This window comes from Nuphar pumila, chromosome 12 (assembly GCF_984573655.1).
Source record: "Nuphar pumila chromosome 12, dmNupPumi1.hap1.1, whole genome shotgun sequence".
NCBI lineage: Eukaryota > Viridiplantae > Streptophyta > Magnoliopsida > Nymphaeales > Nymphaeaceae > Nuphar > Nuphar pumila.
In genome coordinates this window covers 105,391,268-105,535,446 of record NC_143260.1, presented here as the reverse complement: position 1 = coordinate 105,535,446, position 144,179 = coordinate 105,391,268, and the positions used below count along the sequence as shown (strand labels likewise).

At 39.6% G+C, this 144,179-nt stretch overlaps 2 protein-coding genes across 2 annotated transcripts; one reads left to right on the top strand and one right to left on the bottom strand.

The window, feature by feature from the left end:
* The first annotated feature begins 7,303 nt into the window (after positions 1 to 7,303).
* On the top strand, positions 7,304 to 8,392 carry LOC149821466 (Acyl-CoA N-acyltransferases (NAT) superfamily protein). Its single transcript, XM_089983594.1, has one exon. The coding sequence runs from the start codon at positions 7,335 to 7,337 to the stop codon at positions 7,923 to 7,925; it is 591 nt and encodes a 196-aa protein (XP_089839720.1). The 5' UTR covers positions 7,304 to 7,334; the 3' UTR covers positions 7,926 to 8,392.
* Positions 8,393 to 30,664: 22,272 nt separating this feature from the next.
* Positions 30,665 to 125,376, bottom strand: LOC149821465 (acetyl-coenzyme A carboxylase carboxyl transferase subunit alpha, chloroplastic-like). The gene is made up of 11 exons (XM_089983593.1): positions 124,825 to 125,376; positions 118,989 to 119,063; positions 115,284 to 115,391; positions 114,995 to 115,155; positions 109,180 to 109,294; positions 108,914 to 109,068; positions 105,759 to 105,810; positions 105,611 to 105,679; positions 36,708 to 36,785; positions 35,433 to 36,621; positions 30,665 to 31,050 (listed from the first exon to the last, which is right to left on the bottom strand). Exons 1-10 carry the CDS (start codon positions 125,164 to 125,166, stop codon positions 35,434 to 35,436), a joined length of 2,343 nt encoding a protein of 780 aa, XP_089839719.1. The 5' UTR covers positions 125,167 to 125,376; the 3' UTR covers positions 30,665 to 31,050; position 35,433.
* Between the last annotated feature and the right edge of the window lie 18,803 nt (positions 125,377 to 144,179).

The window sequence follows — 144,179 nt, the reverse complement described above, 5'->3', positions numbered from 1 at the left end:
ACCCTTCAAAGTCGTCTTCTTCTTCATGTGTTTATAGAATTTGATCATATGTTTCATGTAATTTATTATGTTATTCTGAAGAAAAATTTATTAGCAAACAAATATATACAACTTACATCTAAAAAATATAATAAAACATGACATATAAACACGTACTTGCATGAAGTTCAATTTTGTGCTTTTGCCCAAGTACTTTATTTATAGTAGTATAAACATACCACAATCAATCATATAACAATTATACATCAAGTTAAAAACATGTACATGTACGAATTGAGTTAACAAACATATACAAAGTGATTACCTATTTTCTTGCTAACAAATATTGTATATGGGCCAGATCCAATGGATGTAACAGTCGAAGTCAAACCACCTTGTAAAAAAATAAATATACAACAATAACATTGTACCTACCAGGTATAACAAAGCAATAAGCACATTATTGAATAAGTAATGTTCTCATACTAGTGTTATGATGTCCTTATCTACATTAGTTGTAGACTTTGTCGAATTATGTAACCTGAACTTTTTCACATTCATATTCCATTTCTCAAAAAACTCAATGTTAAATGCCCCTAATTGACAGGAATTAAGAGTTGCAACATAAATCAAGTTTAAAGTCGTGCACGTAAAAATTTATGTTTTGTAAGTATGCAAAGTTGACTAATGGATACTTTGTCAGATTCAAAGGATATGACAATTGACCAATCTCTAAGCATCCATGAGCCGCATTTGCCATCTCTTTATTTCTATTCATTTATTGTGAATATTTATTGTTTATTAGTTAGTTTCTATTAGTCAATAGAAAAACAACAGAAACATCGCTTTTGAGACTCAAAGAAATACAGGGCAAGGTAAATAGTCTTGGAAAGTTTCACTCATATTGTCATGTCCTCGTTTTGGGACATTTGGAGTCTTTCTATGAATCTTGCTAGATATTATATAAGACATTAAATATGTGATTCATTCATACTAGATTCAAATGAGCCTATATATAAACATAACAAATAAACAAACAAACTAATGTGCAAACCTAACACTTATGGCGCTTGCCAACATAGTTTTTTCATAAAATTCATGTTCCTTCGGCTCTTGTGACTATTGCACTTCTTTTTCTTTCTCATTAACATGTTTTCATCACCAATTCAGATTTATTATAAACACACACATGTTAATACCATTGGTTGTCTACACACATGAATGGAGACATTTATTATATCTCAATCACCACAATTGGGTTCTCACTTGGGGGTGGGGGTAGGGGTTTAATTCTTTTTTTGCTGCTATGTTTCCTTTATGTATATAAGTACTCATTGTGAAATACCTAAGGAATAAATAAAAGATATAAGTTATTGGTGAAGTTTATTAAAAAAAAATAGATAAATATAAAGAAACAATTCATTAAATGACTCTTAATAAATATATTATATAAGATATTAAAGCAATTCATTAAAAAAATTGGATAGATGCCAATAAATCATTCATTAAATAACTCCTAACAAATACACATTTTACAAAATATAGGTACTCATACATATTGTTATTTGTGATTTTGTTTGTTGCTGTCAACCACACTACATACACTACACTTGTATGGCATAACATCCTTGTGTTTTGTTTTTCGTCTCTTCACCATGAGTCATTCTGCTTTACAAACTACTTTTGATAGATAGACATGAATAAGAGTCGATGGAGGGATGTATGAAACATTATCCATTATCAGAAGGAATAAATATACATTATGTGCAACTCGTTATGATTCAACTGTGAAGAACTTATCACAATAATCGTCTAGTAGCTTGCCCTCATACAAAATGCATGTGATCATATGTTTACATAGACTCCCTCTAGCATGTTACTCTTAACAAGAGCATAACTGCTTCTCAAGATCAACATGGTAACCATGAGATTGGTTGTGACATTGTACTAATGTTGGTGGCAATGCACCACCTACACACGTAGTTGTTGTGCATTTCTTTTAAGTGCCTTTACCTTTTCTTTGACCTCGAGCACTACAACACCTAACATTTTCTACTTGATATTCTTTATTTTCTTAAAAAGCTTCATCAACATGAGACAAAACCTTTTAATAATAAGAATTATGGGCTTGTCATGTATGACAAAAATCCATGAATTGAAGCTCTATATTATATTAGACTTGAAGCACCCATATCTTATTACTGAAAAGTGTTTGTTAGCCCAATGTTTTGTATCTACGTCAGTAGCAATATAATGGTATGTGGCTTTATCTTGCTCATGGATTTTTTTAAGAAAATAATTGAATTGTTGTCTCGTGGCTGCTCGAGTTGCACTCCAATAAGGTGCACTGAGTGGTGAACCAAATTTCTTAAAAAGTTATCTTTCAAATGCTTCATGCAATATCTAACATGACATGTAGGTCATGTGTGGGAGACAACATACTTTGAATTTTCATGATTATTTCAGATAACAGTAAGTTCTTTATTAATTATTCAGCATCAATTGTTCGTAAAAGTTCTTTATTATTTGCATGTCAAAAATCTATATCCCTAATCAGTTCGGGCAACTGCATGCTCTCTATGCACCTGACTTTAAAGTTTGGGACATCAATATCATTAACTATTTGAGACAGATGTTCACCAAATGACTAGGCTCAGTAGATGGTGCATGAGATTGATACACATCCTCTATAAAATTCTCATAATTTCATTCATCAATCGCTTCATGTACATCACTTTGAACTGCTTGTTTAACTTCATAACCAACTTCTTGTTTAGCTTTGTAAGTAACTAAGTAAATATCGTCACTAAATGATATCAATTCTACATCATTGTCCAATACATCTATCCATAGTTGTTGGATATCTACTTTTAGAGAATAACTATTCAGAAGCTCAATAACTCTTTTGCATAATTGGTTTGATGAGATATTAAAGCTACAAATTTGCTAAAGCTATTACTTTTGGAGACCAATATAAACCTCTAATTTGTTAGTGTTATGGTAATGTACTTTAACACTTTTAGAGACAATTATGAATTGCTTACACCAATTACACAACATATCATTCATCTAATGAAAAAATCACGTGACAAAATGTCATTCATATATGCTTCATACATTAAATGAATATAACTACTTACAACAACCACTATGAAAACCAATTATCCATAATACCCCTAACCTCCATTCAATGCTTGTGAATAGTAAACCTTTAACTCTATTACACCAATATAAAAACACCAAATATTAACTAAAGGACAAACAAACAAACATAAATTTACTACAACACAAACAAATATAAATATTAGTAATGATATCATGCTCTTGGAGCACCTCCCACTTTAAATATGCATGCAGCTTCTTAATATGGCACTCTCTCTCACACACAAAAGAATAAATACGTACGTGGATCTCTCTCTCCTCCTTTCTCGTGCAACTTGAATTATCTCTCACAAATATAAGCATATGTGGATCTTGGACATGGATGACACATAGCATCCATGTCCAACGGCTTCTATTTGTTTTCTATAAAAAACTCTTGGCTTCCAACAATCTCTCTGTGGTCTATCTTGATTTCGTTGCATGAAACCATGTGGCAGCTTGGCAGGCTGCACATATGAATAGTTTTATCATTGAGTCATATAAAGCCATATTATCTTGATGTAATTGAAAGAGAAGCTAAATTATAACCCATAGTACTTTAATCTAAGAGGGTCAAAATTCTACGAAAGCAAATAACAAAGCAAAGAAACAAATAAATAAACTTGATCAATCATTCCCCTTTTATAGCTATTCTAACACTTACGTATGGAATGAGAAATCCTAAAGACCCTTTAATTTAAGAATGATTCACAATTAGTGCCAAAATTCAAAATAAAGTAAAAAAAAAAACTTCAAACTGTAAATTGGATCCCAACGGATCATTGTGGACAAGGTATCTTGCTCTTGATTTGCAACATGTGCTTGACGGTAAAGACATACTTCACTTTCAACTAGGCCATCTTCTCTTGATAGTCCAGTTATCTATATGGTATGGCCTCAGTGTACTTTATTTCTGTCATAGGTGGTGGATCTCTGCCAATTTCTCACAGCAACTTTTGAAACATTCATCTAATCAGCAGACTCTACCTCAATTTGCTGCATCTTTTCTAGAATGTGTTCGGTAGATCTGTTGACAAACATTCAGTGTGAATCTCCAGCTGCTCATTTCACTATTTTCATTATAGACAGTGGATTGTTAGCTCTTAGTAAGTTCTGATGTGGTGCAAATACCGTACCAGAAGAGAGAGAGAGAGAGAGAGAGAGAGAGAGAGAGAGAGAGAGAGAGAGAGAGAGAGAGAGAATCCAGTACCAGCCAAGAGGGCAAGTGGAGCTATCGTCCAACAGGAGTGAGAGATGGAAACTACGAGCTTTTTTTTAAGAAAGTAATAGAAGGCGTTGACATGGATGCATGATATCACATACCATCATCCATGTTCAAGATCCATGCATGAGAGAGAGATCCAAGCATTTATCATTTTGTGTGAAAGAGAGCCATTTAAGGTAATGGCTGAGAATTTTTAAAGCATGCAAGCGTATATACCATTTAAGGTAGTTTCATGCATATTTAAAGTGATTCCCAATCATATTTTTGCATGCATCACAGGGATCTCAAAAGATTCAAAGGTTAATAAAAAAAGGATTAGGTGCTTTGGGAGCACCGTATCATTACTATATATATCCAAATGATAAATATGATGGTAAATATTAAATAAAACATAAAAAAATATACAAAAAACATCCGCAACAACAACCAAATACAAATATACATGAGGATATTAAATGCTCATATATACAAAAATAGAAAAAAAGTTCAAAATAAAATAATACAATATATATATATATATATTGTTTGTATGAAACTCATTTTTTGACCTAATCTGAGAAGTCAATGTGAAGGATACCATAACCTCATCGAAATGTAACAAAAAAAGTTCACAATAATCACAAGGGGAGAAGAAAAATATTGATGGTTTTAGAGGAAAAATTGTTGAGGTTATTTTAAAAAATAAATGAGAAAAATAAACAAAATGAATATATATATATATATATATATGATTCAGTAAACACCTGAATGTAAAAACAATCGCACACAAAAAAATTGCACAGGTCGATCCACATTTGATGATCTCATTGAGGATCAATTACAAATAAGATCCACATGGTTCTATGTAAACTTGGTACTGTATATGCAAATTTAATGAAATATTTGCGAAGATTTGGCATATTTATGTTACAAGAAGTTCACGAATTTGGTTATGTGAACTTTATTTTATATATGCAAATTTAGTAATATATTTGTGAAGTTATGACAAGTTTAAGTTACAGAAAGTTTACAGATTCAGTTATGCAAGCTTCATATTATATATGCGAATTTAGTAGAATATTTGCAAAATGTTCAATAGGTTTAAGTTACACGAAACTCATAGATATGATTATGCAGATTCCGTAAGGTACACAAAAAAATATATGAATTTACCTTTTAGTGAGAGTTTGTGATACCCAAAGTGGGTACCAATATATCGTGGAACTTCAAGAGGTTCACTTGTGCGAAGTGTAAAATGGTCCTAGAGAAGTAGACATTTGCAAATTTAAACATTAGGCAAATTTTGAAAATTGTAAGGCATTTTGAGGAACATGTCATTTTTGTCATATAAAACGATTATTCTTGATTTTAAATATTGTATTAAAAATAGAGTTGGAGCTGTCAGTTAATGTCTCTTGGTGGGATGTTGCAGGTTCAAAACCCCATTGGTACCTTGAATAATAACTTGTGGGGGTAGCTTGCCTTTCAAAAAGACAAAACAACCGACACTACTTTCAACACCATTCACAAGAGGACGTCTTGGATGACTTCATCGCTAACTTCACATTTTGGCATCACCATGTTTTAACATTGCACCAACAACGCCAGGCACTTAAACAGAGCCTAAATTAAATTATGTTAAAGAATATTTGGAAAGAGTATTTTGTTACAATTTTATTTGTTAAAGAATATTTGGAATTACAATTTTATCACGACATTTCAAGGGTAAGTTAATGCAAAGTATTTTTGAAATGTCAGTTTTTAAAATGTCATTAGTTTATCACAATTTGGTACTTTCTTATTTTTCATATTTTATTAACTTTTAGTCATATTTTAAAATTTGTATATATGTCGATAGTTCCTCTAGATTTTCCTTTGCTGAGAAAATCCAGATACTGACACTCGTTTGGACGAACCCAGTTATCTAGAAAACAAAGATGGAAAATTATGCAGAATACAATTTCAGATTTTCCTATCCTTGCTCCCTGGTCGGGTTTGCCTGGACAACTGGGTTTTATACAGTATCTAGGGCTGATAAACGAGCTGAACAAGCCGAACTTGGTGTGTTCAAGCTTGGCTCATTCTTGTTGGTGAGCCAAGCCGCGTTTGAGCTCATAATGAGCCTGAGCTAAACAAGCTGAGTTAGACCCAGCTTGTTGATAGAAGAAATACAATGTTTTAGAGCTGGAAAAAATAAGACGACAAAAATGTGTGTAAAATATATCTAAAGTATATTTCTTACTAGCTAACAATGAGCAGAGGCATGAAGGGTATGAAACGGGGATGGAGGCGGGGACGAAGGTTAAAATCCATCCCCGTCCAGGGGTGGAGGCGGGGATGGACTTGCACTTTTCCCCGCCCCGCCTCATCCCCGTTTGAACCGGGGATGGAGGACATGAAAGGGGGATGAAGGCGGGGGTGGAGGATAAAATCCATCCCCGCCGGGGATGGAGGCGGGGGTGGAGGATAAAATATTGAGGCGGGGCGGGGGTGGAGACCTTGTCCCCCGCCCCACTGCCATCCCTAAGCAGAGCAGAGATGAGTACCTATTGTTCAGATTCAGCTTGTGAGACTATTTTACAAGTTTGAACGAGCTAAACATGATCGTATCGACACCCATCTCATCAACGAGATTCTTAGTTTTTTTTTGAAAAAAAAACGGACTCACCTAGTGAACCGATTTTAACAACAATGCCTTCAACTACAATACACGCCCTTGATCCTAGAGCAGATCCAGTACTGGGGCTTGAGTATTTTGTTAAGTACTCGTCGTACCCGGTCCATACAGTAAAAGCACATAAAATCGCTGACTTCACTTTGTTAAGTACTCGGCCCGAGTACTGGATCTGCTTTTGACCCGAGACCTCGCGACCACAAGTTGGTGGACCCCACCATCGGGCGTTCCCACACCACCACACTTCGCAGTTTGGATAACGCCGACGGGGAATCGCAATAAAATCAAGAAAAAGATCACGATTTTCTCCAGCAAATCCGAACAAAACGAGCGACGATGCTCTCCCACGGCGCGGCGACGATCCCGACGGCCGCCACCCTCCCCAGCCGGAAACCCCCAACTCTCCCCCGCCTCACCGTAAGGAATCAAGCGGACGTCCCGGCCGCCGCTGGCGGACCGCCCTGCCAAAAGCTCACGATCTCCGACCGGGAGCTCTCGTCCCGGGGCTTCGTCGTCCACCGCTCCCCGGCGGGGCTCGACCTGGAGGAGCTAAACTCGGTGTTCGCCCGCGTCGGGTTCCCCCGCCGGCAGCCGGAGAAGATCACGAGGGCGCTCGAGCACACGCCGACGGTGCTCTGGTTCGAGGAGGCGAGGTCGGGGAAGCTGGTGGCGTTTGCGAGGGCGACCGGGGACGGCGTGTTCAACGCGATCATCTGGGACGTGGTCGTCGACCCGAGCTTCCAGGGGTTCGGGCTCGGCAGGGCAATCATGGAGAGGGTGATCGGAGACCTCCTCTCCAAGGGCATCCTCAACATCGCACTCTACGCGGAGCCGCAGGTGCTCGGGTTCTACCGCCCGCTGGGCTTCTGCGCCGATCCCGACGGCATCAGAGGGATGGTCTACTCCGCCAAGAACAACAAGAAGTAGCGATATCGCTCGAGATAAAGGAATCGCATTTTCAGGATATCTCGATACCGGCGTTCGATTTCGGGATTACGGTTCTCTAATCTCTACTTCGACTGCACTTTGGCGGAATGGAATGATCTACATTGGAGAGCTCCCATTGGTGTTGGGCCTGTTTGGCTGTTGAGATTTTGCAGGAAGTTATTTGTTTAAGATATGGTACGTTTGATCCTTTTCTCCAACCCATTAAATCTCTTAAAGACTGGGGGTTGATAATTTGGAGGATAAGCCTTATATGCATGTTCCATTCCGGATATGATTTAGAATAACTCTGACAAGGTTTAGAAGTCATTGTTACCTTAAATTGCTCAAATTTTCTATTAAGCTCTTCTAAGAACCTTTTCTCTGTGAGGAAGGATCCTCCATGATGATGCATGAGGAGGATTGATGTTTCTTTTTCCATCACTTTAAAGGCATTTATTTCAAGTCAAGCGGAGCTCAGTTTCTCTTATTACATTTTCCCAATCCGATTGAGATATCAAACTTCCCCTGTTAAGAAACAAGCACTGTTGCACCATGTAGTACAATAAGCTTGGTTACCTGCACATGCTCACTCACATAGCAACAGCAGAGCATACTCAGCTCTCGCTTCTGTTGGGCTTGTGAGAAACTGGGAAAACCTGAAATGCGTCAACACCAACTCATGAAGCCTTGCTTAAATTCATCATCAACCCCAGAAAAGAAAATAGTTATGTACAAAACATTACCGGTTCCATGGATGGAATCCGTTCATTGGTTGCCAGATTTCCTCTGCAGGAAGCATGAGAGCCTGGTTCATCCAGATCCGGCCACCGCTCGTCTTGTCGATCTTGATGAACCCTGTTCCAGTCTTTTTTATACAAGAACATGCAAAGTTACATGAATCATAATCATCAAATGTGCCTTATCCCAAGTACAAAAAGGCTTGTATTCTGTCCAATATTAATTGGGTAGGTTGAGTGGTCTGTTTCTAACTTACAAACCATGAAGTTCAATGGTCTTTCATTATAACATTATACCATCTTTGTCAATGGTGAACTGTTTTTAATAGGCAGTCTCTCTCTCATTATAACATTACACCATCTTTGTGAATGGTGAACTGTTTCTTAATCACAATCTATGAAAGACTTCAAGAACATGCTTAAGTCATATAATTTGCAGAAAGGAGATTCGGTTATTCTCCAACCAAAGTCTATATTCCACTCTATATTTTGCCTCCTCCCTTGGCTTTGTTAGAAAAAACATCAAAGGAGCTCTTATAGAGACTGGGAGCATGACAAGAGGCAACTGACAAGGGTTAGGCATTGGCATCGCACAGACAATTTCTTTTGAAAGGACTAATAGACCTGAAGGCTTCTTCATGGGATATACCTCTACTTCCAGATAGACGCTTCATAAGGACGGTGTATAACTAACAGCTTGTGAGGCTGTAGACAATTGTCTGAGAAACAAGCCAAAAGCAGATCATGGCTCGGCTCATGTTCAGATCATAAAGAGCTCGTTCAAACTCGTAAAACAGGCTCGGCAAGCTGAATATGAGCAATAGGTACTCGTCTCAGCTTGAGTCGTACAAGCTAGTTAGGTAGTAAGAAATATATTTTAGATATATTTTACATGTATTTGTTTGTAATCCTATTTCTTCCAGCTCTAATGTATTTTTTCTTTTAATAAAAAAAACAGCTTGAACTCAGTTTGTTTAACTCGGACTGATTATGAGCTCTAACTCAGATTGACTCACAACAAGAATAAGCCAAGTATGAACACTTCATGCTCGTCTATCAGCCCTATAGACAATCAGAGTTCATGGCAGAAGTGTGTAATCTGATTACTGAATATCTGATTCATCCTAAGTGCAAATATGCATTAATTTTAAACACACCACAAGGGTGCACTTTGATGCAACCAGATATTCACAATTTCCTACTTTTGGGTTTTCCTACTTGTGAGAAGGCCAAGATTTCCATGGAGTTATGAAATTGAACTATGAAAACCAACTTTAACAGTACAATGTCAAGCATAGATTGGAAATCAAAGGAAAAAGAAAAACATGAATAATTCGTAGCAATACCGTATGGTGGTGTTTATCGATGCAATTGAGATCTTTGTAGTATTCAATCTCTTACGTATTCCTCCGGAACTTCATTCCTGCTGTAACTCAGTTTCTTCAAGAAGAAGAGGAAGACGAAAGAAGATTGTTTTTAGAAGAATCCATACGAACCAAATTTGAAGGCAAACACAATATGCACAGATGGAGAAGGCATTCTGCCTTTTTTCAATTCTAGAGAAAGGAAGATATGAATTCTTGCTTATTTGAGAAACTCGGATTTGGTTCTGACCCATGTGGAACCAGACCCAGACCTGACTTGAGATTACCGCACCGGTCCAAACCCAAGTCTAATCAGACCCACCATAAGAGAAACCATACTATAAGGATTACTCGAACCATACCATATAAAATAAATTTTTTTAATCATTTTTTACATTAAAATTTTGTGAATAGAAACTCGGGTCAGGCCTGAGTCTAGAATGAAATTTCACAAACCATATCGGGCTCCATATATTCATCAGGAGCTTCAAATTCGATCCAGATTTTAATAGTGCCTTTTTTTTTATCATCAAACCCTAACCCTATAGGGTTTGGTAGGGGCCTGACACATTGACCAACTAGATGATCCTTGGCAACCTCCAAACAGACAAACCTTTTTTTTATTTTTTTTACATTCTGGTAGGCACAAAAACTAGAGTTTAGAACCTCAAACCTAAGGGTGTCAACGGGTCTGGTTTACCAGGACCAAACCCTAGAGAGTCGGTGACAAATAAAAAGGCCCGATTAAGACCTGGGTCCAGACCCGAAGGTCCCATTAATACATCGACCTGGGTATAGTTTATGAAATTTTATACCAGACCTGGACCTGACCTGAGTTTCGATTAAGACCTGGAAATTTTCAATGGAAAATGATAAAAATTATTATTTTATCGGGTATGGTCTGGGTCTGGTTCATGTAGTTCTTATCACATCTGGGTATGATTTCTATTATAGTAGACTCGATTAGACCCAAGTTCAAACCCGATACCATACTTAAAATTCTGGTCCAAGTCTGGTTTCATCTAGGTCCGAACCAAACCCGAGCCATTGACAACCCTACTCAAACTTGAGAAAGGATTTAGTACAGGACCAACCTTGACCAAGGAACCTCGTGCCTTAATTTATCCCTAAAACCCAGACGCCCCAAAGGGTTTGATGTAGTGGGATGGGACCTAGGCTGCTAGGGAGGTGCTCTAGGTTCAAATCTCATGTGTCACTTCTTTCTCAAGAGGAAGGGTGGGAACTCTCCACGGGCAAGCAAGAGGTAAGCCGATGGAGTTTTATGTTGTCAGGACAGCGATCATAAGTACGGCTGGGTACGGTTGGGTTTCTGATCTTATATGGCAGGCCAAGACAGTGGCCATAAATACCAAAAATTGCTAACATTTATAGCAATTTTTATGTAAAACATAGCAATTTTCCTGTGTCAAAATTGCCGGGCTTGCAGCTATTTTCTGTGTAAAACAAAAAACACACATAGAATTGGGAGAAAGCTTGACCAAACAACACCCCCATCTTTGTTCCACAAAAATCGGTAACTCCCCATGATTGTTAGCATTTGCCGATTCTTTGTTCCACAAAAATCGGCAAATGTAGCTGGCAGTCAAGGCTCCTCAAATATTGTCTTCTGAGGATCACGCATGAACGTTATTCACATATGTAGCTGACAGCCAAATGAACTCCTCATGAGGATCACACATGAATGAACTCCTCAAATCCCGTGATTGGTTAGCCAAACCTATGTGTTATCTTATCTTGTACCTTTAGGTAGACCGTATATTACTAAGTGATAAAATGTCACGAATATAGTTATCGTAAGATTTTCTTTTAATAAAAATCAAACTTACATCTCGCGTTAGAGTGTGAATGTGCATTTTTCAAACACTGTTGTTCTCCTTTCATGGTATCAGAGCCACCTTCTCCAACGAGCAAATCAATGACGTCCAATTCATCAAACTCGTTCATCTCAATGACACCCACTGCATCAACAACTCAGTGGAACGCGGTGACAAGTCTAGTCTCGATTAAACTGAATCGAAAAAACTATCTTCTCTGGCATTCGCAGCTGATGTCAGTCATGGTGAGTCAAGACCTCTTAGGTTTTGTCGATGGGTCATCTTCTCAACCCATCGAATTTGTTACCGACAAGGAAGGAAGGCAGGTAGTCAATCCTGACTATCATACTTGGTAAAAAGTTAATCAACTGGCTCTGAGCTGGATTAAAGCTACCGTCTCTAAAGTGATCATTGGACAAATCATGAGATCTAAGTCTGCTCGTAATGCTTGGGTATACGAAAGAAAGCCTATGGTTCACAGTCATCATTATGAATCATGATGTTGAAGAAATAACTACTTTTATCAAGAAAGAATTAATTGACATATTGGCATATCTTGACAAAATCATATTTTTATTTGATTCGTTGGCCGCCTTGCATCATCCAGTTGATGACACAGATCTCAATGGGTTGCCCATTGAGTATGAAAGCTTTGTGACATATGTTACAACTGGAGCTACTATTTGTGACTTTGTTGATCTGTATGATCTTCTTATAAACCAAGAAAAGCGAGTACTCATATTGCACTCAAAATTGTCTGAACCTCAAGAATCAACCCAAACTGCCTTTTATGCCACTCGCAGTAGAGGCCGAAGATGTGGTTCCTACAGAGGTCATTGGAATCAAGGAAGGGGACACGTGCGCAATTCCCCCTCGAACAACAACTTCAATAAAGGTAACTTAAATCAATGAGTACTTGTAACCTATCAATATTGCGGCAAGCGCGGTCACACTGCAAAAGACTATTGGGATATCCCAAAGGCTTTTTTGGCTATGTCCATATAACAGAGTGGGGGCTACTATTGGTACCCAGATACGGGTGCTACTAATCATCTGATGATGAATGAGCAAAACTTTACAAATAAATCCACATATCAAGGGAGTGAGTCTATCATGATAGAAAATGGTAAGACTCTCCTTATTTATCGTACAAGAGACATGGTTCTTTCATCTAGAGAATTTCAATTTACACTAAAGAATATTCTCCATGTTTCTGCCATCACAAATAACTTATTATCTATTAGTCAATTTACTATGAATAATGATTGTATTTTTTAATTCACACCATCTCACTTTATTGTTAAGGATCATCAAACAAGCAAGATTCAACTTCAGAGACCGAAAACCAATGTGGGCCTATATCCAATCAAGGCAAGCAATGATTCTTCATTGATGGCAGCATATGCGGGACAACATGTATATGGCATCGACGGCTTGGACATGCCAATAAGACAATTATGTCATTTCTTAAATCTAACAATGTTATTTCTTTTAATAAAAATAGGCAAATAAAAACCTGTGTTGATTATCTCATTGAAAAGGCTCACAAACAGCCTTTTGGTCACTCCCAATCTAGCAGTTCACGGGCTCTAAAACTCTTGCATGCAGATATTTGAGGCCCTGCGCCTGTGGATTTTCAGGAAGGTTTCAGATACTATTTGCTATTAGTTGATGATTACTCAAGGTTTTGCTGATTATTTTTCATGAAAAATAAATCTAAAGTGTTTGACTGTTTCAAAAATTTTAAGTCCATTATTGAAAATCAAGTTAGCTTTGCTATTAAATCTTTTTAGTCTGACAATGGTGGAGAATTTATAAGTTCTGAGTTCAAAAGCTATCTTCAAAATAATGGTATATTTTATCATTTCTCTTGCCCTTATACGCCTGAACAAAATGAACTTGTCGAACATATTGAAACCGGTCTTAGAATGCTGAGTGGAACAAATTTAGCCTATGCCTATTGGGTTGATGCATTTTGAACAACCACCTACATCATCAACCGACTGCCAACTATAGTTCTAAGACGCCGCACACTGTATGGGCTTTTCTTCTACCACAAACTTGATTATACTCACCTACGAGTATTTGGTTGTCTTTGTTATCCCTTACTCACACCCTATACAGGTCAAAATTTTAGCCTAAAATGCTACTTTGTCTCTTTCTTGGTTATGCATCATGTCATAAAGGTTATCTTTGTTTTCATCCTCCAACTGGTCGCACATATATATCTCGACATGTCTATTTTGATGAGTCATCTTTTTACAGTTCTCGGGACACATCAACCTCACCTCCCCTATCATCTTCAAGCTTAACTCAATGGGGCATTTTCATGTCAGTTGCACCTGGCATCTCCTCCTCATCTGTGTTGTCTCCTTCCTTGTCTTTACCATCCGTATGTCAATCACCCGAGTTTGGCCTAGACCTCTCTCTTGTGTCTCATGTACTTGTTGTGAACATTGGGCTTTATCCACCTTCTTCACTCAGTTCACCATCCCCTGATCCTCACCCATGCCCCCGCTCCCTTGGTATCTCCTGATTCACTCTACTCTAGTCCCGCTCCAACGGATCATTTTGTTCTTCCATCTAGTCCAAGCATTCATTATCTTCCTGATCATTCTCATCCCATGATCACACGGTTCATGACTGGCTCCTTAAAACCCAAATCGTTCATGACTTCTCTTTATCCCCTTATGCTTACCGGCCTTCATGCCTCCCTTCTTGACCTTGAACCTTCTACCTTTAAACAGGCGTCTCAACTTTCCCAATGACAAAAGGCTATGCACGCTGAATATGATGCTCTTATGTTCAACCGCATCTGGCACTTGGTCCCCCTGCAATCTCACTTTAATATTGTTAACTGCAAATGGGTTTATCACATCAAAAGGTACTCTGATGACACCATTGCTCATTATAAAGCTCATCTTGTGGCCAAGGGGTTTCATCAGGAAGAAGGCATCAATTTCTTTGAGACTTTTAGTCCCATTGTTAAGCCTACTACTATTCAGGTTATTCTCTCACTTGTTGTCTCCTCTAACAGGGTTATGCGTCAGCTCGACTTCAAAAATATTTTTTTCAATGAATATCTCGATGAAGATGTGTACATGAGCCAACCTCCTAGGTTCACAGATGTTAAGTTTCCCAATCATCTCTACAAACTCGACCATGCTATCTATGGACTCAAGCAAGCCCCCCGGGCATGGTACCAATGCTTAAGCACATACTTTCTTATGGATTTATCATATCCCAGTCTGATGCCTCACTTTTCATTTATAGAGATCATCATCTGCTTATCTTTTTACTGGTCTATGTAGATAATCTCATCATCACAGCTGATTCTCTAGAAGTCATCACATGCATCATCTCCAATCTCGACTCTACCTTCTCAATCAAAGACTTTGGGTGTTTAAGCTACTTTTTGGGTATCAAGGTTCACTATCTTAAACTCATGAGTCATACTATGAAACTTTGGGAGAGGGTGATTGAGTCTAGGTTGAGGAAGGTTGTCATGATATCGGAGAATCAATTTGGTTTTATGCCTGGAAGATCAACTATGGAAGCTATACATCTTCTTAGACAACTTATTGAAAGATATAGAGAGAGGAACAAAGATTTGCATATGGTTTTTATTGATTTAGAGAAGGCATACGATAGAGTACCTAGGGACGTTCTCTGGTGGACAATGATGAAGAAAGGTGTTTCTCTCAAGTACATTAGTATAATTAAAGATATGTATGAAGGAGTAGTAACCAATGTCCGCACTTGTGGAGGGGTGACAACCAATTTTCCGATAACGGTTGGGTTACATCAAGGATCTGCTTTAAGCCCTTTCCTATTTGCGATAGTGATGGATGAGCTTACGAGATCAATTCAAGAAAATGTACCGTGGTGTATGTTGTTTGCTGATGATATTGTTTTGATTGATGAGTCTAGAGCTGGGGTTAATGCTAAGTTAGAATTATGGAGACAGACATTGGAAGCTAGAGGTTTTAAGTTGAGTAAGAGTAAGACTGAATATATGGAATGTCGGTTTAGTAAGCAACGAAGTAGTGATGGGAGTGTAGTGAAGCTTGGTGAGCAAGATATACCGGTGAATGATTATTTCAAATATTTGGGATCCATCATTCAAAAGTATGGAGAAATTGATGGAGATGTAAATCATAGGATAAAGGTTGGGTGGATGAAATAGAAAAGTGCTACTGGAGTGCTGTGCGATCGTAGAATGCCATTGCGGTTGAAGGGAAAGTTTTATAGGACGACTATTAGACCCGCTTTACTATATGGTACGGAATGTTGGGCTGCCAAGAGACATCATATTCAAAAAATGAGTGTAGCTGAGATGCGGATGCTTAGATGGATGTGTGGAAATACAATAAAAGATAAGATTCGGAACGAAGAGATACGTAAGAAGGTAGGTGTTGCACCCATTGAAAATAAGATGCGAGAGAATCGTTTACGGTGGTTTGGACATATTCGGCGAAGGCCTAATGATGCTCCAGTTAGAAGGTTGGAGAAATGGGAAAATATATTAGTTAAAAGAGGTCGGGGTAGGCCTAGGAAGACTTGGATGGAGATGATAGGAAAGGATATGAATGCTTTGAACCTCACCGAGGACATGGCGTTGGATAGAAATGATTGGAGGAAAAGGATTCATGTGGAAGACCCAAAATGAATTTCTTTTTTGGTTCATATCGCTGACCCCAATTGTTTTGGGATGAAGGCGTAGTTGTTGTTGTTGTTGTTGTAAGGTTCACTATCTTAACCACGCAGAGCATCTATCTCAACGTCTTTACATTCTCACTCTTCTCAATAAAGTCGCTATGGTTGATGCCAAGAATGTGACCACTCTGATGAGTGTGTCTCTCAAGCTAGCCACAACAGGCACTACACTCTTTTCAGATGCAACATTGTATCACAGTATTGTGAGAGGCATGCAATACTTGTCTCTCACTCGTTCGGATATTGCGTTCGCAGTCAACAAAGTTTGTCAGTTCATACATCAACCCCATGAAGCGCATTGGATTGTCGTTAAACACATTCTTTGCTACCTAAAGGATACAGTTGAATATGGTTTACTTCTTCATCCATATTCCTCTCTTGTACTTAGTGCATACTCTGATGTAGATTGGGTCGGGTGCTTAGATGATCGCAAATCTACTGGGGGTTTTGTTGTCTTTCTAGGCAACAATGTTATTTCTTGGTCCTCTCGCAAACAACACATTGTTGCCCGGTCTAGAACCAAGGCCAAGTACAAGTCTCTTGTCTGTGTGGCTTTTGAGTTGTTGTGGTTGAAGTTTTTACTCATGGAACTTGGAGTTCATCTGCGCACCCAACCTGTTTTGTAGTGTGATAATATTGGGGCATTATTTTTAGCAGTCAATCCCATGTTTCATGCTCGCATGAAACACACCAAGATTGATTTTCATTTTATTCGAGATCACATTTGTACTCACAATCTCCAAATTCAGTTCATTTCCTCTAGCGATCAACTAGCTGATAGGCTCACAAAACTGTTATCTGCAATCAAGTTTCAAGACTTTCGGGACAAGCTCAACGTGTGTGCCCCCCCATTGAGCTTGAGGGACGTGTTAAGATATGTGATAACTCTGTAAAGTTACACTAAGAGGATCACGATGATTGTTAGCATTTGTCGATTCTCTGTTCCACAAAAATCAGCAAATATAGCTGGCAGTCAAGGCTCCTCAAATATCGTCTTCAGAGGATCATGTATGAACATTATTCATATATGTAGCTGGCAGCTAAATGAACTCCTCAAATCTCGTATTCAAATGATCATGCATGAACGTCATTCACATAGGTAGCTGGCAACCAAATGAACTCCTCAAATATCCTCTTCAGAGGATCACGCATGAATGAACTCAAATCTTGTGATTGGTTAGCCAAATCTGTGTGTTATCTATTAAGAAAATTAATTCGAATAGAGCAGCTGCTGATATTCAAGATCAGCATCCAGATTGTAATCTCAGGAAATCACGTGAATCAAGGAAACAAGATGGAAATAAAAAAGGTTATGGTAACAACCAGGAAAATGACTATGGCAACTTATCTTATCACATTCCAAAAGAGAAGGATACTCTAAAATTTTTGTAACTGCCTTTTAGTCGATCTTTATGGTCTGCAATGTGTATATATATTGAGTTTTGGTGATAAATAAAACACACTGAGTGAGGTGAGGTTTATTTCCGTGGATGTAGGTTCACTGTAGAACCGAACCACGTATATTGCTTGTTTTCTTCTTTTGAGTTTCTTCTTTATGGTATCAGAGCCTCTGAAGTGAAGGTTTTTTTTTTACTTCATCATCCTCATGACATCCTCATCTAATGCTATCGTAAGTTCAACTTACTCTCACCCCTCCTCTTGAATGTATCAAACTTTGTTATCATCAAATTGAATCAGTCAAATTTCCTTTAATGAAAAACACAAGTGATGGCACTCATAGAGAGCCAAGATATGCAGGGATTTCTTGGAGATGAAACTCCTATGTCGCCAGCTATGATAGCTGACGCTTCTGATGTGAGTAAACAGAATATAAACCCAAGTTTTGTTGCTTGGCGTCGATCTAATCGACTGCTAAAAGGGTGGATTACTGGTACACTTTTGAAAAATGTACTAGGACTCGTTGTTGGTTTAGAAACCTCAAAGGAGATATGGTTGACTCTTGTAGATGCTTTCGCACAAGAGTCACAAGAGCGAATATTCCACCTCACGCACATGATGACTATGTGCAAAAAGGGATCAGACTCCATTGACGAGTATGATAAAAAATTTAAAGTCATTTGTGATGATTTGGCTGCTATAGGTAAACCTGTTAAAGATAAAGAAAAAGGCTTTTGGTTTTTGCAAGGTCTTGGGCAAGGGTACGAGTCTTTTATAACATCCATGTTAAAACCCTCAGTTCCTCCCTACAAATAACTTGTTACTCTTTTGCAAAGTCTAGAAGTCTGAAATAAAATCTATGAAACTAGTGCCCAGCCGCAAGTTGCTTTTTATACTCAACGTGGTCAAAATAAAAGATGAGGAGGATACCACTAGTTTAACTCTAGAGGTCGTGGTTTTGCCACAAGTGGTCGAGGTAGTGGTCCTAACAACCTGGGAAGTAAACAACAAGATGGAAATCAAAAAGGAAAAGAAGATATTGTTGTCTGTCAGATTTGTAAAAAGAAAAATCATACCGCTTTGAAATGTTACAACTGCTTCAACCATGCCTTTTAATCTGAGGATGCTCCATATGCTCTTGCTGCCATGACTATCAAAGAAAGCCAAGATGCTGAATGGTTCGTGGACATGGGCGCCACCGCACATATGATTGGTGATGCAGGTAAGCTTAAGAATCACACTCATTATTATGGCCATGATTCAGTTGTCGTTGGAAATGGGAATAAAATTCCCATTACACATGTCGGAGAAGCTAAGATTTCATCAAACATTCCTTTGAAAAATGTGCTTTATGTTCCCAGTCTTACAAAAGATCTCGTCTCAGTGAGTCAACTCACTCATGATTTACCATATATTTTTTAATTTACCTCAGTTGGTTGTGTGTTAAAGGACAGAAGAACAAGCAGGATAATGGCAACAAGGAGTGAGCAAGGTGGTCTTTATGCTATGGACATAAGGGATCAACAACAGCCATTATTTTACTCCTCTCATTTCAAGCGTGTTTCTAAAAATAAGTGGCATGAACGTTTAGGACACCCCCAAATGAATATCATTAAGCATCTTAAAAGTAAACATCTTATTGAAGTTGTTTCCAGCAAAATTTGTGAGTCCATTTGTAGTAGTTGTCAAATGGAAAAAACATGTGTAACGACTCCAACTCATACCCCTTGAAAATGCAGATTTTTTTTAAAATTGTTGCGAAAATCTTCCCAGAAACTCGGAGCATTTATAGTTTCACTCCCAATTGGATAACCAAACACACAACAATAGAGCTTACACTTATCATCCATACCAAACCAAACCATTATTCATTTATTTGAAAGAAAGAATGTTTAAGCAATAATTGTAAGAGACATATCAGAGTTATTTAAATGACATAAAAGTAAATAACGTAAAACTGAGTCACGATGTTCTTCTGTGAACCGTCAAACAAGAATGTGACACTCGTAACTCTCTTAGAAGTCAGTCGCTTCACTGATCACTTGCGGTTATGAAAAACCATAGAAGTAGGGTGTCAGAACCGAAATCCTGAGCACAGGTACTTCTAATGAAACAAGTGAGCATAACGAATATAAATAAGATTTCATACAATCATTTAGAGAAAAGCAATTATGACAACTTCATAATTTCAATTAAGCATTCATGCAACATGGAATAGTTTCTAAGCATGAAAAATCATCAAACAATAGCATGGATCACAATTTAAGTAAGCAGGACATTTAACATGCATTAAAAATTAAACCTTATGCATTCACCATCATGTAACGATTAAGGGAACAGGTAAAATATGCATGTTATAATGCATAGCAAGATTATGCATGATTTATATGCAATACATGAATATTTTATTATCTTTCATTAAAGTTTTACCTTTTCATATGCATGCTCTATTAAATGCATACAATTTAAGTTTTTTTTTAATTAATTACTATTGCCCGCGGATACACCAAACGGGTACAAGCCCCGAGGTCAAGTTAGGTTCCCAAAGTAACTCAGCACATAAGTTGTATTTTCATTTACTGGGTTCCAAACTTAGCCCTCGACCGAATCACCTTCGGAACATTAGACCTCCACATCTAATATCAGGGACACCAAGAACACCTCACGCCCACAGGTGCCACTTTCTTGGTATACCAAAACAATAATTGTGTCTAACACACCACCCCCAAGTCAAGTGGCGGACTCTCCCTAAAACCGTGGTCAGGAGAAAGAACCTCAATATTGGGTTCAGAAAAAAAGTAAAGCACACATAGTGTTTGTATCCTCGTGGTCTCCCAAAACTGAATCTCTAGGATTTTTATTCTTTCGATAAGAGATCTGAGAATGTATATTACATTGTTCTTATTCATTATTCTTTTATTAAAAACCAATTATTGAGTTTTGCAATTCAGCATGCAAAAGCAATGGCAAAAGCTCGCATCTACCCTTGCGAGAACCATCACGGGACTCCCGTTCGTGGAAACACATAAAACAATGCAATATAGTGCAATCAAAATAAATGTAATTTTTGTGATGCATTTAAAATATATAAAGAAAGAGCAAACCAAATTTCGAGGCCCACCATGCTCATACTGATTCATTTCGAACATCAATGCATCGTATGCAAAAATTATAACAATATGCAAATTATGCAATGATACCAACATTATTCTAAATGCACATTCATTCATACCAATTCAACAATATGCATAAGCTATCACAGTCATATGCATGTGTTCACCATCCATGTGAAATTGCTTTCATGAAATCACTTAACACAAATGCATTCATGATTTATAAGTGCATGAGAACATTTATGCAGGATTGTACATGCCAAACACATATAAATTTCATGTATACATATGCACTTGAAACCAATTCATAAATGCACGATAATTAAATATGTTCCATAAATGTAGGCACATGAAACTATTCATTCATAACATATATTAACATCCACACACATGAACATAACCTGGATCTAGAATTTGAATTTCAGGGCAGCACACATTCATATCATGTATGCACCTGTACCAAAACAAACTTTGTCATAACATGTTAACATGCATGCATTCATATCCAACAAGTCATATAGGAAATAAACCACATGCTTTCTAAATGCACATCCATATATGCAAACCTTTATCATGCGTACGAAACAAAAATATTCATTAGCATGTATTTACTTAATTCATATGCAACTATATCAAGTGCATGTTTTCATTTAATGCATTCACTTATATTGAATGCATGTTTTTAATTCATATACTCACATCACATGAAAGCCTTCATTCATAAGTCCCTTTTTTTTTACACATGTGACTACTTGTGTAACTATATATATGCAGCATGACCCAACAATTAAGATTGATACATATTCACAAAATACCCATGTAGTAACATTGCCTTAAAATATCGATCACGCAAAATGTGTTAATCATAAGCAGGTAAAAATCTGGAATCTACAATGGGCAGCACACAATACAAATGATATATGTATTTTTTTTTCTAAAAAACTTTGCACCCAACACATTTTGAAAATTAGTATGCACAACCTATTATGAGCAAAAGTTTCCAATCTAAATAAGATTATAGTTAATTCATCAATTTCCTTTTTTTGATTTCTGATGTTTCTCTACTTCTCTATATAACTAGGGAAAATTAAACTTAGTCAAAACTATACATAATCAGTTATTGTGTTTAGTACTGCATCAGTGCATAGGATATCCTCGTTCTTACCAGATTTCCATCTAAATCAAGCATGGAAACCCACTCATACTCGTTTTTCTCACCTAGATGAAAAGAAGACCCATACCTTTAAACTGATGCTTTGGAGGATGCTGATGGCGAGGACTGGCTCAAGCGGGGGTCGTCGAGGTGTGTGACGAACATAGGAAGGAGAAAGTCATTGAAAAGAAGAGGTTAAAAGAGATGAAGAGAGGAGAGCAGAGAGGCGGCAGGGGCATGCCATAGTCCACTGAATCTCAGAGGTAGCAGGGGTGAGCCCCTCTACCTGATGGAAATGGGAGGCGATAGGGGTCATGCCCTTGTCAACTAGATTCCCAGAGGCAATAGGAGTGAGCCCCTGCCTGCCAGGATCGAGAGGCGACAAGGGTCCATGCCCCTGTCAGTCGGACTCCCAGAGGCTGCAGGGGGGAGCCCCTACCTGCCAGGATCGAGAGGGTGAGAGCGTGGCAGGGGGGTGTCGACCTTCTGTCGGCTCTTTGACCAACAAACGAGAGAGAGGAGGAGGGAACGACAAAGGCTACTGGCTCTCTGTCGATCCTTTGACAACCACAGAGAGGAAGGGTCGGTCCGGGTTTGGGTCTAACCCGGGTCCAAATTTATTTATTTATTTTTTTGAAAAAATGAGGGGTTTTACATCCTACCCCCTTAAAAGAATTTTGTTCACGAAATTTCATTTAAAGATTATCCGCAAAGATCATGTTCTTAGTTAATCAATATTAATGAGGATGCACCACGTGTGAGTGATCCCAAACACGTATGCTTTTAAAGTGATCAAGACAATTCATAATGAGTCCCTAAGAAATGTTTCAGTTGGACAAAATATATGTGTAATTTTCTTAATAAACTTTTGTTTCTTGAATGGGGTCTCTGTATTTTATCATAATCATGTTATCGTTTGTTGTTCTTGCTATTTCTAACACACTTTGTCCGAAATAACCTTAACTTATTCTCATATCTCAAGGCCTTGTGTGGCCAACCGTCATAACTTTGCTTAAGGTGTCATTCTCAGATGGCCCTATCTTTCCTTAAAAGACCCAAGCATAACCTCTTATCAAAATCTAAGATCAATAAAGATTTGATTCTCTAATCGTTCTATAACAGAAAGCGAAACGTATAAATTCATAACTAGCTATCTCAATCAACCTTATTAAACTCCAAATTAAGGCTTTATATTGGGTTTAAAGCCGATAAAACATTAGGCTTGAATTTAATGGTCGGAAATAAAACTCTTTATCTTGTTTTGATTGGCTCATTACGACCTTGTCGATGGGACCTGGTCCAAGCCCAGACTCAAAGACATTGGTCTAAAAAACGAGCCTCAAACGATTTTTCTCTGAGACTTAGCCAAAATTTTAAAAATCTCATGAAATGACTAAGTACGAAAATACGTGATATTACATCCCTACCCCCTTAGGATTGATCCCTGACAAATTACTTTCATTCAATCACACTATGACTTTTGAATTCAAACCAAATAAAAATTTAAACTATGAATGCAATCAATCATAAAGAGTTCATATGCTTTAAATAAAAGTATTAAATAGCCTTACCAGTAAAGAAGACTGCTATGGAGCACGAGGCACGACTTGCTGACACTTCAGAATAGGGCTCACTTACCAAAATTTAAAAACTTAATGCTAAAAAGATGATAAAAGTGTAAGATTTTGTGGTTGCTCTTATACCAAACTTGTAACTTGAAAATAAATTTTTTTTTTTAAATCATTGCGAAAATTTTCTCAGAAACTCGAGGCCTTTACAGTTTTACTCCCAATTGGATAACCAAACACACCACAATAGAGCTTACACTTATCATCCATACCAAACCAAACTATTATTCATTTATTTGAAAGAAAGAATATTTAAGCAATAATTGTAAGAGACATATTAGAGTTATTTAAATGACATAAAAGTAAATAACATAAAACTGAGTCACGATGTTCTTCTGTGAACCGTCAAGCAAGAATGTGACACTCGTAACTCTCTTAGAAGTCAGTCGCTTCACTAATCACTTGCGGTTGTGAAAAACCATAGAAGTAGGGTGTCAGAACCGAAATCCTGAGCACAGGTACTTTTAATGAAACAAGTGAGCATAACAAAGTGTTTTCTACGACAGTTTTTCTTATTAATCGTCTCCCTACATCTACCTTAGGAATGGACTCTCCATTTTTTTAACTTTACCAAAGATATCCAGATTACTCAAGTACGAGAATCTTAGGCAGTCGATGCTTTTCATATTTAAAAGGATATGCTTCTAACAAATTTGATCCAAAGTCTCTTCCCTACATTTTTGTTGGATATAGTCCTCAATATAAAGGATACAAGTGTTATCATCCTAGTAGCCGACGTATTTATATGTCAAGACATGTGGGTTTTGATGAAAACATCTTACCTTTTAAAGATCTGGGATCCCTTTACAAAAATCCAGAATCAGAAAATGATTTTTCTTCCTTCAATGACTTGGAGATTTTAGATAAAACTAGCACGGAGGAGTTTTTTTCAAACCCACGGATGCATGTTCATGAAAGCGAGGATTGTCATACTTCTTCAAATGAAAGACAAGAAGAAGGCCTTGAGAATCAAGATATGCAAAATGAAGATTGCCATACTCATGAAAGCCAAGAAGAAATTATTAAGAGTCACGATACTGATCTTGATGAGATCATAGAACCGACATGTGTAGAATCTAGTGATCATGGGGAGACCACCGTTGGGCATAGAACCATAGTTACACGAGGAATGACAGGTATATTTAAACCTAACCCTAAATATGTGAACATACACATGATCTATGATTGTATTCCCAAAGAACCAAAAGGTGTCCAAGAAGCTTTGGCTCACCCATGTTGGAAATCAGCCATGGATGAAGAGATTGTTGCTCTTCAATCTAACAAAACTTGGGATCTCGTATCTTGGCATCCTTCTATGAATGTAGTGAGCTCCAAATGGGTTTTCAAATCCAAGCTTAAGTCTAATGGAAGCCTTGATCGCCTTAAAGATCGCCTCGTTGCTCGTGGGTTCACCCAAATTGAAGGCATTGATTTTAAAGAAATGTTTTCTCCTGTTATAAGGGTTGCAAGCATTCGTCTCATTTTTACTATTGCCACTATAAAAAGATGGGAGATACGCCAATTGGATATTAAAATTGCTTTTCTTCATGGATCACTCCATGAAACGATTTATATGGAACAACCATTTGGATATGAAGATCCGCTTTTTCCTCACCATGTTTGTCGTCTTCGAAAGGCTCTGTACGGTCTAAAGCAGGCCTCTAGAGCGTGGTTTGAACGGTTAAGTGATTTTTTGCTTCAATATGGGTTTCAAAACAATTTTTCAGATGCCTCTATGTTTGCCTATCACTCTCATGGGGATTGCCTTATTTTACTTGTATATATGGATGATATGGTCCTCACAGGGAGTAGTTCACGACTCATTAATCAGTTTATGGATCAATTCATACATGAGTTTCCAGTAAAAGATATGGGAAGACTTCAATACTTTCTCGACATAGAAGTCATTCACACTCAAAGTTTTTTTTCTGTGTCAAACCAAGTATGCTCGGGATATACTTGAGAAAGCACAAATGCTTGATTGTAAGCCCTTAAGCCCTCCTATGGCCACTAAGGCAGAGCAAACTACTCTCAATGATAAGGTTCTTGATCACCCTACTTTGTATCGTAGTATAGTTGAAGCACTGCAATATTTGACTATCATAAGGCCCGAATTATCTTTCTTTGTAAATTTTGTAAGTCAGTTTATGCATACTCCGACAGAAGGGCATTTTCAGAATGTTAAACGGATCCTTCGATATGTTAAAGGCACCACGGATTTTGGAGTTCAAATATTATCTCACAGCTCGTTAGACCTTTATGCATTTTCAGATACAGACTGGGCTGGATGCCAATTCACCAGAAGATCAACAACAGGATATTGCACTTTCCTTGGAGCCAATTGTATATCTTGGAGTGCAAAGAAACAGAGCACTGTGGCCAGATCTAGTGATGAAGCAGAGTATTGATTTATCGCATCCACCACAACGGAAATCACATGGCTACTATGGGTTCTTCAAGACATTGGAGTTCGTATTCCTCAAACCCCCATTCTTCATTTTGACAATTTGAGTGCTCTTCATATGAGCATGAATCCAGTGTTTCACAATCGGTCCAAGCATATTCAAATAGATTTTCATTATGTTAGAGAGATGGTTGCTTATGGAAATCTTGTCACAAAATTTGTTCCCTCTCACAAGCAGATTGCAGACATTTTTACTAAGCCTTTGGGAAAGGCTCATTTCTTAAGCTTGAGAGACAAACTCGGCCTCTGCAGTCAGCATCGTTTGACAGGAAGTATTAAGGAAATTAATTTGAATAGAGCAGTTGCTGATATTCAAGATCAACATCCATATTGTAATCTCAGAAAATCACGTGAATCAAGGAAACAAGATGGAAATAAAAAATGCTATGGTAACAACCAGAAAAATGACTATGGCAACTTATCTTATCACATTCCAAAAGAGAAGGATATATCTTATCACATTCCAAAAGAGAAGGATACTCTAAAATTTTTGTAACTGCCTTCTAGTTGATCTTTATGGTCTGCAGTGTGTATATTGAGTGAGGTGAGGTTTATTTCCGTGGACATAGGTTCACTGTAGAACAGAACCACGTATATTGCTTGTTTTCTTCTTTTGAGTTTCTTCTTTATTATCTTATCATGTACCTTTAGGTAAACCGTGATAAAATGTTACGAATGTAGTTATCGTGAGATTTTCTTTTAATAAAAATCAAACTCACATCTCACGTTAGAGCGTGAGTGTGCATTTTTCAAACACTATTGTTCTTCTTTGGGTAGAAGGCCTACGGGTCATGAACTTCTTTTCCCAAATATCTCTTTAAGCACAACGATTTTCTGTATTTTATGTGATCCTAGTACTTTGTAAAGGACTCGGACCCTATCACTTGGTCTACTTAGATAGAGATGTTTACTTGGGCCTACGGCTTCCCAAAGATTGCGCTATAAGTACACAGCAATTTTCTGTATTTTATGGTCCTAATACTTTGTAAAGTACTCGGGCCCGATCACTTGGTCTACTCAGAGAGAGAGAGAGAGAGAGAGATGTTTACTTGGGTGTGGGTGTGCTGAAGGTCCTGAAACTTTTGGAATTCGGGGAGGATATCGTGGCCTTGGGCATAGTCGAAGGCGTCCTTGTACTGGGAGGAGTAGTCGCTCCTCTGGGGCTTTGTGTGTCGCCTGGGAGCCAGCCCCTCCATTTACTCATTCATCTCCTCCTCGATTTTCATCTCTTCCCCTCGGGAGAGGTGGACGTCGGTCCTGTTGGGCCTCTCCATTTACATTTCATTCACCACACACGAGAGAAATGGAAAGTTTTTGGGTTGTGGGGATTGCTTCAATATCACCAAATCCCTGTGTTTGCTTTTGTAGGACTCAAGCTACAAAGAGAGAACATTATCCAATGGCCAAATTACATAGATACTCACTCAAAGGAAACATCGAATAAAGACTACTTTTACTCATTTCATAAACCAATCCATATTTTCAACGTGAAGCATAGGCGCCTGGGTAAGGGTCCTAGCCTCAGAGTTTTATGCTGCCGGCACGACCTAGGTATAGCAGGCTCAGCGAGCGAGACCAGACCAGACCAGGTCTTTGTGTTGGGTGCGGTTTCTTCAAGATATAAATCCAAAACAATGCCTATGTTTTCAAGTATGACATTTTTTTATGACAAAGTACCCTCACTGAGAACCGGGTCACCAATGAACCCACCCTCCTGCGAAGTAAACACTGAGTGGGATCACCAATACGTAAGTCCTTACCCCGAGCCCACCAGTTAAGGGCACTGGCACACCTGATGAGAGTCCAATCAATAAATGTCCATATTTTAGAAGAACTACACACATAAGGACCTAAGTTTCCTCAACCCAGGTTTTATAGGTTCACCAGAAGTTACCTAAATTTATCAAATTACCTTTCTTATATACTAAGCTAAAGGTAAAATTAGGACTATCAACGCCTCAGGTTTGTGTTAATTACCGGACCTGAACCCGAAACCAAGTTCTCGGGTATGGGTATGAAAAAATTTAACATGAATATTCAAGTTGACCCGAACCCAACCCAAGTATTTTTTGGATATTCATTATGATCCAGCTGACTTGAGTATTTTATATGTATTTTTAGTAAGAATATGCATTTTAAACACCCTTTAAACTATATGGATTGGGTTTAATTGGGATTTATTTTCTTGAACGGACATAACCCACTTTGGGTACTCAAACTCAACTGGCTGTTAGTTGGACAGGTTCAAGTAAACAATCACCGACGCTTAAAGCAAGGTTAAAATGGACATTTTGTGTAAGTAATGATTCAAAATGAATAACCATGGATTGCATGTCATTAGGTCGGTTTCTGAAATACGAGGTAAATGATGGGTCTTTGATACAAATTTATTTAGTCGGATTCAATGGGCTTATTAGGGAATTAGTTTTGAAGTTGAATATAGTGAAGATTTGAATCTGAATAGATGATCTTATGTTCAATTATAGATCTTATGATTGGACTTCTGTTTGATTAAAAGGCATCAAATTCAAACACAACTAGTTCTCTAATAAGTTGAAAATATGACAAGATTGGTCGTTGATACAAATTTATTTAGTCGGATTCAATGGGCTTATTAGAGATTTAGTTGAATCTGACAAGAGATTTTTGAAGATGAATATAGTGAAGATTTGAATATAAATTGATGATCTTATGTCCATTTAAAGATCTTATGATTGGACTTCTGTTTGATTAAAAGGCGTCAAATTCAAACAAAAGCCAAATTCAGTTAATCTAAATTCAAAGAAGTCCACTGTTGCAATCTCACAAGCCCAAGGTTGCTTAACTGGTCAAATCTGAACCTTTAATGGGTAGATTTGGCAAAAAGTGTTTATTCGATCCAACCTATCTATGGCTCTATACTGCTCTGCACAAGGACATTGACCATGACTTTTAGGTAGACTTTTTTTGCAATTGAAAATGACATATCTTGATGGTTTGGTGCATAAAAAATATCTAGCAAATGCAAAAAAAAAAAAAAATGTTCCAGCTAAGGAGTGTAGCACCAAAATAGTGATCTTGTGGGGGCAGACAGAGCAGTCATGACCACGTGATCAATGAAGCCTTCGAAGCATTTGTGGTCTAAACCACAATTATGGAAGTTTGACACTAGCTTAACACTGGTTGGGGGGAGGAGACACCGCGTGGCCAGCAGGGTGGTTGTGAAGGCGTTGAGATAAAGGCATTGGCTCAAGCCCCACTGGTAAAAAAAAAAATGACACTAGCTTCAAGGCAAGATTGTCACTCATTTTTTCTTTTTTCTTTTCTTTTTGTTGTTGTTTTTAACTTATTTTTGTCACCCAAACACCTTATAAACCAGGTTTCAAAGAAACTTGGTTTGGACCGTCATCCAAACAGGGCCTTAGTGAATGAGCCAGTTTGATCTTCAATCGGTGGGTTTATAGTCCAAATCTATTATTTTTAATTTTGAGTATATATATATATATATATATTCGTGAATGAAACAGCTCGAGTTTGACTTTTTAACTTGAGCTACCAATGAGCTCAAGCACGCTCAGCTCGGGTAACAACAAAAAATGAGTCAAGCTTGAACACCCTCTCTTGTTTTGATCTAGGAAGCACAACACTAAATCAATAGATTATCTCCATGGTCAACCACGACAAAAATTCCAATAAAACTAAATCAATAGTAGTATACCCTAGGGAAAACATTGAGATAAGGTCTCACCATCAACTCATTGTTAGATGAAATGTAATCACTGTGGCATAGTTTGCCACCACCTGAATTAGATCATAAATTGAGTTCAATCATGTACCCTTCCTATAACATCACTCCTTGAGTTGCAAATAACAGACAAATAGATACACAATGCAAAGTCTTCAAGAGCAACAGCAATCTACGCTCAATGCAAATGATTTTTTGTTGTTACACAGAGAAACTGTGCCCCAGATCGGAGACCTGATTGTGCTGGTCTTAGCCTGTCGTACCTACAGTTGCCATACCAGTGGCGTAAAACTCCGTGAGCAACATCAGTCTACCCTCAATACAAAGGTGATTGGCAGGAGACAATTCCACAGTCAAAATACAGCTTATAGCACGCTACCTTATGCATATGCTGATTCAACCACACGATTGTATCTTGGATATCTTCCATGTTCAGCAAAACTATGAGCATACTAAATTATCCAAATTATCACGCTTCAAGCTAAAACCACCATGGAATTGCACTATGCACCAGTGATTTTGGTAGAATAACACTCTCTGAAGGAAGCCTTTAACCTAATGAGATACCAAGCAAAAAATACAGATACAAAAAAGTGTAAAACAGAAATCAATGAGAATAGCCAGGCCCTAACAATCCAAACCATGAATAAAGTGTGTGCGACTTTGCTTATTTGAGCTCCAAACCAAATAAGAAAAGAGCAAAAGGAAACCTTATTCTTCTTTTCTGATGTTTCTGGAGCTCAGAGTTCACAAACGCTTAAGAAAACTATACAATTATAACTACCAACCAATTGATCTCCAGAGAAAAGGATAAAACAAAATTCCCTCTAAATAGATTGAAGGAAAAAAGGTGGGAAGAAAAACAATATCTCAGGTAATAACTTAGCAGTGATACCCTGTAACCTTGCATTCATCCAGCACAAGCGGTTGAGATTGTAGTGCAGAACCACAGCACAGAATTGAGACACAGTTGTCTCAGATCATCTTTGTCCGCTGTCAGCAGTAAACAAACAAAAATTAGAAAATGCATGTCATCGAGTTTAAGACCATGGACATAAGACAGGTGGTACTCGATTTAGCGGGTCCACTTCAGGCTCTTCAATGACATAAGACACCAACAGTCGAGTCGATCAAGTCCATGAATAACTTAAACTGGAATGTAGAAGCCAGAAAATGTAAAAGTCTCTTGGAGTCCTGAGCTAGGCCACTGAAGCCTTTACAGACTGACGCATAAAGATGCATGAATATGACATATAGTGTACAGGTCACCCATGAAAGTAAGTCAACGTTTCTTCTCAATAAGAACATAAGGAGTTCTTTAAAAGCTCAAGACAAGCACATACCTGACATGAGTTAGCAGATGGTCAACATGCACAATGAACAGCTCAGAACATAATAAAAACTTAGATTGGAAAACTCAGGCGACAAAAAGACATTGGCGGTCAACTGCCAGTTTGGGTATCTTGCAAGACAATGACACTTCTAGAAATTGATTCCCAATATTCTGAGATCCTGTAGCAAATTTCACAGGACAACTGGAGATCCTAGAACTAGATCAGCAGATCATGCGAAATCATGACACACTAGGATCTCAAGGAAGCCCGACTTCAAGGGACGCCCTAAATAAAAGGATCTGGGTTTTCCCCTAGGATAATTCAGTGGGTTCAGATCTAAGGAAGCAAATGCTGTAACGCCCCAAAATTTCAAACTTTCGAACCTTTCAGAAAACAGGCAAGAGACTAAAAGAATCTCTTTATTACAGAGTTGGTTTATGAAATCAGCGGAAGACCATCCTTTTGTTAATTTTAGAAAGGCAAGCTGACCACTTTGGGCATGTTAGCTGAAGAACCAAAACATACAACCCATGCTACTTGAAAAAGACACTTTCATTAAAAGAAGGTTCCAAAAGTACAAAATTCGGATGTCCCAAGGAAAATCCGTTACAAGACCCAAAAACATCAGGACGCGAGCTAAGAGCAGGAAGAAGAAAGTCTTGAAGCCATCTTGTCATCGCCCGTGGAGTACTTATTCATCACCTGTACCCATAGAATGGGTTAGTTTCGCAAAAAACTAGTAGGTGCACAAGAGAGACTACAAGGAAACTGAATTATGTACATTTAATTCAGTAGGTTACGCAGTTTAAAGCAGATATGCAGTTAAACAGGTAAGCAATGCAAGCAGGTAAATAGTGCAAACGCGTAAGTAGTGCAAGCAAATCAGTAGTGCAAACGAATAGGTAGTGCAAGCGAGTCAATAGTGCAAGCGAGTCAGTAGTGCAAGCGAGTGCAAGCGAGTCAGTGGTGCAAGCGAGTGCAAGGGAGTCAGTAGTGCAAGCGAGTACAAGTGAGTCTCACTACTCAACAACCAGTGTGAACAGACTTTATGTTTCGATATTACTGGCCTGCGGGTACGCGCAGGCAAAACGTAGAAACAACTGAGACTAGTTCGGGCGTCTATTATTCTATGTATTTTGAATAATCTGAATAGCTAGTTGAGTCCGCTCCAAAGGGACGACTTTAGCCGAGAGAGGATTCCCCAAAGGAGGCAGTGCCACGGATGCATCCAACTTCTGCAGAAGTGTTGAGCTAACTATTGTAGCCCCTTTCCCCTAACTCCAATGACTGGGGAAGCCGGATCATTGCTCGTAGGGTGGTTGTTAACAACCTGTCCATTGGAGTTTGTACCGCTCTGTCCTCTCCCTTGACAGACCACTAGAAACGAATAGGTACGTTAGGGGTTGCTTAAGTAACGACCCATTCTATGTTGTGGTCTTTAAACCACTTGAGCATCTTGCCTGTGAAGGCGAATGTGAGGCCATTTATGTGATTCCAGCATTGTGCATTTTGCACTGTTCGAGGTCGCACGACCGTCTCATCCGATCATCGCAGTACTAGACGTGTCGTGCACGACTACAAGTACTCTAGGATGAAGGGGGTATAGCTCCTCAAAAGAAGCCTCAACAAGAGTGTTTCACAAAGATGTAAAGTTTATCAACTTTACTATATCCTTTGAAATAGCAGTACCTTGTGCCAACATTATGCCTGCGATTTTCTAGAACCTCATCCGCTATCGGGGTATGTACATGCCTCGCATGACTCGACACCGGCCTCGATAGACGGGATACAGGTTTCTCAACAGAACCTCCAACTCGTCTGCAGGACTGCATACTCAAGGAGTCAAAATCCTTGCAAGATATCCCCCTCCTTAGACGGGGATGTAACGTTAGCTCCTATCTCAACTCTCGTCGCAAGAGAGAGAGGTGAATGCCTGAGGATGCCTTTAAGGCATATGCAAAGAGCAAAAACCTGTGTGGCATCTGCAATAGCAAAGCAGTAATAATACATACAAAAACAAGAGCCTAGGCGCAAAGCGCGACGACAAGGTAAAGGCGGTAAGCAGAAGTGCAACGCTGAACCTCGCCACGATGCGTGACGGCACATACAAACCATAAGCAAGAATGCAACACGAGATCTCAACGTGATACACGATGGCAAGTATAGACTGACATAAGGTAAAGGGCAAGGATCGCGAAACCGCGTCCTTGAGTTAAGTGCATACTCGTATAAATATATATATATATATATATATTTGTATATATATATATATTCATTTAATGATCATTTTTAGTTTAATTGAACTTAATTCAATTATCCAAGTCTTTCGTACAATCTTCCCCTACCTTGGAGGGTTACGAGCTTGCTGACGTCTGCGGACGTACACAATTGACGGCTCGGGTCGCGGAGCGCGAGTGAGATCCGTCGTAGCTGCGAATATGCGATATTAACATGCAAACCCAGACAAAAGCAAAAGCAAGGCAAAGACTCAACTTCTCCAATACATAGAGCTGGGGCCAACAGTCCCAAATGACTCTCAAAAGAAAAGGATGGGGCAAGGCCAAATGAGCCTTGCCGCCCAAAGAGGGATGTAGTCAATGCGAGCAGATGACTCACGCTCACTAGGAATTCCTCGTTGGAGATCAACAATTGTAATGATCTGTCCCCATTACGATGTAGCTTCCAAAGATTCCCCGGGCCTGTCGACCAAGGGTATCGGCTCGCGCACAAAGGGGCAGGGGGCATCGGCCCCTGCTAGCAAACAAAAAGCCAGGGGCCGATGGCCCCTGTTAGCAAACAGAAAGGCAGGGGCCAATGGCCCCTGCTGGCACACAGAAAGGCAGGGGCCGATGGCCCCTGCTGGCGAAAAGAAAGGCAGGGGCCTGGCCCCTGCTGACAAAAAGAAAGGCAGGGGCCATAGGCCCCTGCTGACAAAAAGAAAGGCAAGGGCCATAGGCCCCTGCTGACAAAAAGAAAGGCAGGGGCCTATGCCCCTGCTGACAAACGAAAGGCAGGGGCCGATGGCCCCTACTGGCGCAACAAAAAGAGGCAGGGAGGAGGGGCTCGACCCCTCCCCTGCCGTAGCAGAGAGCAGGGAAGAGGGGCCAGGCCCCTCCCCTGCCGTACGGAAGTAGGGAGGAGGCTCCGCCCCTCGCCTGTCGTACGAAAGCAGGGAGGAGGCTCAGCCCTCCCCTGCCGTAGCAGAGAGCAGGGAAGAGGGGCCCGACCCCTCCCCTGCCGTACGGAAGTAGGGAGGAGGCTCCGCCCCTCGCCTGCCGTACGAAAGCAGGGAGGAGGCTCAACCCTCCCCTCCCTGTGTAACGAAGAAACGAGGGGGAAGGAATGAGAGAGAGAGAGACGGAAAGAGGGAGAAGAAGGGGAGGAAGAACGTACCTGGTGGTCGGCGGCGGCGGCGGAGAGAGTCGCCGACGGCGATCGGCTGACGCTGGTCTCCGGCGAATCGAGGGTGACGAGAGGCGGTGGGTGTCGGGGAGAGAGATGAGAGGGTCGAGGTGGAAGGGCGGTGAGGAGGGTTTCGTAACCCTTCTTCCGCCTGCCTCGCTGTCTTAAAAGACAGCGAGAGGCGGTGGTCCGGGTCGGGTCCAGGTCGGGTCCGGATCCGGCCCGAATCAAAACATTTTTTTTTTGCCGTTACAAATGCCCTTGCAGTGATTGCCAACAAAAACTTCCCTTGACTGGTGAGAATTGGAAATGGCTCGGGTATATGGAAGAAAGTTGTGGATTCTCGTGAACCAAGACATGATTTCAACTGCATTTTACCCAAGAGCAGCTGTAATTTGGCCATATCCTCCAAAAAAAAGGACAGAAAAGACCAACACAAAAATATCACGGTATTTTCATTATTCTAGAAAGCACTAATACTCTTCCTTATTCCAAAAGGATTAAAAACCAGTTCACTTTTTCCCTTACAAAAAAAGTTTGCATTTTCCCTTGTTCAAGAAAAGGCAGTTTTTTTAAAACAAAAGAGAACACCTGTGGCAAAAAGAGAGTGGAAGTTTGAGTAGGAGGAGAGACACTTACACTAAACTAAACTTCGGTTATGCTTTACGTCCATATTAATGTAATCCATTCCAGAAAAATCTGAATTTTCTTCTCCGTCCACTGAAGAAACCCCTGAAGTGTTATTAGCAGTCATTGCCTCTTGCATTAGTATTTCATGCTTTTTTGCCAATTGTGAGGTTGACATTGCCTCTTCAAGCCTTTGTTTGATTTCTTTCTTCAATTCTTCAACCTTACTCTTCAGCTCTGGATTTGATGATACTCCGGATATGGCAGCCTCCAACTTCAGGCTTTCAAATTTACTCTTCAAATTGGATGAGTTCATTACCTCCACAATCTCCTTGTTTATCTGTTCATTGAGTTCTGCTATTTGATCCTTTAAATCTGCATACCTTTTCTCTTCAACGTAGTCCTCAGCCTGGGAAACTTCTTCTTTTGGTACCACTTGTTCAACATTTAGCTGCATGGACTTCAAAGCCTCACTCAAACTTGAAGCAACTTCCTGTTTCACTTTAACAATTTTTTCTTTCAGCCCTTCATCCAGATCCTCCACCTTTGTCACACCAGTACGCAACATTTCCTCATTCAGCAACTCAAGTTTTCCCTTTAAATTAGACTGGTCTAAAGCACGTCTTAGTCCCTTGTTTATTTCCTGCTTCAATACCAAGAGCTTATTATTCTTCTCTGAGAGCTCTTTGGCATCTGTCAACTCTTTCAACATCTGGAGCTTGGAATTCAAGCTTTGCAAATTGGGGGCCTCTGCCAATCTCTGTCTAAACTCTTGTTTAATTTTACCGATTTTTTCCTCAAGAACTGGATCCAGAGGTTGCACAGGGGAAGTCCTTGCTTTTACAACCTCCTTACGCAGCATATCAAGCCTTTCTTGCAGGCCCATTGCGCTTACAGCCTGTGAATATTCCTGTTCAACCTCCTTTTTCAATTTCTCAATCATCTCATTGAAGGCCATACCTGGATACTGGACTGAGGACTGCTTCGATTTCAGAATTTGCTCTTTCAATTTTTGAATCTCATTCTCAATATCAGCATCTGCAATAAGCTCCTCACTAGTCTGGGAGATAGATTCATCTTTCTTCTTCATGTTAACTGTCTTCCTAGGATCTAAAGATGTTGCTTCCTCAAAACCACCAATGGCACGGAATTTGAGCATCCGATGGTTAAGCAATGCTTCTGTATCCATTTTCGAGAGCTCCTGCACAAATGTATACATCACAAAGATGGCATGATGAATCAATGTACTGTCTGAAGCAACAAAATAACAGTATTACCACTACTCACATTCATTGCATCAACTACTGCTATCTTTATCTGCTGTGAGGTCCAAGATGGATCAGCATGTGCACCGCCTAGAGGTTCCTGTCAATTAAAAGACTTTTTAGAAGGTTAAAATTTAAAAAACCAAAAATACAGACAGATCACAGAGAAAAGAACAAATGCATACGGTCGCCGGTCCAACATCCCTTCTAAGCAATAAAAACCTATAAACAGAAAAATCCTTTTGCAAGAAAACAAAACAGAACAAGGAAGTTCTGTCAATGCCATACACACCGACCCACCACCTATGCGTTATGGAATCATTTGAGAATTTGTAACGCTAGCATGACAAGAAGTTAAATTTGGATGGTAAAACACAAAATCCAAGAGGACAGAACCATAGATTGAACATACATTTTTTTCTAGTGTCCATAATCAGCTGTGAGATGATTTGAAGGCTCATATTGATGTAATGAAATGGTCGTCTTCCACGAATGAACTTGAATCTCTTAAAAGGAAGCATCTAAAAGATACTTTAGACAAGACCCATAAAAGGGTATAGATGGAAAAATACTAAATAAATAACACACTTTATTTATGAGAACAAATGCTTAAAAAGCATTAGAGAGCATTAAATTACATAAGGGGATGCACCCCTATTTATACAAAAAGGAGGAGAGCTCATAAGGAGCACTCCTCTCTAACCCTTGGAACTAGTCCAACGGCTAGAATTCTAGCCGTTGGACTAGTTTCAACGGCTAGAGCTTTGGTCAAGTTCCAACCGAAACTTGACCAAAACATTATTATCTAGTTCAATTTGAACTAGATAAAAATAGAAAAAAATATATATATACAAATTTATATAATAATAATATAATATTATTATTATTATATAAATGTGTATTTTACATTTTAACACTCTCCCTCAAACTTATGGTACAAGGAGCTAAAGTTTGTCTAAGAAGAAGTGAAATCTGGGAGCCGCGAGAGGTTTGGTGAAAAAGTCTGCTAATTGGTATTCTGACGTAACATATGGCAGATCAATGGTTTCATGTAAGTACTTCTCTCTGACATAGTGACAATCCATCTTAATGGGTTTGGTGCGTTCATGGAAAGTCCAATTTCTTGCAATGTAGATTTCACTCTTGTTGTCACAACACATTTGTGAGGCTTGTGTTGCTTCAGCTCCCATATCAGCAAGCAGTCGTCTGAGCCAAACTACTTCTATTGTGGTGGTTGTCATGGCTCTATATTCAGCTTCAGTGGAAGAAAGAGAAACCTTCTGCTGCTTCTTTCACCTCCACGATATTAGAGATTCACCTAAAAACACATAGAAACCAGTGGTTGAGTGACTATGATTAGGATCACCTCCCCAGTCAGCATCAGCATAAGCAATTAAATCTAATGATGATGATGTTAAAATATAATAAGCATTTGTAATATATTTAGTTAGTTATTCTAGCTGCATAGTCAAGTTAGTTTGTAATTAGGATTAGGTTGTTTTTTTTTACTTCTTTTTACTTTTTGGACTCCTTTTTAGCCTTTTGGACTTTAGTGCTTTTTGACCAAGTCAAAAAGCACATGTTTTGGACTTTAGTGTTTTTGACCAAGTCAAAAGGCACTTGTACCATTATAGTCGTTGGACCCCCAACGACTCTATTAAGAGTAGTTGGGAGTCCAACGACTCCCTCTTGGCTCCAATATTATGAGCATTATAAATATGGGGTAAAACCCCTTTATAAATACACTTTAGTGTGTGGGCTTTATCCCACTTTAATGAGAAATATTTTCACTCTTTTGTGTGTGCACTCTTTTGAGTATTTCGGTTGTTGTGAGTGTGTTGTATGAACCATTGTGTTCATTGTGAAAGATCGTTTGTGAACTTTTTGAAGTTTCATTTGTGAGTTTCCTCTTCTTTCATGGTATCAGAGCTACGGTTGTAATCAAGTCATTTATCTCGGTGCATTGGGAAGCATGCCACACAAGTTTTGAAGAAGAAGAGACGTTATTCATCAAGTATATTTAAAAGTGTGATCAAGCAACGCTTGGAGGTGTGTTCGTATCTATCATTCGTGGTAGAGTACAACTCATTTCTCTACTCTTATTATTTTTCTTTCTTCTCCTTATTAAAACCTTGTAAAATAGATGACAATGATAATGTCACTATTAAACCCATCAAGCTTAATGATTCAAACTACGTCATATGGGCTTCAATTATTAAGAACCTCATATGGGAAAAGGGGTTGTGGAGATTAGTAGATGGAACCGACTCGAAACCTAAACTAATCCTCACAAAGATCGAAAGTGAGAAAGAAATACCTCTTACAGAGGTAGAAAAGACTATAGTCATTACCACTTACTAGAAAAAGTGAAAAGAATGGAGAATAGCACACGCCAAGATTATGTCTTGGCTCATAAGTAGCGTGGATATAAAAAAATGTTCAAGTCTTGCAAAGTTTGAACATGCAAATGACGCTTGACACTATCTTAAGAGAATGTATTCTCTTAAAGACATTGCACATGTGTGCAATCTACAACATCAAGTTCGGAATATGGTTCAAGGAGACAAAAGCATTAGAGAATACTATAATAGCTTGTCCGAGTTATTGGAAGAGTTGGCTTTTCTCGAACCAAAGTGGCATTGTCCACAAGACATCGAAATTTGCCAAAATCAAATGAATGCAGAGCACTTTTTTCAATTTATCAATGGACTAAGTTCGGATTTTGAAGCTACCAAGTCAATGCTTCTTCATCGAGGAAAGGTTCCTTCAATTGAAGATACGATAGAAGAATTGAGCATGGAGGAAAATCGGCTCAAAAGTAGAATTGCCAAAAATGATGATGGCTCGGTTCTAGCCGTATCTAGACCGGGGAATCATGTTCGCACTTATAAACGTCCAAACTATGGAAGAACAAATGACGGAAATGATTTTGAGAAGAAAAAAGTAATTTGTTACTACTATCGTGAGTCGGGACATGTAAAAACTTATTGTCCAAGACTAAAGAAACCATATGAAAAGAAGGTTGCCTCTGTCAAACCTCCACAAGAATCCAATGAATCTTCTATTGGAAGCATGTCTCTAGCACAACTAGTGGAGGTACTTCAACCACTGCTCAAGGGGGTGTTTTCCTCTACTGGAGCTGTGGTTTCTTCTATTAGCACCTTAAATCCAGGTAAATCTCTTTGGTTTCTCGACTCAAGTGCTTCTTTTCATATGACCCCAAATATTAATGTTTTATCTAAATGTCATAACTCAAATGGGTCAAATGTGTTTACTGCTGATGGAACATCTCTTGAAATTAAAGGAATAGGGAATTTTGAAAACTCAAAAAGGTTTTGTATTCCACAAGTTAGATATATTCCTAAACTCAATTTAAACATTTTATTTGTCTCACAATTAACTGACTATGGATGTAATGTTTCCTTCTCCTCTCGTGAATGTCGAGTGCAGGATCACCAGTCAGGGAAGCTGATTGGGGAAAAATGTATTCTGGGCAAAATGAAAAAACTACCATTTCAAGAGATAACCTTTGTCTCTTCTCGACCACTAGAATTAATGCACTCATATGTATGGGGCCCCACACCTATTAGCTTAAAAGGCGGCTTCATTTATTATGTAATTTTCGTAGATGATTTCACAAGACATACTTGGATCTATTTTCTTAAACACAAATCTGAAGTCTTTTCACACTTTCAAATATTTCATCAGTTAGTTAAAAATCAGTTGTTGTTGTTGTTGTAGTTAAAAATCAATTCAAAGATGATATTTCAATTTTTTTCACTGATTCGGGGGGAGAATTTTTGTCCAAAGAATTTAAGGATTACTTATACTTACATGGCATTATACATCAAAAATCATGCTCGTATACCTCTCAACAAAACGGGTTAGCATAAAGAAAGCATAGGCACATCATAGAAACAACAAGAACCTTACTTATCACACATCAAGTACCAAAGGTTTTTTTGGCCGAAACCACGTTAACCGCAGTTTATCTTATCAACATGATGCCATCATCTTCCTTAAACAATATATCTCTATTTGAAAAACTTTTTAAACAAATCCCACATTACTCCAGGTTAAGAGTTTTTTTGGTGCAAATGCTTTGTTTTTTCAAACAAAAATGATAAATTATCTTCTCGTGCTATTTCATGTGTTTTTTTAGGATATCCAAGTCATCAAAAAGGCTATAGATGCTTTGATCTCAAAACAAGAAAATTATATGTTTCAAGGAATGTATCCTTCTTAAAAAAAGAAGGTTTTTTGGAAAACATGAACTCTAAGAAAATAGATAAATATTCTTTTATATTGGATCTAGTTCCAAAAATTGTTGAAGATGATATCACAATGAATTCAGAAGAACAACTCGATATGACAAATTCAGAAGCTCTTAATCCTTCTGATTGCATTCAATACTCTAGGCGAGGTAATTTAGAGACACCTTGTGCTCTCGAAAAATATATTAAAGAACAGGAACAAGTACCCACTAGAAAGTCATCAAGAGTCTCTAAAGTTCCTGAAAAAATTGTCATACAAGTCTTTTTCACCAAGTATCAAGCCTATATTGCATTGATACATTCCTATATAGAACCCTCTAACTATGATACAACAAAAGAACAATCTGAATGGGTCGAAGCAATGTCAGTAAAATTAAGAGGCTTAAAAAAAGCAAATACTTGGACTATCCAAGATCTTCCATCCGGAAAAAAGCCTATCAGATATAGGTGGGTGTATAAAGTAAAAACCAAGAGTGATGGCACTCTTAAAAGGTTTAAGGCTCGTTTAGTTGTCAAAGGCTATTCGAAAGAATATGGAATAAGATTATGAAGAAACATTTGCTCTAGTTGCTAGAATGACCACAGTTAGGATCCCGATAGCCCTAGTATCTTCAAAGAAATGACATATATACCAAATGGATGTTAAAAATGCATTCCTCAATGAAAACCTAGTTAAAGAAGTATATATGGAACCTCGTACTAATATTCTCAAAAGAAAGGTTCTTCGATTAAACAAAGCTTTATATGAACTTAAGCAAGCCTAATGCAGGGAGGACTCGACGGTTACGTCACTTGGGTGTTGGTTTGAAGATCACAGCTCCCACGTCAGGCGATGCTTAGAACCAGTCAATGAAAAACAAAACCACCAAAGACGATGACGTGTAATCTTTATTTCAAGAGTTTTCAAATGAACAATGGACTAAATCAAACGAATGAAGAAAACAACTAACTACAATGTACGAGTCTAATCCAATGTAACTGTTAACATAAGGAAAATCCAAAACAGAAGAAAAGTTGCTGCAATATTAATCTCCCCTCCACAAAACCCTAGGCACAGGTTTATAAAGATGTGAGTCGGACCCGGGTCTCGGGTCTAATCATGAATCCAATCATGGACCCGAGACGTGGTTCGACTCCTCCTCCTGCTGGACCTGTGGCATTCGATTTTACGTTCGTCTGGAGTAGGTACGCAGCACATCCTTGCATCGGGTCACCTTACCTGCGATCGGATCTCGCTCCTGGGTCCGATCGTCCATTATCTGAAGTGGATCGGGTTCCTGGGCCCAGACCGGGTCACGTGGTACAGACCCAGTCAGGTCCTGCCCTGCATCATTCTCCCCTGGTTGGGAAGAAGTAAGCTTTGACGACTTGTTGTCGCCACAATAAGCATATAGATCAGACACATTGAAGATGGGCGAGATATGCCAATCATCGAGCAACTCAAGGAGGTAGGCATTCGGGCCCAGTCGACGAAGAATCTTGAAAGGATCATACTTCTTAGGACTCAACTTGCCATAGGTATCCACTGGAAAACGCTCGGGACGCAGGTAAACCCATACTAACTGATCGACTTGAAATTAAACATCACGACGACCCTGGTCTACGAAAGCTTTGTAGGTTTCGTAGCTCTCAACTAGCTTTGCTCGGACCTGTCTGTGGATATCACGCATGTATTCAATGGCATCAAATGCATATGGGGCTGGGGCTGGGATATTAGACACAGGTGCTAAGTCAACTACATGAGTGGGTGACCGACCATAAACCACCTGGAAAGGAGACTTGCCTGTGGATTGGTTGATGGAACTATTATATGCAAACTCGGCTTGAGGCAATATAAGGTCCCAAGTTTTGACATTTTCCCCTACTAAACTCCGTAACAGGTTCCCTAAGGTGCGGTTTACAACTTCGATTTAGTCGTCGGTCTGTGGGTGGCATGCACTACTGAATTGAAGCTTGGTCTTCAACAAGGCCCATAATGATTTCCAAAAATGACTCATAAAATGCGTGTCACGATCAGAGGTGATCGTGTGGGGTAAACCATGAAAACGAGAGACGTCCTTGAAGTAATAGGAAGCTACTAATGAGGCATCGGTGGTCCGCTTACACGGGACAAAAATAGCCATTTTGGAGAACCAGTCAACAACGACTAGAATTGAATCAAAACGACGCAGGGTTTTGGGAAGACCCACGATAAAATCCATGGACACATGCTCCCATGGACGCTCAGGGATGGGTAACAGAGTATACAGACCGCTATTCTGACGATGACCCTTAGACACTTGACACACACGACAACTTTGAACGAACTTGACAACATCTTTGCGCATTTGGGGCCAAAAGTATCGTTCATCTAACAGAGCGAACGTCTTATCATGTCCAAAATGCCCAGCTAACCCCCCTTCATGCAACTCGAAAATTAACTGAAGCCTAAGAGAGAAATCAGGCACACATAATTTGTTAGCACGAAAAAGGTAACTATTATGAATACTAAAACGGTGGTCGGTGGTGCGATTAGAGGAGAGGCACCCTTCCCAGGCTTGCTGGAAGTCAGGGTCCGTCGTGTATAATTCCTTGCACTGCTCAAACCCAATGACCTGCACTGACATAGTCATCAGAAGGTTGTTCTTCCTACTAAGAGCGTCAGCTACCTTGCTCAGAGTATTAGATTGATGGCAAATTGTAAAGGTGTACTCTTGCAAGAAACTGATCCACTTGGCATTACGAGTACTTAACTTCTTTTGACTATTCAGATACTTCAATGTCTCATGATCCGTGTACAAGACAAACTCCTTATAAATGAGATAATGCCTCCAATAGCGAAGGGCTTGTACGACGGCATAAAACTCGACGTCATAAGTGGAATACTGGCACCTGGCCTGAGTCAGCTTCTCACTAAAGAAAGCAATGGGTCTGCGGTTCTGACTCAAGACGACGTCAATTCCCACTTTAAAGGCATCGCACTCCACCTCAAAGATTGCACTAAAATCAGGAAGGGCTAATATAGGGGCGTTAGTCATTTTTTCTTTGATGATCGTAAAGGCCTTTCCCGCGGCAGGTGTCCAATGGAAACTAGTACCCTTAAGGCACTCCGTGATAGGGGTCATGAGGGTGCTGAAATTTGGCACGAAATGACGGTAGAAAGTGGCTAACCCATGGAAACTACGGATCTCTCTTATAGTCTTTGGGGTAGGCCAATCTACGATCGCATGGACGTTTGCGGCATCTGCCTTAATTCCATCAGCTGACACAATAAAACCTAAGAACACGACACTGGATGTCATAAACTCACACTTTTTGGCATTGACGTACAACTTTTCGCTCTTTAAAATCTCTAGGACCTGACGTAGGTGAAACAAATGGTCAGACAAAGACGATCTATAAATCAAGATATCATCAAAATACACAACGACAAACTTTCCTATACAGAGACGCAACACCTGGGTCATCATATTCATGAAAGTACTTGGGGCATTAGATAACCCAAAGGGCATGACTAACCACTCATACAACCCATCATGTGTCTTGAATGTCGTCTTTCACTCATCCCCCTCCCGGATACGAATCTGGTGATACCCGCTTTTTAAATCTATTTTGGAGAAAATGGAAGCACCAGACAACATATCAAACATATCGTCCAAACGGAGAATGGAAAAACGGTATTTGACAGTGATGCGATTGATCGCTCAACTATCGACACACATGCGCATGGACCTATCTTTCTTAGGAGTGAGCAGGGCAGGCACAGCGCAAGGGCTCACACTCTCGTGAATAAAGCCCTTCCGTAGCAACTCTTGAACCTGCTTCAATAACTCGGCATGCTCGGATGGGTTCATGCGATACGCGGGGAGATTAGGGAGACTCGACCCTGGAACAAAATCAATAGCATGCTGCACAACTCGCGTGGAAGGAAGGCCATCTGGGAGGTCTTCTGGCATAATGTCGCGAAACTCATCAATAAGGGGTGCAACGTCCGCAGGAACGGGCAAGGGCGTACTAGTCGACGGCTTAGCCACAAGGGCATAACAATAACCATCCTCTCGACAATGGTCCAAGAACGACCGGTAGGATAGACCTGCAAGTCGGGGAACTCGCTCAGGCTTATCCATCGTGGGAAACCCAGACTCCTTGATGGGGAGAAGGACTATCTTATGGCCCTTGAATATGAACGAGTACGTGTTTTTACGGCCATCGTGAATGGTCTTGCGATCAAACTGCCAGGGACGTCCCAGAAGAATGTGACACGCGTGCACAGGGGCTACATCACACCACACCTCATCGTGGTAATGTTCCCCCATGAAAAATCGGACTAAACAACGCTGAGTAATAAGAACCTTGTTTCCTTTCTTGAACCAGGCCATCTTGTAGGGTTGAGACAATTTCTCTGTTTTCAGGCTCAAGGTAGTCACGACACTCTCAGACACCATATTCTCGCATGCTCTGATATCAATGATAATATCACACGTGTGACCCTCACAGTTGCACCGGGTTCTAAAAATATTATTCCTCAGCCATTTCGATGGGGCCGACTCTCGGGGCGCGGTCAACAGATGACGGATGAAGAACAAATTTTTGACATTACCGTCGAACTCTACAACTTCCCTCTCGTCATCCCCCTTAACAAACGACTCACCCTCACTCTCACTATCAGACGCTGACTCGACGAAATGTGTGTTTTTGCTCACGGTGGGGCACTTGGACGCAACATGACCTAACTCCTGACACCTAAAACAACGAATGGCAGGCTCACTGGGCTTGGCTCTGTATCTGGTGTGGTAAGCGGAGCCGGATTGGTCGGGTTTGCTTGAGTCCTCCATCCTAGGAGAGCTCACTCCCCTGGTTAGGAAACTCGACTTGGGTCGACTAGACTGGTCACTACGGGTGGTCCGCTATTCCTGCCTCCTCTTCAGCTTTTCCTCCACATTCATGACATAATTGCTTGCCTGGTCTATTGACTCGACTGTGATGCAACTAAAGTCATCAAAAATGGCAGAACGGAAACCAGAAATGTACAATGTGACCTGCTGGCGGGCGATCTCCTCGATCTTCCCTCGTAGAGAAAGACGATGGAACTCAGCAGTGTACTCCGCCACAGTTCGGGTGCCCTGACGCAAGGTGAGGTACTCTTTGTAGGCTCGCTCGACGTGATCTGACGACACGAATTTAGATTGCATCAACCTCTGCATCTCTTCCCACGATCGCACGCGCTCTAGGCCCTACCACTCCCGTGACCTCTGCAGCTCCACCCACCATGTCTGTGCAAGGCCTCTCAACCGAGTGGAGGCTAGGGAGACACGACGGTGCTCAGCTACATCGTGATAGTCAAAGAAGAACTGAACGACATAGGACCAGTCGAAGAACTGCTCCGCATCAAACCGACCTGCGAACTCTGGAAGCTCCAGCTTCACCCTGTACGTGGAGGGGCGCTCTGGTGCTCTCTATTGTCAGACCTCCATCATTCCTGCAGGATGCTCGTTCCAGAAAGTGTCATCGTCCCACGCTGCTTCATCATCAAGATTCTGCTCGCCTGGCTGCTGGTGTTGATGTACTCTGACGGTTGGTCGGCGCTCAGGTCGCGCTGGTCCCAGCTGAATCTGTCTCGGTCTAGCTTGCCCATGGAGGGGAGCCATCTGTGGCCGGTGTTGTGACACCGGGATGACAGGAGGTCCAAGGTAAGGTGGATAGGCTTGCCAGGCTTCGTGCTCTAGGTGGGTAGGAGCGGGGTAATATGGGTCTGAATTAGGGGTTGGATTGGGATAGGGGCAGTGGATTAGGTTTGGTATTGGGTTTTGGATCGGGATTGGGTTAAAGGTTTGGGTTTGGTGAGGGTATCGGGATTGGATGGTGTAATATTGGGATGAATCACCCGATTGGATCTGGATCGGGTCTAATCATAAACTACGCGTCGGACCCAGATTTGGATAGGTCGGATCGGAGATCGAGTTGTAGGGATAAAAGGCCTGGTTTAAACTCGATCCACGATCCAGATGAGTATGGGTCTGGTCCTGACCCGGCTCAAATCCAAACTGGAGCTCCATCCGGGTCCGATATGGGTTTGGGTCGGTAAGGAGTCCATTTTGAGGTTCAAAATTAATGGGTTGGGTCAGGTTCGTGGCGACCCGCAAACCAAACCCAATTGGGTACGTCGGGTTAGGGGCATCGACACTCGGACCCGCTCCCGGGGACCCAAAAAGTGGTCCCCGAAATCCAGGCCCGGGTCCTGTATTCGCGAACTCGGGTCTGGACCCTTTCGGGTCCGGACCCGACCAGTGGTTTGCTGCCCTCTTGCTTCCACGCACAGGTTCATAAAAAAAAATCGCCTTCCCGGGTCGGGCCAACACACCTGGGTCGGCAGCCACGCCCAGCGTGATGCTGGGACCCTGCTGGCACGACCCACTCAGTGGTGCCGTCCCAGTGGCTCGCAGCCACGAGCCTGAACCTTCGGCAGGACCCAGCATGAAGTTGGGGCCCTGCATAGCAGGTCCGGCCTACGGTGCAGCCACAGGGGCCTGCTGCAGTGAAAGAGGTACACCCGAGGGAAGGGGCGTACCTGCGGTGGATCCTTGAGTCAGCTGGAGCGGAGGAGGCAGATCGGAATAGAGAGGGGGATCCGAAGTTGGGCCATTGGATTAGGCTGGCTGAAAGTGCATCGGCTGATGACCCAGATCTGCCACCTGCGTTTGGGCTGACGACGCACGCCTCTCTCCCGGTGTTTCAAGGGTGACCAGTCAACCTTCAATCTCGTCCAACCGTTTTGATATGCCAACTATTTCTTTGTTCATTCTCAACATGTTTTCCTCCATTTTGGTCATCATTTCCATCATACGCAACATTGGACTCTCGCTGTCGGCATCCTCCTGCTCGTTTACATTCGCTGGATCGCTCCTCGCCTCTTGAACCATATTGTTGACGACGGAGGAGATGCTGGTGCTCTAATACCACTTTGATGTAGGGAGGACTCGGTGGTTACGTCACTTGGGTGTTGGTCTGAAGATCACAGCTCCCACGTCAGGCGATGCTTAGAACCAGTCAATGAAAAACAAAACCACCAAAGACGATGGCGTGTAATCTTTATTTCAAGAGTTTTCAAATGAACAATAGACTGAATCAAACGAATGAACAAAACAACTAACTACAATATACGATTCTAATCCAATGTAACTGTTAACATAAGGAAAATCCAAAACAGAAGAAAAGTTGTTGCAATATTGATCTCCCCTCCACGAAACCCTAGGCACGGGTTTATAAAGATGTGAGTCGGACCGGGGTCTCGGGTCCAATCATGAAACCAATCATGGCCCAAGACGTGGTTCGACTCCTCCTCCTGCTGGACCTGTGGCATTCGATTATGCATTCGTCTAGAGTAGGTATGCAGCATATCCTTGCATCGGGTCACCTTACCTGCGATCAGATCCAACTCTTGGGCTCGATCATCCATTATCTGAAGTGGATCGGGTTCCTAAGCCCAGACCAGGTCACGTGGTACAGACCCAGTCAGATCCTGCCCTGCATCAAAGCCCCAAAGGCTTGGTATGATAAATTTAGCCAAGTTATGATTGATTTTGGTTTTCAATTTTGTCTTACTGACACTGCGTTGTTTGTTAAGAATTCTAATGCAGGTATCATCATTCTTCTTCTTTATGTAGACGACATGATCATCACTAGAAGTGACATGCAGGGAGTTGTTAACATTAAAAAATTTCTCAAAACACATTTTGAAATGAGTAATTTGGGTTTTTTAAAAAATTTCCTTGGCATAAAAGTTGTTTATTCTTCCAGAGGCTATTTGCTGACTCAGTCTAAATTTTTCTTGAATGTTATTAGCAGGTCTGGTATCATGGACGAAAAGAAGGTTGACACTCCTGAAGTTGTAAACATCAAAATGAATATTGATGATGGAGAATTACTTGAAAATCCAACACCTTACAGACAACTTGTTAGAGCATTGTCTTACCTTTCTATTACCAGACCCGACATTGCACATGTCGTCCACACAGTGAGTCAATTTCAGCATGCTCCTACCACTGTTCATATGAGAGTTGTGTTACGCATTATTCGATATATCAAAACTTTAGTTTTTCGAAGACTTTTTATCTGCTTCTTCCTCCTTTGATTTAACTGCTTATACTGATGCAGATTTTGGAGGTGATCTCAATGATCGACACTCAACTACTGGATTTTGTGTGTTTTTAGGTGAATCATTGATTTCGTGGAGATGTAAGAAGCAACAAAAAGTCTCTCTCTCGTCAACTAAAGCCGAATACAGAGCAATGGATACAACCACTATGGAAATGGTCTGGCTAAGGCATCTGCTTCATGACATGGGTGTTGGAAGTACAGAAGCATCAAAACTATGATGTGATAAAAAAAGTTCTATTTATATTGTCAGCAACCAAACATTCCACGAATGCACCAAGCATATCAAAATGGATTGTCACTACGTATGAGAGGAGTTCCTACGTGGCACCATTGATCTACCATATGTTACCTCAGAATATCAACTGGAAGATTTTTTTACCAAACCTCTTGTTGCTCCTCGATTTCACTTTCTCTTAGATAAACTTTCGGTTATTCAACCGTAAGTTTGAGGGGGAGTGTTAAAATGTAATAAGCATTTATAATATATTTAGTTAGTTATTCTAGCTGCATAGTCCAGTTAGTTTGTAATTAGGATTAGGTTGTTTTTTTTTACTTTTTTTACTTTTTGGACTTCTTTTATAGTGCTTTTTGACAAAGTCAAAACTTGTTTTGGATTTTAGTGCTTTTTGACCAAGTCAAAAAGCACTTGTACCATTAGAGTCGTTGGACCCCCAACGACTCCCTCTTGGCTCCAATATTGTGAGCATTATAAATATGGGGTAAAACCCCTTTTGTAAATACACTTTGGTGTGTGGGCTTTATCCCACTTTAATGAGAAATATTTTCACTCATTTGTGTGCACTCTTTTGAGTATTTCGGTTGTTGTGAGTGTGTTGTATGAACCATTGTGTTCATTGTGAAAGATCGTTTGTGAACTTTTTGAAGTTCCGTTTGTGAGCTTCCGCTTCTTTCAGATGATACAGACAAGAAGAGTCCTCGTGAGAGATAGCTCTTTAAATATCTAATAATACGTAAAACCGCTTTCATGTGAACATAAGTGGGAGCATGTTGAAACTGGCTAGCTGTGTCTACGGCATGTGCTATGTCTGGTCGAGTGATGGATAGATAGGAAAGTGCTCCAACAAGTTGTCTGAACGAAGTAGGATCATCAAGACGCTCTCCATCAGCAATTTTCATTTTAACATTGATCACTTCTAGAGTGTCCACCTTCTTATCATTTGTAATACCAGACCTGGAAACAATGTCAAAAGCAAATTTAGATTGAGATATCAAATACCCTTAAGGGGAATAAGCAACTTCAATTCCTAAAAAATATCTCAATAATCCTAAGTCAGACATTTCAAAATGAGTTTTAAGAAGAGTTTTGATATCGGCAACTCCCTGTTTGTCGCCTTCGGTGATAATCATATCATCCACATAACGAAGAAGAATGATAATACCTGCATCAGATTTCTTAATAAACAAGACAGTGTCAGTCAAGCAAGAATGAAATCCAATATCAATCATAACATGACTAAATCTATCATACCAGGCTTTTGGTGTCTGTTTAAGGCCATAAAGGGCCTTCTCAAGACGAAGAGTTTTACCATTAGGGATACTAATTCCTGGCGGGGCTTCCATGTATACTTCTTCAACAAGACTCTCATTTAAGAAAGCATTTTTGACATCCATTTGAAATATGAGTCATTTTTTTATAGAGGCCAAAGCAATGAGAGTTCTAACAGTGGTCATACGAGCCACAGGGGCAAAGGTTTCTTCATAGTCAATGTCATAATCTTGAGCATAACCTTTGGCTACTAGATGTGCCTTGTATCTTTCTAGGGTCCCATCACTTTTGATTTTGACTTTATAGGCACATCTACAGCCTATGGGTTTCTTTCCTAAGAGAATGTCTTGGATAGACCAAGTGTTGGCATTTTCTAATGCATCCAATTCTGTTTTCATGGCTTCAATCCACTCTTTATGATTTTTGGCTCAGAATAGGATGAAGGTTCTATTAAGTGTCGTATGCTGGTTTGAGAGTTTGGGCCTGGATCCAGTTTGGGTCTGACCCAGACCCAAACTGGGAAATCCTATTGACGTGTTTACTGGGGAACGCATGTAATTTGTAACTTATTCAATTGTAACCTAATACCTAATGTTTAAATACATTAAGTCAGGCCACGATAAGAGATTGAAGAGAATATCGTCAGCCTGTGTGAAGCAAAAAAATCGACTCAGCGTCTATCTTCTTTCTCCATTTTTCTTCTCACCTTTCCTTCTTTTGCAGATCAGCCCAGGGGGAAACTGAAGTTCTAACATGGTATCAGAGCATGGTTGGACCTAGGGCTCGGTGTTGATTCCAAAAAGGTATGACCTTAGAGATCATCTAATTTCAGCCAGGAAACATTCCTTCTTTCTAATCTGGGTTATCGTTTTCTCTCTCAAAACCCTATCTCTTCTTCTCTTCCAGTTTTTTTTTTAAAAGCACCATCGTGTTTTTCATTTGAAACCCTATCTTTCTTCCTTCATCTGAAAACACGATTTCTTCTTTCTTTCTTCTCTAAAATTTGTTTTCTCATTCCTTTATCGTGTTTTTCATTTGAAAGCACTGTCGTGTTTCTTTATTGTTGATTAATCTGCAAATACGATTAATCTAGGTTATTGTTGCTCATACTTTCCTTCCTTTTCTGTCTGTTGGATCTGTTTTCCCATTCTTTTATCTGAATATTCATCGTTGATTAATCTGAAAACTCAGTTAATCAACGTGATCTGGCCCTTGTTCACGTGACCCAATATCTTGTATATGCATAACATTGATTAGTTGTGCTTTGACTTGATTCATAAATATTGAGTTGATAATTTGAGTATTCTCGTGATCTAAAAAAAAAAGGATCTGAGTTCTGTTATAGTGAGTTCTCTTCTGGACTGATTTTGAACAGTTACATTATCTTGAGTTTTAAGTAATCATTTGATTACCTTTCTTAGAGTGCTTTCCATTTTATATTCTTGTGTCTCGTTACCATGGATTCTTTTCCATCTCAGTCTGGTTTGTCATCAAACTTCCTCAGTCAACTTGTTTCTGAAAAATTAAATAACTCTAATTTCCTGACTTGGAAGAGGCAAATAGTTCCTTTTATCAGGAGCCAAGATCTCTTTGGTCATCTAGATGGATCAATTCCAGTCCCACCAGAGTTCATTGCAAAGGAGGAAACAAACGCTCATGAGGCTGCACCTACTCACCGTGTTCGCAACCCGGATTATGTCTCTTGGATGAGAAAAGATCAGGCATTGATTGCCTACATCACCTCTACTTTGTCTCATGAAGTACTAGTTGCTATCCCCGACGACTGCACAACGATGGAATTGTGGAACAAGTTGACACAGACATACTCTCAGATATCTGAGGCAAGAGTTTTATTCCTCAAGCGAGAATTCCAGCTTCTCAAAAAAGGTGGTCTATCTATCATGGATTACTTGAATAAGATGAAAATCATTACAGATCAATTAGCCATTATTGGATGTGAAGTGCCGGACAAGGATAAAGTGCAACAGACATTGAATGGTTTAGGCCCAGATTATCATGTATTGGTGACATCATTATTGTGCTTTCCCGTGCTTCCCACATTTGAAGACCTCCGAGCAAAACTTCTACAATACGAAATGTCATTGAAAGGCATCGCTGAAGATTCTAGTGCTCAATCTGACTCTCAAGATGTCTTAGCCACTGGGTTCTCCTTTGGTCGTGGACGTGGAGGAAATGGCTTTAGAGGAGGAAGAGGTCGTGGCAGATTTGCAGGTCCAGGTTTGCTTCCCACACCCAATATGTCGTTCAACTCTAATGCGAAGAACCAAACTCAAAGAGTTGTCCCGACATGTTACCTGTGCAATAGAAAGGGACATATTAAGGCAAATTGCTGGTTTAATCCTCAAAATAAAGGCAAATTGCAAAACACTGAGAGCAAGAAGGAAGATAATGTTACCAAGTCTGATGGGGAGGTGAAACAACTGTTGCTGGCAGCACTGTCTGGGTTACACTTGAAACAGAATGATCAAGGATCATGGTATGTTGATTCAGGAGCAGCGACCCATGTTACAGGCGATGTTGGTAAGCTCTCGAACTCGGTTTCTTACTTTGGTAAAAATAGTATTGTTACTGGAGATGGATCTCACCATCACATTTCTCACATTGGTAATGCAATCATTCCTTTGTCAAAATCATCTCTCAATTTGTCAAATGTTGTTCATGCTCCTAACATAAAAAAGAACATCATCTCTGTGTCTAAACTTGTTGATGATACACATTCTTATGTTGAATTCACTCCCTCTTCTGTGTATGTCAAGGATCTTCAAACGAGGAAAACATTCGCTGAAGGGGAGCGAAAAGGGAATATGTACATCTTCAAGGAAGATCCACTTGCGCATACCAGTCCCGTCTTGAAGCCCTTATTGAAGTCTAAGTCTTTTCAGTCTGAGTTATCTAAGTCAGGTCCTGAGTCTGTTTTTAGTCTTTCCAAATGTAATAAGCCAAGTCTTTGGCATGATCGTCTTGGTCATTGCAGTTATTCTTTTCTTGAGAAACTTGTATCAAGCAAATTAATTCCTAAATCAAGCTTAGCCCTTGAGACCAGTAATAAAAAATGTCCCAGTTGTCAGATGTGTAAGAGTCATGTACTTCATTTTGATTCTATAAATAAAAGAGCTTCAAGATCCTTTGAAATTGTTTATTCAGATGTTTGGGGTCCTGCGCCCGTATGCTCTTCTTCTGGCAGCAGATATTATCTCATCTTTATTGACAGTTACTCTCGTTATACTTGGATATTCTTTATGAAGCATAAGTCTGAAACCTTTTCCATATTTTGCAACTTTCATGCCTTTGTTCGAAACCATTTCTCTACCAATATTTTGCATTTTCATTGTGATGGAGGTGGTGAGTATACATCGAAGGATTTTACTGATTTTCTCCAAAGTAATGGAATAAAGCGTATAGTGTCTTGTCTACATACGCCACAACAAAATGGGGTCGCTGAGAGAAAGCACAGGCATATTGTTGAAACTGCCATGAGCATGATGCACGACAGTAATCTTCCCATTAGTTTGTGGACAGAAGCATTACATTCAGCTGTTTATATTATAAATCGTCTGCCTATGACAGTTTTGCAAAATAGTTCACCATTCTGTTCTCTTTTCGGCATTCAACCCGATTATAATGCTCTGCGGGTGTTTGGATGCATTTGTTATGTTCATATTGATGATTCTCTCAGGAACAAATTCCAACCAAAGGCTTCCAAGTGTAGATTTGTGGGATATGCTGATGATTATAAAGGCTATCGGTGCTATGACCCCATGACTAAGCATATTAGGATTTCCAGGAATGTTGTGTTTGACGAGAATAATCTTGAAGATGTATCATTTAATACTAGTCAAGGGATTCCCAGAGAAGAAGTTTATCATCCGTGGATGAATGCAGAATTATTTGCAGATACTTATGGTGATTGCTCACCTCAGTGTACTCAAGAAACAAACTCAGCGGACCAAAATAATATTGACTCAGGCCAAGCATGTTTACCTCAATCTGGGGATCAAGTCGGTGGAGCTTCATACACTGAAGAAGGGGCAGACCCACAATCGCATCCTATTGAAAAATTTAAAGGGTATGTGTATGTGCGAAGAGAAAAGGGTACTCCCCCTGCTCCTCACATTGGATCAGATACTTATATGTTTGTTGGAAACCTGAGGAGTTCGAATAGAATCAGACATCCTATTGACAGATGGGTCAGCTACAATAATTTTTCTATGGATCTTCAACTTTTTCTGTCTCAGGTTGATAAGCATGATGAACCTATAGGGTTTCATCATGTTGTGAAATCAAACAAATGGATTGAGGCCATGAATGAAGAAGTGGAAGCGCTTCATGAATGTCAGACATGGGAAATTGTTGCCAAACCTCCTAACAGAAATGTTGTTGATTCCAAGTGGGTTTATAAAATCAAATACAGACCCGATGGCACTATAGAACGATACAAAGCAAGACTTGTTGTAAAGGGGTTTACACAGGAATATGGTCAGGACTATGATGAGACTTTCAGCCCAGTGATCAAAATGGGGACAATAAGAATTATATTGTCTTTAGTCGTCAAACATGGATGGACATTGAGTCAGTTAGATGTCAAAAATGCATTTCTTCATGGAGACTTGAAAGAAGAGGTTTATATGGAACAACCTCCAGGATATGTTGAGGGAGACCCGAGCACATATGTATGCAGATTAAAAAGAGCCATATATGGTTTGAAGCAGGCCTCACGCTCGTGGTTTGAGAGTTTCTCCTTAGAAATACAGAGGCATGGGTTCTGTAAATCTCTCTTAGACCACTCCTTATTCATCTTCAAGGATAAAGGCATAACCACCTTGTTGTTGATATACGTTGATGATATTATAGTTACAGGGAACTCCATGAATCACATTGAAGAAATAAAAGGACTATTAAGTCAAAGGTTTAAGATGAAAGATTTGGGAGATTTGCGTTATTTCCTTGGAGTCGAGGTAGACAGGAAGGATGGTTACCTGACCTTGACACAACATAAATACACGCTAGATTTATTAAAGAAATTCGGTATGCAAGACTGCAAGCCTTTGTCTACACCGAGTGTCTTACATCAAAAGCTCAGTTCACAGGATGGAGATTTGTACCCGGATCCTACAAGATATCGAAGTGTAGTTGGCATGCTTCAATATCTTACATTTACTCGCCCTGACATTGTTTATTCTGTCAATCAAGTGTCGCAGTTCATGCATGAGCCACGAACAGGGCATATGGATGCAATCAAGAGGGTGTTGAGATACTTAAAAGGTACTATTGGAGATGGGTTGGTGTATCAGAAAAGTTTAAAAAAAGGAAGCATGCATGATGTCATGATCTACAGTGATGCAGACTGGGCAGGAGATCCTGATGAAAGGAGGTCGGTTTCCGGATATTGCATCTTTCTCGGGGAGAACCTAGTATCCTGGAGCAGTAGAAAACAAAAAGCAGTGGCTAGATCAAGTACTGAGGCTGAATATCGATCAATGGCTGCTGCAACTGCTGAAGCTACTTGGACGAGACATTTGTTGAATGAATTGGAAGAACAGATTTCCAAGTGTATTTTATTGTGTGACAATCAAAGTGCCATTAACATATCCTTTAATCCTATTTTCCACAGTAAGACAAAGCACATTGAGATAGATCAGCATTTCATTCGACAGAAGGTTGAAGACAAAGAGATTGAACCTCATTTCATTTCTACAGAAGACCAAGTGGCGGATTTGTTTACAAAGGGTTTGACGAAAAACAAATTTTGGTTCCTGAAGAACAAGTTGTCCATGGTTCAAGACCATGCACAACTTGAGGGAGAGTATTAAGTGTCGTATGCTGGTTTGAGAGTTTGGGCCTGGATCCAGTTTGGGTCTGACCCAGACCCAAACTGGGAAATCCTATTGACGTGTTTACTGGGGCACGCATGTAATTTGTAACTTATTCAATTGTAACCTAATACCTAATGTTTAAATACATTAAGCCAGGCCACGATAAGAGATTGAAGAGAATATCGTCAGCCTGTGTGAAGCAAAAAAAATCGACTCAGCGTCTATCTTCTTTCTCCATTTTTCTTCTCACCTTTCCTTCTTTTGCAGATCAGCCCAGGGGGAAACTGAAGTTCTAACAGGTTCAACATAGGATTGGATTAATTCAATTGTTTCCCTATATGTGAGTGAAAAAGATTCGTAGGAGATAAATTTTTCAAGAAGTGTAGAGATTCTAGAAGTCCTTCTAGTGGGGGCTTTAGAAAACTTCTCTAATGCACATGGAGGATGTTGCTCGCCAGCTCTTCATCTTTAATATTGCAGACCAACATCCTTGTCGGTTTGGTCTTTGCTATTATTTTTAATAATAGGACATTGATCATTGTCAAAGTTACATTCAAAATCCTCTTCATCGAATTTAGAGGTTAGGTCAATTAAAAAGGAATATTCAAAAATATCCTTGGATTTTTCACTTTCAAAAATACTTTCTTTTTCTAGAAAAAACACATTCTTGATACATATAATTTTCCATTTTGAAGATCATAACACCTGCAATCTTCTTTATTTTCAACATATCCTAAGAAGGCAAATAGGATTGCGCGAGGAGAGAATTTATCATTTTTGTTTGTAAATACAAAGCATTTGCAGCCAAAGACTCTCAGTCTAGAGTAATCTAGAGCTAAATCATAAAGTTTTTCAATTGGTGAAATCTTTTTTAAAGAGGAAGATGGCATTCTATTAATGAGATAGGTGGCAGTTAGAGCGACCTCAGCTCAAAACCCTTTTGGAACTTGACTTGCAATCAGCAAAGTCCGAGTTGTTTCCATAATGTGTCGATGCTTGCATTCTGCAAGACCATTTTGTTGTGGGGTGTGTGGACATGATCGTTGATGTGTGATGCCATATAAGTCAAGATAGTCTTTGAATTCTCTAGACATAAATTCTCCTCCTGAATCGGTGCGAAAAATAGAAATATTACTTTAAAATTTATTTGTAACTATCTTATGAAATATTTGAAAGTAAGCAAAAACTTTAGATTTATGTTTAAGAAAATAAATCCAAGTGTGTCTAGAAAAGGCATCAACAAAGATGACATAATACGCATAGCCACCTTTAGAGATAAAGGGTGCGGGTCCCCAAACATCTGAATGTATTAACTCAAGAGGTTTTGTAGAGACAAAAGTTCTACTAGAAAAAAGTAATTTTTTCATTTTACCAAGAATGCAGTCTTTATAAGCAAAATTTTCAGGATTACAAAATTTTCCCAAACTTGAGAAGTATTGGATTTTAGACATATAAGGATGGCCAAGTCTCTTGTGCCATAACTTTGTTTCTAATTTCTGAACATTTAAACAAAATTCATTCTTGGGTAGTTCCAAAAAGTCCATGTAATATAGTCCTCCTTCTCTATGGCCTTCCCCAATCAGCTTCTCTGACTGGCGATCCTGTATCCAGCAACCATCAGAAGAGAAGGATATATTATATCTGCAATCAGAAATTTGTGAAACAGATAAGAGATTCAAACTTAATTTTGGGATGTATCTAACACCTGAAATACAAAAAAAATTGGATTTTTGAAAACTTTCAAAATATCCTACTTTTATTTTAAGAGATGTTTCATCCGCTGAGTTATGTTTAAGACATTCGGATAAACATTTAGCATTTAGGGTCATATGAAATGAGGCACCAGAATCTAAAAGCTAAGGAAAGTTACCTGTACCAGACACAGATGTGACTGCCGCTCCAGTTGAGGCCTCAATTGAAGAAGATAGCCCTTTGAGAAGAGGTTGAAGAATCTCCATCAGTTGAGCCATGGAAACAGGTGCATCTTGATCTTTTGGCTCGGTTTTAACAGATGCAACCATCTTTTCGTCTCTCCTTTTTAGCTTAGGACATTGAGGCCTATAGTGCCCCGGTTCATGACAGTGATGACAAATAACTTTTCTTTTGTCAAACTCACCATTCTGACTCCCGAAATTAGGCAGCCTATAAGTGTGAGTATGATTCCCTAGTCTAGACACAACTACAACGAAATCATCATCAACTTTTAGAGTACTCTTTCTAAGTCGATTTTCCTCCATAGTTAGTTCTTCAATAGTATCCACAATAGTAGAAATTTCACCACGGTGAAGAAGAGCTGATTTGATGGATTCAAACTCCGGCCTTAATCGATTCACAAACAGGTAAAAGTGTTCCATATCGAGTTGTTTTGGCGAAGTTCGATATCCTCAACACAATGTCATTTTGGCTCTAAAAGAACTAATTCTTCCCAAAGTTCGAACAACTCATTATAATATTCACGAATAGATTTGTCACTTTGAGTTAATGCCCGAACTTTCTCTTGAAGATTGCACACGTGTAATATCTTTAAGGGAATACATATTTTTAAGGTGTTCTCATGCCTTATCGGCATGTTTAAACTTAGCAAGGCTAGAACATTTTTTAATGTCAATGCTATTAATAAGCCATAACATTATCTTTGCATGTCCCATCCTCCACTCTTTCCATTTTTTTCATATGAGGCTAGAGCCTTATTTTTCTCCTCTTTCGTTAGAGGAACTTCCTTATCACCCTCTTTCTTGGTGAGGGATAGTTTAGGTTCCTAATCAGAACTATCCACTATTCCCCATAAGCCTTTTCCCCGTATGTGGTGCTTCATAATTGAAGCCCATATCATATAATTAGTGTCATTCAATTTTATGGGTATGATGGTGACCTTATCATTGTCAGCCATCATTTACAAGAGTGTGAAGTAACTAGGAGAAGAAAACAAAGAAATAGAGAAAATGGAGGAAGAAATACAATACAATGTTGTTGCTCAAGTCATCTCTAAATGAATCCTCGATAACGAAGTGATAAAACACTCTTTCGGCAAGTGATGAAACACTCCTTTATAAGAACAAAGTGATAACACACATTTGCACAAGAAGCACGAAAATCGAGGCAGAAGCTTTTCGAGATCTAAGAATTTCGTAGCTCTGATACCATGTAATGAAATGGTCGTCTTCCAAGAATAAACTTGAATCTCTTAAAAGGAAGTATCTAACAGATACTTTAGACAAGACCCATAAAAGGGTATAGATGAAAAAACACTAAATAAATACCACACTTTATTTATGAGAACGAATGCTTAAAAGGCATTGGAGAGCATTAAATTACATAAGGGGGTGCACCCCTATTTATACAAAAGAAAGGAGGAGAGCTCATAAGGAGCTCTCCACTCTAGCCGTTGGATAGTTCCAATGGCTAGAGCTTTGGTCAAGTTCCAACCGGAACTTGACCAAAACATTATTATCTAGTTCAATTTGAACTAGATAAAAAACAAGATAAAAATAGAAAAAATAAAAATAGAAAAAATATATATAAAAATTTATATAATAATAATATAATATTATTATTATTATATAAATGTGTATTTTACATTTTAACAATTGAGTATTGAAATGGTTGTCCGAAGCATGAAATTCAGAGTTCATGATGTTGAAGCAGCTAGGGGTAAAGAATGTGCAGGTTTGAAAAAATAAGACCACTGAATGGAAGTGCAGATCAGACAGACCTATTCATGTACATATAAGGATACTTCATATTCACCAAATTAAACTTCAAAAAATATTGTGCTTGGTCGAACCAATAATCAGACCATAACTTGAATTAAGATGTCTCCATTAGACTTGAATATCAGTGTGTGTGCCCGCACGCACGTACACATGTATCTCAAAGATGTCACGTTTACCAAGTGATATATAACTAATTGGGGCAAGTAAAATATCCATATTTATTCAATGGTTACCATGAAATAAGAAAAGCAGCGACTGAAATGAATAAACTGTATCCCATTATCTTATAGAAAAACCACCAACAAAGTTCGCAGGTGTGTAAAAAGTAATATGAAATTCATGAATTTTTGCTAGCAGATGAAATTTACTTTTCTGCATATTGGTCACAATGTAAAGCACTAAGCAAGGAAGAAACACTGATGTTTCATTAATGGTCCATCAACAGTGCATCCAATTATGATGCAACATGGATAAATACTTTTTCCAAATGGTTTATAGTGGTAGCACTGCAGTCATGAATCTCACACATCAAGGGTTCAGCTTTAGGTTGGATAAGGCCAACAAGAGATGCAGTCAATGTAGGTAGGCAATGAGTAGGAGCATGGTACATAGGAAGCATGAAGTCAGAGACGATGTTTCAGGGACTTGAGAGAGAGAGAGAGAGAGACCAAATTACTCATGACACATCACAGCCATTTCTTTAATCTGCTTATAAGTAGGCCATGCAATGGAGCATAGTAAGCTATAGGAACAGATCCAATGTCTGGTGCTAAATTAAAGGCATTCATGACTTCTCTTATTTATTGTATACGCTATTGCTCTAAAGGTACTTTAGCCATCCCTAATCATGTTACATATTTGCAGTTTCTACATTTGTGTTTGAGAATCATTTTCATATTACACGAGTCAGAATTGTTATTCGCAACTCACTTTCTTGTGTGAGACAAGCAACTGGGATTAGTAATCCAGAAAGGACAAGCCAGCTGAGCTACACAGAAGACCAACTACATGCGTGTAAGAACCATCTAGACAAATATAACCAGGTGAATTCTGATCAACTTTTTCCAATCAGGAAGAGTAGGCATCAAAAAGTTCCAGCCCCAATCTATGTTAGGCCAATGGTAGATTTCTTGATCAGCCAGCACGCATGCCATCATAAAGCTAGCACTGCTAATAAGGCTGGACACTGTCCAGCCATAAATGTTTCTATAATGATGACACCAAATTCCATCAACAGGAACTACCTTTGTACCAGAATTAACATCTGCAATAAAACAGGATGCTTTCTATTAATATGAAGCAGGTGATGTAACCTAGAAGCAGAATTTGCACAACATAGTTTATGATCCCAAAGTTAGGACCACTTGGCACTGCACTAATCTATAAAATCCCAGTCATGTTGGCAACTTGCAGTTGTACGGACCTAACATACTCCTCATTCATCACCATCTGCATCATTTGACAAATAAAGTACCTTGGTAAACCTACTATCTTTTGACAAAACAATTTAATGATTTATAAAGTCTAAGAAAGCTATTTCTTCTGCCTACATCTCTAAAGATTTTCGCTCTCATAGATTAGTTTCTGCTTTCACATTGATGGACCAGTTGAGTCACGTCCTCTGAACCAATGGCTCCCAGATTGGATTCATCTGGAGGCTATCTGCAGCTTGTCCATCCCTCAAAGGAAAATGAAACTAAGAGACCCATTTTTCAGTCACAGCAGCACCACTGTTGGTTTTTAGTCTTCAGGTTATGCGATAACTGATAATCAAATGGCAAGACAAAATTCATCAACCCAAAAAAACATGGGGGGTGGAGGTAGGGGTGGCAATCGGGTCGGGTCGGCGGGTTGGCGGATCAGAATACCTCAACCCGAACACGACCCGTTTATTAAACGGGTAACCCGACCCAACACGGTTAACCCGTTTAATAAACGGGTCGGGTCGACACGACGACCCGTTTATTAAATGGGTCGACCCGATAACATAGACCCTAAACACGGCGACCCGTTTATCTCAATGGATTCCAACCTTTAGAACCCTAAAGCTCCTTTTTTTTTTTTGCTTTTCCTTTTCTTTCTTTTTGCTTTTCCTTTCTTTCTCACCCTCTTCCGTAAATCCCTTTTACGAATGGGTAAAAAACCAGAAGAAGAAGTGGAGTGGCTGCCGTCACCTTCATCACGGGTTCTGACAGGCCCGCCCGTCCGGTGGAGGGGATTCCACCACTGGCTGCCTCTGCCGCTCCCACCTTCGAAAACCACCACCATCGCCCCTAAAGCCGCCTCCATTGACGCCGACAGCAACTATCCCATAGAGACCTTGACTCCGGCACTGATGCTTGCGCGCTCCAGGGAAAACCTCTGTAGAAGCAGAATGTTGGGTTTCGTGACCGTCCGGCGTCCACCACCACCTCCTTCTCAGTGGTGATGCAATAGCAAGCCAACTATCTTCTGGCTGAGGAGGCGCCTCAGCTCCTTTTCAAATGGGACGGTCCCTGGTACAATGTCGAGGCATAGCAGCAGCCACATCAGCTCCTCGTTCAGGCGGAGCTGCTCTCTCGGCTGGCTCTGAACCCTGTCCACCGTCTCCTGCGTTTGGAACTTTGGAGCTCGCTCTCGAGCCGGTCTGCCTCCCTCTTCACCTTGCCCACACCAGGGTTCGTGTAAACGGGTTGACCCGCCCGCCTAACCCGTTTATTAAACGGGTCAGCCGGGTTGGCGGGTTGGCATACCCCTAACACGAACCCGACCCGTTTAATAAACGGGTTAGGCGGGTCGACCCGTTTACAACACGAACCCGTTTAAGCCAAACCCGAACCCGGCTAAGAAGCGGGTTGGCTGGTCGGGTCAGATTTTGCCACCCCTAGGTGGAGGTGTGAAAATATCTTCAAGAATATCAAGTTCAAAGATGACTTGATTAACCCACAAGATTCACAAAGAGAGTAAGTGCACAAAGGCACAAGGAAATACTCACAAAGGAGCACAAATGCACAAAGGCATAAAAAAGTAATCGTTTATTGAGAGAGAGAGCACTAAAAAGCATAACATTACAATGGAGAAACACCCCTTATTTATAGGCTACAAGGGACCCAAGGAGGGGCTCCCATATAGACGTTGGAGACATAGTGACAAAAGTTTAAAACGGCAATTTCTCGGCAGTAAATTTCTCAGGAGATTTTCAACTTTTTGAATATTTCTCAAGTTTTTTTGGCAAAATCTCGGGAAAAATTTAAAAATTAAATAAATTCTCAAAAAAAATTAAAAAATAAAATAAAATAATTTAATTTTACATGCAAAAAATGTATAAAATCTATGGATGACCCATTTCAGGTTATTCGAAGTCTTAATTTTTCCCAATAAAATAAACAAAACAAAAAATTACTAATAATCATATTCAGTATAATAAGCCAAAAAAACTTTGGCTCTTCAGTTTGTATTCTTTAAGAAGAAGCCACACCCTTATAGCAATTCATTGTTCACTCGTTATATCTGACAGAATTACCAAAAACATTCCTTTTTTAAATAATGTGAACAAACATATTTACCAAAATAACGGAAGCCAGAATGGAAAAAAACACCAACAAAAAAGACAAAACACCCACATACCACAAACTTTGCATGTTTTTTCCAACAGTGAACCTACTAGAGAGTTTCCAACAGCAAATACACAAATAGACTATGTATGAACAAACTAGACCCATCCAGTAAAAATAATCCAACATGCACACAAACATCACTCAAAACAAACCCACCAATCACAGTGTTCCAAGACACCACATTCCTCTCAAGCATTGCAACAAACAAATGGTGGGCATTGTCTTTTGAAGCATGCATTGACAATGTCATTTCATGAATAAACATTTTGCTGGGAAATTCCCTCAAACACTTTGTGGGCATTGCCCAAATCACCAGAACTCTAAGAGTCTGCTGCATGGGAATGTATCATCAAACAACGAGAGCCTAAACATTTGGCCAAAAATAACTCCACCCAATATGAATGTGTGTGTGTGTGGAGAGAGAGAGAGAGAGATGAACATGTTGCAGTCGGGTTGCCTCTCAATGCTCTCACAGGCAGAGCCGCACATTTATGTTTTTGGCAAACAAGTGGGGAGTTTGGGGACTCACCTAGGGTTTCAAGCTTAAGAACGCGTAGGAAAAAAAAACTGTGACAAACAATATCTCGATATTATCGCGAAATTTAGTAATTCTCGCGATAATATCGCAAGATTTTGTCACAAAAAAAATTCTCGCGAGATTTTGTAAATCTCACGAGATTTAACCGTTTAAAACGTTTACAATAAATATCCCATTTTTTCGCGAGATTTTAATAAATATCGCGATATTTGTCACCATGGTTGGAGCCCCTCCAACGATCATATTTATGACCGTTTGAGGGGTCCAACTGTTAGTAAAAACCAACTAATTACTATAGTTGATGTCACGTAATGTAATATCACGTATTTTCACAGTTAGTTAAATTTGAGATTTTCGAAAATTTGGCTAAGTATAAAAGAAAAATCGGTAGATTCTCGATTTTAGGCCGATGCTTTGGAGTCTGAGCTTGGCCCAAGTCTCATTGTCAAGTCCTAAACAATCCACTTAAAATGTGAAAAAAAGTTTTATTTTTAACTTTTAAATTCGAGCAAAATTCGAGTTATTTTCGAGCAAATTTCGAAAGCAAAATTCGAGTTAATATTGTTGGATGCGTCTCAAAATTTTGAGTGTAACAATATTTTATTTTTCCTGATCCGTGCTATGGTTGACCCGAAAATTGCATTTTTTTAAAAATTGAGCAGTTTGTCGGTTCGGATCAAGATTTGGATCGGAACGGGTCTGGTAGATTTGATCCAAATTAATATGGATCTAGTCTCTATCCAAGACCCATATTAATCTGAATTTGATTCAGCCTTAGACCCATTTGAATTTTTCAGCCAGATCCAAATCCATACCCAAAGGTTTTTTCAACTTTAAATTCATTAAAAACCTTTAAGTTGGAGTTAATTAATGTTAATAAGCCTCCCAAGTTAATTTGATAAGTTTTGGAAGCTTCTAGAAATTTATTTATTATTAAATAATTAATTAATTCTGCAAATTTATTTGACAATTGTTTAAGACTCTAAGTAGAGCCCTTAAACCCATATAAAATCACTTTAGAAGTGTTCTAGTTCAATAATATAATTTTTGGAAGCTTTTAAGTATTTATTTATTTATAAATAATAATAATTAATTAATTTTAATTAATTCTAAGATTTATTTTTTTAGAGTGTTTAAGACTCTTAGTAGAGCCTTTAAACACACCTAGAAGCATCTAAGAAGGTTTTAGAAAGCCTATAAAAATGAAACTTTGAAAAAGTCAACAATTGGAGAGTTTCGAAATTTTTGAAACTCTAAGAGAGAACAAAGTTCCAACTGGGGCTACACTCTCTTCTCTAGCCCATCTAGAGCTCTATAAATAAGTCAAAAAAAGGGGGAAGAAAGAGAAAGAGAGAAAAAAAGAGGAAGAGGAAGAAGAAGGAAGCTTCTTCTCCGATTATCCGTCGTTTCCACCATCAAATCCATATTTTTTTCAATCTTTGTGTAAGGTACGGGTCTTTCTCTTGTTCTAAATGAGAAAAAAAACATGGATTTGATTTCCGTGCAATGTTTTTGAGAAAAATCCATGGGAAATGAGTAGATCTAGATGTTTACTCTAAATACATGGATGAGGGTTATGGATCCTCTTTTATGAATGTATTTTCGATTTCATACATCTTGCAAAAAGATAAATAAGTAAATAAAATTTTGTACATGTCTTTTCTCATGCTAAAACCGAATTTATTTCATTAACAAAAGAAGATAGATGATTTATTTTTATCATTAAGGACTGAAAATTGATTTTAGTGTGGGGGTGTTGTGAGCTTATACGTCAGACAACCGCAAGGATTTTATATGATCATATTGCTCTGACATCACATCTCTTAAAAAGTTATTTGATATGCTTTTTCTTCCGTTTTCTTTTTTATGGGCATTGATTTGCCACATTGATTACATGTAAAGCTTGTAGACTCGAGAAAGGGATCATGTCAAATTTGTTGCTTGAGTTGGCAACTATAGTTAAATTTGCCTGAGCCAGTGCAATTACTCAGGGCTCATCTGTACCAGTTGTGCAACTTGACGCTAAGTTTAGAGGCCACACATGGTGGTCCTCCCTTATTGCAGTCTCATAAATTGGTCATGCCAGCTCATCCAAGTTCATGTGGCACACTAAGATAGACCGCTATCGGAAGAATCTCTCGTTCTAAAGGAGATTTCTTGAACCTTTAGCACTTGATTCTTTTTGCTACTGGCAATGAGATTTGATTGTGATGCAACTCCTATGGGTGCTGGACTATGTTTTACAAAAAAAAAAAGATAATAAAAAAAGGGAATATTTTAGCCCCAGCCAACTCGACTAATTGTCGGTTGGATACAAGCTTGGTTTTAACCCCAGCCGACTGACAGTCGGCTGAGCATGTTTTGGAGTTATAGCAGTCAAAAAATAAATAAATAAATAAATGTTCCGTTATATATTTTAAATTTTTGGATTTTTGTTAAGTACATGTATCTTGATTTTAATACATGCTAAGAATGGAATTTTTTTTTGCATGTGTTGACTTGGTGTGACATGCTTAAGCAATATGTTATTTCAAGTTTGTTTCAAGTGCATATGCGTGCATAAAGTGGATGTGTTCAGTTATATAATTAAATTTTCATATTTGTTATCAAATTGAGCTTGGCTTTATGCATGTAAAAGAACAAAATTTTTGCATGCTTGCACATTAGTATATCATGCTTTGTAAAATCCCATAAAAAAAAAAATTTGTTTGGACCCGGGCCGGGTCGGGTCCGGACCCGACCCGGGCCCCTTTTTATGTTAGGGTTTTAAGAAAAACCCGAGCATTCGGGCGCCGCTACCCCCCCCCCCCTTCTCCCCCTTCTCTTGCGGGAAGATTTGGGAAACCCACCAGGGGTTTCCCCTTCCGGTGCCCCCCTTCGCCTTTAAGAGAGAGGTTGGAGGGCGAGGGGAGTCTCGCCCCCCCTCTCGCAGCCCTCTCGAGCTTTCCCCCCTCCGCGCCGGTCACCTCCCTCGCTGCGCCCTGTCGCCGACGCCGGGAACCACCCCCCCCAGGTACGCCGTTCTTCTCTTCTCCTCCCTCTTTTCTTCCTCACCCCCCCCCCCCCCTCCTTGTCACCTCGCCGGGAGGCCGGCAGGCTCGCAGCCGCTGCCGCAGGCCTCCCACTGCCTCCCTGTACCATCGGGGCTCCGATAGGTGGCTTACGCAGCCCCTGTCGTCCCCTTCTCTCGATGGGGATCGCCGGCAGGGGACCTGAGGCCCCTGCGACCCCCCTCCCTGTCACCTCGCCGGGAGGCCGGGAGGTGGCTCACAGCCACTGCCGCGGCCTCCCGCCGCCTCTCTGTGTCGCCATGGCCCCGACAGGTGGCCTACGCGGCCCCTGTCATCCCCGTCTCCCTCTGCGAATCGCCGGAGTGCCGGCAGGGGACCGGTGGCCCCTGCGGCACCCCTTTTTGCTGCCACATCGTGCTGTCGGCAGGGGTTGGCCCCTGCCGACCTGTGTTTTCGGCAGGGGCTGGGCCCCCTGTCGTCTGGTGCTGTCGGCAGGGGTGGCCCTTGCCGACTTGTATTGTCGGCAGGGGCTCAGCCCCTGCCACTTCGTGCTGTCGGCAGGGGTTGGCCCCTGCCGACCTGTGCCTTCGGCAGGGGCTGGGCCCCCTGCCGTCTGGTGCTGTCGGCAGGGCTGGCCCTTGCCGACCTGGGTTGTCGGCAGGGGGCTCAGCCCCTGCCACTTCGTGCTGACGGCAGGGGTTGGCCCCTGCCGACCTGTGCTTTCGGCAGGGGGCTGGCCCCCTGCCATCCATGTGCTTCTGGCAGGGGTTGGCCCCCTGCCATCCTTATGCTTCCGGCAGGGGCTGGCCCCCTGCCATCCTTTGCTGTCGGCAGGGGCTCAGCCCCTGCCACTGTGTGCCGTTGGCAGGGGCTCAGCCCCTGCCACTTGGTGGCTGTCGGCAGGGGTTGGCCCCTGCCGCTACGCTATGTTTAGGCAGGGGCTTGTTCCCCCGCCGCTTGTCTGTTTTCGGCCAGCAGGGGCACACCTCTGCTGCCTCTCTTTTCCCTAGGCAGGTTTGTCTTTCTTTTGCTCCGCATTATTATTAACATAGCACTGTTGCAGACCTCGCATCGGACCCTCGCTCTGGCTCCGCGGCCCGAGCCTCGTATCATCTACACGCGTAGACGCACGCAGCTGCAAGACATCCCGAGGTAGGGGAAAGTCGCACGAATAGTATGTATGAACAAAATAAAATAAGACTTCTGAGGTAGAATAGTTAATTTGCATACTTGTGTATCTGAAGAAATATTGACTGGTCAAAGTTTACTCTTTGTGATTCATTTGAAATTGCATAATGTAAATTCTTTTAGTAGACTCATCAAGTAGTTTAATTGGCATGCCTGTTTACGTGCAAGATTACTTAACTGATGATTGTCTATCTTGCATGATTACTCCTCTGGAACTGCATACTTAAGGTAGACTTTGTGAATAGATTCCGAATGCACTGCAATTGCTATTGTAATCGAACCTTAAGGCAAGTACGGTATGAATTTTATGTAAGATCATGGAGTGTATTGAAGTGTGAAATTTGCACTTTATTGTTTTGGATGTAATAATATCGGCCTCCGCGGGCCAAATGCTCAGAAAAGCAAAACATGTCATGTAGGAACCAAAGAAATCATAAAACCTTATCGTAGTTGTACTTCTAGGAAGGTATGATCGTACTTTTGGACAAGTACGTCCCATGTGGGTTACGATGGTAGGTTAAGGAGGTTGTAGCAACCTCGATGAGTGCAATTAGCACATTGCTGAGATCACATAAAAGATGACCATTTTCGCCTTCACAGGCAAGATGCTCGAGTGGGTCTAATGGACCAGAGCATATAGGATGGGGCGGCGGTTAAGAAACCCCCGTCGTACCCATCTGATCTTCACGGTTCATCAAGGGAGAGGATGGATGGTACAAAGACTCCGATGAACAGGTTGTTAACAACCACCCCACGAGCAAAAGACTCGGTTTTCCCCAGTCATCGGAGTTAGGGGAATTGGGATTACCATAAATTATCCTAGGTGGTAATTCCCAGGCACTTCTGCAGAAGTTGGATGCATCCTTGGGCCAAGAATGCCTTTGGGGATTTACTCTCTTGGTCACTGACCGTCCCCTTAGGAGCGGACTCAGTCAGCCATCCGGGTTAATGAAAACACCTGACATAATAAACCCCCGGATTGGTCTCGGCTGTTTCTACGTTTCGCGTCTGTGCGTACCCACAGGCCAGTTAATATCAGAACTTAAATAATATATTCATGAATAGATATAGATGACTGAGACTCACACTGCTTCTCTTTGCACTTATTACATTTGTTAGAATAGACTACAATTGTTTTAATTGCTTAAATATCATAACTGCTTATCTCATGAATATCTTGTTTTATTTTCATTCTACTTATCTGTTCGTGCACCTACTAGTTTGTTATGAAACTGACCCATTTCATGGGCAGGTGAGGAGTAGGACTTCACTGGCGGCCGATGGCGTGGTGCAATGTGGATCAAGATTCATTTTCTTTCTGCTGGCGGCTTGGCTCTGGGACTTTTTGGAGTTTTTCTTAGATTTATTGAACTTTGGAATAAAAGACCCATTTTGTAATAAACTGCAGATTTTAATCGATTGCCTTATTTCTTAAATTCCTTTAAGATGTTGTACATGTGAATGATGGTTTTTCAGCTAACGTACCCAGGATTGTTGACTTGTGTCCCTTTCTAAATGTCTTCCGCTGTTGTTTTTAAATGTTAAACTTTAAATCTTTGAAAGGTTTTCGAAATCACAAGTCGAAATTTTGGGGCGTTACAACTTGGTATCAGAGCCAGATCAGAAAGAAGTGAATCTTGACTATTGAGCATCCCATCGCGCTGTAAGTAAACCTTTGATATTTCATAGCATGTTTAGACTAAATGATATTCTTGTCTTATTCGTAGTACCGTTGGATATATGGATCCAGTTACTGGTTTTAATGATATTCGCGGTAGGAGCACGCGTAGTGTACGTGGTCGTTCCGTAAGGGGGAGGGGCGGACGTGAGATGTTCGGGGCTGGTTACTGGACTAACCGCCCTCCTCTACCCATTTTTACGGATGAGCAAGGCTTCTCACTACCGATCGCCTACCAGATACCCTTGGCAGCAGCATGGGCTGAAGTGCATGCTCGAGAAGGTGGTTTCGTGCCTTCACACATTCGGGTGCACCATCAGACACCACAGGAGTCATCGGGAGATTTTGTTCCCCCTGAGTTAGCAGAGGAGTGTGGTTTCTGCGGAGAAACAGGCCACACCATGGATGCTTGCTTCCACAAGGCTGAGCATGACGACAAGATCGCAATTTCGACTGCCGGCGAGCAACCGCCACCTCCGGCAGACCCAGTGGGCGGTGTATCACCCACATATACACCTGCGACGGATTCTTCAGATTATAGCCTTGGCTCACCGGAATATACTCCGGCGACGCCCCTTTACGGGCAGGAGCCCTCCTACGATGAGCCACTTCCCTTCACCCCTAAGCGCAGATTCAGGCGCACAGGCAATAGAAGGGAATATCTTAAGAAGTATTCTAGTCGTCCCTAAGGGGAGGTAGCACGCACCCAGTTTTGTTGGAGTCTGTGAACTCATTTATAACTGCGGAATATAACTTTTGCTTATGTACCAGCACAGCTGGATTCTAAATATTTGACTCTCGGAATAAAGATTTATGTTATTGCCTTTGTTTCTATACTTATGCCTACTGGTATGTCTTCAGTATTTTTGATTTTTATCTTGGTTGCTTTTAAGGATGGCGGGAAACTCAAGCCACAGCATGGCCGATGAGTTGCGTGAACAGAGGGGATTCATGATGGATACCCTCAACTCCTTAGCTGAGGCGATTCGTAACCAGGGTCGTCCCCATCAGGATCCGGGTTCCCTTGCTGGGAATGCACCAACCGCCACATATGAAAAATTTCTGAAGCTGGACCCTCCTACTTTCTCTGGCAAGGTTGATCCTGACTTGGCGGAGAGTTGGGTTAAAGAGGTGGAACGGGTGTTCCAAGTGTTGTCCGTTCCTGATGATAAGAAGACGATGTTCGGGTCCTTTCGTTTGAAGGACGACGCTCGAGAATGGTGGGACACTACGCGGGAGGTGCAGTTTCCGGGTGCTGAGGTGATTCCGTGGGAGGCCTTCCGAAGGGTTTTCCTCGGAAACTATTTCCCTCCTCATGCGAGGGAAAAGAAGAAGGTGGAATTTCTGGAGCTCAGCTTAAGTTTGAACGATTATATCGCCAAATTTCAACGGTTGGAGCGCTATTGTCCTCACCTATTCGAGGATGATCATGAGCGGGCCGGGAAGTTTATTCGCGGACTGAAGGAAGGACTCAGGCATAGGGTTCTCACCAGCATGCCCGCGACTTTTTCTGCGGCAGTAGCAGCAGCCACCCTACTGAACGAGGATTGGGAGCGTTCAAAAAGTGTGCAAGCCAAGAAGTCAACCGCGTCAGGTGGTGAGCAGAAGAAGACATTTTCCGGCGGCCCAGGGCAACGACCACCTTTTCCAGAGAAGACTGAAGCAGGGAAGAAACAGTTTCCTCCAGCAAAACGCCAGCGACAACAGGGCCCTCCACCGCCCAGGCAACCGTCGAGTGATAACTGCCCCAGGTGCAAGAGGCCTCATGTGGGACAATCTTGTCCGCGGGACACTGGCGGATGCCTGTACTGTGGCAAGATGGGCCATTTCATACGCGACTGCCGGAAGAAAGCAGCAGATGACCTCAAGCGAACCGGCAACGTATCTCAGCCTCCTCGACCACCTCATCAGCAACAACAGCGAGCACAACCAAGCAGTGGCAGAGAGCCGGGTCGAGTTTATGCAGCCACGGTCGATCAATTGACCAAAGGGGATCTCGTTCAAGGTACCATTCTTGTTGCTGATCAAGCAGCTTTTGCACTCTTTGATTGTGGTGCCACACATTCGTTTGTTTCAGAAAAAATTCGTAAAACAATTGCATATAACGGTAAAAACGCTTGTTAATGCATTAGACGTGTATAACCCCGTTGGGAAGAACACGGTTTGCACCACTTTCATACCTGAATTGGACGTAGTTGTGGCAGAGCGGCACTTGCCTGCTTGTGCTATCCTGCTGGAGATGACTGAATTTGACGTCATCCTAGGCATGGATTGGTTGCACAAGTATCATGCCAAGATCTTTTGCCGTGATGGCAAGATCGTTTTATCACCTCCAGGCTCTTCGAGAGTAGAATTCAGAATTCCCAGACCTGTTCGAGCAAGCCGGATGATCTCGGCACTTAAGGCACAGAACTTCTTGCGGAAGGGATGCACTGCCTTTTTGGTTAGTGTTATCCAGTCAGATCCAATGCTCATTCCCATCAGTGAGCTTGATATTGTTCGCGATTACCCCGACGTTTTTCCTAAAGAGCTGTCGGGACTTCCACCGTCTCGTGAGGTAGAATTCAGTATTGAATTGCTACCAGGTACGACACCAATCTCCAAAGCACCCTACAGAATGGCGCCAGCTGAGCTTGAGGAGCTCAAGAAGCAGTTGCAGGAGTTGTTGGATCAAGGATTCATTCGCCCCAGCGTTTCTCCTTGGGGAGCTCCTGTGCTCTTCGTGAAGAAGGACGGGACTTTGCGATTGTGCATCGACTATCGAATGCTCAACCAGGCCACAATAAAAAACAAGTACCCATTGCCGCGTATCGAAGACTTGTTCGATCAGTTGCAGAAGGCCAAGGTTTTCTCGAAAATCGATCTTAGGTCCGGATACCATCAACTCAGAATTAGGAATGAGGATATTCCTAAGACGGCCTTTCGGACGAGATACGGACATTACGAGTTCACAGTCATGCCGTTCGGACTGACCAATGCCCCCGCAGCTTTCATGGACTTGATGAATAGGGTGTTCAAGCCATTTTTGGACACCTTCGTGATAGTGTTCATCGACGACATCTTGGTGTACTCAGAAAGTCGAGAGCAACATCGAGAGCACCTAACAGTTGTGTTGGAGACCTTGCGAAAGGAACGTTTGTATGCCAAGTTCTCTAAATGTGAATTTTGGCTCGAGGAAGTCATATTTTTGGGACACGTTATTTCTAAGGAAGGAGTGTCCGTGGACCCTGCAAAGGTGGAGGCTGTACTTGGTTGGCAGCAACCAAAGAACGCGCGTGATATCAGGAGTTTCCTTGGACTAGCGGGTTACTACAGAAGATTCATTCAGGATTTTTCTAAAATTGCGTTACCCCTGACAAAGTTACTGAAGAAAGAGACTAAATTCTTATGGGACGAGAAGTGCGAGGCAAGTTTCCAGTTGTTGAAGGAGCGACTTACCAGTGCTCCTATTTTGACCTTACCTTCTGGTAAGGGCGGATTCATGATTTATACTGATGCCTCTGGGTCAGGCCTAGGGGCCGTGCTGATGCAGAATGGGGAGGTGATCGCTTACGCTTCTCGACAACTTAAAATTCACGAGAAGAACTACCCAACTCATGATTTAGAGTTAGCTGCGGTGGTGTTCGCACTAAAGATATGGCGACATTACTTGTATGGGGAGCAGTTTGAAGCATTCACCGATCATAAGAGCCTTAAGTACCTATTTTCACAGAAGGAATTGAATATGAGACAACGACGTTGGCTTGAATTCCTCAAGGATTACGACTTCACCCTCTCCTACCACCCAGGAAAGGCGAACGTTGTGGCTGACGCTCTCAGCCGCAAAGCACCGGAAATCTCGATAAATGCTTTATTTGCTGGATGGAGGTTGGTCGAAGACCTAGCCTCATGGGAACCTTTCGCGGTCACTCAAGGTTTAATCGGCTTATCTCACCTTGTTGCTCAACCTGAGCTGCTAGCGAGAACCATCAATAGGCAGAAGACTGATGCACGCTACGAAAAGTTGAAGGCTCAAGCGATATTGGCAGATACACCTTTTCGTCTGAAGGAGGATGGAAGTATATGGTTGAGGGAGCGCCTTTGGGTTCCTGATGACCCGGTTCTTCGAGATGAAGTTCTTGCGGAAGCCCACAAGTCTAGGTACACAATTCACCCGGGTAGCACGAAGATGTTCAAGGACCTGCAACGCAGTTATTGGTGGAACGGTATGAAGCGAGACGTGGCTGAGTATGTCTCGAAGTGTTTAACGTGTCAGCAAATCAAGATCGAGCACCAGAGACCCGGTGGGGTCATGCAGCAGATAGAGATCCCTCTATGGAAGTGGGAAGATGTTACCATGGACTTTATAGTCGGTCTTCCGAGGACGCGGAGGAAGCATGACGCGATTTGGGTGATCGTAGATAGACTCACCAAGTCGGCTCACTTCCTACCTATCCGTCTCAACCAATCGTTAGATAGTCTCGCTGATCTCTATGTTAGAGAGATTGTGAGATTGCACGGTGTTCCAGTCTCGATTATCTCCGATCGTGATCCTAGATTCACTTCAAGGTTTTGGGGACAACTTCAGTTGGCGTTGGGCACAAAATTAAAGTTTAGTACTGCATTTCACCCTCAGACGGACGGGCAGTCGGAGCGTACGATTCAAACCTTGGAAGACATGCTTCGAGCCTGTATGATGGATTGGAAGGGAGAGTGGGATTCCCACATCAGTTTGGCGGAGTTCGCGTATAACAACAGCTATCATGCGAGCATCGGGATGGCCCCATACGAAGCTTTGTATGGGAGGCCATGTCGATCACCTGTTTACTGGGACGAGGTTGGCGAGCGGAAATTGGAGGCACCTATAGTCTTGCAACACTATACTCAACAAGTGCAGATGATTCGGGAACGACTCCGTACCGCTCAGAGTCGGCAGAAGAGCTATGCAGATAGACGCCGACGAGAGCTTACCTTCGATATTGGTGAGATGGTTTTTGTTAAGGTATCTCCGACGAAGAGCGTATTTCGGTTCGGGAAGAAGGGAAAGCTGAGTCCTAGATACGTCGGACCGTTCGAAATCCTGGAGCGAATTGGAGAAGCAGCTTATCGCGTGGCGTTACCTCCGCAGTATGCTCAGATCCATAATGTTTTTCACGTATCCATGTTGAGGAAGTATGTTCACGATCCATCGCATATCATTCATTATGATGATGTGGACATTAGAGGGGACTTGACTTTCGAAGAAAGACCAGTCGAGATCATCGACCGTCGTGACCAAGTGCTTAGATCAAAGACCATTTCATTTGTAAAGGTTCGGTGGCAATATCATGGGATTGACGAATGTACTTGGGAACCTGAGAACGATATCAGGGAAAAATATCCTGACCTGTATTTTGATTCTTCAAGGTAATAGATATTTTGCGGACGAAATTCTTTTAAGAGGGGTAGGATGTAAAATCCCATAAAAAACAAAATTTTGTTTGGACCCGGGCCGGGTCGGGTCCGGACCCGACCCGGGCCCCTTTTTATGTTAGGGTTTTAAGAAAAACCCGAGCATTCGGGCGCCGCTACCCCCCCCCCCTTCTCCCCCTTCTCTTGCGGGAAGATTTGGGAAACCCACCAGGGGTTTCCCCTTCCGGTGCCCCCCTTAGCCTTTAAGAGAGAGGTTGGAGGGCGAGGGGAGTCTCGCCCCCCCTCTCGCAGCCCTCTCGAGCTTTCCCCCCTCCGCGCCGGTCACCTCCCTCGCTGCGCCCTGTCGCCGACGCCGGGAACCACCCCCCCCAGGTACGCCGTTCTTCTCTTCTCCTCCCTCTTTTCTTCCTCACCCCCCCCCCCCTCCTTGTCACCTCGCCGGGAGGCCGGCAGGCTCGCAGCCGCTGCCGCAGGCCTCCCACTGCCTCCCTGTACCATCGGGGCTCCGATAGGTGGCTTACGCAGCCCCTGTCGTCCCCTTCTCTCGATGGGGATCGCCGGCAGGGGACCTGAGGCCCCTGCGACCCCCCTCCCTGTCACCTCGCCGGGAGGCCGGGAGGCCGACAGGTGGCTCACAGCCACTGCCGCGGCCTCCCGCCGCCTCTCTGTGTCGCCATGGCCCCGACAGGTGGCCTACGCGGCCCCTGTCATCCCCGTCTCCCTCTGCGAATCACCGGAGTGCCGGCAGGGGACCGGTGGCCCCTGCGGCACCCCTTTTTGCTGCCACATCGTGCTGTCGGCAGGGGTTGGCCCCTGCCGACCTGTGTTTTCGGCAGGGGCTGGGCCCCCTGCCGTCTGGTGCTGTCGGCAGGGGTGGCCCTTGCCGACCTGTATTGTCGGCAGGGGCTCAGCCCCTGCCACTTCGTGCTGTCGGCAGGGGTTGGCCCCTGCCGACCTGTGCCTTCGGCAGGGGCTGGGCCCCCTGCCGTCTGGTGCTGTCGGCAGGGCTGGCCCTTGCCGACCTGGGTTGTCGGCAGGGGGCTCAGCCCCTGCCACTTCGTGCTGACGGCAGGGGTTGGCCCCTGCCGACCTGTGCTTTCGGCAGGGGGCTGGCCCCCTGCCATCCATGTGCTTCTGGCAGGGGTTGGCCCCCTGCCATCCTTATGCTTCCGGCAGGGGCTGGCCCCCTGCCATCCTTTGCTGTCGGCAGGGGCTCAGCCCCTGCCACTGTGTGCCGTTGGCAGGGGCTCAGCCCCTGCCACTTGGTGGCTGTCGGCAGGGGTTGGCCCCTGCCGCTACGCTATGTTTAGGCAGGGGCTTGTTCCCCCGCCGCTTGTCTGTTTTCGGCCAGCAGGGGCACACCTCTGCTGCCTCTCTTTTCCCTAGGCAGGTTTGTCTTTCTTTTGCTCCGCATTATTATTAACATAGCACTGTTGCAGACCTCGCATCGGACCCTCGCTCTGGCTCCGCGGCCCGAGCCTCGTATCATCTACACGCGTAGACGCACGCAGCTGCAAGACATCCCGAGGTAGGGGAAAGTCGCACGAATAGTATGTATGAACAAAATAAAATAAGACTTCTGAGGTAGAATAGTTAATTTGCATACTTGTGTATCTGAAGAAATATTGACTGGTCAAAGTTTACTCTTTGTGATTCATTTGAAATTGCATAATGTAAATTCTTTTAGTAGACTCATCAAGTAGTTTAATTGGCATGCCTGTTTACGTGCAAGATTACTTAACTGATGATTGTCTATCTTGCATGATTACTCCTCTGGAACTGCATACTTAAGGTAGACTTTGTGAATAGATTCCGAATGCACTGCAATTGCTATTGTAATCGAACCTTAAGGCAAGTACGGTATGAATTTTATGTAAGATCATGGAGTGTATTGAAGTGTGAAATTTGCACTTTATTGTTTTGGATGTAATAATATCGGCCTCCGCGGGCCAAATGCTCAGAAAAGCAAAACATGTCATGTAGGAACCAAAGAAATCATAAAACCTTATCGTAGTTGTACCTCTAGGAAGGTATGATCGTACTTTTGGACAAGTACGTCCCATGTGGGTTACGATGGTAGGTTAAGGAGGTTGTAGCAACCTCGATGAGTGCAATTAGCACATTGCTGAGATCACATAAAAGATGACCATTTTCGCCTTCACAGGCAAGATGCTCGAGTGGGTCTAATGGACCAGAGCATATAGGATGGGGCGGCGGTTAAGAAACCCCCGTCGTACCCATCTGATCTTCACGGTTCATCAAGGGAGAGGATGGATGGTACAAAGACTCCGATGAACAGGTTGTTAACAACCACCCCACGAGCAAAAGACTCGGTTTTCCCCAGTCATCGGAGTTAGGGGAATTGGGATTACCATAAATTATCCTAGGTGGTAATTCCCAGGCACTTCTGCAGAAGTTGGATGCATCCTTGGGCCAAGAATGCCTTTGGGGATTTACTCTCTTGGTCACTGACCGTCCCCTTAGGAGCGGACTCAGTCAGCCATCCGGGTTAATGAAAACACCTGACATAATAAACCCCCGGATTGGTCTCGGCTGTTTCTACGTTTCGCGTCTGTGCGTACCCACAGGCCAGTTAATATCAGAACTTAAATAATATATTCATGAATAGATATAGATGACTGAGACTCACACTGCTTCTCTTTGCACTTATTACATTTGTTAGAATAGACTACAATTGTTTTAATTGCTTAAATATCATAATTGCTTATCTCATGAATATCTTGTTTTATTTTCATTCTACTTATCTGTTCGTGCACCTACTAGTTTGTTATGAAACTGACCCATTTCATGGGCAGGTGAGGAGTAGGACTTCACTGGCGGCCGATGGCGTGGTGCAACGTGGATCAAGATTCATTTTCTTTCTGCTGGCGGCTTGGCTCTGGGACTTTTTGGAGTTTTTCTTAGATTTATTGAACTTTGGAATAAAAGACCCATTTTGTAATAAACTGCAGATTTTAATCGATTGCCTTATTTCTTAAATTCCTTTAAGATGTTGTACATGTGAATGATGGTTTTTCAGCTAACGTACCCAGGATTGTTGACTTGTGTCCCTTTCTAAATGTCTTCCGCTGTTGTTTTTAAATGTTAAACTTTAAATCTTTGAAAGGTTTTTCGATAAGGTTTTCGAAATCACAAGTCGAAATTTTGGGGCGTTACATGCTTAATCGAAGTGTTAATACACAATTGTTCTTATGTGCACGTGCATTCATGAAATTGATATATTTTACATGTAAGTAATTGCATGAGTGTTTACATGCTTTAATTGAAAGGATTCATGAATGAAAGCATGCATTTGACATGAATATGTGAACTGAATAGAATCATGCATTTGGCGTGGATGTGTAAGCTCATGGATATGCATATGAATATTATTATTTCATGCACATCTTTATTGTGCATCGAAAGGCACGTGGTATGAAAAGAATGCATTGGCATGTTCCTTAAGATTTTTGCATATGAATGCATAGATGATCAAGATGAATCATCGTAGGTTGTGGAAGCCTTGAGTCGGTGTTGCTCTTTGTGTTGTTTATGCATTGCAAAAATCTCATTGATATTATTATTTTAATTGCACTTTTCTATTGGCGCCACGGGTGAACCGTGAAAAGCTTCGCATGTGGATATGCGAACTTATGTTATTAATTTTGCATTGTAGATTGCAAATAATGAAAATTGATATTAATAATAAGATAAATAAAGAGAACAGTATAATTGATGTTCCTTCTGCGGAAAGGTAATCTTGGGCTTAGCGATTTTGGGAAACCCACGGGTGAACCGCAATGATACAAAAAACTCTGTGTGCATTATTGATTATCCCTGAACCCGATATTGAGGTTCTTTCTCCTGGTCATGGTTTTAGGAAGAGTGTCACTTTACCTGGGGGGTGTGTGTAGACACAGTTGTTGTTTTGGTATACCAAGAAAGTGACACTTGTGGAATTGAATGTCCATGGTGCCTCCGACATTAAATTTGGATGTCTAATGTTCTGAAGGCTTTTTCGGTCGAGGGCTAAGTTTGGAACCCAGTAATAAAATACAAATTGTGTGCTAAGCTACCCTGAAAACCTAACTTGACCTCGGAGATTTTACCCGTTTGGAGTATCTGCAGGCAACGGTAATTAAAAAGAACTTAAATTATGTGCATTTAATAAGAACATGCATATAAAAAGAAAACTCTGATAAAAAATCATAATTTATTCATGCATTGCACTGAAATCATGCATATTCCTACTATGCATTAAATCATGAACATTTACTTGTTCCCTTAATAATGATATATTGGTGAATGCATGATGTTTGTTCCTCAATGCATGTTAAATATTTGCATAGCTTAAATTGTGGTCTCTATTGATAGTAATTGTTTCATCTTGCTTTACAATTGTTCCCTATTGCATAAATAGTTAATTGAGTTGTGAAATTGTTATAATTGCATCCTTCTAAAATATTGCATGAATTTTATTTATGTTTTTTTACTTATTCGTTTCATTAAAAGGATTCGTACACAGAATTCTTTGAATTCTGACACATCTACTTTTGTGTTTTTCGTAGCCTCAAATTTCGTAGCGACTTGCTTTTGTGAGGAGCTGCGAGGGGACCACACGATTGCTTAGCAGATTCTTTTGGATAGCGTGGCTCTTCTTTTTACTTTATTTATATTTCATTTGCTTATGTCTTGCACTATTTGCATTTTAATAAATAAAGTTTGGTTTGGTTTGAAAAATGAGTATAAGATCCCTTGTGGTGGTGGTTGTATTTAATTGTAAGGGCCCCAGGTTTCTGGGAATGTTTCCGCACTTGAAAAAAAATACCACTTTTTACGGGCATGAGTTAAGGTCGTTACACGTGAGACATAAAAAAACGTAAAGAAATGATACTCTTGCTACTACGGTAGCCTTGAAACTAAAAAAACAACTTTTCATTTCACACCGTAAAACAAAATACATTGCACTATTTAAAAGGAGAAAAAGTAAATAACTGAACCACAACTCACGTTTAATAACTTCTACCACAACCCCATTTCCTTAAAACAAGGAAACCACTTTTTCTAACTGCTACCATACTTCCACTTCCTAAATTTTAGTCTCTAGTTTTGAAACTTCTATTCAGGTGGATACACGTTTTTACATCACCCTTATAATTCTCTCCCTTGATGTGAAAACCCAAACACGCTTAATGAGGACCTAAACTTGACAAACTTTTGAACAGGAAGAGCTTTTGTGAATCCATCTTGCAACTTGATCATTTGTGGGACAATGCTTAAGCACGACTTCTTTGTTTTCCACAACCTCTCTAATGAAATGATGCTTGAGCTCAATATGCTTTGTTCTGCCATGGTATACTGGATTTTTTGTCATTGAAATAGTGGCTTTATTATCACAAAAAATTTATGTTGCTTGATCTTGGCCATGACGCAAATCTTCAAGGATGTGCCTCATCCAAATAGCTTGATGTGTTGCTACAGATGCTGCAATGTATTCAGCTTCGATTGAAGATAAGGCCGTTGAGCTTTGTTTTTTTTAACAACATGATACAACTCCCGATCCAAGCCCAAACACGAATCCACTTATGCTCTTTCGATCATCCATCGAATTTGCCCAGTCACTATTAGTAAAACCAAGCAATTTAAAGTTAGTAATTGGTTTAAACAAAATTCCATAATCAAATGTGGTTTTAATGTAACGGAGTATCCGTTTTGCTGCTCCCAAATGATGAACGATTGGGTGTTGCATGAATCTAGATATCGAACTCAAGGGGAACAAAATGGTTGGCCAGGTATGAGTCAAATACATCAACCCACCAATCAAACTTCTTAAATAAGTCTCATTTGCCTTCATAGTTCCATCATTCATTGTAAATTTCTCATAGCCATTCATGGGAGTTGAGCATCTTTGCAATTTGTCATGTTGAACTTCTTAAGCAGGCCTATTGCATACTTTTCTTGTGATACAAAAGTTTCATCATTAGTTTGTCTTACTTGAAAACCGAGAAAATAACGTAACAATCCCAAATCAGTCATCTCAAATTCTTGCATCATTTTACTTTTGAATTCCTCTATAAGAGTATTGGATGAGCCTGTATAAATAATATCATCAACATATATACACACAAAAAGAATATTTGATCCTGCTACCTTGGTGTATAAAGTGGGTTCACTTTCACTTTTTTGAAAATTATTTTTTTGAAGATATGCATCCAACCGACTAGGCAAGGGTGTGGTGTCAAATAGGCAAGGGTTCCGTCACTTTGTTGGACGGGTGGGGGTAAAGAAGTTAGTCCAAGACCATAAAATTAGGTTAGCCACTTGGAACATAGGATCTTTAACTGGTAAGTTGGTAGAGTTAGTAGATGTTATGTGTAGGAGAAAGATTGATATTTTATGTCTGCAAGAGAGCAAATGGGTAGGTGAGAAAGCAAAAGTGATAGAACCTTGGGGATATAAGATTTGGTATACAGGAATAAATAGGAATAGGAATGGAGTAGGGATTGTTATGAGTCGTCAGTTTATAGATAATGTAGTTGAGGTCCGTAGGAAGGGTGATAAGATTTTACTTATTAAATTAGTATTAGGTACGGATATTATTAATATTATTAGTGTTTATACACCTCAAGTAGGTTTAGATGATTCCATTAAGCGTCAATTTTGGGAAGATTTAGATGAAGTAGTACAAGGGATATCTTATGGAGAAAAGCTTTTCATCGGCGGTGACCTTAATGGACATGTAGGCATTAGTAGGGATGGATTTCAGAGTATCCATGGAGGATATGGTATATGAGAAAGAAACGAAAGTGGAGAAAGGATTTTAGATTTTGGTTTGTCCTATGATATGATCTTAGAAAACACTTGGTTTAGGAAGAGGGAGTCTCACCTAGTAACATTTAAAAGTGGGGCTAATACGAGTCAGATAGATTTTTTCCTACTTAGAAAGAGAGATAGGGGTTGTTGCATCGATTGTAAGGTTATACCGGGAGAAAGTGTAGCTACACAACATAGTCTTAATTTTAGATCTTAGAATTAGACAATGCCGCAAAAGGGATAGACATAGGATAGATCCTAGAATTAAGTGGTGGGCACTGAAAGGAGCTAAACAAGGAATGTTTGTAGAGCAGGTAGCTAAGGAAATTGATTGGTGTCTCGAGGAGGATTCAGAATCAATGTGGAATAAGATAGCAGGTGGCATAAGAAAGGTGGCTAAGGAGGTATTGGGTGAGTCTAAAGGCGGTGCACCGCTAGGTAAGGATACATCATGGTGGAACGAGGATGTCAAATTAGCTATTAAGGTTAAAATAGAGTGTTATAGAAATCTAAATAAGAGTCGTGATAATGATAATTTGGAGAAGTATATGATAGCAAAGAAGGAAGCTAAAAAAGTAGTTCGAAACGCGAGGGATAAGGTATATAAGGAGGTTTATGACAAGTTGGATACCAAAGAGGGCGAGAAGGATATTTATAGGCTTGCAAAGATAAGAGATAGGAAATCGAGGGATTTGGGTATGATTAGATGTATCAAAGATGAAACACAAAGGGTTTTAGTCAAAGATGAGGAAATTAAGGAGAGATGGAAAGATTATTTTGATAAGCTATTTAATGAAAGTCATGCTCAAGATCTTGGAGACTTCTCCATTCCTTTTCATGAGATGAATCGTGACTTCATGCGCAAGATTCAAAAGAAAGAAATTGCAGAGGCTTTGAAGAAAATAAAATCAAGAAGGGCAGTTGGCTCAGATGGTATACCTATCGAGGCTTGGAAATGCTTGGAAGAGAAAGGTTTAGAATGGTTGACAAATCTTTTTAACAAGATTTGGCGGACAAATAAGATGCCTAATGAGTGGAGGAAGAGTACTTTGGTGCCACTATATAAGAATAAGGGTGATATACAAGATTGCACAAACTATCGTGGTATAAAACTCATGAATCATACTATGAAACTTTGGGAGAGGGTGATTGAGTCTAGGTTGAGGAAGGTTGTCATGATATCGGAGAATCAATTTGGTTTTATGCCTGGAAGATCAACTATGGAAGATATACATCTTCTTAGACAACTTATTGAGAGAAATAGAGAGAGGAACAAAGATTTGCATATGGTTTTTATTGATTTGGAGAAGGCATACGATAGAGTACCTAGGGACGTTCTCTGGTGGACAATGATGAAGAAAGGTGTGTCTCTCAAGTACATTAGTATAATTAAGGATATGTATGAAGTAGTAACCAATGTCCGCACTTGTGGAGGGGTGACAACCAATTTTCCTATAACGGTTGGGTTACATCAAGGATCTGCTTTAAGCCCTTTCCTATTTGCGATAGTGATGGATGAGCTTACGAGATCAATTCAAGAAAATGTACCGTGGTGTATGTTGTTTGCTGATGATATTGTTTTGATTGATGAGTCTAGAGCTGGGGTTAATGCTAAGTTAGAATTATGGAGACAGACATTGGAAGCTAGAGGTTTTAAGTTGAGTAAGAGTAAGACTGAATATATGGAATGTCGGTTTAGTAAGCAACGAAGTAGTGATGGGAGTGTAGTGAAGCTTGGTGAGCAAGATATACCGGTGAATGATTATTTCAAATATTTGGGATCCATCATTCAAAAGTATGGAGAAATTGATGGAGATGTAAATCATAGGATAAAGGTTGGGTGGATAAAATGGAAAAGTGCTACTGGAGTGTTGTGCGATGGTAGAATGCCATTGCGGTTGAAGAGAAAGTTTTATAGGACGACTATTAGACCCGCTTTACTATATGGTACGGAATGTTGGGCTGCCAAGAGACATCATATTCAAAAAATGAGTGTAGCTGAGATGCGGATGCTTAGATGGATGTGTGGAAATACAATAAAAGATAAGATTCAGAACGAAGAGATACGTAAGAAGGTAGGTGTTGCACCCATTGAAAATAAGATGCGAGAGAATCGTTTACGGTGGTTTGGACATATTCGGCGAAGGCCTAATGATGCTCCAGTTAGAAGGTTGGAGAAATGGGAAAATATATTAGTTAAAAGAGGTCGGGGTAGGCCTAGGAAGACTTGGATGGAGATGATAGGAAAGGATATGAATGCTTTGAACCTCACCGAGGACATGGCGTTGGATAGAAATGATTGGAGGAAAAGGATTCATGTGGAAGACCCAAAATGAATTTCTTTTTGGTTCATATCGCTGACCCCAATTGTTTTGGGATGAAGGCGTAGTTGTTGTTGTTGTTGGTGGTGGTGGTTGGGTTACATCAAGGATCTGCTTTAAGCCCTTTCCTATTTGCTATAGTGATGGATGAGCTTACGAGATCAATTCAAGAAAATGTGTCATGGTGTATATTGTTTGCTGATGATATTGTTTTGATTGATGAGTCTAGGGCTGGGGTTAATGCTAAGTTAGAATTATGGAGACAGACATTAGAAGCAAGAGGTTTTAAGTTGAGTAAGAGTAAGACAGAATACATGGAATGTCGGTTTAGTAAGCAACGAAGTAGTGATGAGAGTGTAGTGAAGCTTGGTGAGCAAGAAATACCGGTGGATGATTGTTTCAAATATTTGGGATCTATCATTCCAAAGTATGGAGAAATTGATGGAGATGTAAATCATAGGATAAAGGTTGGGTGGATGAAATGAAAAAGTGCAAGTGGAGTGTTGTGCGATCGTAGAATGCCATTGCAGTTGAAGGGAAAGTTTTATAGGACGACTATTAGGCCCACTTTACTATATGGTACGGAATGTTGGGCTGCTAAGAGACATCATATTCAAAAAATGAGTGTAGCTGAGATGCGTATGCTGAGATGGATGTGTGGAAATACAATAAAAGATAAGATTCGGAACGAGGAGATACGTAAGAAAGTAGGCGTTGCACCCATTGAAAATAAGATGAGAGAGAATCGTTTACGGTGGTTTGGACATATTCGACGAAGGCCTAATGATGCTCCAGTTAGAAGGATGGAGAAATGGGAAAATATATTAGTTAAAAGAGGTCGGGATAGGCCTAGGAAGACATGGATGGAGGTGATAGGAAAGGATATGAATGCTTTAAACCTCACCGAGGACATGGCATTGGATAGAAATGATTGGAGGAGAAGGATTCATGTGGAAGACCCAGAATGATTTTCTTTTTTGGTTCATATCGCCGACCCCAATTGTTTTGGGATGAAGGCGTAGTTGTTGTTGTTGTTGTTGTTATGCATCCAACCGACTATACCAAGCTCTTAGAGCTTATTTAAGGTCATACAAAGCCTTTTTCAATTTGTACATTTTTCCTTCTTTTCCTTCAATCACAAGGCTTAGAGGTTGCTCTACATATACATCTTCATCCAAATACCCATTCAAAAAGGCTGATTTACCGTCAAACCGAAATACTTTCCATTTTCTTTGAGCTGACAAAGCAAGAACAAGTCTAATAGTTTCAAATCTAGTCACATGTGAATACGTTTCAAAAAAGTCTACACCATATTTTTGCACATATCCTTTAACAACCAAACGAGATTTATATTTTTTTACTTTACCTTCTGCATCGTACTTCGCCTTGTATACCCATTTCATGCCAATGGGTTCTTTCCCCGCAGGTAACTCTGTTAGTTCCCATGTATCATTCTTTTTTATAGCATGCAATTCTTCTCTTATAGAATTTTCCCACTTTATTCACACATGCTTCTTCATAAGTCACGGGCTCGACAGTCATAAAAGCAAAAGCACACTTATATATATCATCCAAAGTACGCACCTTTCTAGGTGGCGTCTCTATCTAGAGGGGGTTCAATGCCCTAGTTACTAGATGGTGGAGATCTAACAACGTCCACTATCTCATCATGAGTTGTAATAGATTTAGACACGTTTTCTCTCTCTTTATTTCGCATCACCTCCAACATATTTTCATCAAATGAAAAATACTGAATTTCTTCTTTGCTCCAATCTCATACATGTTCTTTATCAAAAATAACAACTCTACGAATAATTATTTTTTTATAACAGGATTGTATAGGCGATAACCCTTTGTTTTATCACAATAACCAACAAAGATGCATTTTTCACTCTTTTTATTTAACTTAGAGCGTTCACTTAAATCAATCAATGCATAAGCAACACAACCAAAAATTCTCAGGTTACTTACATTGGGTTTTCTCCTTTCCATGCTTCATAAGGAGTTTTATTTCTTACCGCCTTTGTTGGAGATATATTCGATAGATACACAATGTTAGCCACTGCTTCTGCCCAAAAATTATTTGGAAGTTGTTTTTCACTTAAGATACTTGTCATTTCCACCATGATTTTGTTTCTCCTTTCTGCGACTCCATTCTGCTGTGGGGTCTTTCTCATTGTCAATTGCCTACGGATACTATTTTGCTTACAAAAGAGAGACAAAAATTCACCAACTCTATCTGTACGAATAACTTGTATGGCATACCCACTTTCTTTTTCAATAAAAATCTTGAATTCTTTAAACTTTTCAATGGCTTCTGATTTTTTGAAAGAAAATATACCCAACTCATTCTAATAAAATCGTCAGTGAATAACAAAAAAATATTTATTATTATTCATTGACATGGTTCTCATTGGGCCACAAATGTCAGCATGCACTAATTCCAATGGCCTTTTAGCAATCCATGCTTTTTCAACTGGGAATGGTTGTTGGTGTTGTTTTCCATAAACACACCCTTCACAAACATTTTTTGAAAAACTAATGAAAGGTTATCCAAAAACCATATTCTTTTGGCTTAACAATTTCAACCCATTAAAATGCAAGTGACCATACCGCAGATGCCAAAGAATAGATTGCTCATCAACGTTAGCTGCCAACGCATACTTATCAAAACATGAAATTTCAAGAGAAAATATTCTATTTTGAACCATTTGAATTTTAGCAATAAGATGCCCAGATTTTTTAATCTCACATGCACCATTATCAAACAAAAAAGTGCAACCATTTTGAATTAACTGCTCCACACTAAGCAAATTTTGTGCCAAACCAGGAACATAATATACTTCATGAATTAATTTTTCAATACCTGATTTTGTTTTCATTACCACTGTTCTTTTGCCATTAACTTGAACTTGATTATTATCCTCAAACCAAACCTTCAATTTCATTGATTTATCAATACATTGAAAGAGACTCTTTTTCCCTAACATATGGTTACTACATCCACTATCCAAAAATCATATATCATTCTTACTTATATTAGAATCTATACAAGTAAGAAAAAGATTTTTGCCTTCTACAATATTTGCTTGTTGTTTAGCTTTTTCAAAACAGTTTGCCTCGTTCTCTTCCTCGACCACGATGGCCGCCACGACAACCCCCATGTGCACGACCTCATCATCATTCTTGGGTTCGCTATTTTCTTTAACTTCAACTTTAGATGAAAACGCCTGCTCCAATGTACTTTCAGATGACCTGTTTATACGTTACTCATGTGCTAAAAGAGAACTCATTAAGTGTATAAAATGAAAGGTTCTTGGATTCTTCTATTGCAGTAACATGATCATACTTAGAGGGTAAAAGATCTTAAAACCTTTTCAACGACTTTTTGATCAGGAATTAATTCACCAAAAATTCTCATTTGATTCACAATAACTGAAGTCTTGAAAAAAAAAATTGAACCGACTCACCTTCCTTCATTGAGAAAGTTTCAAATTCTCTACGCAAAGTTTGAAGCTTTACTGTTGTGATCTTACTGTCACCACGAAACTCTTGTTTGAGAATGGTCCACGCCTTCCTGGGCCTAGTAGCATTAGCAATTCTGGAAAAAATGGTGTTCAACACTGTTTGCTGCAATACTAACAGGGTTTTAGCATCTTTTTTTTGACACTCTTTAATTTTATTTTCCTTTTTAGAAGATTTGATTTCTGCATAACCATTTTCTATCAAATCCCAGAGATCTTGTAAGATGAAAAATGTTTTAATCTTAATACTCCAAAACTCATAGTTCTCATCATTAAAAATTGGCATAAAAGATTTTGATATATTGAGAGTATTAGAGTTAGTCGCCATACCGATTTTTCACAAATATTTCTTACTCGAACTTCAGCCCACATGCAGAACCCTCGAATTCCCTTGCACACTTTTCTTTACAAACACAATGCCCAGCCAAGTTGGAACGTGGCTACTCTGATACCACAAATGTTAGTAAAAATCAACTAATTACTATAGTTGATGTCATGTAAGACAAAAAAACGTAAAAAAAATTATACTCTTGCTACTACGGTAGCCTTGAAACTAAAAAATCAACTTTTCATTTCACACTGTAAAACAAAAAAAAATTGCACTATTTATAAGGAGAAAAAGTAAATAACTGAACCACAACTCATATCTAATAACTTCTACCACAACCCCATTTCCTTAAAAGAAGAAAACCATTTTTTCTAACTACTACCATACTTCTACCTCCTAAATTTTAGTCACTACTTTTGAAACTTCTATTCAGGTGGATACACGTTTTTACATCACCCTTACACCAACGTCTATATGGTGGACCCCTCCAAACAATAAAAAAAAGAAAAAAGAAAAAGCATATTAAGTGAATATGCATGATACATGTGAAAAGACAAATTTACCCCTAGAGGGTATTACAAAAAAATATATATATGAGATACAATTTAACAATCCCCCTCAAACTTACGGTGTAATGACCGAAAGTTTGCCAAGGAGAAAATTGAATCTAAGAGAACAGAACGCCTTAGTAAAAAAGTCAGTCAGTGGATATTCTGATGTTACATAAGGTAGATCTATAACTTCAGATATTCTTCTCTAATATAGTGGCAGTTCATCTCGATATGCTTCGTGCGCTCATGAAAAGTATGATATTTGACAATATAGATTGCACTCTTGTTATCACAACACAACTTCGTAGGCCCTTGAACATGAACCCCCATGTCTTCCAACAGCTGGCGAATCCAAACAATCTCCATGGTTATAGTTGTCATGGCTCGGTATTCGGCTTCAGTAGATGACAAGGATACATTTTGTTGTTTCTTGCATCTCCAAGAAATTAATGATTCACCTAAGAACAAACAAAAATCAGTGGTGGAGTGATAGTTATTTGGATCACCTCCTTAATCAAAGTCAGTATAAGCAATTAAATCTAAATCAGAAGATGAAGATAAAAATATTCTCTTATTCAAGGATCCCTTTATATATTTGATGATTCGAAGAATTACACTCATATGAACTGATGTAAGAGCATGCTGGAATTGACTGGGAACACGAACGGCATGTGAAATATCAAGTCTAGTGATGCTAAAATACATCAAAGACCCAACAAGTTGTCTGTAAGGAGTGGGATCTTTAAAAGAATCCCATCATCGATTTTTAACTTTGTTTCTACCACTTCAAGGGTTTCACAAACTTTATCATCTGTAATTCCTGACATGTCAATAATCTTAAATGCAAGTTTAGTTTGAGATAAAAAATAACTCCTGTGAGAGTAGGCAACTTCAATGCCTAAAAAGTATGTCAAAAATCCTAAGTCTAACATTTTAAATTTATCTTTTAGTATAGACTTTATACTCTTAATCCCTTTAGCATCATCACCTTTAATTAGCATATCATCAACATATAATAATAAAATCATGATTCCTGCATTGAATTTCTTGACAAACAAGGAAGTGTCAGTAAAACATGAAGTAAATCCATTTTCTATCATTAAGTTATTAAACCGATCATACCAAACTTTGGGAGCTTATTTCAAACCATAAAGGACTTTCCGTAGGCAAAAAACTTTACCTTTAGGAACATCCATACCTGGAGGAGCATCCATATAAACTTCTTCATTTAAGTCACCATTTAAAAAAGTATTTTTGACATCCATTTGATATATGTTCTATTTTTTAATTAAGGCAATAGTAATAAGACACCTAACAGTAACCATACGCACAACGGGGGCAAAAGTTTCATCGTAGCATATTCCATATTCTTGACTATACCCTTTGTCAACTAGACGTGCTTTATACCTTTCAAGAGACCCATCACTCTTGGTCTTGACCTTAAAAACCCACCTACATCCTATTGCCTTCTTTCCACTACGTAGATCTTGAAATTCCCAAGTTTTAGCCTTTCTAAGAGCTCTAAGTTCATTATTCATTGCTTTCCTCCATTCGACAATTTTCTTGGCTTCTTCAAAGGTTTTAGGTTTCACATATGAATGGATGGTACTAAGGCATACTTTATATTTAGGTGAGAAGGATTCATAGGATATGAATCTATAAGGAATTCTTCTAGCTCTTTCGATTATACGAGGATTTAGATTATTTGTAGAGGTAGGCTCACTAGATTCACTATATTTCTCAATTGCACTTCTAACAATGTTTTTATCTCTATGTGTATAGGTGATAGGATCACTAGACGTTCTTACTTCGATAGGTTGATTGAGAGATTGATAAGGAGAGTTGTTATTCTCTTCTATATCTTCATCATCACTAATATCATTATATACGAGTTCATCATCACTAGAAACATCACCATTTCTAGATAACAACTCAAACAAAAAAGTGTAATCTACATTATTTCTATGAGGTTCACATTCTTAAAAACCACTAACATTTTCTAAAAAGGTTACATTCCTAAAAACATATAATTTATAATTTTTAATATCATAAAATCTAAAACATTTTTGAGTTTCGGAATATCCAAGAAATGCACAAGGGATAGCTTTTGGTGAGAGTTTATCATTTTTATCGGTAAGAACGAAACATTTGCATCCAAAGACTCTCATCCTAATATAGTCGGGGGGGGTTATATAGAATTTCAAAATGTGAGATTTTATTTAAATTTTTTGAAAAAAGACGATTTATAAGATAAATGGATGCAAGAGCCGCCTCGGCCCAAAATCTTTTAGGAATGTTTTGAGAAATAAGCAAAGTTCTAGTAGTTTTAATAATATGCATATGTTTTCTTTCGACTAGACCATTTTGTTGAGGCGTTTTGGGACAAGATTTTTTATGAACAATTTCATTTTTTCAAGATAATTTTTAAATTTATTTGAAAGATATTCACATCCAAAATCGGTCCAAAGAATCTTTAAGTTTTAATTAAATTGATTTTTAATCAACATATGATATGTCTTAAATGATGCAAAAACCTCATGTTTATGCTTAAGGAAATATATCCAACAATATCTAGAATAATCATCAACAAAAATAACATAATATGCAAATCCACCTTTAGATATGACAAAAGTCGATCCCCATACATCTGAATGCACAAGTTCAAATGCTTTGGTTGTGAACATAGATCTTTATTCAAAAGGTAAACTTCTCATTTTTTCAAGAATACAATCATTACAAGTGAAATCACTTTTACAAAGATCTTTAAGAAAATGTAAATAGGAAAGCTTGATGACATTAGGATGCCCGTCTTTTATGCCAAACATTTATATCTTTATATTGGGCAAGATTACAAAAAGAATGTTTTGGAATTTGTAGAAACTCCATGTAGTATAGATCTCCTCTTCTAGAGCCTTCCTCAAACAACTTCCCGGACCGACAATCTTGTACCTAACATTTATTTGATGAGAACTTAACATCGCATCTATGGTCTGAGAGTTGAGAGATCGAAAGCAAATTTAAATTTAATTTTGATATAAATCTAACTTTGAGAATATAAAAATCTTGTTTTTCAAAGTTTTCAACTCCTTTGATTTCAAGAGAAGTGTCGTTTGTGGTTGAAACAAAAGAAGGTAAAACATTTTTTGTGTATTCAGAAAGTGCAAAAATATTGGGAGTCATATAAAAGGAAGCACCCAAATCTAAAAGCTAAAGAATCTTACCGGGAGGAGAAGAAGATGATATGGCGGCTCCGAAAATGGATCATTTGAAGAGGGGTTGAAGAGCCTCCGTGACTTGACTTAATGATAATGCTCAATTGTTGGAAGTAGATAGATTCTCCTCCTTGTGTGGTTGAAACGTGGTAGACATAGCCACCTCTTTCTTCCACTTTGGACAAATCGGCTTAATGTGTCCTGGTTCTTTACAAAAATGGCAAATAATTTTTTTAGACTCCCTTCCTTGATTTCATCTTCCATTTTGACCTCCTTCCCTTACTCCTTGATTTTAATTTTGAAATTTGTTGAAATGAGGAGGCTTATAGGTTTTTAAATTATTTCCCGGCCTAGAGACGACATAGGTGCCTTCATTCTCATCTTTGGTTGAAGGCATAGCTAAAACACTTTGATTGGTTTTACTCATTCCTATTCGAGTTTCTTCTCCGCTTAGTTTAGTAAGAACATCTTCAAAAGGTTAAGTAAAAGAATATCTTATTTGCTCGAATTTGGGTCTAAGCCCATTCAAGAAATTAAAAAATCGATATTCTTTTAATTGTTTGTATCGTAATTTAATGACTTCTCCACTCCACATTGGTTGAAGAATAGCAAGTTCATCCCAAATAGATGATAATTCGGCGAAATATTCTCTAATAGTCATTTCGCCTTGTTGAAGGGTTAAAGCCCTTTTTTTGAGGTAATATTTATAAGATAAATCTCTCGAGCTATACATCATCTCAAGATATTTCCAAACTTGAAATGCCTTTTTAAATTTCAAAATATTGGCATTAATCCTAGTATCAACCGTAGAAAAAATCCATGAGAGAATTTTGTAGTTTTTCATTTCTTATTCTTCATGTTTCTTGTTATATTCTTCAAAAGCCTTCACTCTTTCCTCTCCATCAAGGACTTTTATTTTTCCTTTTTCAACTATAATATTTTTTTATTCGGGTTCCGGAATCGTACCTTTGATGTAGCCCCAAAGCCCTTTTCTCTTGATATGAGCTTCCATATTACCGCCCCAAACATGATAGTTTGACCCGTTGAGTTTGAATCCGAGAGAAAAATGTGAATCCTTTTCCGCCATTGAGGAACTTTTATGAGAAACAAAAGAATCTTCACAATTAGAACACTTGCCACAACGGGTTTTCTTTTAGCTATTTCTTGTAGTACGTCAAATGGGAAGTAGATTGCAAGAGCTTTCAATGCTAAAATACAAGAATGAAGAGTGGGCATGATTTTCGAGGCAACCACCGTGATGACGGAGCACACGTGCTACCTTCTCATAATCCTGGCTCTGATACCATGTGAAAATATCTTCAAGAATATCAAGTTCAAAGATGACTTGATTAACCCACAAGATTCATAAAAAGAGTAGGCGCAAAAAGGCACAAGGAAACACTCACAAAAGAGCACAAATGCACAAAGGCATAAAAAGGTAATCTTTTATTGTAACGCCCCAAAATTTCAACTTTCAAACCTTTCATAAAACAGGCAAGAGACTAAAAGAATCTCTTTATTTCAGAGTTGGTTTAAGAAATAAGCGGAAGCCCATCCTTTTGTTAATTTTAGAAAGGCAAGTTGACCACTTTGGGCACGTTAGCTGAAGAACCAAAACATACAACCCATGCTACTTGAAAAAGGCACTTTCATTAAAAGAAGGTTCCAAAAGTACAAAATTCGGATGTCCCAAGGAAAATCCATTACAAGACCCAAAAACATCAAGACGCGAGCTAAGAGCAGGAAGAAGAGAGTCTTGAAACCATCTTGCCATCGCGCCATCGCCCGTGAAGTGCCTATTCATCACCTGTACCCATAGACTGGGTTAGTTTCGCTAAAGAAACTAGTAGGTGCACAAGATAGACTACAAGGAAACTGAATTATGTACATTTCATTCAGTAGGTTACGCAGTTTAAAGTAGATAAGCAGTTAAACAGGTAAGCAATGCAAGCAGATAAATAGTGCAAACGCGTATGTAGTGCAAGCGAATCAGTAGTGCAAGCGAGTCAATAGTGCAAGCGAGTGCAAGCGAGTCCAAGTGAGTCAGTAGTGCAAGCGAGTGCAAGTGAGTCAGTAGTGCAAGCGAGTGCAAGTGAGTCTCACTACTCAACAACCAGTGTGAACAGACTTTATGTTTCGATATTACTGGCCCGCGGGTACGCGCAGGCAAAACGTAGAAACAACTGAGACTAGTTCGGGCGTCTGTTATTCTATGTATTTGAATAACCCGAAAAGCTAGTTGAGTCCGCTCCAGAGGGACGGCTTTAGCCGAGAGAGGATTCCCCGAAGGAGGCAGTGCCACGGATGCATCCAACTTCTGCAGAAGTTTTGAGCTAACTATTGTAGCCCCTTTCCCCTAACTCCAATGACTGGGGAGGCCGGATCATTGCCCGTAGGGTGGTTGTTAACAACCTGTCCATTGGAGTTTGTACCGTCCTGTCCTCTCCCTTGACAGACCACTTGAAACGAACAGGTACGTTAGGGGTTGCTTAACTAACGACCCACTCTATGCTGTAGTCTTTAAACCACTCAAGCATCTTGCCTGTGAAGGCGAATGTGAGGCCATTTATGTGATTTCAGCATTGTGCATTTCGCACTGTTCGTGGTCGCACGACCGTCTCATCCGATCATCGCAGTACTAGACGTGTCGTGCACGACTACAAGTACTCTAGGATGAAGGGGGTATAGCTCCTCAAAAGAAGCCTCAACAGGAGTGTTTCACAAGGATGTAAAGTTTATCAACTTTACTATATCCTTTGAAACAGCAGTACCTTGTGCCAACATTATGCCTGCGATTTTCTAGAACCTCATCCGCTATCGGGGTATCTACATGCCTCGCATGACTCGACACCGGCCTCGATAGACGGGATACATGTTTCTCAACAGAACCTCCAACTCGTCTGCAGGACTGCATACTTAAGGAGTCAGGATCCTTGCAAGGTATCCCCCTCCTTAGACGAGGATGTAACGCTAGCTCCCATCTCAACTCTCGTCGCAAGAGAGAGAGGTGAATGCCTGAGGATGCCTTTAAGGCATATGCAAAGAGCAAAAACCTGTGCGGCATCTGCAATAGCAAAGCAGTAATAATACATACAAAAACAAGAGCCTAGGCGCAAAGCGCGGCGACAAGGTAAAGGCGGTAAGCAGAAGTGCGACACTGAACCTCGCCACGATGCGTGACGGCACATACAAACCATAAGCAAGAATGCAACACGAGATCTCGACGTGATACACGATGGTAAGTATAGACTGACATAAGGTAAAGGGCAAGGATCGTGAAACCGCGTCCTTGAGTTAAGTGCATACTCGTATAAATATATATATATATATATATATATATATATATATATTTGTATATATATATATATATATATTCATTTTATTGATCGTTTTTAGTTTAATTGAACTTAATTCAATTATCCAAGTCTTTCGTACAATCTTCCCTTACCTTGGAGGGTTACGAGCTTGCCGACGTCTGCGGACGTACACAATTGACGGCTCGGGTCGCGGAGCGCGAATGAGATCCGTCGTAGCTGCGAATATGCGATATTAACATGCAAGCCCCGACAAAGCAAAAGCAAGGCAAAGACTCAACTTCTCCAATACATAGAATTGGGGCCAACGGTCCCAAATGACTCAAAACCAAAAAGGATGGGGCAGGGCCAAATGAGCCTTGCCGCCCAAAGAGGGATGTAGTCAATGTGAGCAGATGACTCACGTTCACTAGGAATTCCTCGCTGGAGATCAACAATTGTAATAATCTGTCCCCATTACGATGTAGCTTCCAAAGATTCCCCGGGTCTGTCGACCAAGGGTATAGGCTTGCGCACAAAAGGGGCAGGGGATCGGCCCCTACTGGCAAACAAAAAGGCAGGGGCCGATGGCCCCTGTTAGCAAACAGAAAGGCAGGGGCCTATGCCCCTGCTGACCAAAGAAAGGCAGGGGCCATAGGCCCCTGCTGGCAAACAAAAGGCAGGGGCCTATGCCCCTGCTGACCAAAGAAAGGCAGGGGCCATAGGCCCCTGCTGGCAAACAAAAGGCAGGGGCCTATGCCCCTGCTGACCAAAGAAAGGCAGGGGCCATAGGCCCCTGCTGGCAAACAAAAGGCAGGGGCCTATGCCCCTGCTGACGAAAGAAAGGCAGGGGCCATAGGCCCCTGCTGGCAAATGAAAGGCAGGGGCCGATGGCCCCCTGCTGGTGCAAAAGAAAGGCAGGGGCCATGGGCCCCTGCTGGCAAATGAAAGGCAGGGGCCGATGGCCCCTGCTGGCGCAACAAAAAGGGGCAGGGAGGAGGGGCTCGACCCCTCCCCTGCCGTAGCAGAGAGCAGGGAAGAGGGGCCCAGCCCCTCCCCTGCCGTACGGAAGTAGGGAGGGGGCTCCGCCCCTCGCCTGCCGTACGAAAGCAGGGAGGAGGCTCAGCCCTCCCCTCCCTGTGCAACGAAGAACCGAGGGGGGGGAGGAATGGGAGAGAGAGACGGAAAAAAAAGGAGAAGAAGAGGAGGGAGAACGTACCTGGTGGTCGGCGGCGGCGGCGGAGAGAGGTCGCAAATGGCGGCAGCAGACGAGCGAGGGAGAGTCGGGAGGCGGTGAGGGAGAAGAGACAGCGAGGGGGAGGGTTTCGTATTTGAAACCCCCCCCTGCCTTATCTTTTTAAAGGCACGAGGGAGGCGGTGCCTCCATTGGGTCCGGGTCGGGTCCGGGTCCGGATCCGACCCGAATCCTAACCATTTTTTTTTTTTAACGGGTTGTTACATCCTACCCTCCTTAAAAATAATTTCGTCCGCGAAATTTTTATTCCTTACACTGGTCAAAATACAAGTCAGGGTATTTTTCCCTGATATCCGACTCGGGCTCCCATGTACATTCATTTATTCCATGGTGTTGCCAACGTACTTTTACAAGAGAAATCGTCTTCGATCTGAGCACTTGGTCTCGACGGTCAACGATTGTCACTGGTCTTTCCTCGAACGTCAAGTCCTTTTGGATATCCACATCATCATAATGAATGATGTGTGATGGGTCGTGAACGTATCTTCTCAGCATAGATACGTGGAAGACGTCGTGGATCTGAGCGTACTGAGGAGGCAGCGCAACACGATAAGCCGCCTCACCGATCCGATCCAGGATCTCAAAAGGTCCGACGAACCGGGGACTCAGCTTTCCTTTCTTCCCAAAACGGAAAACGCTCTTTGTAGGAGATACCTTAACAAAAACCATATCTCCTGTTGAGAACTCCAGCTCTCTACGTCGACGATCAACGTAACACTTCTGCCGACTCTGCGCGGTACGCAAACGTTCCCTGATCATCTGCACTTGCTGAGTATAGTGCTGTAGCACTATAGGTGAATCTAACATCCGCTCACCAACCTCATCCCAGTAAACAGGTGATCGACAAGGCTTCCCGTACAAAGCTTCGTACGGGGCCATACCGATACTCGCATGATAACTATTATTGTACGCGAATTCTGCCAACCCGGTATGAGAGTCCCATTCTCCCTTCCAGTCTAACATGCACGCTCGCAGCATGTCCTCCAAAGTCTGAATCGTGCGTTCAGATTGTCCGTCGGTCTGAGGGTGGAAAGCGGTGCTGAATTTCAGTTTCGTGCCCAAGGCCAACTGCAGTTGTCCCCAAAACCTGGAGGTGAACCTCGGGTCACGATCGGAGATGATTGACACAGGAACACCGTGCAATCTCACAATCTCCCTGACATAGAGATCTGCCAAGCTGTCCAGGGACTGACTGAGCCGAATAGGGAGGAAATGCGCCGATTTAGTGAGTCGATCCACGATCACCCAAATCGCATCGTGTTTCCTCCGCGTCCTTGGCAAACCGACGATGAAGTCCATCGTGATGTCCTCCCACTTCCATTGTGGAATCTCCATCTGTTGCATCACTCCGCCTGGTCGCTGGTGCTCGATCTTAACCTGTTGGCAAGTCAAACACTTCGAAACGTATTCGGCTACGTCCCGCTTCATTCCACTCCACCAATATCTGCGCTGCAAATCTTTGAACATCTTTGTGCCGCCCGGGTGAATCGTGTACCTGGACTTGTGGGCTTCAGCGAGAATCTCATCTCTCAAAATAGGGTCTTTTGGCACCCAGAGACGATCCTTACGCCATACACCTCCTTCCTCACTCAGACGAAAGGGGGTATCGGCCCGCTGCGCTAGAGCCTTCAGCTTTTCGTACTGCTCATCGCTCTTTTGACTAACAAAGATCCTAGATAATAGCTCAGGTTGAGCTACCATGCTGGAAAGACTGATCGAAACTGGAGTGACTGCAAACGGTTCCCACGATATCAAATCCTCGATCAGCTTCCACCCCGCAAATAACAAATTAACGGAAACGCTGGGAGACTTGCGGCTCAGAGCGTCGGCCACAACGTTCGCTTTTCCCGGGTGGTAGGACAAGGTAAAGTCGTAATCCTTGAGGAATTCCAGCCAACGCCGCTGCCTCATATTCAGCTCCTTCTGTGAGAACAAATATTTTAGGCTCTTATGATCTGTAAAAGCCTCGAACCGCTCCCCATACAAATAGTGCCGCCATATCTTCAATGCGAAGACCACCGCTGCTAACTCCAAATCATGAGTCGGATAATTCTTCTCATGTATTTTAAGTTGGCGCGATGCATAGGCGATCACTCTATCGTTCTGCATTAAGACGCAACCCAAGCCTGTCCCGGAAGCGTCGGTGTAAATCACGAAGCCGCCTTGACCCGAAGGTAAGGCCAAAATAGGAGCAGTCGTAAGACGTTCCTTCAACATCAGAAAACTGTTCTCGCACATGTCGTCCCACACGAACCTAGCTTCTTTCTTCAGGAGTTGCGTCAAGGGTAGAGAGATCTTAGAAAAGTCCTGGATAAATCTTCGATAATACCCAGCTAATCCAAGAAAACTCCGAATGTCACGAACATTCCTCGGTTGCTGCCAACTGAGTACAGCCTCGACTTTCGCTGGATCCACGGACACACCTTCCTTGGAGATGACATGTCCCAAAAACATGATCTCCTCGAGCCAAAACTCGCACTTAGAGTACTTAGCGTACAAACGCTCCTTTCGCAAAGTTTCGAGAATAACTCTCAAGTGCTCACGATGTTGCTCCCAGCTATCGGAATACACCAAGATGTCGTCAATGAACACAATCACGAAGGTGTCCAAGAAGGGTTTGAACACCCTATTCATGAGATCCATGAACGCTGCAGGAGCGTTAGTGAGTCCGAAGGGCATGACCGTAAATTCGTAATGCCCATACCTGGTCCGGAAGGCCGTCTTGGAGATATCATCTCCCTTAATTCTGAGTTGATGATACCCAGATCTAAGGTCGATCTTTGAGAAGATCTTGGCCCTCTGCAACTGATCGAACAGATCCTCGATGCGTGGCAACGGGTACTTATTCTTTATTGTCGCCTGGTTGAGCATCCGATAGTCGATGCACAATCGCAAAGATCCGTCTTTCTTCTTCACAAACAAGACAGGAGCTCCCCAAGGCGAGACGCTGGGGCGGATGAATCCCTGATCCATCAACTCCTGCAACTGCTTCTTGAGCTCTTCGAGCTCGGCTGGTGCCATCCGATATGGAGCCTTAGAAATTGGCGCAGTACCCGGCAGCAACTCGATGTTGAACTGCACCTCACGAGGTGGAGGAAGGCCTGGCAGTTCCTCCGGGAAGACGTCTGGAAAATCTCGCACAACCTCCAAGTCTCCCATCGAGACTCGTGTCGGCTCGGACTGGACGACACTAACCAGAAAGGCAGTGCATCCCTTCCTGAGGTAGCTTTGCGCCCTCAGCGACGAAATCAACTTGCTTGCCCGAACAGGTTTCACGATCTTGAATTCCACCTTGGGCATTCCCGGGGGAGACAAAACAATCTTGCTATCTCTGCAAAAAATCTTGGCATGATACTTGTGCAGCCAATCCATGCCTAGGATGACGTCAAATTCCGTCATCACTAGCAGGATAGCACAAACCGGTAAATGCCAATCTGCCAGGACTACGTCCAACTCTGGTACGTAGGTCGCACAAACAGTATTTTTTCCAATCGGGTTATACACTTCAAGGGTATTATGTAAGGGTTTTACAGGTACGCGCAAAAACTCGGCAAAATTTACCGAAATAAAAGAGTGTGTGGCACCACAATCAAAAAGCACAAAAGCCGCTTGGTTAGCGACAAAAAGGGTACCTTGCACTAGGTCGCCCTTGGTCAGCTGCTCGGCCTTGGCTGAGTAGACGCGTCCCGGTGCCCTCCTTTGACCGCTCGCCTGCGGTTGCGGCGTCTGATACTGCTGTTGGGACTGTGGTGGCCGAGGGAGCAGAGGTGCTCCGCTGGTCTGCCTGGCGTCGTCAGCCGCCTTTTTGCGACAGTCGCGCGCGTAGTGGCCCATCTTGCCACAATACAGGCATCCGCCTGTATCGAGCGGGCACGCCTGCCCGATGTGGGATCGACCGCACCTGGGGCACACATTGCTCGTCTGCTGCCTGGCTGGAGGGTTGCCCTGAGGCCGCTGACGCTTCGAAGGAGGATATCGTCTCCTTCCTCCTTCGCTCTTCACAGGAAGGAACGATCGTTTGCCTGGGTCACCGGAAGGTGTCTTCGGCTCACCACCCGTAGCGGGTGGCCTCCTGCCCTGTGTACTCTTAGTGCGCTCCCAGGCCTCACTCAGGAGGGTGGCAGCAGCAACTGCCGCAGAGAAGGTCGAGGGCATGCTGGTTAGGACCCGATGCATGAGCCCCTCCTTTAGCCCCCGAACAAACTTTCCTGCTCGCTCGCGATCATCCGCGAACAGGTTGGGACAATAGGGTTCTAAGCGCTGGAATTTGGCGATATAATCCGTCAAACTCGAATTGCCTTGGCTGAGCTCCAAGAACTCCACCTTCTTCTTCTCCCTCGCATGAGGCTGGAAGTAGTTCCCCAAGAAAGCCTTTCTAAAAGCTTCCCAAGGAATGGGCGAAATTCCCGAAAACTGCATACTCCGGGCCATGTCCCACCAACTGCGGGCATTCTCCTTCAGCCTAAAGGTCCCGAATAACGTCTTCTTGTCATCGGGCACTGACAAGACCTCGAACACTCGTTCCACCTCCTTCACCCAGTTATCGGCCATGTCTGGGTCGGGCTTGCCATCGAAGGTCGGGGGGTCAAGCTTCAGGAATTTCTCATACGTCACTGCGGTATGCGGCTTCGGCTCAGAAACGAGCGCTGGTTCCCTTTGAGAACGAATCTGGTCTCGCATAGCCGCTGCTAGGGAACTTATGGAATCCAACACGAATCCCCGCTGATCTGACCAATCGTCAGCAGACCCTTCATTCGAGTTTCTTGCCATCCTTGGAGTAAACAAGGAATACCAATAATTAGAATTTTCAGGAGGCTCGAAATAAGCCAGAAACATAAGTACTATTCATGTTTAACATGAGTAGTTTAGGAAAACCCAGCAATGCTGGTACATAAGCAGAACGCGTCAAGCCTCTTAGCTTAACAATACAAAAAAAACACCTACTAAGCAAAAAGAAAGGTATACTCACAGCGCGATGCGGATGCTCAATGGTCAAGAATCCTTACTTCCCTTAGCTCTGATACCAAGATGTAACGCCCCAAAATTTCAACTTTCAAACCTTTCATAAAACAGGCAAGAGACTAAAAGAATCTCTTTATTTCAGAGTTGGTTTAAGAAATAAGCGGAAGCCCATCCTTTTGTTAATTTTAGAAAGGCAAGTTGACCACTTTGGGCACGTTAGCTGAAGAACCAAAACATACAACCCATGCTACTTGAAAAAGGCACTTTCATTAAAAGAAGGTTCCAAAAGTACAAAATTCGGATGTCCCAAGGAAAATCCATTACAAGACCCAAAAACATCAAGACGCGAGCTAAGAGCAGGAAGAAGAGAGTCTTGAAACCATCTTGCCATCGCGCCATCGCCCGTGAAGTGCCTATTCATCACCTGTACCCATAGACTGGGTTAGTTTCGCTAAAGAAACTAGTAGGTGCACAAGATAGACTACAAGGAAACTGAATTATGTACATTTCATTCAGTAGGTTACGCAGTTTAAAGTAGATAAGCAGTTAAACAGGTAAGCAATGCAAGCAGATAAATAGTGCAAACGCGTATGTAGTGCAAGCGAATCAGTAGTGCAAGCGAGTCAATAGTGCAAGCGAGTGCAAGCGAGTCCAAGTGAGTCAGTAGTGCAAGCGAGTGCAAGTGAGTCAGTAGTGCAAGCGAGTGCAAGTGAGTCTCACTACTCAACAACCAGTGTGAACAGACTTTATGTTTCGATATTACTGGCCCGCGGGTACGCGCAGGCAAAACGTAGAAACAACTGAGACTAGTTCGGGCGTCTGTTATTCTATGTATTTGAATAACCCGAAAAGCTAGTTGAGTCCGCTCCAGAGGGACGGCTTTAGCCGAGAGAGGATTCCCCGAAGGAGGCAGTGCCACGGATGCATCCAACTTCTGCAGAAGTTTTGAGCTAACTATTGTAGCCCCTTTCCCCTAACTCCAATGACTGGGGAGGCCGGATCATTGCCCGTAGGGTGGTTGTTAACAACCTGTCCATTGGAGTTTGTACCGTCCTGTCCTCTCCCTTGACAGACCACTTGAAACGAACAGGTACGTTAGGGGTTGCTTAACTAACGACCCACTCTATGCTGTAGTCTTTAAACCACTCAAGCATCTTGCCTGTGAAGGCGAATGTGAGGCCATTTATGTGATTTCAGCATTGTGCATTTCGCACTGTTCGTGGTCGCACGACCGTCTCATCCGATCATCGCAGTACTAGACGTGTCGTGCACGACTACAAGTACTCTAGGATGAAGGGGGTATAGCTCCTCAAAAGAAGCCTCAACAGGAGTGTTTCACAAGGATGTAAAGTTTATCAACTTTACTATATCCTTTGAAACAGCAGTACCTTGTGCCAACATTATGCCTGCGATTTTCTAGAACCTCATCCGCTATCGGGGTATCTACATGCCTCGCATGACTCGACACCGGCCTCGATAGACGGGATACATGTTTCTCAACAGAACCTCCAACTCGTCTGCAGGACTGCATACTTAAGGAGTCAGGATCCTTGCAAGGTATCCCCCTCCTTAGACGAGGATGTAACGCTAGCTCCCATCTCAACTCTCGTCGCAAGAGAGAGAGGTGAATGCCTGAGGATGCCTTTAAGGCATATGCAAAGAGCAAAAACCTGTGCGGCATCTGCAATAGCAAAGCAGTAATAATACATACAAAAACAAGAGCCTAGGCGCAAAGCGCGGCGACAAGGTAAAGGCGGTAAGCAGAAGTGCGACACTGAACCTCGCCACGATGCGTGACGGCACATACAAACCATAAGCAAGAATGCAACACGAGATCTCGACGTGATACACGATGGTAAGTATAGACTGACATAAGGTAAAGGGCAAGGATCGTGAAACCGCGTCCTTGAGTTAAGTGCATACTCGTATAAATATATATATATATATATATATATATATATATATATATATTTGTATATATATATATATTCATTTTATTGATCGTTTTTAGTTTAATTGAACTTAATTCAATTATCCAAGTCTTTCGTACAATCTTCCCTTACCTTGGAGGGTTACGAGCTTGCCGACGTCTGCGGACGTACACAATTGACGGCTCGGGTCGCGGAGCGCGAATGAGATCCGTCGTAGCTGCGAATATGCGATATTAACATGCAAGCCCCGACAAAGCAAAAGCAAGGCAAAGACTCAACTTCTCCAATACATAGAATTGGGGCCAACGGTCCCAAATGACTCAAAACCAAAAAGGATGGGGCAGGGCCAAATGAGCCTTGCCGCCCAAAGAGGGATGTAGTCAATGTGAGCAGATGACTCACGTTCACTAGGAATTCCTCGCTGGAGATCAACAATTGTAATAATCTGTCCCCATTACGATGTAGCTTCCAAAGATTCCCCGGGTCTGTCGACCAAGGGTATAGGCTTGCGCACAAAAGGGGCAGGGGATCGGCCCCTACTGGCAAACAAAAAGGCAGGGGCCGATGGCCCCTGTTAGCAAACAGAAAGGCAGGGGCCAATGGCCCCTGCTGGCACACAGAAAGGCAAAGGCCGATGGCCCCTGCTGGCAAACGAAAGGCAGGGGCCTATGCCCCTGCTGACCAAAGAAAGGCAGGGGCCATAGGCCCCTGCTGGCAAACAAAAGGCAGGGGCCTATGCCCCTGCTGACCAAAGAAAGGCAGGGGCCATAGGCCCCTGCTGGCAAACAAAAGGCAGGGGCCTATGCCCCTGCTGACGAAAGAAAGGCAGGGGCCATAGGCCCCTGCTGGCAAATGAAAGGCAGGGGCTGATGGCCCCCTGCTGGTGCAAAAGAAAGGCAGGGGCCATGGGCCCCTGCTGGCAAATGAAAGGCAGGGGCCGATGGCCCCTGCTGGCGCAACAAAAAGGGGCAGGGAGGAGGGGCTCGACCCCTCCCCTGCCGTAGCAGAGAGCAGGGAAGAGGGGCCCAGCCCCTCCCCTGCCGTACGGAAGTAGGGAGGGGGCTCCGCCCCTCGCCTGCCGTACGAAAGCAGGGAGGAGGCTCAGCCCTCCCCTCCCTGTGCAACGAAGAACCGAGGGGGGGGAGGAATGGGAGAGAGAGACGGAAAAAAAAGGAGAAGAAGAGGAGGGAGAACGTACCTGGTGGTCGGCGGCGGCGGCGGAGAGAGGTCGCAAATGGCGGCAGCAGACGAGCGAGGGAGAGTCGGGAGGCGGTGAGGGAGAAGAGACAGCGAGGGGGAGGGTTTCGTATTTGAAACCCCCCCCCTGCCTTATCTTTTTAAAGGCACGAGGGAGGCGGTGCCTCCATTGGGTCCGGGTCCGGATCCGACCCGAATCCTAACCATTTTTTTTTTTTTAACGGGTTGTTACATTTATTGAGAGAAAATACACTAAAAAGCATAACATTACAATGGGGAAATACCATTTATTTATAGGCTACAAGGGACCCAAGGACGGGCTCCCATATAGACGTTGGAGCCCCTCCAACGATCATATTTATGACCGTTGGAGGGGTCCAACGTCTATATTGTGGGCCCCTCCAAACAATAAAAAAAAGAAAAAAGAAAATAAAATAAAAAGAAAAAAAGAAGAAAAAGAAAAAGCATATTCAAGTAAATATGCATAATACATGTGAAAAGACACTTTTACCCCTAGAGGGTATTACAAAGAAAGAATATAGATAGATAGATAGATAGATACATAGACATATATATAAAATATATATGTATATGTCTCTCTCTCTATATATATATATAGAGAGAGAGATATATATGAGATACAATTTAACAGGAGGATGGTGCGTGAGTTACCGCAATAATGCCATCTGCAATTTTCAGCTTGCACAATTCTGTAGAAGTTATCCTCAACTTCTCAGCTGCCTGGAAAAGGATAATACACATTCTAAAATGTAACAACCAGTGAAGACCCATTGCTATAACTGACAGAATCTTGAAATACCTTTGGAGCAGCTTGGGCACTCTTCCACAAAATTGCTGCACATGCTTCTGGACTGTTTCAAAGAATCAGATGCAAAGTACCAGTTAAAAATTAAGAAGAAACATGTTTGAAAAATGATATCTATGGTGCATGTGAAAGCAAAATAAGTATTTCATCACTAAATTATGGATCGAAATGCAATCAATGAAAATAGGGTTTTGGAAGTTGCCAAATTCACCCATATTAAAGCAAACCAATAACAGGCAAAAATTGAACCCAGCAGAAAATCAATGAATGCAAACAAATAAATAACAGAACAACTTAAATACCCCAAACCAGTAATCAAGGATACAGAGTACAAAAACTACTGCTGTTATTTCTTGCAATGAAATCAAAAGATACAAGTAGGTGCCTCTTATAGGCTTACAAGAACACAAGAACACAACCAATCAAAGACCACTTATGGGTCAATACAAGCACACATGCACAAGGGCCTCTTAGGGGCCAAGAACACAAGTAAAATAATATATATATATATATGAGAGATAAAATGCTTGAGAAAGCATTACATATACAAGAGGGGGAACACCCCAATTTATAATTTTATACACAACACAAGCCACATAGGGCCATTGGGACCTTTCCAATGGCTAGAAATAGAGCCGTTGGGGAGGTCCCAACGACTCTATTGGCCTATTACCTAAATGCCCTCAAGCCTAAACTTAATTACTAAGTTACAAATAAAGGGGAAAATATAAGACTATTAGCCTATTATAATACTGTGAAAAGACTAAAATACCCCTAATGAGTATTTCCTATATATATATATATAACTTAACATTTCTGAGCACTTCTACATGTGAGGATTTTCATATAGAAACTGCCTATAGCAAAAATCCTCCCTAGTCAAATTGTCTGCGAGTTTCATATTTCTAAGTTCAACCCAAGTACAGCAAAAGCATCAACTCTGATCTTTTTCTGCATCTGCAAAGGTTGCAGTCCATACAAATGATAAAGAAATTTATGCTTATATCTAATATCAGCTTCAGCAAGGATCACTATCTTCTAGAAATCATTTAAACGACCCTTGACCAAATTATATCACCTCAGTATCTTCTCCACCATTTTGTTAATGCTAAAGTTAGTCCCTTATCTAGTGCGCCAACAGAATGGTATCATGAAGACTTAATTTTTTTCCTATCAAGGATAATTGTATCAGCAGTCTTAAAATATGTTCTCTTTAAAATGATAACACCTCCAAGAGAGACCGGAAACGTCATTAGCATTGGGGCTTCCCCTAAACGTGTTTCGGAAGCGCAAACGCGCTTCCGAAATGCTCGGGAAGCGTGCCTTTTAAATAGGAAGCACACTTCCCCAATATTGAGAAGTGAGCTTCCCATTTAAGGGAAGCACAATATGTTGGGGATTTGACACTTTTACCCCTTAATAAATTGTTTTTTTATCAAAAAAACAAAAGAAACATTGTTTTTTAAAAGGGAAAAATGGGCGTTAAAAAAATTTGTAAAAAAACATAAATCGAGTAGGATTTATGGTTTTCATTCCCAACTCTCTCTCTCTCTCTCTCTCTCTCTCTCTCTCTCTCTCTCTCTCTCTCTCTCTCTCTGAGTGTGTGTGTTTAGTTTAACATTTTAACTGTATGTTTTTGCCCAATTTCATTCCATGTGCTTTCATCTGAGAAGATATGGTATCAATCTAACCTTCTTTGGTTCCTTCATATGGCTCTTTAATAGGATATTGTGAACTAGTAATTAAACATAGCCTTTGGTTGCCCTTGTTTGTGTGTCCGAATTTCTTTATGAGCATATCCATTCCAAGTTTCCAACCACAACTAGATGATACTTTGAAATTGTTGGATTCTATACTTCTATTCGAGAAAATCTTGGTGATAGTATAAGATATTTTCAGTATGCTGGAGATACATGTGCTAAAGGTGTCAATTGGTGTGTGTGGTGTGTGTGTGTTTGGCTTTTTGCTTGTAGAAGTAGGGAAATTAAAAATTTATTTGTTTGTCACTGACATTCCATGAATACAATGTAAAGTAAAATAAGAATCGATTCATCAAATCATCCATGCATATATGTTAGGGCCGATGATCCAACCAGAAACTTTTTAATTAAGAAAATTGTTTAGTTGCAAATGTGATTAGTTTATAGATTTGTGGTAGCTTCTTCACACAAAGGCATAGATATTTGTTTGCTTTGTGTGGTTCACCATCATTTGATCTTATATAGTTTGCTACTTTGCTTGTGTTAGGAAAAATGTTATCTACTCATATTTTATTTTGTTAATGGTAAACATAAATCTTATATTTGGATAAATTAGGAAAAATATAACTACATTTTCACTTCTTGTTCGATTCCTATTCGCTTCCCACTCGAATCCTAGGTTACTTCCTTCTTTGTTTCCCTTTCGAATACTGGTTCGCTTTTGGTTTGATTCCTAGGTTGCTTGCAGTTCGCTTCTCTTCTCGCTTCCAAGATGATTCCTGGTTCGCTTTTGAGTCTTTCTAAAATTTTAGAAGTGTCTCGCTTCCCGCTTCCCGCTTCCCGCTTCCCGCTTCCTCAACTTTGGTTCTCATACCATAGGTGTCAGCAACTAATCACCAAATAACACACTTAAGAAGGTTATGCAAACATGATATGCATGACTACTTCTAGTAACATAATTAGTCCAACATAGAAAATCTAGAGCCTCTATTGTATAAGCAGTAACAGGAAACTGAAAGGGGTTGTCCAAAAAACTATAGTAAATTATCAATAAATAACAGACATTATAATGAAATGCATGTATAGCAACTAGAACAATTTCACGCATTCCATTTAGATACAAAACAAAAAGAAAAGAACTACAAAATCTCTACGAAGAAAAACATATACCATCAATCTAGTCCATCCTCAAGGCTTAAAAACAATTTGTTTACCTTTTTTTTCATTTTATGAGCCACTTATTACTCTAAGATGCTTCAAACAAGAGTTATGTAATCTCTAATCTCTTATTTCCAGAATTGGCTAGCAAGAAAACCCTCAATATGTTATATTGCCATAAAGATATCCAAGTTGTATCATGTTGCCTTTTCTTTTATTAATCCTTTCCTCCAACAAAGCAATGGAAATGAGAAGAATATAAAGATCATCCACAGAAGAGAATGCACTGACCTGGCAACGTAGAAAACAGAATTTTCCAACATTAACAATTTGTTCGCGCAGCCTATAGCAAGGGCACCACCAGAACCACCTTCCCCTATAATAACAGTAACGATTGGCACCTTCAGGCCGAACATGGTTCTCAAGTTATGTGCTATGGCTTCTCCCTACAAGCATAACGAAGAGAGGAAAATCATTTGATACTTTCACTAGGGCATCCTTTTTCATATTACAACTTCCATATTAGCCCTTGAAGAGTTCAGAATGAAGTTACATACTTGACCAATTTCCTCTGATTTAAGATCCGCAAAAGCTCCAGGTGTATCAATGAATGTAACAATGGGAAAACCATGATGATCAGCATAGTACATCATACGTAAGGCCTTACGATAGCTTCATTGAGAAACAACTTTGTCAGATATACATCTCAAAAAGTATAAGCTACAAATTTCAAGTGAAGCCACTGATTCAGGAGAGACTAGAGAAAACTAATGCCTATGATCTCAAGGAAATTCATACTGGCAAAAAAATTCCCTCTGTAATATAGGAACAATGGAGACATGCTGACATCTAGTGGCAGGAAATGGGACAGCACGGTCTATTTATTAGATGGAGTGAGATGGTCAACAGCCAGGTCAAAACTGACTAGCCAAAGTGCCAGGCTGGGCCGAGACCCAAAACCTAGTACATGAAATGCCATCCCGATTAAAAGGAAGGCAATGGGTTGGGTTGCTCTGGATGCCCCAAAAGGCCCAGCATCAGCCGGATACACAGAACTATTCTTATTACTTTATCAGATCATACAAATGATAAAGCCTGTAGAAACATATCTGATATTCTTGTTAAAAGAGAATATTTATGTGTTTGGGTAGCAATATGTAATTATGGAAAATTGGATTGGCTCTTTTTGTAAACTAATTTTAACTAATCCCTTTAAGAAGGGATTAGGGATGAATGAAAAAATAACGACTCTCTCTCTCTCTCTCTCTCTCTCTCTCTCTCTCTCTCTCTCTCTCTCTCTCTCTCTCTCTCTCTCTCTCTCTCTCGCGCGCGCGCGCGCTCGCTTGATTTCCCTCTTTCTGCCTGTGGGTCGGCTGGTCGTTGGATCTAGGTCTGGCAGCCAGGCCCCTTTCAGGCCTGATTCAACATGGTATCAGAGTCGGACCCTCATTTGGGATTCCACTGTTGATCGGTGATGCTGAAGATGATCGTGGCGTGTGGATTGTGGAGAAGATCAGATCTAGTGGAGATCTGATGCAAAAAGTCGTGGAATCAGATCGAGTGGAGATCTGATCTGTCGAAGGTCGTGAAGAATCAGATCAAGCAGAGATCTGATTTGCTGAAGGTCGAAAAAAAATTGTCGTGGCAGATTCGGATTAGGAATTAGGATCAGACCTTGCGTGAAAACTGCTTGTGGATTAACGTGGTGGAGTCAAACCATATATCAAATCTGACTTAAGGTCACGTCAGATCTGACGTGAATTTTTTTTTTCCCTTTTCGTCGGTCGCAGATCAGATCTGGGTTGGTCTAAAAAAAATTTTGTGAAGACTATGATCAGATAAGACCAGGATCTTCTCTAGGGAGACTGTATACGTGCAGGTCCTATCTGGTGGCTCGTTGAGTCTCAATCAATATGGCTGATTTGCAGTCTAAAGACGGTGATCTAAAAAGAGAGCTTCTTGGAGAATATAAGGCCTTTGCAAACCCTTTTTCTTATGGGTCTTTTGTCAAGCTAGATGACTCCAACTATGCCAGGTGGTCTCGGACTTTTATGATGTCCATTTCAGGTCATCGAAAAAAGCATATTCTATTAGAACAAGAACCAGCCGATAAATCAGGAAAATACAGCACATGGGATAAAGATAACAATATCGTTATATCTTGGATTATGAACAGTGTATTGCCTCATATAGCTGACGGTCTTATTTACTATACCTCCGCTAAACAGATGTGGGACAATCTTCGAGATACGTACTCCCACGAGACCAATGTTAGCTGCATCTTGCAAGTTGAGCAGGAGATTTATCAACTGCAGCAAGGAGATCAAACATTGTCTCAATATTATGCATCTGTAAAATCCGCTTTTGAAAGGTTGAATGCACACAGGCCCCTATGTTGTACCAAGCAGAAGTCCCATCAGAAGCAAACCATGGTTGCAAGATTTCTCACTGGGCTATCATCTGAATTTTTTATTGCCAAGGTTCAGATGTTGACTGGATCTGATGTCCCGACTCTTGCCGAGGCTTACAACCGCCAGAGCAGATTAGCTATCACTCTTCCACATACACAGTCTGATTCACAAGCATCTGCTCTTGTAGTCACCTCGGGTCGTGGAAGAGAAAATTTCTTAAATTCTCATGGAAGAGGTCGAGGCAGAGGCATAGAAGAAAGAGGTAGACTTCAGTGTACCTTCTGTGGAAAATTGGGACATCTTGAAGACAGGTGTTGGGATAAAAATGGTCAACCCCCTTCTCAGACATCAAATATGACCAAGGCTCAAGTTGCAAAGCTTGACACAGAGACTCCCACTGACTCCTCCAATAATTCAGTCACTCTTAGTCGTGCAGAGTACGAAGAATTGATGCCTCACCGCCCGTCTAGATCGAGCACAGTTACTCCCATTGCTGATGTTGCTTGCTCCGCAGGTGATGGATTAAATTACCAAGGCAGTAGATGGATTATTGATTCAGGTGCCTCTAGGCACCTATGTGGGACGTCTAGGAATTTTTTTAAGTTAGATCCCATGTGTGAAGATCACAATATTGTCCTGGCCGATGGGAGCTCATCACCCATTGTGGGTCAAGGAAATGTTTTCATTTCTCCGTTACTTCAGTTGACAGATGTGTTTCATGCTCCTTCCTTTCCTCAAAATTTATTATCAGTTAGCCGTATTGCAAAGGAGCACAATTATAGAGTAATCTTTGATCCTTTGTGTTGCATGTTTCAGGATTTGCTGACGGGAAAGAGGATTGGTAAAGGCTATAAAGAAGGAGGAGTCTACTATCTACATCAACCACTTGGAGTCGTGCACACCGTGTCCGAGTCATCCTCCAGTTCTTATCAATGGCATCTTCGTCTTGGTCATGTTCCGCTGTCAAAACTTCGTCGACTTCTTCCTCAGATTCCACCTTTTGCCTCGTTTCAGTGTGAAGCCTGTCAGTTGGATAAACACTACAGGAGTTCTTTTCCTTCCAGTCAGAGTCCATCGAGTCAAAGGTTGTTTGAGCTTCTTCACGTTGATGTATGGGGGCCTAGTAGAGTTTGCAGTAGGTCACAGTGTCGTTATTACTTAGTCATTGTCGATGATTTTTCCAGATTGTCATGAGTGTTTTTAATAAAAGACAGATCGAAAGTTCCTTCGATCCTTATGTCTCTCATTATTGAAATAAAAACTCAGTTTGATTCTCTTGTCAAGATTATTTGCACTGACAATGCTCTTGAGTTTAAAACCAATGAGTTACAACTGTTTTATAGAAATCGTGGCATTTGACCTCAAACTACTTGTGCCCATACCTCCCAACAAAATGAGGTAGCTGAAAGGAAGCATAAACATCTTCTAGATGTTGCACACACCCTTATGTTACAATCAAGCATGCCTCCATCATATTGGGGAGATGTCATTCTTACAGCATGCTACCTTATTAATCGCATGCCGTCATCCTCGTTGGGAGAACAAATTTCCTTGAAAATCCTATATCCCAATGCACATCTTTTCTCGATCTCTCCCAAGGTGTTTGGGTGTGTTTGCTTTGTTCATAAACTAGAGCCTCATCGAGACAAATTGTCTGCTCAAGCCATAAAGTGTGTCTTTGTGGGTTATCCAAGAAACCAAAAGGGGTACCGGTGTTATGATCTCATTTCTCGTAGGGAGTATGTCAGTGCGGATGTATCCTTTTTTGAGTTTGTTCCTTTTTTTTCAAGTACCGCCTCCAGATTACAATGCGATCAGGAAGATGCTATGCCTTTACCTATCCCACCTCTTCCCTTGGAGTCAATTCCTATAAGCGTTCCTACCTCACACACTCGGACGCGGTATCATGACCCTCCTGTGGTATACTCTCGTAGATCTCCTCTGGAATCAAAATCTCCACTACCTGCTTCCTCAAAAGTAAGTCCTCCTGCCACGATTGAAGTCTCTACTGTGGATGATGACTTGCCCATTGCTCTCAGGAAAGGTAAAAGGCAATGCACTTTACATCCCATTTCTAAGTTTGTTACAGACGCAGGACTTGGGAGTCATATGAAGAAGTTCATTATAGCTCTATCTGTTGCATCTCTCCCGCTTAATCACCATCAAGCAGTATTAGACCTCAAATGGAAAGTAGTTATAGAAGAAGAGAAGGATGCCTTAGTTTCACGAAATACCTGGGAGTTGGTTACTCCTCCAGTCGATGCTGATATTGTAGGGTGTAAGTAGGTCTACACCATTAAATACAATTCAGATAGCTCAATCGAACGTTACAAAGCTAGGTTGGTAGCAAAAGAGTACACACAGACATACGGGGTAGACTTCTTTGAAACTTTTCTCCAGTGGCTTGCCTTGGCACTATTCGGATTGTCATATCAGTGGTTGTACATAATGGATGGAGTTTATGCCAGTTGGATATGAAGAACGCCTTTTTGTATGGTGATTTGTATGAGACTGTGTATATACAGCAACCTCCGGGGTTCGAGGTTCAGGGAGAGTGTTACCAGGTGTGCAAGTTAAAGAAAGCAATATATGGTCTAAAGTAAAGTCCACGTGCGTGGTTTCAGAAGTTGTCTGAGAGTATGTCTGCATTTGGCTTTAATAGGTCAGCATCAGATCACTCATTATTTGTTAAGAAAACTCCCACGGGTGTTGTGGTTATGGTTGTGTACGTGGATGATATTATACTCACAGGAAGCAATACAAAGGATATCTCATATACCAAAGCTCGTCTTCAGAAGCACTTTGTTACCAAAGATCTTGGTCCTCTTAGATATTTCTTGGGTATAGAGGTAGCTCGAAACAGTAAGGGGTTAGTTCTATCACAGGAAGTATGTACTTGATTTGTTGCAGGAAACATGAATGTTAGGAGCCAAACCTGCTAATATTCCAATGGATCCTAAACTTCACATGTTTGATGGACAAGCAGAACCTGTTGACAGTAGAAGTTTCAGGTCTCTAGTTGGTAAACTCCTGTACGTTACAGTGACAAGACCAGATATTTCCTTAGTTGTGAGCAAGATAAGTCAGTTCATGGATAAACCAACCCCAGTGCATTGCGAGCAATGATGATTCTCAGGTATTTGAAATCTTCTCCTGGAAAGGGACTACTATACAAACCAAGCTCCTCTCTTGATATAGTTGCCTATTTTGATGTTGACTATGTTGGAGACATTAATGATAGAAAGTCCACTACGGGGTTCTGTGTGTTTATAGGTAAAAATTTAATTACTTAAAGAAGTAAAAAGCAGACCGTAGTAGCCCGATCTAGTGCTGAGTCAGAATATAGAGCCATGGCTCAAACTGCAGCTGAAATAATATGGGTGAGATTAGTTCTTAGAGACCTACAGGTAAAGACCTCAACGCCAATGGTGATGAGATGTGATAACAGAGCAGACACCTATATTGCTAACAATCTGGTGTTTCATGAGAGGACGAAACACATTGAAGTTGATTGTCACTACATAAGAGATATGTGCAAACAGGACAATTCTCTATTTGTCATGTTGCTTCAGAGGATCAAGCTGTTGATGTGTTTACTAAACCTCTTGCTAGTGCGGGCTTTCTTCGATGTTGTGACAAGCTGAGCATGACAGATATATATGCTCTTGCTTGAGGGGGAGTGTTAAAAGAGAATATTTATGTGTTTGGGTAGCAATATGTAATTATAGAAAATTAGATTGGCTCTTTTTGTAAACTAATTTTAACTAATCCCTTTAAGAAGGGATTAGGGATGAATGAAAAAATAACGACTCTCTCTCTCTCTCTATTTCCCTCTTTCTGCCTGTCGGTTGGCTGGTCGCTAGATCTAGGTTTGGCGGTCAGGCCCCTTTCAGGCCTGATTCAACAATTCTTGCACCACTTTATCAAATTATTTACATGGGAAAAGCCTTTAAAAACATACCCATGTGGAGTTGGCATGCCAAAATTCCGATGAATGTTCTCTTTTGTGTTTCTTCCTTTCTGATGACCCATGAACATGTAGGTTTTACCATCTATGCTGCCAAGGCCTGTCACAATGGCTGGATCATCATAACCAGCACGATCACCATGGAGCTCCACCCACTAAATGAAATTTCAAACAGATGATGTTAAGTATGATTAATCATCCAGTCAGAACAGTTTCATCCAAACTCAGACTAAGTGATATCTGGAAGTCCTGATGACAGTTTTAACAGATGAAACTCACCAACCTTATCAGTGATGTTTAGCACATGGTCAAGAAAAGTTGGCCTATTAGGATGCCGAGCAATACTTAGTCTCTGTATAGGAGTGAGATGAGTGTATAGATCCTTTAGAGCCTGCAATCAAAACACAAAACTGATTTTTGTCAAAGACAGAAGCAGCAAATTTCCACTATTAATAGTAGCCTAAATTCATATTTTATAGTCAATATATTCTTGTATGTAATGAAACAACATTTCAACACTACATGAGTTTGGAAGCATATGGATTTATGGAGGATGAATAGAAGAAGCAAGAAGGGAGAAAGAAGATAACTAGAAGCTTCATTAGCTACAAAAGAAGGAAATACAAGGCTTATAGGGGTCCACCCCTTTTAGAGTACAACAAATTGCAACTAAAATACCCCTAGATACATGGCAATTGACTTTTACATGAGAATGGGGTGAATATTCACCAAACTAGCCCTGCTACACTAATGAATGACTGAATACACATTATAAATACATTATTCATACAACATTGTGTACATAGGCCCATTAACATTCCCCCTCAAACTCGAGGTGATGCGAATGCAATCATCCAAGTTTGGAAAGGAATGTCTGTAAAGCATATAGGGACAAACTCTTGGTAAAGCAATCTGCAACCGAATGTGTTGAACCAATATATGATAGTGAAATCATACCCTCCAACTATGCCCTATATGTAAAGTGAAAAACTATCTTTATGTGCTTCGTTCTCTCATGGAATCCTAGATTTTCAGCTATGTGAATTGCACTTGGATTGTCACAATGCAAAGTTGTGCTCTTTTCCATCTTTACACCCATTTCTTCCAATAACCACTTTAGCCATATGATTTCAGCAGTGACCTGTGTCATGACTCTATACCCAGGTTCAGTGGTTAAGAAATCAACTTGTTGCAATTTTTTGCACTTCTATGATATCAAGGAGTCCCCTAATAATAAGTAAAAACCTAAAGTAGAGTGTATATCCTATGATGTACCTCTAAAATCTGCATCACAGTATGCTCTCAACTCCAAGAACGAGGGAAATAAAGAAAAACAAAACATAACAAATAGCAATGTTGTAAGTATTGTACCGCATCATAAGATACGGTACGATACATATCGTAACTATGGCCTAACTCGATATGATACACATTCGTATGATGATACAAGTGTGTATCGTATCCGTATTGGTTGTATCGTGCACTTTAAAAGGGTCAAAACTCAACTTTTTTTATTTGAGTTTAAAGACCTCCTAGGACCGATTCTTTCATTTGTGTAGAGGCCTTTAGAGGAGAACCCACATACCCTAAGAGGCATGAGAGTGCTTTGGGTGTCTATTCGTGCGCAAGGGAGAGGGTTTTTGCGTGAGAGTGATTGAAAGATATTTAATATTTTGCATTGTTCTTGTGAGATATGCATTGCAATATTATCTATATTAGTTGATGTTTGATGATGTCTTATGTGTTAAAATGTATCATCCAACATTTGTAATATTATATATATTTTATATATATAAAGTATAATACATATTCATATATGGTATATATGCATATGTATTATCCTAATTATATATATATAAAATATATATTTCTCTATTTTAGGCAATAGGGGTAATTTAGTCATTTTTCGCATATTCTATTTCGGAATATGATTGTAATTCTTTCTTTTATCTTTTTGTTTTTATTTTTTAAAATATGATTTTTGTGGTTTGCGCCACATTGGAGGACTCCCCAAAAGAGTCGTTGGGGAGCCCCCAACGGTCACAAATGTGACCGTTGGGGGCTCCCAACGACTCCTTTGGGAGCCCCCAATGTGGCTCCTCAAAGGGTTATAAATAGGGGGCTCTTCCCCTTTGAATTCTCCACTTCTTGAGGGAGCTTATGCTCCATTGTAATGGGGTTTTTACCCCTTTTCCATTTATTCTTCAATGATATGTAACTTATGACTTTATGTCATATTTTTCCCTTTTTGGGTTTTATGTATTAGCACATTATGTGCTTATGTTGTTCCCTTTAATGGGTATGTTTGCACTTCACGTGCATAGGTATGGGTTCATTATTGAATCCAATGCATTCCAAGTCCCTTTCTAACATGCATTATTGCATGTTTATTATTTATATGCTTTTTGCATATTTTGTTCAAGTGTTGTGAGAGTACCATCGTGCACTTCTTTTATAAAGTATTTGTGCTCGTATGTGTATTGTCTCTTCGTAGACAATTTAACATTATGCAGCTCATAGAGACATAAATGCTTCATATGTGATTTTATGGTTGTATTTTTTGCAATTCATTATTGTTTCATGTGTTATGATTTTTTAAAAAAAATTATGATTTTCTATGTATCTAACTTTGGGCCCAACCGATATGGGTAAACGATACGCTACTTACAACCTTGATGCATAGCATCCCTAACATAACGAACAATCCTAAGCACTACTACCAAGTGAGTGGATCTAAATTTATTCATGAGTTGGCTAACATGGACTGCAAAAGTAATGTTGGCCCTAGAAATAGTCAAATAGATCAAGTTCCCAACTATCTAATTGTAAATATAGGATCATTAAGAGTCTCTCCATCTGTATGCCATAGCTACAACACCACTCCTTAAGTTGCAAATAACAGACGCTGGAAAAAGAAGCACAATGCAAAGTCTTCAAGAGCAACATCAGTCTATCCTCAATGAAAAGATGATTGGCAGGAGACAATTCCACGGTCAAATACTGCTTATAGCAGGCTACCCAGATTCAAGGATACGCCGATTGCTTCTTGGATATCTTCCAAGTTCTAAGCAAAACTACAAGCATAATCTGGGTTATGCCAAATTATCATGCTTCAAGCTAAAATCACCATGGAATTGCAATATGCACCTGTGATTTTGGTACAATATCACACTCTTAAGGAAGCCTTTAACCTAATGATGCCAAGCAAAAAATACAGATTAAAAAAGGTCTAAACAGAAATCAATGAGAATAGCCGGGCCTTTCAATGACATCATGGCAATTGACTTTTACACGAGAATGGGGTGAACATTTACCAAACTACCTCTGCTACACCAATGAATGACTGAATGCACATTATAAATACATTATGAATACAACATTATGTATATAGACCCACTAACAATGAGTACTGAAAATCTCCAAGCCATAGGGAAGAAAAGCAATGGAGTATAGATAGCAGATCATGGAAGCAATATCTCATTCAAAAAGTAATACACTTAAATGTATTAGAATATCAACCATCATCTCAAACAGCAATAGTGTCTCACACATTCTGTTTATCTTTCTGTTGATTTCCTTTTTGTTCACCTTTTTTCTTCAATGACTTAGCTGCTAATTTTATGTCAAACAAACACCTCGTGTGTCCCTGTATATCTGTCTTTGAACATAAAGACCAACACCTTGTCCATGACTCCATCTATTTCATATGATCTTGCCTTGGCTAGCTAATTTGTACTATACACACATATGTGAAATAACTAAAGCAAGATCCTGATAACTTAAGTAATCTATAAATACATGCAACTCTGACCCAATTGAAACTGCAGCTACAAGATTTCAAAGTTTTGAAAATGAAGAAATTGTAAGTGACGATATTAAATCTGACCAAAAAAGTCAAAGATGGAAAAAAAGGCTTACATGATATGCAGAAAACATTAAAATGTATCAGTTAAACCATCTAGCTAACCACACATCAAGGGGATTTTACCTGTTGATACTTGTTCTCCAACAAACTTATCTTGTCACTGAAATCCAAACCAGTATCTTCAGCCATCTTCTTTATCTGCAGGATAAAGAAAATAAATGTGATCTAGCTGAATGAACAGGTGAAAAAAAAGGCCTGAAAAAAAAAATTGAACACGGTTATTTGTATCACCATGTAGATGGTGATTATAGACATTGAACTCTCGTCACATGTAAACTCTGGGTAGTTAAGTCATATTCAATGCCGAAGTTCTCGAACCAATTCAATGGGCACATGGGATATTACTGTCACCTTAGTTGTCAAAAGCTCTAGTCGGAGCCTAGATGGAAGACCCCTAAAAGGACTAGTCGGAGCATAGGCGGACTAGTCGACGTAGGCAAGACCAAAAAAACAAAACATCAAGAAAAGCAAAAATATTACAATAAATAATTAAATTTAGTAAAAAATATATGATTGTAATTGTGGATGAAGTGTGTAATTCATTGTAACATGTCACAGTATTCGTGAAATTGCATAACCTTAAACATAAAACATATAAATATATATAAGGAGAGAGAGAGAGAGAGAGAGAGAATGGGAACTATCTTACCCCTGTTTCATTAGGTCACCGTTAGGACCCTCCAAAAATCATAGTTTTAAATGTTTTATGCTTGAACCGAACATTAGATGTGTTTATCATTGTTTACTAAATAGAGAACATATAATTGATTAAGCTCAGATGTGTATTTTAAATAGGTAAAAAAATCAATGGTTGATATCATATTACAATTTCATGATAAAATGTTCACATTTTTACATCAAATGATTCAAATCAATTTGAAACAAAGCGTGTTTCTTAATAAATAAATATTGATAAACACATCTAACAGTTCAAATTGAACATTAAACACCCAAAACTTTGATATTTGGAGGGTCTTTACAGTGACCTAAATAAAAAGGGGACAGAATGATCCCCGTTCTTATATATATATATATATATATATATATATATATATATATATATATATATATATATATATATATATATATATATATATGTCACAGGGATTCAGCTAGCAGGGTGCCGCACCCGCGTCGACGCGACTCGACGCGGATGCGGGTGCGGGTGAGGGCAACCCAATCCTGGGTGCGTTGACCGCACCCAGGATCATTTCGGTCCATTTTTGTTTGGATTTTTTTTTTAAAAAAAAAAATTTTGCCCTACGAAATGGGCTGCGAAATTTTTTTAAAAAAAAAATTCTGCTGACAGCAGCTGCCTTTTCAATTTCGTAAAAGATTTTCTCTCTCCACAATAAATGACAGCAGCTGCTGCTCCTGCCTTTTCAATTTCGTAAAGGATTTTCTCTCTCCACAATAAATGACAGCAGCTGCTGCTCCTGCTTTTTCAATTTCGTAAAGGATTTTCTCTCTCCACAATAAATGACAGCTGACAGCAGTTGCTTTTCAATCCTTTTTCGTAAAGGATTTTCTCTCTCTATAATAAATGATAATGATGGGTTTTTTAGTAAAGGATTTCCACCGTTCTCCTGTTCTCCTGTTCTCCTGTTCTCCTGACGAAATGGGTGCGTGCAGCTGTATATAAGATGAAATTTGAAAAAACCCGCGTCGCATATATATATATATATATATATATATATATATATATATATATATATATATATATATATATATATATTTATTTATATTTTTGCCCCTGCCGCACCCCCGCACCCGGGTTTTTTGGAAGTGCCGAATCCCCGCACCCGCACCCGCGCCCGCACCCATGTGACATAGTATATATATATATATATATATATATATATATATATATATATATATATATATATATATATATATATATATATATCGATTGGGTGTAATAATGGATGCCCAATCGTAGAACGTTCATTGAGCATCTGTTTTTTGAGATCACGAAAAACAGTGGTTTAGCGGCGGTCTTGACTGCCACTAAAGCACTGGGGAAAACCTGCTTTTATCGGCAGTCAAGAACAGACGCTAAATCTGTTTTTTTAAACCAGCACCTGCCACTGATCGCACAGGCCATCAGCAGTGGGCTCTCATCCATTAACAGTGGACAACATGTCATTCACTGTTACACCCTACTCATATATATATATATATATATATATATATATATATATATATATATATATATATATATATATATATATATATATAACTGTAAAACAGATTTTATATACGTGTGTACGGGCGCATGTGTTAAAAACATAGGCATACATGTACAAAAATAAAAAAGAAGGAAGAAAAAAAATGAAAAAGACAAAAAAAGAAGAAAAGAAGAAGAGGGTGGAGAGACATGAGGAGGAAGAAGAAGAAAATAAAAAAAATGAGGAAAAAAGGGGTAAAAAAGAAGAAGAGGAAGAAAAAGAGAAGGCAAAGGGGTGAAAGGAGGAAGAAGAAAAAAATAAGAAATCAATAAGAAGGAAAAAATGCAAGAAAAGGAGAGAACAAAAAAAATGCTTTTGGGGTGGGAGGAAGGAAACAAAAAAAAAAACCATGATTTGCAGCCGAGGCAGGGCCTAGGCAAAAAAATAGCGCCCTACCGCCTACACCCAAACGCCTAGGCGGTGCCCTGTGCCTAGCCTGCCTAGGCGGTGCCCTAGGCTGGCACCTAGGCCGCTTTTGACAACTAAGATTGTTACCAGTGATTGTTATGTTTAAAGCAGTGTTGTAAGTATCGTACGATAGAGTACAATATGTATTGTTACTTTTGGGTTCTGCGATACAAGTGTGTATCCTACCCGTATCAGGTGTATCGTACGATACACCCATACATCTGTGAAAAATCCTTGCAAACAATCAAGTTTTCAAGTAACTTGATACTTCAAATGATAGCATAAATTAGCACTCAAATGCTTTACACCACAAAACAAAAGAAGTGCAATAAATGCACTGTTTTTATAAATGTAAGGAGACAAAACTTCTCTCCGTATTACTCTACTTTACAATGGGCTTACAGCCCTTATTTATAAGCTTAGCAACTCATAAGAGTTGTTGGGCTGATTCCCAACAGCTCCAATTAGAGCCGTTGGGAGTCAGCCCAACGTCTCTTATTCTTAACTGTGTACAACAGTCAGTGGCTGACTGTTTGTACAGAAATAGTACATAAAAAAAAGTTACAAAAATAAGAAAAATTAAAAGGAAGAATTACAATCATATTCAACGACATGAATATGCGTAAAACAACTAAAATACCCCTACAGCTAATACAAAAAAGAAATATATATTATATATATAAGTAGATGGATACATGTACAAATATATGAAATATATATATATATATATGTATCTTCTTTTATACATATAAAATATATATTAGAAAATGCATTGCCTTATGGATTATAATTTAACACCCCCCCTCAAACTTAGGGCATAATGACTAAAAGTTTGCCAAGAAGGAAGTTGAATCACGGAGAGCACAACGATTTGGTGAAAAAATCTGCCAGTTGATATTCTGAAGTTACATATGGATGTCGAAAAAGGAGGAGGAGGAGAAGAAGATAATAGTGATGAAGATGATTATCATTATATAATATGTTTTAAAAAACTTGGTTATTTAATACTTAATTGTTCACAAACTTGGTTATTTTGTTTTTGTTTATGTAATATGGAATTATGAGTCTTGTGACATATTCTTAATTGCAAGATATTTAATATTTTGCATTGTTCTTGTGAGATATGCATGCAATATTATTTATGATTCTATATTAGTTGATGTTTGATGATGTCTTATGCGGCTCATAAAGACATAAATGCTTTATACGTTATTTTATTGTTGTATTTTATGCAATTCATCATTGTTTCGTGTGATGATTTTTTTAGAATTTTTGTTAATTTTTCTGGTTTTTCTTATTTTTTTGGAAATTTTAAAAAATTTTATTGAAGATTTATGATATTTTACAATACGATACAATACGGTCTTAATTTAAGCCTGACCAACGATACGATACTTACAACCTTGGTTTAAAGTATGGTGTGTGAATATAAACATAAAATATCCAAGTGGCACACTCTAAAACCAGAAACCATAATCAAGAGGGAATGTCCCTGAGCTTGGCATTTGCTCATAACCAGGATCCCTTGTTCATATCACACCTTACCATTGACTCTCTCTCTCTCTCTCTCTCTCTCTCTCTCTCTCTCTCTCTCTCTCTCTCTCTCTCTCTCTCTCTCTCTCTCTCTCTCTCTATATATATATATATATATATATATATATATATATATATTAGAAATGAGAAAATTTAAAAGAAAAATAAACAATAGAGGAAAACCATATGAGGTACTAAAAAAAATGGAATCATGCATTTCTTCAATGTGCCCCAATATAGAACACACATTAGTGAAGGACCAATTCCAAAGCATGAATATAGACAAAGGTAATACAACACATGCCAACTCTACTAAGCATTTTCCTTGCACATCACCTACATATTATCATTTTGAATTAACAAATTTATCACCAGATAGAACTCTTATTTTCAACATGATTCTTATCATCACATTTTTTTCGACCGAGAAAGCTGGCGTTAGGCAGACGCCGCAGACCCCTACCAGTTATACAACCATACCATGGGGTTCGAACTTGCAATGTCCCAACACAAGGTGACATGCACTAACTGCTCCTGCCAGACAAGTGGATCTGTTGGTTTTTCTTAACAAATTGTGATTAAAGGGTACAGATCCACGGCATAACAGAATTAAAAACATGCATTAATCCAGAATTCAAGCATCCATTTCAGAAAGAACCAACAAGTTAAGTGCTAAAATAAAATCCATTAGGATTTCCCCAATGTTGCTGATTATTCTCTCTCAACACCCAAAACGCAATGCTGTTAAATAAGTATATTCTTCAAGGAAAACTAATCACAAAAGCAAATTCCCTCATAATTCACTATCACACAGCATTACCAGATAGACAAACAAGAAAAAAATAACAGGCAGAAAAGACCTTAAAAGAGGAATCCTACTCGCATTGGATGATCCTAATCATACCATCACTTAAGCATCAGAACGAAAATCTCTTCAACAGAATCACAAAAAGAAGAATTCCGAGAAATTGAAATCAAGCTCGAAATCTTCACAAAAGTTCAAATAAAACCCTAATTTATCCACAAATCCATCTATGAGATCAGCAAAAACCTCCAAATCACTCCTAAAAAAAGAACTTCTTAATCAAGCATTTCATCAGTGCGCCCCAACCTTGAATCACACTTTAGATAAAACCAAAGCATGATACAGGCAACTGTAAGGCATGCTCCTTAATAGATACTCCCGCTACAAATTTACTTAAATCTGATCATCTTGAATCCATAAATATATCACAGGAACTCTAATTTGGATATGATTCTCACACCACAATCCAAACTTATAAATAAAACACTGTTTTCTTAGAAAATTGTGATTAAATTGTTGGAATCAAAACATACATCAATACAAAAATCAAGCATCCATTTCAGCAAGGACAAACACTATAATTGCATGCACTGAAGCCTCTATATATCTCACTCAAACATAATGCCCTAAAATCAATATACTCTTCGGGAAAACTAATCACTCAAGAGAATTCCCTCATAATCACTGTCGTGAAGCATTGCCAGAAAGAGAAACAAGAAAAACAGAGAGAGAAAAGAAAAGAGGAATGTTACTGGCTTTTGACGATCATGATCATATCATCACTTAAGGATCCAACAAAAAAAGTCGGCAAATTAATGAAAATAAACTTATTTATCCACAAATCCATCTAGGACCCCAACGAAAACCTCTAAATCACTCCTGAAAAAGGGAAAAAAAAAAGGGATCGAGAATCTCAGTAGCTCACATCGATGATCTTCTTCTCGAGATCCATCAACGGCTTCTCGAACGGGAGCGGCACGGGCTTCGGCTTCTCGTGGGGCGGCTTGAACTCCGACAGGTAGCTCGTCGCCCCTCTTTTAACATCCGGATCGACGTCCTTGGGGTCCGGCCAGGGGTAGTCGTGCTTCTTTACCTTCCGCATCTTCTTCATGCAGAGGACGCCGAGCTCCGGCCGCCGCGGCCGGATACCGAGCGGCACACGGCCAAGGGTTCTGAGGGATGCGCCACCGCCGGAGAATGAGCTCCGCAGTAGGTCGGACGCCGTACGGACGGTGGACGTCGCCGGAAAATGGGGCAAGGAAGACATCCTTCTCCTCTCTCTCAATCTGGGGATCGATGTGCTGGGGGCGGCGCTCACAGAAGGAGAGGTAGCTCGTAAGGTTGGATCGACCGATGAGTCAGTCTCTCTCTGTCTTCGATACTTCTTAGGCGCTCTGAGGTGATTTCGGTTTGGCCGTTGGTTTTGAAAAAAATGTCACTTTTCTCTCTCTCTCTCTCTCTCTCTCTCTCTCTCTTCTATGGGGGTGTTGTCATCCACTCTTGACTCCTGCCCTTAATCCCCATTGGGAGGGTACACGTGACTTGGCCATACACCAGGCACGTGCATGGCATGGTATCGTTAACAGGGAGCGATGTCACAAATAGACGTCGACACGAGGACACGGACTGTGGATTTAATGTGCAATTTAAAAAATAAATAAAAATGAGACGAAGATATGAAAGTTTTTTTTTATTAATAAAAAATTCCCAAAAAATCTCCTTATTTGAAAAGAGTGATTGTAAATGTCACCAAGTTCATGGGACATTACAAGTTCAAAACCCATGAGTGGCGTTCTTGACAGCAAGGTTGAAGCTGTGTGTACACTTTGGTGGGCAGGGAAACCCATTAACAAACAGCAAGCCAGCCAACATGTGGTCCGTGATAGGATTTTTTTCTTGAATTATCTAAAAAAAATATTTGTGATGTTTTAATATTTAAAAATAATTTTATTGAAATGTTATAAAAATATTACATTTATTTAAAATGTTAAAATAATGATCGTGTGAATATGCGCCTAAATCAACGTGTCCTCTTGTGTCACAATAAAAAGGTGGTCAAAGTGGTCTGCTCGTATGACGTTGATAGTTGGGTAACCTTCATAATTGCTTGCTTGAGATGTGCTTGACTCGTAAAGAGCTTGTTCTGACTTATAAAGTAAGCACGCTGGTTGCCACCTATAAAACAAACTCGATGCACCCAACAAATGTTTGGATAATTGTAGGTTTGATCTAATATTTATATATAGGCTCAATTTATCATTAAACCTGTTAGGTTTAACATTAGATGGATTCATCACTAAAAGTTTAAAACGAGTTAATCATTTTTAGTTTTATAAATTAATCAGTTTGAGTTTGATTATAGTGACAAAAATTTAAAATGATAATTTCTATTCATTTTTTTATCAAGTTTTTATCAGCAAAACTTGAAGAAAATAAAAAATAAAATAATTTCTGAAAAAAGTAAAAAAAAATAAAAATCAAAAGAAAACAAATTGATTACACGATTAAATTTTACATAAAGAAATTTTAAAATCTATTTTTTAATTCCAAAAACCATATATAGAAAGTATAACATCAAGCAACAAACGTCAAATATGTGTAAAGGATCAACTATAAACCATCAAACATCAATGTTTCATTCAGAAAGAGTTCATTTTTTCAACATCTATGTTATGAAAGCATACTTGGATGCTCTAACCTAGAACAATAGTGATGCAGCATTACAATGACCAGCCATTCAGTTACCATGGTGGAAGCAATTAAGTGAGAACTTCGTTGTGTTAGAGCTCAAATTTTACTATGAATGGAAATAACTGATGGGTTTAAGATCGTGGTGTGCGCATAGTGAGGGAGGAGAGAAGATAGAGATTTGGTAAATGGCCTTCATCAGGTGGGATGATGCTCGAGATCAGCCCTCCCTTGGGTAGCCTTTTCCTGACCTTAATTACTATTAATTAAAATATAATTTTAATATAGTTTAATGCATTTCAATGCATACATTTATATTTCTTATGAGTTACGAGTCCGTTGTGGGGCTCATTGGATTTGAATGTGGGATCATTATAGCCACACTAGATCCATTATCTAGATCTAAAATCTCACACTTGCCATACATGAACAACAATATTATATCATGACTCTTGCATCATGTATCGCATATAGCACTTCATTACAAAATATGCATCAAATAAACATGCAAAATTCCTTAGGTTATATCAATATCTAAGTATGATGTTTTTTTCATATGCCATGAGTTATTTGTCCACATATTCATGTAGGTTTTTTATCATTCATTTTAAATACAAGGTTTACACACATGCTATGGGTTATTTCTCACAACTACGTGCATTTTCCTTCATTTTCAAGTATAATGTTTTTCACACATGCTATGGATTATTTTTCATAAAGCCATGTGGTATTTTTATCATCATATGAACCATGATTTTTTTCACATATGGTATGGCTTTAGCCAAGACATCATTATTTCGTGCACTTATTTAATTTACGTCATATGGATTTCTTATCATGTCAAAATTTAATCATAACTCGTGATATGCAATGCAATGTGAAAATAATTTATTACAAATATTCACCATCTACTACATAATCAACTATGTAGTTTAGAGTTTTAGACCAATCCATTGTGAATACATCATAATGAGGGTCTCGCTCTCTTAGTTATGAGGTTTTTATTGTTCTTTCATGACAATACCGTCGGACATCATCATGCCCATATGCACACTAGTGGAGTACTATGAATTTTAATCAACTCATTGATCCATGATAAAATATGATTTGTCAGTCATAGCAAATACACCCACTATTCAAAATTTCACCATAGTCAATACTCTCCCTATCCATGAGCATTATTATCACATGCAATGTGTTTTAACTATTATCAAGTTAACCACCACCTGTTCATATTTTGATTGATATATCCAAATCTAAACAATTGTAAATATAATTTAAAAATATGAATACCACCATATTGCATATCATGCATAAAGCTTCTAAAATACATAAATATTTCTTTATGCATTCATACAATCAACCCATAAGGAGCATGATTTATAATGACTGGCTATCATCATATGCAAATAAATATTCACATACATGTACAAATATGCATTAAGATACCACACGGTAGAAACAATACGCAAATAAGAATAAAGCTTAAGACATCATCATATCCATATTATATTAGGATATCCTTCAGATCAATAATCAATGAGAGTTATCATTTTTATCCCATTGTCATTTTGGATATGCCAAACATGTCAAGCCCATTCATTTTTCAAGGCTTTAATCTTATCAAATATGAAATTAAGTAATCAAACTACAAGCCTATGAACATATAAGTACATATCCATTACCGGATAAAAAAAATTATATTCAAAACCATTGGATTTGTATGATTCTATATCCAAAACCGACTTGAGATGTTATCATCAAATCCAACATGATACATGATAAGAAATTGATCTCATGCAAGTTTAAATAACTTATGCAAATCACAAGGGATTTAACCATTATCCAAATTCATATATTTATATTATAAATTCAAATGGACATACACTACACCTCTAGTATTATACTTATATAGATCTATCCAGGTCAAACCATGACTCATATAGAATATATTATTAGGTCCAAATATTCGACTTGATATTTTCTAGATCCATCATAAAACTTGAATGAAATTTAGATCTATACAACACATCAACAACTATATTTTTCAGATCCATCTCTGGATCAAATCTAGATCCATTCCATCAAAGGACCCATAAGAAGAATCATACAATGCACACATGCATTAAATATACATAAATCAATTTTGCCAGTATAACCTATTATGGATCCCATCAAGCCAATATAGATGTAAACTCACCCTTCTTAGGTAGAGTATAAATCTGGATCATAACTGGATCCAAATCATACCATAAGTGTAAAACTCATGAATTTTCGATATTTTATGAGAAATAAAGAAGAATCTTAAAATATTATGTGAAATTAAGATGAGATTTAAGTTGTAATTCAAGCTTTAATTTAGATTCAGAATAAATTTTAAATGGAAAATTTATTCTGAATCAGAAATTTTTATTTTTAATTAGATTTAATTTTAATTTCGATCAGATTTGGATTTAATTTAGACAAATATGTCTCAAATATTATAATTAGATTTGGGTTTGATTCAAATCTAAATTAAGATTTAATTGAATATCCATTCAAGTTTGAATTATACAATAATTTGAATCTTTGACGAAATTAAACTTGGAATATAAATTAAACTCGGATATAATAACTACGATCCTTCAACGCATTTTCAATGAATAAAATAGTATTAATGGTGATTTTTTTTATAAGAAAGGAGTGTAAAAATACAAATTAACCTAAGATTAATGATAAAAAAATATCTTTTAAAAAATCAAAGCTGATTCAAGTTGATTTTAGTGAAATTCGTATTCGGAATTGAATTTATGAAAAATATGAGATTTAATAAAATAATTAGTAAATTTCATTGAAATAAAGTCAAATATGATTTCTGACGAATTTAGGATAATTTGATATGTATGTAATGTAATTTCAATAAATTTGAATTTTAGTTTTATGAGTTTTAAATTCAAATTATAAAAAATATATTAATTAGTAAAATATTTTTTATATAATGAAAATATAGATTTAATCAAAACCCATAAACTGGTAGAGGTTCATAGGTAGGGCATCCCCTATGAGGCCTATCCTATGTGGCACTTATAGTTGGAATTCAAATTTAAAGTAAAAATTTAGAAACCTAAGTTAAAATACCTTTTTGAAAGTTTCCAAAAGAATAAGACAAGTAAACAAGAAATATAAAGTAAAGGAGCGTTAATTTAAAACTTGCCAAAACCCAACATAAAGCAACTTGTGTTAATTTTTTACCAAGAAAATCCCTCCCAAAGGGAGGGGGCATCCCATACTATAAACTTTAGATGGGGCTCTCAAACAAGAAAAAAATAAATAAATAGAAAAAAAACAATAAGAAAGAAAGAAAGAAAGAGAAGAAAGACTAGAAGTCAAACTTACCAAATAAGTTAGTGACTTAGGATTGTATTTGTAAATTGGTAAGAAAGCAAATATAAGGGGGATGCCCATGATGTTGGAACCCCATGTGTTTACTTGAATATATAATATACATCATATAGTTAATAAAATTACATCATAAAATATAACTATGTAATATGGTAAGTAAAATTTAGAAGATTTAGGAAATAAGGAGAAATAATTTGAAAAAAAAAAGAAAGAAGGAAAGAATTGCCAAAAAAGAAAGAATGGGCTGGATACTTTGAATTAGAGTAAACATTAGAAAAGGTCTAGAAGGGGCTCATGCCTCCCCCCTATTGACTCTTATTTGGATTTTTTTTTTTAAGTTTCCCTCTCTTTCTCCCTTGATCTTCCTTTCTCTCCCAAATTCGGTCCAAACCTCTCTTATTCTCCCTCTTCTCCTAAGGGTGATAACCTCTATTAAAGTAAAGGTATAGCTGCAAAGGAGGATGACCAACCCAAGGATCCGGTCAGCCTATTCGAATCGTATACCCGTACGACTCAAAGTTTGGTTTTGACTTTATGAGGTAGGGGGTTCTATTATTTACCCATAAATCAGAACTCGTATACATGAGTTTAATTCGATACTAAATAAATAAGACCCTACATTGAACCTCTCATATGAGGATTCAATGTTGGTTCTATCATATTTACTGTAAAAATGGTTTTTAAAATTAAAAATCACTTTGAAAAAAAGATTCCTACTTGAATCGGTTTCAAGAATAAGATAAAATTCGGGTTGTATACATACATATACGTGTGAAAAAATTTCTGTCTTAGATTAATAGCATAAAAAATAGATGTAGATTTTTTAATGCATTTTAACCGTATACGGGCAAATCATTCATAGTTGATTAGCCCAAAAATGATGTATGAAAGGTTTCAAATGAAAACCCTTCGTGAATCAAATTGGGTATTAAAGAAAAGTGGACTGGCTAGATCCCACAATGGGGGTCGGTTCAACCCTTAGAAAAAAAATGATAATAAATAAGATTGTGCAAAATTGTGTAAATATTGACTTAATTGAAAGGAAAAAACAAGGATTTCTGATTTAGTAGAAAGTTGCGTAATTATTTTCCATATAATAAATTGACATTCTTGTGTTATCTCTTTCATTTGTGGCATATGCTATCAATAAAATAATTGTTGTGCAAAATAAATACATATAGATATGAAAAATACCAAAAACTTTTTTGAGGAAATAGTTTTCGGGATAACAGAGCATTTTCTTGGTTTAATGGCTGTGGAAATGTGGTCTATTGTAAAAACATTTATATTGTTAGTATTTAAAATATTTTTATTCATGTATGGCATGCTGATAATAAAAAATAATGGAAAAACTTAATTCAGTTTGCATATTGTTGCTCACTTGAATGCCCTTTACCCGCTATTGTGCATAACTGACTTAACATATGTCCAATAAATCTTTTATATCTCCCATGTCTATAGGAGTTCTTATTAATGGTTCGCTGCATTGAAAAGCTAACAAAATTTCACATAATTTATGAAATTTTGGGCTCTATTCTCAGAATATGCACAAAACAGTAACAGTTGGAACAAAAAACAGTTGTATCTCTCTTGTTCAAAGATTTTTTTATGAATGGTTTGTGGCATCAAAAAGCTTATAAAATTTCCTACATTTTTTCAGAAACTAAGCTCTGTTTGCAGAGTGTACACAGTATTATGACAGCATAACAACATGTCAGTTTAGGGGTTCAACGGGTCCCAAACTAGCTAAGGACTGGGATAATAATGAGTGCAATACCTTACCGGTATTCAAATTTGATTTGTTTTGAAATGAATGATACTGTAAATATAATTTCAGCACTGATTTTATGGAGGTGTTGGGTGCTCAAATACGGGCACGATTTGAATAAGGTGCTTGTTTCACAATTTGACTTTTATTGCAAGTTGCTATCGAATTGAATGAAATAAGCAATGAATGAGAATGTATATGGATGCATCTAATTGTGTATGACCAATGCCTATTGATGAATGAATATTAAAATAAAAAATACAAAAATATGCAATGGTGTATTATCATAGATTGATATTTGAAATATGTGCAATGGTGCATAACTATTGATTGGCATTTGAAATTGTGCATCAATGAGTCCGGAAGAGGCTTGAATCTTTAACTAGATTCGTATTGTGAACTGCATAGACCTAATGAATTAAAGATGTTCACTATGTAACACTAAAGTCTGATGCTTAGAATGAGAGGGTAAGTGGTGTGTCTAGCTTCATTGATATTATTTTTTAACACATAAGGTTGCTCATTCCCCGTCACGAAGATAGGGGAAGCATCCATAGTAGACCATGAGGTGGATGGTTAGAAACTCATGAGTGAAGATTTGATGCATCAAGATGTTGGTGTTGGGAGTGCTCTCTCGATACAGTCGTCCCTCACCTTTAGGACTGATGAAAGGTGTCCAGCCAGGTCCAAAGCTACAATTGTATGAATATACTACCTACGCCATAACCTGATATGGGTTTTTACCTGTGTCATGCCCACAGGTCTAAAAAGTGAAAACTTGAATTGATTATGCATTTAGTTAGTTATGGCATGCATCATTTAAAAAGAAAATCTAATTAAAGACAATTAAGCCACTCATGCATAAATGATTGTATGTTCTCTAATGGTAAGTGCATACATCATTAACTGCTCACACATATTTAACTGTTTATGTTTGAAAAAAAAATGCAATTGTGTATGATTGAAAATAGTGTGAGGCATTACAATATATTCATCCTTAAATTGATGATTGTTGTATGAATGGGTGAGTTGTAGGAATATCCTTTTGCATACTTGTTTCAATTTATGAGTATTGAATAACATTTTCGACCAAACTTTCACAAGTCTGACATGTTTTATGGGCTTTTAGGTGAAATGTGATGTATAGCTATAGAGTGGATGTGGAATGCTTGGGTGTCATCGAGAGCCAATCTTTTCCTTTTTTTAGAATAGTTTTGAGAAAAATAATCTTGTTATTTTGAATTAAAAAGCTCATATGTAAATTTTAAATTATTGGAATTGAATTAAATTTTAATAGTTAATGTTATTCATATTTTAATTCAGTTATGATGATTGATTTTACTGTAACCCGCCTAGAATGTTTAACCCAAAGAAAAAAGTTCTTTCCGTTGTTTAAAAAAAAATCTTTAAATTTTTTGGGTTGAATTTTTTGGGTGTTACAATAAGTTTTTGGGCAAAACTTGATTCTAAAACTGGATCTCCACACCTTATACATATTGGGTTATAACCTTAAAACTTATAAGATGACCCATTTACATAAGATAATTATACAAGTAGGTTCAATTGAATCCAATAGCATTACTTGGATCCAATATAATTAAGCTCGATCTATTCTAATCCATTAATGTTTAAGCCGATCTAATATTATTTTACCAGATCAAACCAGGTATATATCACCTTACTTTATCCAAAGATCAAATCCAATTAAACTTGATTCATTATAAAAGCTGGATCAAAACTAAACCCATATAATCAAAAGATCCAAAATGATACCATATAAAGCACACACACATAAAGATCAATTATACCAATATAAATAAATTATGAATCACATGCTATTAATTAGGATCTAAACTTACCCTCAATACAAATCATAATTAGATTCAAAACCAGCTTTTGCCAAAAATAAAACACTGAGGTTTTTAGAAAATTAAAACTACTTTTTTTGCAATATCAAAAAGTTAGAGTGTAGTTATGGAAAAAATCAACAAACCATAGCACTGAAACAAAATTTTTAGAACTTAATTACTAAGTTAAACAAAAAAATTAAAGTGTTTTTTTTTCTGAAATTTCATAAAGTCTAGAAGCTATTTTTGGGAAAACCATTGACTGAAACCATGTCCCCTGTTTCTGGAATCAACAAACCATAGCAGAGAACATGTATGTTTCTGGAATCTCATAGAAAACAGGGCCCCTGTTTGAAAAACATAAGGGTACAAGAGTAATTAACTAAAAAGATTGCAGACACTTATGAAATTTGTATGTGATTTGCATGTGAATGTAGAACCTTTATAGTGTCATATGAGCACTCATGAAATGTTGTACTTGAGACATGACAAGTGGTGGCATGATCAGTGGGGTACGATACGTACACCTTAATTCAGAAATAAAATTTAAAACAATGCAAATACATGTATTAAGCTCATATTTAAGCCAATAATTCTGAGAAATATTATTAGTGCCTATTGTGCACTGAGTTGGTAATGTGCATACACTGAGATTTACCCTGAGTATAGGATTGGGATTCTAAAAATCCCTTGTGGTGCAATGACTCGCACGAAAAAATAAACAAAATTTAATATATGCACATATAACCTAAACTGTGTGATTCTGGGTATACCTGAAAGATGATATATGTTACCGATTTTCCAAGATTTTGGGTATACCTAAAAGATGACATATGTTACCAGTTTCTCAGGGTTTTGGGTACACCTAAAAGATGGTGTATGTTACCAAATCTATGTTCTACCTTGGGGAGGGTAGATGGTACAGGTTTCGTGGGACAATATATTTTTGTGAGAGCGAGGCATCTCACCCGATCCCCCAGTCCTTGGAGTTAGAGGGTTAGGACTGCCAATGTGTCCTAGGTGGTAGTTCAAAGTCTTCTGCAGAAGTTTTCAAGGTGCATCCTATTTCTAGTTTTTGCCATTGGGGAGTACTCACTCGGTCGTGAACCATCCCTTTTGGGTATCCGTACAGCTAGTCACACAGAGTATTAATTGGAAAAGCATAACAGACCACCATGCGGTCTCGATCCACTACGATGTTGAATGCTTGTGCATACCCACAGGGTAATTAACAAGCAAAATATAAAGCTAGTTCACTTTTAAATATCGTTAAGTATGTACACTGCTTGATATTGTATTTGTTATAATATAGTCGTAGTTTAATTATGAGATGCGTAGCAATACTGTTTTTCTTTATGTACTCAAACCGTGATTTGGTTGTATTGGATGCATCTCATAAAACTTACATAAATTTTATCATTTTATTATCATTATTCAAATATGTTGCACATATACTTGCACACATGACACTGAACACATTTATATTGATATTATGCTTCTTACTCAAACGAAGAGTAGTCTGACCCCATCTGAATTATTATTATTTAGGTAGCGTATAAATATATCAAAGCAATTATAGGCATCACTGCGGGTGGCACCATGAGACCATATCTTCTGTGGATGTCCTTAGAAACTCTAACTAAATTCATTAATTGTATTATTTGTATGACTTATAATAATTCAAGAGAAGGCTTTATTTTGCCTGATGATATTGAAGCTATGTTATCACCTATAACTCTCCCAAATTATTTGATTGATGTATTAATCAAATATTTTTGCTGTAGTTTAAAAAAAAGGGAAAAAATATTCTAAATTTTTTGAGTTAAATATTTGGGGTGTTACAGTTATGGTATCAAAGCGGGACAAGAATATATGGTTCATGGCCCTTTCAGCGACCCTGCAAGAGCTCTGTAAGTATATAATAATTGAGTTAATTTTTTTATTGCATAAAAAATTAATTAATTGGTTGTATGAAGGTCAAGAACCTAGATATATTTCTAAGAACATCACTCGATTTATGTTATGATCAAGATAGATGAGAGACTTATATTATTTTGCTTGTTCGATTAGATGGCTTGAGAAGCTAGGTGTGACGATATCCTTTTTTCAACTCACTAAACAACCTAACTAAGGTTGTGACACAACAAACAACCACAATACGAGACTTAGGGAATAGCCTGCAACAATTGTTGCAGGGGGGATGATCACAAGAAGAAGATTGGAGGCCAAAGGGGCAAGTATCAAAAGAACAATGAAAAATGGTTTACTACATTCGCTAAGAAGTACAAGCGTAATGGGGGGACAAACCTTAGTTTGGGCTAAATCAACATTATCAGAAGTGCCATCATGTCCATAAGGGACAAGTGTGTCCTCAAGATACGGGTGACTGTTTTTACTATAACAAGACAAAACACTTCTTCCGTGAGTGTCGCAAGAAGCATGCAGATCTTATAAAGCGGATCGTGGTGGAGAACCTCACCACTAAAGCTTCAAACTCCATGGATTTACAAAACGTGCAAGTGAGGGATGAACTCCTCAGTAACACAACAAAGGAGGTGAAGGATGCCCTACCAAAGCTGAGGCGCACAGTCAATAGGAGGGAGTATCTCAAGCAATTCACATGCTACCCAAATAAAATATGCCTGAACGCATTAGAAGCCAAAGAAGGCAAACAAATGGCAGATAGCGGGCAGCCTGGGAAGGTCAGTCTTGTTAGTAGTTGCGGCAGCAACCACAATGCTAAGTGAGGATGAATGACGAATAATCTTTGGATAGTGAACTAGAATAAATATATAATCTGAGAAATTTTGCTATTTATGTTCTTTGAAAATAAAGATGAATATTTTGGATTTGAATTTCAATTGAATGATTATAAGTCTTAACACTTATATTTGACTAATTTAAATTCTTATAGTCTTATGCATTGATATCTATGTTTTGTCGGATGTAGGCTTTACTCATTTAAAGACGGATCCTAAATCCAATACCAAACTTTAATTGGATCCTACCAGAGATACAAGATCTAACGAATCAAAATTTAGATACGAGTTGAATACCGAATAATATCAGACTCAATTGAAATCTTTAGGTCATATTTAACACCCTGTTAGATAAAAGCAATGCCATTATGGATTCAAAAAGGATTTTAGATATCCTGAATAAGACTCTAAATACTCTAAACGAGACACAAGATTTAAATTTTTATTTGTGTTGAAGTTTTCATTTGGAATAACACACATACTACAATCCCTTGTATAGTTATGAAGATACTACATGGATGAGCATTATAAGAATTTTTTTGTAAGTCATAAGTGAAAATTTATATCTAGTGATGAAATATATATATATATATATATATATATATATATATATATATATATATATATATATATATATACACACACACATGTATAGAATAAATGAGATAGATTGAACCCTTGAAATTACTCGAAAGATTTTCATTGAAGAACATACAAGAAAAAAACTAGATTTGGAATTCAGGAAAGATACCTCAGTCTAGTTGTTTAGTTCTTATAATGATTTTTGGGAAAGATTTTTTTTTTAAAGGGGAAAGGATGTAAAAACCGAAATTTTTCAAAAATTTTAGAAATAAATAGAAGGGATTTTTTTTAGAATGTATAGGATAATATAATATTATATTGAATATCTTAAATCTAAATGGATCTTGGATCCAAATAGAGGCATATAGAATCCAATATGTAGATTTTGATATAGCAAGTGAATTTGAATCTCGGATGGATCCAAAACCCAGTTAGAGTTTGACTCGATTCTTAATGGATCCAAAATAGCGTGTGACCCAATCATGATCTAAAATCCAGATGAGGAGTTTCAGAAGATCCAAATTATTATGAAGATCTAACACGAATCTGTGAACCATTAGAAAAAAAATTGTAAGTATATAAATAAATTTATGAAGACATAATTGCAACAATATATGAAGTAGCATTGTGGTGAGGTGAACCAGAGTTCAAATTTCACCTCACACACTCACACACGGTTTTAGTAAGAAGGCATTACATTTCCTTTTTGACAAAAAAAGTTACTATAATGTTATAACTTCTATATGGATACAAATAAATTAACGGAGACTTAAGTTGCAACGAAATGAGCAATAGTTCAAATCCCTCCATGCACATGGGTTTTTATTTTTCACACTATGATTTTTTTTGACAAAAATCTAGAATTAAGTGGCAAGAGTATACATTTTATTTATGAAAAATAAAAGCTAGTCAAAAATTTTAAAATAAGAAACTCAATTAAGGTTTTTGAAATTCAAATCTTTATTTCAGAAACATGAATAAAATTCTTCTAATTAGCACATGTTTTTACTATAAGAGTTAATTTGGAATTTGGAAAGAGAATGGAAGGTCAAAATACAATTTAGAAAGGAAATCCTCCTTCTTCCAAATTCATGATTTTTCTTGAAGAGGATTGAAGGGGTTACCCTGTGTGCATAATTAGAAGAAAAGGTAAGAGTGGAGAGAATAATGAGAAATGAGGAAAATGAGATATTTAAGGGGAAAAAATAGGCGTGAATGAAGAAAGAGGAGGGGCGGTTTCAAAAAGTTTTGATTAAGGCAATAAACCAAAAGAAAATAAAATCTCTTGAGGTTGCCAAAACATACTACACAATTTTTTTTATTTGATCTCTCTTCTCTCTCATTTCTCTCATTTTTTCCTCTCTTCACCTCTTCTCTTCGTTGTCCATCTTTGTTGTGCAACCACTTATAGTGGAGGTGCTGGACGAAGGAACGATCGAAGGAAGGACTACAAAACCTTGATTCAGCTATACCTCGGGAGTAGTTCAGTGAATCGACTCATCGAAAAGAGGTAAGGGGCCTTATATCTTTATGCGTGTGCATAGTGCCACAAGCATGTATATGTGTTACACCATCTGAATATATGTATGAATATACATATATTGAGTCGTGAGTCTTAGCCATGGTTGACGTAGGTTTCCTCTAGTATTTTGTATGGGTGTACACAGATCTACTAACCCATACATAAATTTTTTAGTCTATTAGTGTGGTCGTAATAGTGTTTATAAATATGCAGGTCTAGGTGTGTTGTGAAACTGCATATTTATAAGCATAATTAAAACATAAATTGATCCATGTAGGGATATGAATGTGCACATGAAATCGTGGATCTGCATATTCAGGTAAGGTATTCATTAAACATGACTTTGAATCTATGTGATTAAATAGATTCATGTATTTTTTTTTTTGCATATGTGTGTGGGTGGTAAATAAGGATATAAATGTGCTAACATGAATGGGTAGATCGAGTGATAACCATGGATCTGCATATTCATTCAAACTTCAATGTGAGGTTGCATACTCTGTTGTAGCAAATTTACCTATATGGATGTGAGGATCTGGGAAGAACCATGAGTCTGCCTATTTATGTAAAGATATGCAGATCGAGGGATAACTGTGGATCTGCTTATTATTTTAAAGCTGGAGGCGAATATGCATATTTATGTACATCTAAAGATGAATTTGTATTTATATGTACCATTAGATTCTAAATTTGTATATTCAAGAAAATCGATTGTGAATCTGCATATGCTCGTACCGTTGGATTATAAATTTACATATGCATGTAACCTAATCATGAATATGCATGTTCATGTAAAGGTATTTATCAAACGTGATTTTTAATATACATATGAATATATGTTTATAGATTCATGTACAGGTCTATAAAGATGCGAGTGTGAAAGTTTAGGTTTAGAGATGCTTTAATGAATGCAAATTGTATTTTTGCATAATACATGTTATTTTTAATATATTAGAAACTATAGGCTATTCATACTTAATCTATGTCATTTTCTACATAACCAAAATACAGTTTTTTATACTTGCCTCTTATTGCATCTCTGCATAGAAAAAATATAGACTTCATAGGCTTAAGTCATGACGTGATCTACAACAATAAAACTTCTGACTTCCCTATTTAAGTAAGCAGTCCAGGCAGACAATGACTTCCTAAAATGCATATGCATGCCCATGTTGCATATACCATGTATGATTTAGTAAGATTTATGCCTTGTGTTAAGTTTTCTTCAAATAGAAAAAAATATACTGTATACGTGGTGTGAGGCCATGTCTGGGATAGGTGAGGGGTTTGGATGATCCCAGCCCATTCACCATGTCTGGTTTTTTTCTTATGGCGTTGGTAAGTCTAGACCTAATAGGCCAGATTGTCCTAGCATAGCCCAAATTGAGCACAGTCGGGTGCCACAGGGTACTGCAGGGCACATCACACCCTGTTGGGCACTAATGCTGCTCATGGCAACATGCTACCATTTAGGCAATGAAGGTTTGCACGACCCCCAGCATGCTAGTCAAACATGTGGTGACACTTACCATGTCTGACGCAACTCAACTTCTCAACTTAATCTTCATATATATATATATATATATATATATATATATATAAAGACAATATAACGCATAAAATTTGTGTAAGAGGTGCAGGGCGGTTGGAATCCACATACTACTAGTCTGCTGCCTCTCTTGCAATACATCAAGTGCGACACTCTGTTGAGCACAACAGTGATGATTGGCTGTGCCGAGCAAGGTGGCAGTCACAACTGTTATAGGCTTAGCCCAACTGCCAGCATGAATAGCAGTAAGTTTGTACATGTCATTACCTAGCCTGGTAATAGGAGATTGAGCATACTGAGTAACTCGCACTTTGGCATGGGCACACTACTCTTGTGTGTTGTACACACACATAAAAACTGTTGTGTGGTGATACTATGTAATTGCAACCAGCATATTGTCTATGTGGCAAACTGCAACACACGCTACCCTGTAAGACACAACAGGTAGGGGACAACTTGACCCCAACGTGCCACCCTGCTGTTGTGCCATGACTTGTACAAAATAAAAAAAATATGAAAATAAAATACATAATATATATATATATATATATATATATATATATATATATATATATATATATATATATATATATATATATTCAAAATGGATTTTATATATAAGTCTCAAACGACAAGTTTCAAATTAACACAAACAATGATTGTTAATTTGTCAAATGTACATGCTTAGTGATTTAATAAACATAAATTCCACTAAATACATATCAAAATTTCTTGTTCTTGACAATGACTTAAAGAAAGGTGGAAAGATGTTAGTTTTGGCTATCATTTCATGTGAAATAACAAATGCAAGAGTATGTTCGCAAAGTTGTATCATTTACTATTTTATGCTCAAGTGAATGAATCATTTCCTTGAATGTTTTTTTGAACCCGTAATATAAGAATTATAATGTTAGTTCCATCATATTTACTTTGGAAAATCTATCAAGCATGATTGGGTTCACAAACTCTTTTACATCGAATGCATGAGATTATGTGTCTTTCACATGTGAATGTCATTACCATAGTTCTAATTATAGAATGCATATTATTTAATGCATGTGTTTGACAAATTCTTTGGATGTGGCGGGTCATGAATTATGCGAAAGCTCAAAACTGAGCTTGCGGTTCTGCAAAACTCTTATGGTGCCATATGGGCACTTATGAAATTTGTATGTGATTTGCATGAAAATGTTATGATATGTCCTATGTATGTATCATTTGATAGAAAATGCATATTCTTATAAACTTTTGCACAATAATAAAAATTGCAGGGTGATGATTATGCAAAAATTCTAAATTGAGCTTGTGGTTTCGCTAAACCTTTGTAGTGTCATATGATCACTTATGAAATATTGTACTTGAGACATGTCAGGTGATGGCATGATCAGTGGGTGTATGATACATACACCATAATTTAGAAATAAATTTTAAAATAATACAAATACATGTACTCAACTTAGATTTAAGCCGATAATTCTGAGAAATATTGTTGGTGCTTATTGTGCACTGGGTTGGTAATGTGCATACACTGAGATTCACCCCGAGTATAGAATTGGGATTCTAAAAATCTTTTGTGGTGCAATGACTCGCACGAATAAACAAACAAAATTTAATATATGCACATTTAACCTAAACTACAGGATTTAGAGTATACATGAAAGACGATATATGTTACTGGTTTACTAGGATTCTGGGTATACCTAAAAGACAATATATGTTACTGGTTTCTCAGGGTTCTGGGTATACCTGAAAGACGGTGTATATCATTGGACCAATGTTCTATCTTAGAGAGAGTAGATGGTATAAGCTTCGTAGGACAATATATTTTTGTGAGAGCGATGCATCTTACCTGGTCCTCAATCCTCGAAGTTAGGGGGCCGAGACTACCAATGTGCTCTAGGTGGTAGATCCAAGTCTTCTGCAAAAGTGTTCATGGTGTATCCTATTTCTAATTCTTGCCATTGGAGAGTACTCTCTCGGTCGGGAACCGTTCACTTTAGGTATCTGTACGGCTAGTCACACGGGGTATTAATTGGAAAAACATAAAAGACCCCCGTGCAGTCTCAGCCCGCTACAATGTCGAATGCTTGTATACACCCACAGAGTAATTAACAAGAGAAACATAAAGTCAGTTTACTTTTAAATATTGTTAAGTACATGCACTGCTTGATATTGCATTTGTTATAATATAGTTGTTTATTTATGAGATGCATAACAGTAATGTTTTTCTTTATATACCCAAACCATAAGTTGGTTGTATTGAATGAATCTCATAGAACCTACATGAATTTTATCATTTTATTATCATTATTCGAATGTGTTGCACATATACTTGTACACATGACACTGAGCACATTCATATTGATATTATGCTTTTTACTCATACAGGTAGTAGTCTGACCCCATCTGAATTATTATTTTTCAGATAGCAGATAAATATATCAGAGCAATTATGGACATTGCTGTGGGTGGCGCCATGAGATCATATCTTCTATGGATGTCCTGAGAAATTCTAACTAAAATTCATTAATTGTATTATTTGTATGACTTGTAATAATCCAAGATAAGGCTTTATTTTGGCTAATGATATTGAAGTTGTGTTAGCACCTGTAACTCAACCAAATTATTTGACAGAGATATTAATTAAATATTTCTGCAAAAAAAAATTATTCTAAAATTTTTGAGTTAAATATTTGGGGGTGTTACATACTCTCTCTCTGATGGCAAAAGCCGACATGCACAAAAATTTGGCGGACACTCTGAGCACGTCAAGGTTTCCCCCCATTTTTTTTCCTTTCTCCCAAAACAAAGGTTTTTTCCTGTGAGGTTCGAAGTAGGGTTTTCTCGAATTTTCGTTCACCACTTCTTTTTTTTTTGTTGCTTCTCTGGTGGCTCCCCCACAGGCGCTCGACTGGCCAACCGATGAAGGGTTTCCTCCACCTCCCCTTCAACCCTTGACGTCAGCAATAAATGTTGTCATGATCAGTCGTTGTTCGACAGAGGATTCAATCTCTGCCTGTAGCCTCCCCCTCTGGTGTCGAGCCCGGTTGTTCGGAGGAAGTACCATTCTCCTTTGTAATCGTTGTTCCTCAAACAGAGCAGCCAACAAGAGGGCCTGGGAAAAAGGTTTCCCAATTCCTGGGCATGACGCATAAAGTGTATTGTGTTTTCTGCTGATGACGATGACTGGGGGATCATGTTCACTAGTTGTTGAGGCATCGCTAGACAGTTTTTGTCTATCTGCCCCCAAAGTCTTCGCGCTCACCCCTTGCACTCTGATACCAATGTTGGGTTTATGATCGGGTGTGCAGAGCGAGGGAGGTGGTAATAGGAAAGGAGATAGAGATACGATAAACGAGCTTCATCAGGGGGGATGATGCTCGGTTTCCCTACTGAGCCCAAGGGCTGGGTACATATAGCCCTCCTCTAGGTAGCCATTTATCAGCCTTAATTATCACTAATTAAAATATAATTTTAATATAATTTAATGCATTTCAATGCATCATACATTTATATTTCTCATGAATTACAAGCTCACCGTTGTGCGGCTTCTTGGATTCCAGTGTGAGACCATCATGGCCACACTGGATCCATTATTTGGATCCAACAACCGTATAAACATAATACTCTTGTTTGGGGCTTGTTGTATACATTAATATAATTGTGCTTTATGTTGATTAGCTGTTTGTGAAATTGATTCAAAGGCATAGAACCACCCAAGTAAGGCACTCATAAAGAACGACAACAACAATAAAACAACTAAAATACACTAGAGAATGAGCTGATAGTTTGCTTTCGAATTCTCAACATTAATGTAAAAAAGGCAAGACAACACCTATACACCAAATCAAGATCGCTGGCATTTAGCATAGAGAAGAAGAAGCACATTCTTGTTGCACTCCAAAATTTTCATGTCCATGTTCCTGTTAAAGTACTCACCTTGTAGGGCACCTCATTAAACAACCGTATCAAATTGGTACACTACTATTGGTTCTCCGGTTTTTCTCTTGACAGAGTTTCATATCATCACAAACTAAAGGTCTTTGAAGCCCTAACAGATACACAAGGATCAAAAGATCTTATTGTTTCTGAAATTTGTTTATTATTTTCAGAGAGAGAGAGAGTCATGGACTCATCACTGACTAAGAAGTTTTTATCGTTTTATGAAATTTTCACTATTTTGT

Bases quoted from the DNA above. Each gene is read 5' to 3' on its own strand.
- LOC149821466 (XM_089983594.1), top strand. From the start codon at position 7,335: ATGCTCTCCCACGGCGCGGCGACGATCCCGACGGCCGCCACCCTCCCC.
- LOC149821465 (XM_089983593.1), bottom strand. From the start codon at position 125,166: ATGTCTTCCTTGCCCCATTTTCCGGCGACGTCCACCGTCCGTACGGCG. The intron at 115,392-118,988 runs GTAAAATCCCCT...TTTTGATTGCAG, and splicing joins TGGAGAACAAGTATCAACAG to GCTCTAAAGGATCTATACAC. The intron at 109,069-109,179 runs GTATGTAACTTC...TTATGCTTGTAG, and splicing joins AATCAGAGGAAATTGGTCAA to GGAGAAGCCATAGCACATAA.